The sequence below is a fragment of the Chionomys nivalis genome, chromosome 23 (genome assembly GCF_950005125.1).
Source record: "Chionomys nivalis chromosome 23, mChiNiv1.1, whole genome shotgun sequence".
Taxonomy (NCBI): Eukaryota; Metazoa; Chordata; class Mammalia; order Rodentia; family Cricetidae; genus Chionomys; species Chionomys nivalis.
In genome coordinates this window covers 45265823-45408494 of record NC_080108.1, presented here as the reverse complement: position 1 = coordinate 45408494, position 142672 = coordinate 45265823, and the positions used below count along the sequence as shown (strand labels likewise).

General features: G+C 44.0%; 6 protein-coding genes and 1 non-coding gene across 14 annotated transcripts in view; 5 read left to right on the top strand and 2 right to left on the bottom strand.

Annotated features, from left to right (window-relative positions):
* Positions 1–2581, bottom strand: part of Siglecl1 (SIGLEC family like 1) — a 4718-nt gene extending 2137 nt beyond the window's left edge. Inside the window, exons 1-4 of the mRNA XM_057756041.1 lie at positions 2458–2581; positions 1791–2072; positions 1347–1452; positions 112–259 (exon numbers count right to left, since the gene is read on the bottom strand). Of these exons, the coding sequence (XP_057612024.1) occupies positions 112–259; positions 1347–1452; positions 1791–2072; positions 2458–2581 (660 nt within the window). The remainder of the gene's footprint in view (positions 1–111; positions 260–1346; positions 1453–1790; positions 2073–2457) is intronic.
* Positions 2582–20761: 18180 nt separating this feature from the next.
* Positions 20762–21502, top strand: LOC130865539 (coordinator of PRMT5 and differentiation stimulator-like). 2 transcript variants are annotated; one of them, XM_057756646.1, is made up of 2 exons: positions 20762–20900; positions 21321–21502. In XM_057756646.1, the coding sequence occupies exons 1-2, from the start codon at positions 20762–20764 to the stop codon at positions 21500–21502; spliced, it is 321 nt and encodes a 106-aa protein (XP_057612629.1). The 2 variants fall into 2 exon arrangements, with proteins under 2 accessions (XP_057612629.1, XP_057612628.1); XM_057756645.1 differs by having other exon boundaries at positions 20762–20913; positions 21130–21502.
* Positions 21503–32429: 10927 nt separating this feature from the next.
* LOC130865641 (U6 spliceosomal RNA) lies at positions 32430–32541 on the top strand. The gene has a single exon (XR_009056192.1). It is a non-coding gene; the product is annotated as a U6 spliceosomal RNA (small nuclear RNA).
* Positions 32542–44691: 12150 nt separating this feature from the next.
* On the bottom strand, positions 44692–50529 carry LOC130865165 (sialic acid-binding Ig-like lectin 13). Its single transcript, XM_057756040.1, has 6 exons — positions 50100–50529; positions 49647–49916; positions 49382–49429; positions 46867–47118; positions 46500–46593; positions 44692–44896 (listed from the first exon to the last, which is right to left on the bottom strand). Exons 1-6 carry the CDS (start codon positions 50527–50529, stop codon positions 44692–44694), a joined length of 1299 nt encoding a protein of 432 aa, XP_057612023.1.
* A 15970-nt stretch (positions 50530–66499) lies between these two features.
* Positions 66500–80685, top strand: LOC130865516 (oocyte zinc finger protein XlCOF6-like). 2 transcript variants are annotated; one of them, XM_057756617.1, is made up of 5 exons: positions 66528–66655; positions 70148–70306; positions 71209–71335; positions 71586–71687; positions 75261–80685. In XM_057756617.1, exons 2-5 carry the CDS (start codon positions 70247–70249, stop codon positions 77633–77635), a joined length of 2664 nt encoding a protein of 887 aa, XP_057612600.1. In that variant the 5' UTR covers positions 66528–66655; positions 70148–70246; the 3' UTR covers positions 77636–80685. The 2 variants fall into 2 exon arrangements, with proteins under 2 accessions (XP_057612601.1, XP_057612600.1); XM_057756618.1 differs by lacking the exon at positions 70148–70306 and having other exon boundaries at positions 66500–66655.
* A 1263-nt stretch (positions 80686–81948) lies between these two features.
* On the top strand, positions 81949–93169 carry LOC130865278 (zinc finger protein 260-like). Of its 6 annotated transcripts, none has more exons than XM_057756242.1 (4): positions 81949–82139; positions 86694–86875; positions 89235–89361; positions 90555–93169. In XM_057756242.1, exons 2-4 carry the CDS (start codon positions 86738–86740, stop codon positions 92522–92524), a joined length of 2235 nt encoding a protein of 744 aa, XP_057612225.1. In that variant the 5' UTR covers positions 81949–82139; positions 86694–86737; the 3' UTR covers positions 92525–93169. The 6 variants fall into 6 exon arrangements, with proteins under 6 accessions (XP_057612225.1, XP_057612226.1, XP_057612229.1 ...); XM_057756243.1 differs by having other exon boundaries at positions 82968–86875; XM_057756245.1 differs by lacking the exon at positions 81949–82139 and adding an exon at positions 82160–83016.
* A 29621-nt stretch (positions 93170–122790) lies between these two features.
* Positions 122791–136337, top strand: LOC130865312 (zinc finger protein 175-like). Its single transcript, XM_057756318.1, has 5 exons — positions 122791–122857; positions 126387–126601; positions 127542–127668; positions 127826–127975; positions 133464–136337. Exons 2-5 carry the CDS (start codon positions 126530–126532, stop codon positions 134999–135001), a joined length of 1887 nt encoding a protein of 628 aa, XP_057612301.1. The 5' UTR covers positions 122791–122857; positions 126387–126529; the 3' UTR covers positions 135002–136337.
* The last annotated feature ends 6335 nt before the right edge of the window (positions 136338–142672 follow it).

Below are 142672 nucleotides of genomic sequence, written 5' to 3'. Positions count from 1 at the left end.
TTGTGTATTATGCAGGCTACAGACCGGGCACTCTCTCCAAAGCAGCACGCAAACTTCCCCACTAATGCTGTCCTGCTAGACCGGATTCCCTGTGACGCGAGGGGCACTCACTGAGAGCTGCTTCCCAGGTGACATGGTTCTGGATGTTCTAGGTTCCTTGGGCTTCACGATGGAGTCTCCCTCTGGTCCAGGCTCAGAGTCCTGCTGTGCTCTCATCTGTGCACACTTCTTTGCCTTCTGCATCCTGAGAAGTTTCATTCTAAGGAAATGTGTTTCTGATTAGTTCTGATTTCTTGCCTATGCCTCCCAACGTGGTCTCTGGTTCTGTTCAGCATTCAAGACTGAAGTCTCAAAAGGATCCTGCTTGCTGTGCTGTCTAGAGAAAGCCACCTAACTTCTCTGTAAATTGGTAACACACCCTGTGTAATCAGGACTCCCTGCTTAACAGGCCGCGGGGTTCAGATGGGCCAGCTGTGGAGGTCGTTATTTATTTAATTTATTTGTTTTCTGGGGGAGTTATGAATTTAAAAGCTTGTTTATTTTTATTTAGTGTTTATGGATGTTTTGCCTGAATGTATGTCTGTGTACCACATGTGTGCCCTTGGAAGCCAGTAGAGGGTGGCAGATCCTCTGGAACTGGAGTTATGGGTTGTGAGCCACCATGTGGGTGTTAGGAACTAAACCTACTCTTATGCAAGAGTAGCCAATACTTTTAACTACTGAGCCATCTTTGCAATGCTTCGTTATTTATTTATTTGATTGCTTGCCTATTGAGACAGTTTCAGGCAGCCCTGGCCAACCTTGAACTCACCACACGAAAGATGATGACATTGAACTTCTGATCTTCCTATCTCTTTCTCCTGAGTGCTGGGATTATTAGGGGCATGCACCACAACACTTGGTTTATGCAGTACTGGAGCTTGAACCCAGGGTTCTCTGTATGCTGTACAATATTTTCAACCTGTGTTTGCCTTTGACTCCAGCTCCTCTCCATACTGTACCACTTTATTCCTCTTCTTCCTCTTCCCCTGATAGACAGCTACCCAGTCTCAATTACATTCTTCTCATTGCCAGATAGGATTAGGGGGTTGGAAGGTGAGGTCTTTATGATGGCATTAGTGACTTTATGAGAAGCGGTGCCTGCTCTGGATCTCACTATGAGAAGAGGTGCTTGCTCTGGATCTCACTGTGTGATTGATATAGCATGATAGCCCTTGCTGGATCTAGATGCCCGCCCCATGTTCTTGTACTTCCTCAACCTGAGCTAAGTAAACCTCTGTGTTTCATAAATTAGCTCATTTCAGATGTTTGGTTACATAGCATAAAATGGGCTCAGAAATACTCACATTAAGGGGAGGAGGCAGATGAAAAGTAGTGTGGTTGCCATGGCTGCATAAACAACACCGTGGAGCAATGCTTTCAGGAAGACCTGGGGAGCCAAAGGGCCCCTTCCTAGAAGTAGAAGGCATTTCAGTAAGACTTTGTTTTTATAAGCAAAAATATTTTAAAATTGCATTTTTTCCACATGTGCAGGGGGTGTTGCATGTGCCACAGCGTGCACGTAGAGGTCAAAGGACAAGCTGCAGTAGTCTGTTTTCTCTTCCCACCGTGTGGAGCCTGAGGATTGAACTCAGGTGTTCGGCTTGGCAGCAAGCACCTGTCCATTTTGAGTCATCTTGTACACCCTCAGGAATCTTAAGTCAGATTCCAGGCTGTGGTCCCTCTTCTGACCTCAGGGCCAGTCCCTCTCTGTTCACCGCCCTCACCCAGCCTCCAAGTCCCCCCCTCACTTGACATCAGTAGAGTGCTCAAACCATGGGTTCCATGTTGGTTCTTTCCCTCACAAAGAAGGACTGTGCCCATTTCTGGGTTTTTGGCCATGCTGAGGGTGCTGTTGTCCCAGGGGCCAAGTGTGGCAGAGGTGACCTGGAGGTGGCCATGCCCACTGTTCACATCCACAGGAACACCATCCATCCACCACTGCACTGAGGGAGTGGGGATCCCACGAAAGGAGCAGCTGCACCGCAAAGTCTTCTCCACAGCACAGAAAGAGTTGAGCAGTCTGGCAGCTTCTGTGGAGAGGGAGGGTCAGGGGTCAGCAAGGTCACCTGATTTTTCTTTTAATTCTTCCTCAAGGACCCAGCCTTCTGTTCTTTCTTTCTCACACTGTGACTGAAACTCAAGGTCTTCCACCTGCTAGACAACGCTCTATCACTGAGACACACCCCAGTCTCTCCCTGGGGGATTCTCGGGAGGTATCTGCTGCCGAGCCATGTTTCCAGCCCCTTATCTAGGGATTCTAGCAGGAGCTCCATCCCTGAGTCATAACCGTAGCCCTCACTGGGGGATCCTAGACAGATGATGTCCAATTGACAATGATTATTAATCTTCTACAACCTCTGACCTCTGTCTTTACAGTGCTGTCTGTGGCTCTAGAAGTGCTTCTTGTCCACTTACCCCGCTGTAGAGGCGGCAGGCCCATATGCAAGAGCAAGAACTCCCAGGCATGCAATACTCTTCGCTGTGAGGAGGAAGGTGATGGCAACTGGAAGGAGATGTGGAAGTGGGCGAGCAGGAACATCTTTGCAAAACAGGTTGTGGTGATTTGAAAGAAAATGGCCCCCAAAGGGTGTGGCACTATTAAAAGGTGTGGCCTTGTTGGTGGAGGTGTGATCTTGTTGGAGGAAGTGTGTCACTGTGGAGGTGGGCTTTGGGGTCTCATATATGCTCAAGCCATGCTCAGTGTCTCAGACCACTTCCTGTTGCCTGAAAGTCAAGATGTAGGACTCTCCACTCCTTCCCCAGCACCATGTCTGCCTGCATGTCATCATGTTGCATCATGATGATAATGGACTAAACCTCTAAAAATGTAAGACAACCCAATTAAATGTTCTTTCTTTATAAGAGTTGCCATGGTCATGGTGTGTCTTCACAGCAATAGAAACCCTGATTAAGTAAACCATGGAGGGATGGGATCAAGAGGTGTGCATGCATGGGGTTCTTCCAGTGGGACATTAAAGAAATGGCCGGATTGGGAATGACTGCAGGACAGGTGACCTGGACAGAGGCCTCTATTGTTATTGAGAAAGAATGATGTACTTGAGTTGGAATGTGAGAAATGGGGACAAGATTCAGAGGAGTGGGTAGAGTTTAGACTTTTGGTGTTGCTTTCACTGTACAGAAAAGAGCCCGAATAAATCAACCAGTAAATCCATAGCCAGATGCGGTGGCTCACACCTGTAATCCTGTTCTATGGAGGCTGGAAGAGGAAGACCGCTATGACTGACTGTGTAGACCAGGCTAGTCCCTGGCTCCCAAGTGATGGATTCGAGGAAAGCCAAGCAGAAAATGATTGCTCATGCCCCTCACAGAGGAATGACTCTGCCGGGCTCACCGGTCCTAGGTGTTCTACTTCCACATCAAACACAAGCCTTGTTTTAATTTGTCAACTTTTCTTTTCTTTTTTCCTAACTTAAAACCTCATTCTGGGTGTCAAGATGGGTCCTGGCTCAAGCTTTGTCAGTAAATCACCAAATAACTCTGATCAAATAGCATCCATTCTCCAATTGTGTTCTCATCTTCATGTCACATAGGTGAGATTTATTGATCAATCTAGCTTTAGAATTCTGATTTCATCTTGCTTTCCTCTGCCAGGCTTTAAGGAGTGTAGGTGGGACGGTTACTAATGGATGCCTTCTTGATTTTCCTTCGGTCATCATTTCTCTTCATTTTACTTCATGTCTTTTTCTCGGGACTTCATGAAATCCTTTTTCCTCAGCACACTTACATTTACCTGATTGTCTCCCCATCTTCCTCTTACCAGCCAAGTATTTTCCAACTGTTAAATTTTATTTTGTTTTGTTTTACACAAAATTTTATATAGCCAAGGCTGGCCTTTCTGTGTAGCTGAGGATGACCTTGAAATCCTGATTTTCCTGCCTCCACCTCACAAGAACTAGGATTACAGGTGATTGGAATTAATTTACCAAGAGATTGGTGGGAGCCCAATTAAGGATGGACCTGTCATGTTATGTCTGTTATGACAGAGATGGATGATGGGATGACCTGATTTACAGGGTGAGTTTACTAATGGCTAACTCACACAGGCACTAACCTGATAATTAATTCCCGTGCTTATTGTTTGTTCTATTAGTAGAACAGAGATCCACTGGCTTCTTCTCAGGTTAAATGGGTGACACAGTGAAAGAGACTGGAGGGAGATGGGGAGATTAAGTGACTGAGGGGTGGCAGGATGAACAAGTGAGAGCCGGAACAAGCAAGGGACTTGAAGGGTAACAGGTTGACTAGGGGAGGATGAACAGCTGACTGAGAGGCGAAAAGCTGATCGGGTGAGTGAGGAGTGACAGGCTTTCTAGCATAAATTGACTAAATCGGAACGGGCCTTGGACAAACAAGGAACTTGCGTTACCTCGGTGCTGAGGCTGCAGAGCGGCTTAACCGCCCTGTGGCTGTCTCGTGAGACGTCCAAGGATACGCTGTCTGAAGACTGCGTGACTAAGGGAGGAACTCCGTGCCCCTGGAAACCCAATGTGGAGGATCTCGACGCACAAGAATCCCATGGACCCTCCCATAGGCTCAGGCAGCCAGTCATAGTCTGTCTGCCACGCTAGAGTAGCACAGGAGAGCCACGTAACAGTCTCTGCAGCGCATACACGGTGTGTGCGTGTGCGTGCGTGTGCGTGTGTGTCTGTCTGCTATCTACAACCTGACAAAGTATGAATAGCGTCTTACTCAGCAGCCAGTGAGTGGCTGCGCTTCTATGCCACAACCAACAAGTGAGGCTATAAAGCTTTGCTTTGTGCACTTGCCTCTGGAAGTTGAGGCAAAATCACCACTGCCAATCGGGAACTGAACATTCATGTCCCACCCATCTTTGTGGTGGCTCTGAGCCAATCAGGAGCTACTGTGAGACACTGGCAATTTGGAGTTTCCTCCACAAGGCCTTTCTTGACCATTCTCATCAAAACACACTTTGACTCCAACCCTCCTCACTCCTTTCCCTGTCAGCCAGTCTTGCTTTTTTTTTTAAAGTGATTTTTATTGAGCTATATATATTTTTTCTGCTCCCCTCCCATTCTCTCCCCACCTCAACCCTCTCCCATGGTTCCAAAATCCTGGGTGAGAGTACCAGGCTTTTGTGTCACAGGATTGAAAAGAAATCCCACCGGAAGCCCAGTGATGAAGTCAGGCAGAGAACAACTGATCACAGAGTGGGAACTTCCCACCCACACAGTCAGAGTTTTCACAGAACTTGAAGATAAAACTGTTAGGGATTTTTCCTAACGCGAGCTCTCTGGATGCAAAATCCCAATCAAACGAAATCAAAACAAGCCAAATTAAGAAATATCCAGGTTTAATGGGATATTAACCTAAGGCGGGAACTTACAACCACCAGGAGGAAGGAAAAGAGACTTCACGATCCTCTTTTCGGAGTTCACCTAAATACCCTGTGGGAGGGATCAGGACCTGGCATGCTGGGATTTGGAGTCCAGACCAATACAACTCTCAGGCCTCGGGTTCGGGGGCTACGCTCCCAACTAACAGAAACACTGTGCTTTGCACATGGGGCGCGGTGGTGCCACACTGGTTGAGAAAAGCCCACCACCTACACCTGTCTCCCCTCCGGCTTCCTGCCACTCCGCTATCCCCATCAGAGCACTAGATGCCAGACAACCCACAGCTTCTGGGCGCTCTCAGCGGTCAGTCTGGCAGAATCAGGACTGCAGGGGTTGGCAAAGGAAGCTTGAGGAATAAAGCTGCGGTGGGGGTGGGGGTCTCAGGGTGAAGTAAGTGTGAAAAAAAATCAATGAACCGAAGAGTGAGTGTGTGACCGATGCTCCTCTTTGCTGGAAAACTGATAGGAACCACTGAGAGGTTCTAGAAGGAATGAGGAAATGGCAGCTAGCAAGTGGGCCCTCGGGAATGAGTGGGTAGAATGGGAGGAACGAAACACCAATGGCTATATAAAATGCAGCCCCAGGCTGAACTTCCTAATGTATTTACTTCCCTTCTCCAAGTGTCCCTGGTGTAGACCACACAGAACAGCTTATGAGAGACCAGCAAGAGCCACAACAGCCAGGAAGACACGGGGGAGAATCCGGGGTCTCAGAGGCAGGGTCCTTGTCCGTAGCTCATCGTCAAGCCGCGCAGTTCTAGTCACTGTCTTAGGGTGTCTGTCTCTGTGGTAAAACACCGTAAGAGTGGTGGTTTGGATGAGAATGTGCCCCCTCCCCACAGGCTCATACATTTGAATACTTGGTTATCAGGAAGTGTCACTACTTGCAAGAGATTAGGAAGAATGGCCTTGTTGGAAGAAATGTGTCACTGGGGCCCGGGTGTGTGTGTGTGTGTGTGTGTGTGTGTGTGTGTGTGTGTGTGGACTTTGCAGTTTCAAAAGCTCAAGCTAGGCCTACTGTAACGTTCTCTTCCTGCTTCCTATGGATCTGTTTGTAGAACTCTCAGCTACTCCTCCAGCACCATATCTGCCTGCATGCTGCAGTGTTTCCCACCATGATGAAAATGGACTAAACCTCTGAAACAGTAAGCAAGCCCCAATAAAATGCTTTCTTTTACAAGAACTGCCATGGTCACAGCATCTCTTAGTACCAATAGAACACAAGTTAAGACAAAAGTTGGTTCCAGGAATCAGGTAACAGTATGGCAGCCTGGCCTTGCTGCTTGTTCGTGTGGACTTTGGACTAGAAAAGCTTTGAACACTTTAAGCAGGGCTCAATGGGCCATACTGTTAGGGATAAGGACAACAGTGGTGCTGAGAGCAATGTAGATTGTGATGGCCTGGCTCAAGAGGTTTCAGAGATTATTAGCCAGCCTAGAGTCTGCTGCTTGCTGGGACGAACACTGGCCCCTCATTCTGAGGCATGCTCACCAGGTTTCTGTTTTTCACGGTTTCCTACCTGAACTTTTGCTCACTCTGAAGACCAGTCTGGCCTGGAGTCAGAGATCTGCCAGCCTCTGCCTTCTGAGTATTGGGATTAAAGGCATGTACCACCTCACCCTAAGCTTTTCTTTAATACTTTTTTCACTTTTTAAAAATTCCTCTTCACAAGTTGGAAGCTTCGCTAGGTGGGGTCTTGCTCTGAGGTCTCCACTCCCTTTATCCCATTATCATCAGGCTTTTCTTTAACCGGGTGTACTTCCTGTGTCCCTTTTCTCCTTAAACTGTATATTTTACGTTTTTATTTGCTCAGTTTGCTCTTTTTCATTATAGTTCTGCGTAAGACCAGCCGCTAAGAACCACAGGACACAGGGCACACTAGCCTGTCTGGAACTCTTCTCTGCCAACGCAATTAACCCAAAATTCTTCAGTTTAGCATTAGGCAGACTTTTTGAAAAAGGGTAAAAAACAGCTACATTTTGTGAAAATATCACAAGAACAGTCTCTGGGCCACATACAAATATTCTTCTCCTCTGAAACCTTTTAGGAAAGACACCCACAGTTCAAATAGCCCTCAGCATCACTGTCTTCCTTGCTTGTACTAGTATGGCCCATTATGCCCTGCTTAAAACTTCTAATTGCTTTTCTAGGCCAAAGTCTCGGTGGGTTTCGTGTTCCTCCAGATGAAAGCATGGCCAGGACTATCACTCTAGTCCCTGGTATCACATCAACTTCTGTCTCCGTTAGGCTTTCTATAGTTGTTTTAAAAACACCATGACCATGGTAACTCTTACCAAGGAGAGCAGTCTAATCCGTTGTCGTCATGGTGAGAAGCATGGCAGCACATAGCAGACACAGTGTTGGAGAGTTGTCCAACTGGATCCACAGGTGCAGAGGGCAGAAAGGCACTACGCACACAGATTAGCACTGGAGGAGCCAGGAATGTTAAACACACAGCTTGCCTCTCCAGTGGAACGAGATGCAGAGCTGCTCTTCCTAGAATGCCGGCACTTATGCAGTTTCACAGCCTGGTGATCCTCTGCGGTCTGGTTGTCCGGTGAGACAGGCTCTGCCCATATCACAGTTTTAGTTATCTGAGGTTTTTCCCCCTAAAGCTTGAGCATTGTATTCTGACCCTAAAACCTACTCCTATGAGTAATGGCACATGGCTCACAACAGCCTAAGTGACTTCTGTGCCATCTTAGACCCAGGCCAATCCTGACACCCACAGGCGTTGTGTTTGTCTCGGTCAAGTTCCCTAGACCCTAAATCTTGGGCACTGTCTCTGAGTCAACAGTATCCATTCTTGTAGGAAAAAAAAAAAGCTGGATGTACTTTGTAAAAATGCTCAATGTAAACATGTCTTAAATTATTGTGCACTTGGGGTAGAATTAATTGTATTCTAAATATTTTTCCAAAATTATACTGTGCTTAAATATGACTAAAGTAAAGTAATCTGGGCAAGACTCTAAAAGTCTTGGTCCAGTACCAGTTACCAAAAAAATTGGGTTTAGCCAATTATCATTCTTGTCTCTTCATGAATTATTTTTTTTCTTTTAAAGATTTATTTATTTATTATGTATACAACATTCTGCCTCCATGTATGCCAGCATGCCAGAAGAGGGCACCGGATCTCATTACAAATGGTTGTGAGCCACCATGTGGTTGCTGGGAATTGAACTCAGGACCTCTGGAAGAGCTGCCAGTGCTCTTAACCACTGAGCCATCTCTCCAGCCCATGAATTTTTTTTTTTTATGCCTGCTGTAAAGTCTGCAGGGGAATCACCACGTGCAGGCACCAGGAAGAGAGATCTGGTACCAATTTCTGTCCTAGGGTTTCTATGGGTGTGATAAAACACCATGAACTTGGAGAGGAAAGGATTTAATTCATCTTAATGCTTATAGTCCATCATCCAGGGGTATTGGGGCAAGAATTCTAGGCAGGAACCTGGAGGCAGGAACTGATGCAAAAGCCATGCAGGAGTTTTGCTTAACATCTTGTACCTCCTGGCTAGCTCAGCCTACCTTCTTATATAGGACCAGTTGCCTGGATCACAGTGACCTGAGAGTTTTATGCTACAAAAAACACCATTCTTCTTCTGGTTGCTTTTCATCATGTTGTTTTATCACAGCAATAGATATAAGAAGTAGCTTGCAATATGCTTAAGTGATTGGCCAAGCAGTGTTTTAAATGATATAGTTTCTGTGTGATTATTTCAAGTCAGGACAGTCAGGAAATGAACAAGCAGCCTCATACAACAATATGACTACAAGTTCTATTTAATATGTGACCAACTTTTAACCTGCATTCCTTATTATTCTAAGTAGTTGGTAATAATAATTTTCAAGAACTCGAAATTTGCATTATATTTTAAATGAGTTGTATAGGTATAATACCTTGAACAAGATTAGAAACATGTACAGTATGTTCTAACAAAAATAATCTCAAAATTTGTATCTATATAAAAAATCCATATCAATGTAAAATATTTAAGACTATTAGTTGCTTTTTGGTTAAAAGATATATTCCATAATCTACCCTTATCTTATTTCTACATTCCCTTTTTTTCTTTTCAAAACAAAAATTCCAAATATAGTATAAGTTGTTCAATTTTTTACCTGACCATTACCAACAACAACTTGTAACCAATACCCCAAACAATGACAAATATCCATAACTCAATGAATGACCAACCCACCTACCCCACTTTTTGGGAATGTGGGCATAATGATCTTAAATTTACTTTCTGATGGCTGGGGGTGACGGCATCTTTAGGGAAAAATGTGGGTTAGTTGTCAAGTCCTAGGAGATGTAGCAGAAACAAACATTTGTGAAGAATTATGAAATTTATTCTGTTGGAGATGTGGTATATCAATAGGCCAATTTCCTTCTTTTCTTGGGACATTTTTCCTAGATGATTTTTCCTTTCCTTCAGATGTCTCATTTGTTCAGTGATCTTCAGATTTCTTAGCTAAATGTCTCCTGAAAAGACAAAAATAAAACTCTTCCACAACCCTAATTTTGGGGAAGTTCCCTATTGGCAAGTTGTATCTGATCAAATGAAAAGCATTTATTAGTTGTGTGAGTTAGTTTATATTGACTCTTCATGTTGTTTGATGAACTATCACCTCTTCTAATTAAGAGGTCTCTCTTGTTCAGTTCTAATATCTACCAGTTTTGATTTATGTTTTATTCCTGAGATTTTTGTTTTATGTTCTAAAGCTGTTCTATCATCTAGAACACTATGCTTTCTTAAAATAGTTACTAGATTCTTTAGGAAGGAGTCTCCTCCACAGTGACAGAAAATAACGGAACCAAATTTGATATGGGGCCAGTGAGAAGCCCCTCAAGGCATTCGCAATGACAAAGGGTTACCTTGACTACCCCTTGTTGATGTACATTCATTAGTCCAATGCCTGCCTTTGTCACACCTTCTGCCACACCTTCCTTCCAGGAGGAAGGGGTGTTCTGTTTGGATTATGCTTAGAAAGAGCATTGTTTCTAAGAATGCTCTGTTTACAATCCCTTTTTAGGTGACCTTGTTTACTGTAACGGAAATACTTGATATTTTGATTTTTCTTCAAACCTATGAAAATCACCTCTCCTATCCAAGCATCATCATGGTCATTAGATTCAATATAGAGTGTCTCTCAGATTCATTCCACCAAAGGTCTTTAATGGTCTAATTTCCCTTTTGCATCATGCATTAACATTTTCAAAAGCCAAAAATTCAATTATTTTTTGTCTTTCTTCTGAATTTAGTATCATTCTCTTTACTGCTGAAGTCAACCTTTGTAAGAAGTCAGTGGAGGTTTTTTGGGGTCCTGTACCACTGTGGTAAATGACACACAAATTTTTTCCTACTTCTTCAATTCTGTACCAGCATTCAGAGCTGCTGCACAGCATAAAGTCAGGGTGTAATCAATATATAGAGATTCCACAAAGTTGGCTGGTCTTGGGTTATTTTTATACCCCTAGTTCTGCTTCATTGCTCAATGGTCTTAGCCTCTTCTTTCCACAAGGTCTTCCCCTGTAATTGAGGACCAGGCTCCAAATCTACTGTAACCAAGTCTCTCCAGTCTTGAGGGATAAATTCTATTATAAGTTGACTACTAGTTTAACATCTGCTTCACAAAAGATGAATATATGACATATGAGACTATTGCTTCCATCAATTTCCTTAAATCTAACATTTACAAAGGAGTCTAATCATCTCTTACACAGCCTTAGGGATACACACACACACACACACACACACACACACATTTCCTGGAAGGTAAATTAAAGCTGGTTATTTGAAAGCTGCTATGGAATAATGCTCTTATTTGCTGTAAAGATCTGTCATTTGTGTCAGTTTAATAAAACTCTGACCAGTTTGACCAGTAGCCAGACAGGAAGTATAGGGGGTACCAGATTAAAACAATTCTGGAAAGAGGAAAGGCAGAGGATTGGTCACCATCCAGAAACAGAGGAAACAAAATAAGAATACCTTACAGAGAAAATGTACCAAGCCACAAGGCTAAACATAGATAAGAATTATGGGTTAATTTAAGCTGTAAGAGCTAGTTAGTAATATGCCTGAACGATAGGCCAAACAGTTTATAAGCAATATAAGCCTCTGTGTTTATTTGGGAGTGAAAGGCTCTGGAATCAGGCGGGACAGAAGCTTTCATTTACAAATGGAAGCCAACATGGGTCAAGAATATCCACATAGAGCCTGAGAAAGCTTTAAAGAGAGACCACTGGCAAGTGGCACCAGGATTTATCTCTACTACATGTGCTGGCTTTTTGGGAACCTATTCTCTTTGGATGGATACCTTGTTTAGTCTAGATATAGTAGGGAGGGCCTTGGACCTTCTACAAAGCACTGTGCCTTACCCTCTCTTAGGATTAGATGGGGGTGGGGTGGTAGGGTGTGTGGAGGGAATGGGAGGAGGGGAGAGAGTGGGAACTTGGATTGGTATTTTTAAAAAATCTAATAACTAAAAAAACAGGAGTCTAGACAGTCAAGAACAGAGTCAAGTGCAGCTTCTTGATAACCGTCTTTTCTCATGGGTTCTGGTTGTTGGTGGCAGGCAGAGGCATGGCTCCTCTAAGAGAGGCTTCCTGATTTAGTATTAGTGGCAAAACTTCACAGCTCTTTTAAGAGGTTCTGCCACCAAACACTCAAATGGTGTTCATGAGCAGCCAGCATCAGGCTTCTTGCTGGTGGCATGGACCTAGAAACTCCAAACAGTTGTGACAATAAATGTGGCTCCCACCAGTACCTCTGCCATGAACCTCAACTCTCAGAAAACTAAAAAATGGGGTGGAGTCAGTCACCAAAGCCACAGCTTTAATCCTAGTCATACTGCTTAGCAGATTAAAGACTCATGTGGCCAGAAAAAGATAGAGATATACAGCAAAGATAAATTCAGATGAAAAAAATCTAAATGGCTTACAGTGTGTTTAAAAATATACATAGGCTTGGGAGAGAAAAAAGAATAGAGAAAGTCCTTTAAAAAGAAATAGAGTAGTTGGATGTGGTGGTGCACACCTTTAAACCCAGCACTTGAGAAGTAGAGGAAGGTGGATCTCTGTGAGTTTGAGGCCAGTCTGGTCTACAGAGTGAGTTCCAGGACAGTCAAAAATACACAGAGAAACCCTGTCTCGAAAAACCAAAAATTAAAAAATAAAAGAAATAGAGTAAAATGAAGCCATGTAAAGATGGAAAATATACAGAGAATCTGGATAGTGTATGTTATTGTGTTGTCTTTGAATTGTTTGACTGCTGCGGAAGGAGCAACTGCTGCTAAAAGATATCTGATTATAAATGCTGCTGGGTTAACCCAACATATATATTTTGAAAATGCCTTGACTTCAAAACTCAAGTAAAAAGATATGTACTTTGAAGACAAAGTTTTGCTTTTGTTTCTAGAGGAAATTAGAGGCTGTGGATTCATTCTGTGTTAAGAAAAATAAGGTTTGATCAAACAGGAAAGGGGCATGAACTCTCAGCTTCGGAATGGCTACGGTGCCTATGAATCAGCTTTGAGATGCACTTGTTCCATCGCCTGACTGGATGCTCTGTGTTGGTCTTTTGTAGTTGCTGACTGTAATGAATGATTGGCTCAGGAATTTGAGAAGGTCCCTGTGGAGATCCAGGTTCCCTACTCTGTGCTCCCTTCCCCTTTCCTGGATTTGCAGGTTGGTCATGACCTGAATCTAACAATGTTCTGTGAGAGCCCTAGTAGGGACTGAACCCCGGACCTCAGCACACGTGAAACTCCCTTGTTTCAGTATCCCAGTATTTCCAGCTGGAAACGATCCTCCACTGTCGTCTGTTCAGCTCCTGTCACTTCTCAGCCACCTGGTCCATCTGTCACCTTGACAGTCTTGAATCCTCATGGCACCCCTCAACACATGTTCATTTTGTTATGCCCCAGTCGCCCCTCATTAACCTAGTTATCTAATAAATCCTCAGTTTTTTAGTCACCTGACCCAATGGGATTCTCTCAGGCACCAGTCAGTCTGTCACCATCAACTTGTCACCAACACCTCAGCCAACTGTTTAGCCACAGTCAGTTAATTGATAATTAGTTTACAATATGGTCTCCAAGCCCTGTCTTGGTTAATGCTCAAGTCTGGGCCTTTATGAGCCAAAAACGTGTACCTTTGTAAATCAGTGAATCCATTGACTGTGTTGTTAATGGATCACTTGCTTTCACTAACCTAGTGTACTGGTGAGCTAGTCTACCCATCTATAAGTTATTCTCTTGTTAGTCATGTGGTTACCTGTGTGTGAGATGGTTAGTCGGGCTCACTGCCAACCATTTGCTTACCTAGAAAATCAGTGTTTGCATCCGGCATCCATCCGTCACTCACTGATCATCTGTAACCCCCATTCCTTTGACAGCTTAGGTGTCAGTCATGTTCTTTATGTTGTCTGATCGAAGGACACAGGTCTAAATCTGAACCTTCTGATTTCATCATTCTCTCCTCTTCTGAAGTGTAGGGGCTGACTAAGCCTCTGATGAGCTACACAGCCCACATTTCTAGCTCAGTCGGTAGAGCATGAGACTCTTAATCTCAGGGCCATGGGTTCAAGCCCCACATTGGGCGTCATTCTGTTGTAGGAGCTGCGGGCTGTGTTCCTGCCGCCCCAGCTCCTGGTCACCTGGCTAGCTTATGCCCCAAAATAGCAACACACAAACTGTATTCTTTTAAACACTGCTTGGCCATTAGCTCTAGCCCTTACTGGCTAATTCTCATATCCCGTTCAACCCATCTCTAATAAACTGTGTAGCACCAGTCTTACCGGGAAAGATTCAGCATGTCTGATCTGGCGACTTGCTTCATCGCGTCTGCCCTGGAGAGCAGAAGCATGGCATCTTTCTGAGGCGTCTTACCTCACTTCCTCTTCCTCCCAGCATTCTGTTCTGTTTACTCCACCCGCCTATGTTCTAACCTATCAGGGCCAAGCAGTTTCTTTATTAATTAACCAAATGACTTTCCTCCATCAGGGGACTCTGGTCCTTCTTTACAAGATCCTTCAGAAACAACTCAGGAGACTTCCGAGTACATCAAGCATGTAAAAGAAGATCCATCAGGGTGCTCCATCAGGGCAGGAGCGGACCAAGGAGAATGTGTGTCAAAGGAATGGGACACACAATTCCAAGGGTGATTTCTGCCAAGTAACAGTTACGTATCTATCACAGTTCATTCTTTGTGACAATGGACTGCCTGATGGGTGATCATTTCAACACAAAGGGCTGTGTCCTTGTGAGCACATAAGCTGTGTAGACAGTATCCATGTTTGTCACTCATATTACCTATGAAACTTGATATGCTCAAAACACTAAATAGTCCTTAAAATTACCCCCAAATATTCTGTGATGGAGAGAGAACAAACTGGTATAGATGAAAAGGAAAAAGCTGCTAGCCTTTCATGAATATCTTCACAAAGTATCAGAGAGCACTGTGAGAGAGACCTGATTGGCTGTTCCTTGTGTATGTGCCATATTTTAATCAGAAAACCCAGGTCTGGTGCAGATGAGTCTCCAGCAACAGCTCCAGGGAGGGAAATGATTCACCTGGGACAGCTTCCTCGAGGACCACTTGGTGGTTTTCAATGGCATGTGGGGAAAAAGAAGAGGATCTCCCTTCTCACTTGGGGTGAAGGTGAGGTAGGCACTCTCTGATGCCATCTTATATATCAGTCTCTCAGGTTCCCAAGACTAAGCCATCATGGTCCTCTGGGACTGCCTTCCAGTCCCCTCCTGGCCTTGAGGATAAGGTGTTCTGACTGTACCCACAGGTGTCATTCAGCTGGATGGCCCTCCCCTCAGTCACACCAGCTCCTGGGAGGTCACCTGACACGTGAGGTTGGTGTCATGGTCTTGGGGCCTTGGTGTGAGGGTCGTCACTAATGAAAGAATGGTCCTGGGGCCTAATGAGGTGAAAGTAGTTGACATTCAGGCAAGATGGGAGGTGTCTCCCAATAATAGGTCCTGGATATGGAGCAGTCAGGTTACAACAACAACGAAGCTCTAGACTCCCCGAGATATGGATGTCAGGGGTCTTTGTCAGAGCTGGGGAGAACAGACACAGGTGGAGGCCCCTAAATGTGCCCCTAGACAGCAAATTCTGTCTCAAGACAGCATGTGCCCTTGACAAGCCTCAGTATCTGGTTCACAGGATCCCTTCAGAAAGGGAATCACTTCGGCCATTCCTAGAAAACCTTGACTGCTGGCTTGTTATAAAACCGTATTTCCCAGGATGACCCCCTCCACACTGAAGAAGTACCCGAAGAAGTACACTCCTGTGTTACTTTTCTTGGCATCTGTGATGAGCAGGCCATGGTGATGTTTTTGTGAGTTTCCCAAAGAGATGGAATTGGGCCTGGGCTGCCTTCATCACTGGTTAGTTGGAGTCACTTATGACCCCTAAAGAGTTGAGATATGTACTGGTCTCTTCCTGAATCCAGTAGCTGAGACAGGGTGAGCTGAAGATTAAGAGTAGGGATGGTATATGCTCTTATGCACTTCTAGAACTGTCACACACTTGGGCACTGCCAGATGATCCCAGATTTCAAACAGGGGCACTGCAAAGAAGTGAGATATCTTGGTCCTGTATGGGCAGCCGTGTCCCAGTCTCTACTCACCCGCCTATAGCAGGGGCAGCAGCAGGGGCCACAGCACAGCACAGCTGAAGGTCCTTATCCAGACAAAGGAGGTCTGAGCAACTTGAAATGGGTCCTTGAGGGTTAAGAGTTCCCAGGCTTTGGTGTCACAGGACTAAGAAGATGCCCCACTGAAAGCCCAAGAGTGAGGACTGGCAGCAACTGGCAAGAGAGAAGGAACTCCCCACCCATACTGACAAGCTGAGGTCTTATTTTCTTGTCAGTAAAATAGTTAACAGTGTAATGTAAGTTACTGCAGTAATAGACAGCTACTATGCCTGTCACACCACCTGCGAAATTCATCAGGGCTTGGGAGATGGCCCTGGCAGTCAGATGCATCACAAGTATGAGTTGGATCTTCCAAGCCCTTGGCAAATGCTGGTGCCATGTCTTGTTCTTGTAAGCCCAGAGATGGCAAGAAAGGAGGTGGAGACAGGTGGGTCCCTAGAGCTCCCTAGTCAGCCAGTCTAGGCTGCTTGATAAAATACCAAGTCAAAGAGCAACCCTGTCTCAAACAAAAAGAAGAAGGCACCAGAGGAAGGACTGGGGATGTTGTCCTCCGACTTCACAAGCTTTGAGGACCGTGGAGAGCAAGCACTTCCACTTTCCTCATGGGGCTTCATGGGGGACACACTCAGGGAGGAAGTCAGACCCTCAGTTCTTAGTTCTCTGACTGTGGCTTCATCCTGCTCTAAAGTCCTTATCCAGCTAGTGAGCTCTGTCTGGCTAACCACAGGCTGTTGGTAGGGGATTAATGCCAGAACTTGTGGGAAATGCTATCACCCTGTGTAGCTAGCTGCTAAGTTCTTGGGAATGAGTAGGGATAATGGATCAGGACTCTGATGGTCTCATGAGACCATCCCACGTGACAGTCCCACGTGACAGCTTCCCAATCTACTTACTGAGACTTCCCAAGCCTGGATCACACAGAACAGGACCTGACAGACTGCCAGGTTAGGTGACAGTATCAGGAAGTCAGGGGGAATCTGAGCTTTGGGACAGGAGTCCCTCTGTTTTTGTATCCATTCCAAGATTCATATATCAGAGGGGCTAGAATTCCCAGCCCTCAGTCTGAGGAGACTCCAGTGGATGATAAAGGACAATGTTCTCTATAGAATCAGGGGTGGGTCCCAGGGGTCATTCTGCTTGTTTTCGGTTTTTACTCTGAGTCATGCCACCACCAGTAGGATCCTTCTGGTAGTCCACATGACCCTGGAGCCATATCTTTTGAGGACTCACAAGAAGGAAGTCCAGATGCAGAGGCTGCTATTGTGGGATGGGCTCCTTACTTCCTATTTGAGGAAGGGGCAAGATCATTCTGTGTGGTGATATTTTGTTTATGATCTAAGAAATAAAGCTTGACTGAAGATCAGAGTGCAGAGTTAGCCACACTAGTTAGCCATAGGGACCAGGCAGTAGTGGCACACACCTTTAATCCCAGAGCTAAGGAGGTGGAGACAAGAAGAGAAATGACTGGGCAGAGAGAGGAATGTAAAGTGGGAGGAGACATGAGCCCATTGCAGTCAGATTGAGGCAGTCATTCTGAGCATGCACTCTGAGGACAGAATCACCCCTTTGGTTTGAGTATTGGTAGAGGAAAAACTCCAGAGGCTGGTTGCTCTGCCTCTCTGGTCCTTCAGCTTTCACTCCCTGATAAGTGACTCTGAGTTTTTGTTATTAAGACCAATTAGAATTCATGCTACAACTCTGTAGTCCTGAAGCATCATGCTATACATTGTATCCTATTCAAGTTCATGTGTAGAAGTCTCAGTCTCCTATCTGTCAGAATGTGAGTGTGTCTGGAACAAGATATCAGAAAATATGTTCATTCATTACCATGGCTCTAAAATAAGATGTTGTGCATTATAAGAAGAGTCACATGCAAACAAACCATGTGAGGACACAAGTCAGGCCACAGAAGGAAACTGCCCTGATCTAGGACTTTCTACCTCACAGGCAAGAAAGCAAACATGTGACTTGAAAGACTTTTGTGTAACCATCTGTCACTGTAGCCTGAGGAAACTTTCTTTGAGCTGCCAGCTCACAAAAAATGACAAGGAGACATATTATTAATTATGAAAGCTTGGCCTTAGCTCAGGCTTATTTCTAACTAGCTCTTACAAGTTAACTTAATCCATTTCTATTCATCTATGTGCTGTCTTATGACTTTTGCCTCTTCTTCTGCATGTCTTGCTTTCTGTGTCCAGCTGAAGAGTCTGCTTCTTAGAGTTCTCTCTCTCCAGAAGTCCCACCTAACCTTTTCCTGCCTAGCTAATGGCCATTCAGCTTTTTATTAAACCAAACATAGTAACACATATTTGCATAGTGTAAAGGAATATTCCACAACACTTCCCCTTTTTTGTATAAATAAAAAGGAAAGATTTTAAGTCTAACACAATAAAACTATAAACAATAAGAACAAAAATCAGGTAAGAATTGCATTTAAAATGTATTACAAATACAAATTTACGGTTCTATTTGGCATATTCAGAGAAAATACTCTTTTATCTATCTTATTTTGATGAAAGTTTTATACCTAAACCATTTTATCACAACTTGTATTACCATCTTAAAACTATCCTTTTAGATCACAAAACATTTTTTGACAACCAATTTAAGCTTTTTTTTGTCTTTCAACTTTATATATTTTATACCTTTTTGTGAGTTTTTTTTTAATTTGGTAACAAAGAAAACTGTAACTATCTTGTCTTCAACTCCACCAGAGACCCCAAAAGGATACAATATTACCTGAATAAGCAGGAAATAGAAAACAAGTAGCTTCCCAAACTAAGAAACAACAGAGACGTCTGCCTGCCTATCAGGGCCTTGAGTACCAGCCTCAGTGTTCTCTCGGCTCAGAATTAGATGATTATGGCAGGTGAGGATCTGGCGGTTAAACAATAAAATACATTACTTCTGAGTGTTCTTTATTTTTTGTGCAAGAGGAGAAAGTGAAGTGAAAGGGCATGGAGAAGAAAAATGCGGGGGAGACTAAGAAGAAGGGGAAGAAAGAAGGAAAGTAAGGAAAAGACAAAGTAGCAAGGAGAAGAATCTCCATGAGGTTTCTAGTTTTTACAGACATAGTTGGGAAATTCCATAGGCAAGGACAATGATAATATGCATATCAAAATCACAAAAATGGCAGGTAGAACCTGACAAGACAGTACTCCAGAACAGATGGCCCAACCCAGAAGCGAGCCAGCATTCAAAGGGAAATTCCTGACATCCCAAACCATTAGAAAAAGTTACTAAATATCCCTGAGTCCTGGACTCACCCATTCTCCTCATCCAGTCTCTTTTGTGATAACAAGCTTTGGGGATGCCCAGCTTTGTTTGTTAACAAAGGTGGGGAATGCTGCCTTCCTGATCAGTGCCTGACTTTTGTAGAAATTTCTATGTATTCTGTTAGCAGGTAATTCTGTGGGACTGACTCTAAGTAAATTTGACTGTTAGAACAAAGAGTGAATGCCATGGCTCCAAGGCCTCCTGGTATAGAGGAATGGAGCAAGGTCATTCCATTGCCCATGTAGAAGTCACATTGCTGAGGTGTTTTGGAAATGAATCCTGTTTTGAAGGGAAAAAATCAAGATTTTACAAGGTTTTACAGATCCGCCATTGACTTTTTCAAAAGACAAGTGTTCCCGCAGCTCTGCAAAACAGGTGCCTCATAAGTTGTTCACTTGTGGGTCTGCCTTTATGAATCTGTCACCTGTGCTTTTACTGTAGAGTCTTGTGGGCTTCAACACCTGCCTGGACAGTCAGCCCAAGGTTCCTCTGTAACATTGGGGCATCCATCTTCTACAGGCCTAGAATATCTGACAGACTTTTTCATGAAGCATGAATCTTTGAAGGTCTCTCCTATCCTGCCTTGGCAAAGTTCTCTAGTCATGCTTAGATGGCCAATTTCCACAGGAACAAGACTGAGCCAGGGTCCTGGGCCAAAGCAGGCTTGAGTTAACAAATATCACAGGAACAGGACTAAACCAGTGGCATAGCAGGCCCAAGGCAGCAAACTCAACAAGAGCAGGACTGAGCCAGTGACCTGGGCCAGAGCAGGCCTGGGACAGTGACCTAGGCCAGAACAGGCCTGAAGCGGTTAACTCCATGGGAGTGGGAGTGAGCCAGCGATCTAGGCTGGAGCAGGCCTGAGAGGGCTTGCTCCACAAGAGCAGAGTGGATCCAGACCGACCAGGGACATTTGAGGAGGCAGGACTGAGCCAGCAAACAAGCACAGGAGAACTAGAGCAGGCAATAATCAAATTAAGACCTGAAATCAACAAAATAGAAACAAAACAATACAAAGAGTCAATGAGACAAAGAGTTGATTCTTCGAGAAAATAAACAAAATAGACAAACCTTTATCCAAACTAACCAAAAGGCAGAGAGAGAATATTCAAATTAACAAAATCAGAAATGAAAAGGGGAACATAACAACAGACATGGAGGAAATACATAGACTCATCAGGTCACATTTTGAAAACCTGTACTCCACAAAATTGGAAAACTTAAAGGAAATGGACAATTTTCTGGATAAATATCACTTACCAAAATTAAATCAAGATCAGTTAAACAAATTAAACAGACCTATAACTGCTGAAGAAATAAAAGCAGTAATCAAAAGTCTCCCAACGGTCGGCTGTCACATGCCGGAGCGTCCCGGGAGCCTGGCTGTGGACGGCGGGGCATGGACCCTCAGGCGGCCCCCGGTCAGGGATCCGGAGAGCCCAGTGCGCGGGAGGCCCCCAGCATGGAGGCTGGCTTTGCCGCAGCTGACCTCTCTGGTGAGGAGACAGAGACTGAGATGGCCATGGATCGACTAGCCAGTCCTCTCTGCCAGTGAGTTATCTTCTCTGCCCAGTGTTTCGGTGGAACCCTTCATTTGGAGGCTTCAAGGAAGTACTCGACATTGTATGGATTCAGACCACCTCATTTTACTGGGAGGAATAACTCGAGGCACTGAAAAGCACACAGAATATGTAGGTAGAAAATTGTTTCAGTTCCAAGTCCAGGTTATAGTCCTTGAAGGGCTTACATTTTTTAATCCTTAGCCAGAGGAGCCCAGAGCATCCCTAATGGCAGCCTTGACCATGCTGAGGGCCCAGGTGTGGAAGAGGATGGCTTTGCGGAGGAGAAGGAAGCCGATGGGGAACTGTACGCCTGGGAGCTGTCAGAAGGGCCGCCCATGAAACAGGCTGCTGATCTCTTTAGTGAGGACTGGGACTTGGAGCTGAAAGCAGACCAAGGCAATCCTTACGATGCCGATGACATCCAGGGGAGCATTTTTCAAGAGATTAAACCTTTGGTGTGCTGTGCCCCGCAAGAAGACATGATGTATGACCCCAGCTGGCACCACCCCCCTCCACTGATACCACATTATTCTAAGATGGTCTTTGAAACAGGACAGTTTGATGATGCTGAAGACTAACTCGTCACTTTCTGCCTCGTGGGAGCTCGTGTTCTCCAGATCAAGGGTTGTTTCCTGTGTTCTCAGTGAGATGTCCTGTGCAGGCAGCGTTCCCAGGGTTCCTCAGCATGGGCCACAGGTGGCTGTTGACTGGGGCTGCCATTTTGTTGTTGTTAGTTCTGTTGTTGTTGTTAATGGACACTTGGGTGTGTGCTGGCATTTTTGTTTGTGTTCTTTATAAATAAAGGAAAAAATAACTCAAAAAAAAAAAGTCTCCCAACCAAAAACTGCCCAGGACCTGATGGTTTCAGCTCAGAATTCTACAAGATTTTCAAAAAAGAACTAATACTAATACTCCTCAAATTGTTTCACACAATAGAAATAGAAGGAACATTGCCAAACTCTTTTTATACAATTACCCCAATACCCAAACCACAGAAAAACATTACTAAGAAAGAAAATTACAGACCAATCTCACTCATGAACATTGATGCAAAAATACTCAATAAAATACTGGCAAATCAAATCGAATAACTGATATCAACATGTAGAATAATAAAGATAGATCCATACCTATCACCTTGCACAAAACTCAAGTCCAAATGGATCAAAGACCTCAACATAAAGCCAGCCACACTGAATCTTATAGAAGAGAAAGTGGGAAGTACACTTGAACGCATTGGCACAGGAGACCACTTCCTAAATATAACCCCAGCAGCACAGACACTGAGAGAAACAATTAATAAACGGGACCTCCTGAAATTGAAAAGCTTCTGTAAAGCAAAGGACACGGTCAACAAGACAAAATAACAGCCTACAGAATGGGAAAAGATCTTCACTAACCCCACATCAAACAGAGGTCTGATCTCCAAAATACACAGAGAACTCAAAATATTGGTCATCAAAAGATCACATAATCCAATAAAAGAAATGGAGTAAAGACCTAAAAAGAGAACTGTCAACAGAGGAATCTTAAATGGCTGAAAGACACTTAAGGAAATGTTCAACATCCTTAGTCATTAGAGAAATGCAAATCAAAACAACTCTGAGATTCCATCTTACACCTGTAAGAATGGCCAAGATCAAAAACATTGATGACAACTTATGCTGGAGAGGTTGTGGGGTAAAGGGAACACTTCCGCATTGCTGGTGGGAATGCAAGCTGGTACAGCCCCTTTGGATATCAGTGTGGTGATTTCTCAGAAAATTAGGAAACAACCTTCCTCGAGACCCAGTAATACCACTTTGGGGTATATATCCAAAGGATGCTCAGTTATTTCACAAGGACATGTGCTCAACTATGTTCATAGCAGCATTATTTGTCATAGCCAGAACCTGAAAACAACCTAAATGCCCCTCAACCGAAGAATGGATAAGGAAAATGTGGTACATTTACACAATGGAGTACTACACAGCAGAAAAAATAATGACGTTCTGAAATTTGTAGACAAATGGATGGAGCTTGGAAACATCATTTTGAGTGAGGTAACCCAGACCCAGAAAGACAATTATATGTACTTACTCAGAAGTGGTTTTTAAACATAAAGCAAAGAAACCCAGCCTACAACCCACAATCCCCAGAGAACCTAGACAACAATGAGGACCCTAAGAGAGACATACATAGATCTAATCTACATGGGAAGTAGAAAAAGACGTATCTCCTGAGTAAATCTGGAGCACAGAGACCCTGGGAGAAGGTTGAAGGGGAGGGGAGAGTCAGGGAGGGGAGCAGAGAAAAATGTAGAACTCAATAAAAATCAATAAAAAATAAAATGTTAAGAAGATGGAAAAAATGATCACTTTAAGCTACTACAGTCATCATCAGACTTTCTTCATGTACAGAAGACATTGTCTGATTCTAAAATAGCACCCAAGTGTTTTGGATAAGAATTTAGTAGTTTAAATGTGTGTAAACAGAATTATCTTAAAGTTCATAGCAGATGCCTCAGGGGTTTTGCTTTTTTGTTCAGGTTCACTTTTGGTTTTGTTGTAATACCTTTGAATGATGTGGGCACTTAGCAGCCATTCCCACTATCATCCAACTGTGGGCATTCTCTTGGTTTTAGTCATTACATCAGCTTGCTTTACTGGTAGATGCTAAAGTATCACAAAAACGTTTGGAAACTCCCTTTCCAAAAAAAAAAAAGTAATCTATTGTTTAACTACTTAAGGAATCACAATGAATTACTTATCTTTTAAAAATAACCATTTTATTTATCCTTTGAAAATTTCATATGTGTGTACAATACATTTTGATAACACCTACCTACTGTTAGGTCTCCTGGATCCCCCACATCTCCCTTCTGTTTTCATGTTTTCTCTCTTAAAAAAATTGTTTTTTTGTAACCCACTGAGTTCAGTTAGTGCTGCTTGCTGGAATGTTGGTTTATCTTGTTAGCTTGACCTTGTATCGGTAGTATAGTCACTGTGAGTTCATTGAGCAATGTCCACGTCTAGTCTGTGGCACCACTTCCAGTCTCTGGACTCTTCTCAGTCTCTCCAGAATGCACGTAGCATTTGTTATACTACCAGCCCTTATTAGTGAGTCTTCTTTGTGATCCATATTCATTCTGTTGGTTCTATTCCTTTAGGAAACCCTAACTATTAAAACTAGGCTTTAATTATACATAAAAATGTTCTGTAGTCACTTTTCTGTCCTGCTTGTCCAGTTTTGACAGCAACCTGCCAGCTGTTGAGGTAAGAGCAGTTTCTTGCCCCTTGCCACAATGAAGCAAACTCCAATTGAAGACTCTATGGTGCTCATCATCTTCTTTGGAAGCAAATTGGTGCTACCCGAAGCAGACATGTATTGCTGTCATGAAAAGTCCTATGTTATCAAAACATTAAAATTCCATATTCTGTATGTCACTGACCTGTTTGAAGATCATCTATTTATTTAAAATATGTTTCTGATTAAAAGTATACCTCATGACTTTGCTTGTTGTAGATAGATAACTAAGTGTCCCCACCAGCGGGACAGGAATAGAACCGGATACGCCCTGGAGGGGAGGAAAGAAAGGGACAAGAGACACAAGAAATGGACAGGAAGTCTGTATTCTGATCAAGCTGCCAACTTTATTTTTTCTCAGGAGCTTTATATAGCAAACAGGCAGGAAGGAGGGAAGGATGCTGGAATGTCAGGTCTGGAGACATCTCTAGCTCTTAGGAAGAGATTAAGGAGATACTGAAAGTCTGTGACTGTTACCTAACAAAGGGAATGTTAATTACTTCTGAAGCCTGGGGCCTGAAGGTCTCACAGGGAGATAAGACACTGCCCTACAGAGGCTTCTGAATAGCTCACTTAACTTGTGAACTTAAGATGGCTATAACCAAAATACAGGTCTTTGCTCTCAGCAACTAACTACTACTAACCTGTATTTCTTTATTATCCTAAATAGCCTTCAAGGACTAGAACTTTACATTATATTTTGAAGTGATCGATCTCCATAGGTACAATACCTTAAACAAGAAATAGAAACATATAATACAGTATAACAAAAATAACCTTAAATTTGTATCAATATACAAAAATGTCTTATACAAGAGTAGAAACCACAAGCAATATAACAAAAATAACCTTAAACAAAAATCCATGCCAGTGTAAAATATTTGAGACTAGAAGTTGATTTTCTAGTTTAAAAATAGATACATTAATCTACCCTTTTATCCCATCATTTTTGTACCCCCTTTTTTCTTTTCAGAATGAAATCTCTGAATCTAATTTTCTTTGCTTAGTATCCTCCCTGGCCATGGCCAATAACAACATGCGACCAACCCCTCTAAGCGATGACAAGCATTCATTGAACAACCCCAAACCATCCACCCTGCCTCTTGGAAATGTGGGTGCTGTGTTCTTAAAATTACTTCCTGCTGGCTGGGAATGACAAAGTCTTTAAGAATCTGAAAAAATTGAGATAATGGTTAAATCCTAGGATAAGTAGCCATAACATAACATTTGTTGTTCAGTCTCTGTGCAATGGGAAAGACTTATTTGTATTCCTGGCTAGAAGAGTCTGTGAGGCTGGACCCTCTCAGCATCATCTTTGAAGCTGTTCTGGATGCAGAACTCTGAGGAAACCACAACAAAGACATTAACTGGTGTCTGGTCCCCTTGCTCTGAAAATGCATAAACTTTCAAAGATAAGTACAAGTATGAGTTGTGCATTATACACAGCCTGCCAAAAATAATGTTTTTGTTTTATGTTTGAGCAGGTAAAATATACATTACCTGTCTTGTCGTTTTTATAGGGTTATTTTTTTATGTATGTAGCCAGGATTTTCACACCTTTTGTTTTCTGTGGAAACAGAAGCATAACCACTTCCCCAAAGAAATATATTTTCTGGCTTCCATTTTAAAGTTAAGGCATTTCTAAAGTATCCAGGCTGGTTTAATTTGGCAGGCCTTTCCATAATCCAGTGTCTCTCAGCAGCTGCTGTTCTCCGTTCATTATCATTCGAAGAGTACAAAATCAACAAGACACCATGTAAGATCCAGACACTGTGCACTTTCCATCTTTATGTGTGTTTTTTATATTATTTTATTTTGTCTTTAAAGACTTTATCTTATTACTTATGAACTATTTTTCTATGACTATCTATGCCCATTTTCTTTTCATTTTAAAGCCTACACACATCTTTTAAACACACTGTAACCTGCTTTGAGCTTTTTTCCCCCATCTTTATCTGTCTTTACTGAACAGCTATAGCGTTCTAACTGCCATGTCAGCTGTGGCACAGTTCAGTTAAGCACATGGCTCTGGCATATGCTACTGGCAGCCAGCTCCAACCCACAGCAGCAGCTAGGAGCTACATCTCTGCCCCAAGTCTACCCAAGAGACCATTTCCATGTTCTGACTTTTTTGTAAAGCTTTCTTGGGTCTTATGTAGATACACATGGCTAGACATGTGTTGCCATATGTAGGTAGATTGTTCTTTGAGTTGCCAGCTCACAAAAATGAAAAGGAAATGTATTGTTAATTATGACAGCTCGGCCTTCACTTAGGCTTGTTTCTAACTAGCTCATACAACTTAAATTAACCTAGTTCTATTAATCTATGTGCTGTTATGTGGTTCATAATGCTTCTTCTGCATTTCTTCCTTCATCGATGTCCAGAAGGAGACTCCACTTTCTTCTTCTCAGAGTTCTCTGTGCCTAGAAGTCCCACCTAACCTCTTCCTACCTAGCCAATAGCCATTCGACTCTTTATTAAACCAATCACAGTAACACGTCTTCACAAAATGTGAAGAAATATTCCACAACATCTTGTGTCATTCTGAGGATGACATGTGTCCCCACTAGGAAGTTGTTCACACAGTCTGCCTTAACTCACAGGGCATGGTCTATAGGGTGTAAAAGATGCGGAGATACACAAGATGGAAGAAGAGCAGGGAGGCAAAGCTTGTGCCACCAAAGAAAGCATCTTCCACCCTGTGCACCACGACAGGGTCTGGACCTACAGAAAGCTTATATTACCGCATCACTTATGCTATCACATTTCCGTGACAGGGTGTGACACAGGTTTCTGTTCTGTCTGGTCCCGCAGCCATTCAGTCCCCAGATTATAAACTGGTTGGCCTATTAGCTCAGGCTTCTTACTAACATCTTATAGTAACCCATAATTCTTGTCAGTGTTAGCCACGTGGCTTGGTACCTTTTATTAGTGAAGCATTCTCATCTTGATTCTTCTGTGTCTGTGTGACAACTGCAGATTGAACCTTCTCTCTTCCCAGAATTCTCCTGTTCTTGTCGCCCCGCCTATACTTCCTGTCTGGTTACTGGCCAATCAGCATTTTATTAAACTAATACAAGTAAAAAAATTTGTCTCACAGCAACAGGGCATGCCCTATCTGTGGACCTAGGTCCCCTACAAGGTGTGACAGACTCTGTAAGGATACATGAGGAGTAAGGTACAAGGAAACCAGATCTCAGTTTACTATAAGCTACCCTGTATGGTCATCAGATTGGAACTTGTTTATTTTGTCACCCCTCAGTCACCTGTTTATCCTCTCTCTCCTGAAGTAAACTGCTAACCTTGTCCCCTATCAGTCACCTGTTCATCCTGCTCCTCTTTGTCCCCTCTTCGTCCTGTCCCTCAGTCCCCTCTTCACCTTGTCCCTCAGTCTCCTGTTCACCCTGTCCCTCAGTCTCCTGTTCACCCTGCCCCCCCCCTCGTCTCCCGTTCACCCTGCCCCCCCCCCATTCTCAAACAGGGCAGGAACCTGGAGGCAGGAGCTGATGCAGAGGCCATGGAGGAGGCTGCTTATCAACTTGCTCCTTATTGGTTGCTCAGCCAGCTTTCTTATAGAACCCAGGACCACCAAGTCAGGAGTGGCACCACCCACAAGGGACTGGGCCCTCCTCCATTGATCACTAAATGTCCTACAGGTTTGCCTATAGCTCTACCTTATGGTGCATTTTCTCATTTAAGGCTTTCTCCTCTCTGATGAGAAAATTTTAGTGTATATAAAACTGACATAAAACTAGCCAACACAACATCACCTAGGCCACTGTTCAATATGGATAGTATTTGTTTGTTCTTTGGAAGACCTGCTAAACAGACACAAGATCTAGGTGCAACATGCTACTTTGGGCATTCTACACACAGGGAAATTAAACCTTGGGGAGGGCACCTCACAAGGCCATCCCTCTGTTACTCATGACCTCCAACAGGGCTCTTTGAAAGACATGTATGCAGGGCACTGATCCATAGGAGGGCAGCAATGAAGAGATGGGCCCTGTATTTCGGGCTCTAGAAGGAGGAAGGCGGGTTGCTAAATAAAGAGAGGCACTCAAGTGAGCCGGAAAGAGACACTCTTTTCTCTTTTCCTCCAATTCTTTCTCCCTGTGGGTCTCAGCATGGTTGGGATGGCATAGAGATGCCATTAGTGCAAGATGTGAGGTCATGACAGTGCCATGAGCACTGGGTAAGAGGTGTCCTTCACAGAAAATTGCATGGGGCATCCTGGGGCTACTAGATGTGATCAACAACTACAAAATATGGCATCTCCTGATTCCAGCCTGTTTTCTAGTTCTGATTAATGTCAAGGTTTCCCCAAAGTGCTCTTAGCACCCACCACACTCACCTTCCCCATACCCATCTCGCTGCCCCTCCTTTCAACGTCCATCACACACTAAACTCTTCTCTCCAAGTTTCTAGACCCACTTAATTCATTCAGTTGAATCCCAGGGTCATTGTTATCCCTAGCTTCCTGAATCTGTCAGCAAGTGATAGATATGTAGTAGGAGCGGCAGGCTATGTTCCCGCCCAGATCCCACACGGCTAGCTTAGCCCCGGAAATAATAACACACAAATTGTATTCTTTTAAACACTGCCTGGCCCATAAGCTCTAGCCTCTTACTGGCTAACACTCACATCTTGCTTAACCCGCTTCTATTAATGTGTGTAGCACCAAGAGGTCGTGGCTTACCGGGAAGGATTCTAGCTTGTTTCCATCTCAGAGAGGAGAGCAATGGCGACTGACCTCACTGCCTTCTTCCCAGCATCCTGTTCTGTTTACTCCGCCTACCTAATTTTCTGTCCTATCAAAGGGCAAAGGCAGTTTCTTTATTTAACCAATGAAATCAACACAAAACAGAAAACTCTCCCATAGAGATACATCCAGGCCTACTTGACCCCTCATCACCTGGGAGCCCAGTACCCAGCTCTGCACTCTCCTCACAGTGGCTCTGTTCGGTGACTTCTTTTACCAGCCTTCTCCCACCACATTTCCCTGACTCTGAGTGATGGGGGGCCCAGGGTGCTCTCTGTGAACATGTCTCTTCTTTGTGGTTTTATCCAAATGCCTAGGGTCCTCAAACTCTGCTTCAATTGGGCCCCTCTTCTATCTCTAGATCTGAGCATCAACTGTTCATCTCTTCTTGGATCTCTCAGATCTTCCTTATCCTTGTAGGAGCAGGAGTAATAGTTTCCCTTCTGAAAGTTTACTTCGTCTACAAGACTGGTCCTGTCAGTCACTGGCAATTCATTTAGTTCTTGAAGTTACTTGGGTTGTGATTTCTTACCTCTAGGGACATCACTAGCATCTGTAGATATATGTGCAACCATATTTGATGTTTATGACTCTGAGCTAGAGACAGTTAGCCATCCTGAATTACAAAATCTAGGCAGTCATTTCTGTGTTGGCTTGTTCCTCAAGTGACCTTACTGAACTAACATAGGCGAGGGTTTCTCCATAGCTGTTTATATGAAGCCCCTGCTCTAGTCTTCCCCAGACTTTGTAATCTAGCCCTCCCCTCAGACCACATGCAGTGTTGCCAGTTGGTAGGGACCTACTCTAGCCCTCTATTGCTTGTCTATACGAGGTCAAGACAAGCAATCAGCCCGGCTAGGATGACCTTTCGCAAGGGAGCCCAGCTGAATTCCACCAGATGGCAGTTTGTTAGCTCAGAGAACAGTCACTTACAACAACATGACATAAGGGGACACGAGAAGAAGAGATTCAGAGGGAGCCAGAGATAAAAGGGAGAGGGCAGGTGGGGTGGATAAAGAAGGCAAATATGAGATAACATGATCACAAGATATTATAAACATGTAATGAATTGCTAAAGAGTGCTGGCAAGATGGCTCATCAGGTAAAAGTGCTTGCCCTAAGTCTGACAGGTGAAAGACCTGGATAAATCCAGACCCCCCTAGCAGAAAAAATAGAGCCAAAAATCTAAGCAGGGAGAGAAGAATCAGAAATCTAGGATTAGCAGGTTAGTGACTCTGTTTCAGATACTAGCTGAAGATAAGGTTAGATTGTAATCTTGAGAATAATCTTGAGAAACAGGGAGTTGCCCCCTTGTGATTATCACTGGTATTTTCGGAATTTTCAATGATCACTGGTATTTTCTGAATTTTCCAGTAACGCCCTCCCGACCTCCTTTGGATTACTGGGTTGTGGTTTCTTCCCTTAAATACCCCTTCTCCCAGCTACTTGAGGTTGAACTCCTCCCCTGCATGGGATATGAGTCTCAGCCCCAGCGTTGGTACCTGTCAATAAACCTCATGTGATTGCAGCAAGGACGGTCTTCGTGAGTTACTGGGGGGGTCGTGTTATCCCGAAACTTGAGTGAGAGTCTCCCCACAGCGGGGTCTCTCATAACACAAGCTTGATCCCCAGAGCCCACGTGTTGGGAAGAGAGAACATTTGCTGCACGGTAGTGTCTTCTCTGTACACCATCCCACAAAGCAGACGTGCTAAAGAATGCCACTGTAGACATTCAGGAACCAAACACAAACACACCCTCTGGGCACCCACCTATTCATTTGTGATCTTATGTTCTCTTTCCTTTCCTTTTCACACTTCTTTTGTAACTGTTTTTATGATGTAGTATAGCAGCTATTTCATAAAACTGGAATGATGTCCATGTACTGCTTGAAGTTATTCATATCCTGTGGCTGCAGACACTTGTTCTTAGCTATTTTCTCCTCTTTCAGGAGAGCAGGCTGTTGTCCCAACACGTGTATGTCACATGAGGAGCCGACCAGTGTATCTGGGAAAACATGGTGAAAAAGGCAAAGTCTGGAGCACACAGGAACACCCTGGAGGGGATGGACCCGGGGCAGCTCAGCAGGCTGCATACAGCCCATGGGAAGCCAGGTCTCACTTCCTGGAAACTGAAATGTTATTTCTCCCTTATAAAAAGGAAAGTGGTAGCAGAATAGGGTGTGACAAGTGAAGAACCTGTACAGGGGGACATCTGCTCTATCTAGGTGGTCTATCGAAGGTGTCCTTCTAAGGAGAAGCATAGGGAGATGGGTACACATTCCAGGTGAGGCCTCATGACCACAGAGGCAGAGATGGGAGTGGTGGAAGAGGCTAGGATGACAGAAGCCTCCAACAACTGGGGAAAAGAGAGGCTGATCCACTCCATAGAGGGATGGCCATGTGATACACAGATAAGTACATGACTTCAGATTCCCATGTCCCTGAGCCATGAGAGAGAGATGTGTGTTTCTGCTGTATGTGACTGTGTCAGGTGCCACCAGAGGCTCTTGGGAACAGATTTTTCAAGTAGTTCTCAGAAACCACAGAAGAATAGGGAAGCAGAACCTCTCCCCACAGCCGTTTTTTTTGCAATCACTTTTCAGGTTCCTTGTCCTGCCTCCCCCATCTCTGAAACTTCCTCTGTACAGCCACTCCTTTCCTTCCAGACAGCTGCTGTCAGTGACCCAACATCACATAACACAGCGGCTCAGAGTGGATGGAAACCTAAATACAAGCCCCTGAAGTGCTGATGGGAATATCACTGGCTCATGTGACACTGGTCTATAAAACAATAGTTTGGGGGACATTATAGAAACCGTAGGAAATAAATGGTAAGTAGAAAAACAGGGTTTCATTTTTAAAACTAAACTTCTGTAGCCTTGGTTTCGAAGGTTCATAATCCCATCAATTTACCAACTGGGGTAGAAGAATCATACATTCCAGGCCAGCCTGGACTGTGGAGTAACCTCAAGATAATCCAGGTAACTCAGTGAGAGTCTATCTCAAAATAAAAGTTGCAGAGGTCCAAGAGTGTCAAAGGGTACTTACGTAGTATGTTTAAAGTCTTACATCTCCATCACATCCTGCGTGCTGGAGGGGTGGCTCAGTGGTTAAGAGCACTTGTTGCTCTGACAGAGACCCTGAGTCCAGCTCCCAGAGCTCATGTCAGGCAGCACACAGTCACATGTAACTCCATCTCCAAGAGATCAGAGGCCTTCTGTAAGCACAAGTACTTCTCTCTCTCTCTCTCTCTCTCTCTCTCTCTCTCTCTCTCTCTCTCTCTCTCTCTCTCTCTCTCTCTCCCTCTCTCTTTTACACACACACACACACACACACACATACAAATAAAATAAAATCTTAAAAGAAACAAGTATCAGTCCTGATAAATAAATATATACATCCAATACATACACATGTGAATTTATATGAACTTCTTTGCAATAAGAAAGATGAACGTGTGCTCGCTTCGGCAGCACATATACTAAAATTGGAACGATACAGAGAAGATTAGCATGGCCCCTGTGCAAGAAAGATGAACGTGTGGCCAATAGGAAAGGAAGCACACATTACAGAAGCGACAAAACACTGACCTAAGCTGAAAGGAAAGAGCATTTATTAAAAGGCATCTATACCAGTAGCATTTAAAGTAGATAGACTTGGACACAGGTAGGTTAAAAAAAGGACCAGCCTTACTAATCTAATCAACACTGCTGTGCTATGCCCCCCCCCCCTTATGAACAACTTTTATCCAAAAGGAAAGGGAGCAACTGTAGCAATGACTCAGCAGTTAGGAGCACCAGCTGCTCTTCCAGAGAATGGTGAAAAATCCAAGCCACAGGGCAGCTGTCAGCAACCATTTCAACCCCAGTTCCATAGGATCTGGTGCTTTCTTCCAACTCCTGCGGATACTGCCTGGATCTGTGCAAAATGTCCATACACATGAGATAATGATAAATTAATTTGAAAAAAGAAAAAATGAGAGCTCCAAGGATGTGAGGCAAAGAAAATGTTTTTACACTACTGTGGGGACATAAATTAGTACAGACATTGTATTAATCAGAATGAAGAGTTAAAAAACAATTAAAAAATGGAATGACCTCAAGGCCAAACTGTAATTGGAAGCACTGACCGCTAAAGGGAATGGAGTCGATGCCTCAGTGAGACACCTGCACCTCTGTCCATTATAGTCAAGAAAGAGAATGTCTGTCAGTGGGGGACTGGAAAGGATGGGGGATTAGATGGAGAGAAAGGGGGGAAGAAGAGTAGAGGGAGAGAGGAGACAGAGAAGAGAAGAAAGGAAAGGAAAGGAGAAAGATTATTAATTATAATAATTTAACTTTTTTCTTTTTATTTTAATTAATTTATTTCTTTTAAACTATCTTTTCCCACTTTACATGTCAAATGCAGTTCCTACTCCCTCCACCTTCCCCCTTCCCCCCACAACACCCCATCCACTCCTCAGAGAGGGTAAGGCTTCCCATGGAAAATCACAAATGTCTAGCACAGTGTTTCAAGGCAAGACCAAGGTCCTTCCCACTATATCCAGGCTGAGCAAGGTATCCTTCCAGAAAGAATGGGTTTCAAAAGGTCAGAACAAGAAGTAGGGATAAACCTGGTCTCACTGCCAGCAGCCTCACAGTCTGCCCCAGGCATACAGCTGTCACCCACATTCAGAGAGCCTAGTTTGGGCCTATGCTGGGTCCTTCACCTTCAGGCCGGAGTTGGTGGGCTTCCATTAGTTCAGGTAAGCTGTTTCAGTGGGTGTCCCCATCATGCTCTTGACTTCTTTGCTTGCATTCTGACTCCTCCCTCTCTTTGACTGGATTTTGGGAGCTTGGCCCAGTGCTCCACTGTGGTTCTCTGGATCTGCTTCCATCAGTTGCTGGAGGTAGGTTCTCCCTCTCTGTCCTTCCACCGTCTCAGACCATCCTGTTCCCTCTAGTTCTCCTCCCCCCTTGCCTTCTCCTCTCCTCCTCTTCCTCCTTTCCTTCTACCCCCACCCCCATGCTCCCAATTTTCTCAGGAAACCTTGTCTATTTCCCCTTCCCAGGGGAATCTATGTATTTTTCTCTTAGGGTTCTCCTATTTACTTAGCTGCTCTGGAGTCATGGACTATAGAAAACCTTTGCTTTACAGCTAGTATTCACCTGTGAATGGACACATACCATGCTCATCTTTCTGGGTCTGGGTTGCATCACTCAGGATGTTTTTTCTAGTTCCATCCATTTGCATGCAAATTTTAAGATGCCATTGTTTTTTAACACTGGGTAGTATTCCATTGTGTAAATTACCATATTTTCCTTATCCATTCTTCTATTGAGGGGCATCTAGGTTGTTTCCAGGTTATGGCTATGACAAATAAAACTGATATAAACATAATTGAACAAATGTTCTTGTAGTGTGGTTGAGCATTCTTTGGGTGTATGTCCAAGAATGGTATTGCTGGGTCTTGTGGTTTAGGTTCCCAGTTTTCTGAGAAACTGACATACTGATTTCCAGAATGGTTGTACAAGTTTACATTCCCACCATCAATGGAGGAGTGTTTCCCTTACTCTGCATCCTCTCCAGCATAAGCTATTATTGGCGGTTTTGATCTTAGCCATTCTGATAGGTTTAAGATGGTATCTCAGAGTCATTTTGATTTGCATTTCGTTGATGGTTAAGGATGTTGAACATTTCCTTAGGTATCTTTTTGTTGTAATAAGAGCGGCAGGGCTGCATCCCCGGCACCCGGCCGCCCACATGGCTAGCTTATGCCCCGAAATAATTACACGGAAACTGTATTCTTTTAATCACTGCCTGGCCCATTAGTTCCAGCCTCTTATTGGCTAGCTCTTACATATTGATCTGACCCATTTCTAATATTCTGTGTAGCACCATGAGCTGGCTTACCAGGAAAGATCTTAACCTGTGTCTGTCTGGAGTGGGAGAATCATGGCGACCCCCTGACTCAGCTTCTTTCTCCCAGCATTCTGTTCTGTTTACTCCACCCACCTAAGGGTTGGCCTATCAAATGGGCCTAGGCAGTTTATTAATTAACCAATGAAAGCAACAGATTAGAAAGAAATCACTCCCACATCATCTTTTAGCCATTTGAAATTCTTCTGTTGAGAAGTCTGTTTAGATCTGTACCCCATTTTAATTGAATTATTTGATATTTTGATGTCTAGTTTCTTGAGTCCTTTATATATTTTGAATATCAGTCCTCTGATGTGGAGTTGGTAAAAATCTTTTCCCATTCAATAGGCTGCTTTTTGTCTTATTGATTGTGTCCTTTGCTTTACCAAAGCTTCTCAGTTTCAGGAAGTCCCATTTATTTTTTGTTTCTCTCAGTGTCTGTGCTACTGGGATTATATTTAGGAAGTGGTCTTTTGTGTCCATGCATTGAAGACTACTTCCCACTTTCTTTTCTATCAGGTTCGGTGTGGTCGAATTTATATTGAGGTCCTTGAACCATTCGTGCTTGAGTTTTGTGCATGAGGATAGATATGGATCTATTTTCATTCTTTTGTATGCTGACATCCAGTTATGCCAACACCATTTGTTAAAGATGCTTTTTTTTTCATTGTATAATTTTAGCTTCTTTATCAAAAATCAAGAGTTTATAGATGTGTGGATTAATATCTGGGTCTTCAATGCAATTCCATTGATCATCCTGTCTGTTTTTATGCCAACACCAAGCTGTTTTTATTACTGTAGCTCTGTAATAGAGCTTGATGTCAGGGACTGTGATGCCTTCAGAAATTTGTTTATTATACAGGATTGTTTTGGTTATCCTGGGTTTTTTTTCCATATGAAGTTGAGTATCATTCTTTCAAGGTCTGTGAAAAAATTGTGTTGGGATTTTGATAAGGATTGCATTGAATCTATAGATTGCTTGTAGGATTACCATTTTTATTATGTCCATCCTACCAATCCAAGAGCATGGGAGATCTTTCCATTTTCTTATATTGTCTTCAATTTCTTTCTTCAAAGACTTAAAGTTCTTGTTGAACAGGTCTTTCACTTGTTTGGTTAGTATTATCCTGAGATATTTTATTTTATTTGTGGCTGTTGTGAATGGTAATGTTTCTCTGATTTCTTTCTCAACTTTTTATCATTTGTATATAGAAGGACTACTGACTTTTTTTTTTAGTTGATCACACATTACTGAAGGTATTTATCAGTTGTAGGAGTTCCCTGATAGAATCCTTGGGGTCACTTATGTATACTATCATATCATCTGCAAACAACAAAAGTTTGACTTCTTCCTTTCCAATTTGTATCCCCTTAATCTCCTTTTGTTGTCTTATTGCTTTACCCAGAACTTCAAGAACTATGTTGAATAGATATGGAGAGAGTGGACAGCTTTGCCTTGTTTCTGATTTTAGTAAAATCACTTTGAGTTTTTCTCCATTTAATTTGGTGGTGGCTCTTGGCTTGGTGTATATTGCTTTTATTATGTTTAGATATGTTCCTTGTATCCCTGATCTCTCCAAGACCTTTATCATGAAGAGGTGTTGGTTTTGTCAAATGCTTTTTCATCACCTAATGAGATAATCATATTTTTTCCTTTAGTTTATTTATATAGTAGATTACATTGACAGGTTTTAGTATGTTGAATCATCCCAGCATCTCTGGGATGAAGCAGACTTGATCATGGTAGATGATGGTTTTTATATGTTCTTGGATTCGATTTGTCAGTATTTTATTGAGTACTTTTAAGTCAGTGTTCATGAGGGAAATTAGTCTGTAATTCTCTTTCTTGGTTGAGTCTTTGTGTGGTTTCAGTATCAGGGTAACTGTAGCCTCATAGAACAAATTTGGCAATGTTCCTTCTGTTTCTATTATGTGGAACAATTTGAGGTGTATATGTATTAGTTCTTCTTTGAAGTTCTGGTAGAATTCTGCCCTAAAACCATTGGGCCCTGGCCTTTTTTGTTAGGAGGCTTTTTATGGCTGCTTCTATTTTGTTGTAGTTATAGGTCTATTGAAATTGTTGACCTGGTCTTGATTAAATTAGGTATGTGGTACCTATCCAGAAAATTGTTCTTTTCTTTTACAATTTCCAATTTTGTGGAGTACAGGTTTTCATAGTATGATCTAATTATTCTCTGGATTTCTTCAGTGTCTGTTGTTATGTCCCCCTTTTCACTTCTGATTTTGTTTATTTGGATGCTTTCTCTCTGCCTTTTGATTAGTTTGAATAAGGGTTTGTCTGGCTTGTTAATTTTCTGAGTGAACCAGCTCATTGTCTCATTGATTCTTTGAATTGTTTTCTATTTTATAATTTCAGTCCTCAATTTTATAATTTCTTGTTGTCTACTCTTCCTGTGTGAGTTTGCTTCTTTTTATTCTAGAGATTTAAATGTGCTATTAAGTCACTACTGTGAGATTTCTCCACTTTATTTATATAGGCACTTATTGCCATGAACTTTCCTCTAAGCACTGCCTTCATAGTGTCTCATAGGTATGGGTACATTGTGCCTTCATTTTCGTTGAATTCTAGGAAGTCTTTAATTTCTTTCTTTATTTCTTCCTTGACCCAGGGATGATTTAATTGAGCACTGTTCAATTTCCATGTGTTTGTTGGTTTTCTGAAGTTAGTGTTGTGAAATTCTAACTTTAACCCATGGTGATCTGATAAGATACAGGGGGTTATTCCAATTTTCTTTCTTTTTCTTTTTTTTTTTTTTTTTTGGTATCTGTTGTGGTATGCTTTGTTACTGAGTATGTGGTCAGTTTTAGAGAAGGTTCCAAAAGGTGTTTGGGTGGAATGTTCTATAGAAGTCTGTTAAGTCTATTTGAGTCATGACATCTGTTAGTTCTCTTATTTCTCTTTTAAGTTTCTGTCTGGTTGACCTGTCCATTGGGAAGAGTGGGGTGTTGAAATCTCTTACTATCAGTGTGTGGGTTTTGATGTGTGATTTAAGCTTCAGTAATATTTCTTTTACATATGTGGGTGCTCTTGGATTTGGGGCATAAATGTTCATGATTGAGACTTCATCTTGACGGATTTTTCCTGTGATGAGTATGAAGTGTCTTTCTCCATCTCTTCTGATTGATTTTAGTTTGAAATCTACAACAGCTTGTTTCTTGGGTTTATTTGATTGGAAAATTTTCCCTCAACCCTTTACTCTGAATTAATGTCTGTCCTTGAGTCTTTGAGGCTGAGGTGTGTTTCTTGTACACAGTGGAAGGATGGATCCTGCTCTTGTGTCCTTTCTGTTAGCCTGTATCTTTAGAGGTGAATTGAGTCCATTGATATTAAGAGATACTAACGACAAGTGGTTGTTAATTCATGTTATTTTTTTATGGTAATGTTTGTGTGTTTTCCTTCTTTGGGGTTTGTTGATGTGAGGTTATCTATTGCTTGTGTCTTTTTCGGTGCAGTTAGCTTCCTTGGGTTGGAGTTTTTTTTCTAGTACTTTCTATAGGGCTGGGTTTGTGAATTGGTATTGTTTAAACTTGGTTTTATCATGAAATGTCTTGTTTTTTCTATCAAAGGTGATTGAAAGCTTTGCTAGGTATAGTAGTCTGGGCTTACATCCATGGTCTCTTAATGTCTGTAGCACATCTGTCTGGGACCTTCTGGCTTTCACGGTTTCCATTGAGAAGTTGGGTGTAATTCTGGTAGGTCTGCGTTTGTATGTTACTTGGCCTTTTTCCTTTGCAGCTCTTAATATTCTTTCTTTATTCTGTATGTTTTTGTTTTGATTATTATATGGCAAGAGGACTTTTTTGTCCAATTTACTTGGTGTTTTTTAAGTTTTATACCTTTGTAGGCATATCCTTCCTTAGATTGGGAAAATTTTCTTCTATCATTTTGTTGAGTATATTTTCTGTGCCTTTGAGTTGGAGTTCTTCTCCTTCTTCTATCCCATTTTTTCTTAGGTTTGGTATTTTCATAGTGTCCCAGATTTCCTGGTTTCTTTGTTTTAAAATTTTATTGGATTTATCATTTTCTTTGACCGATGAAACTATTTTCTTTGTAGTATCTTCAACATTTAAGAGTCTCTCTTCCATCTCTTATATTCTATTGGTTATGCTAGCATTTGGTAGTTCCTGTTCATTTATCCAGATTTTCTATTTCCAGAATTCCCTTGGTTTGTGTTTTCTTTATTGCCTCTATTTCAGTTTTCAAGTCTTGAATTGTTTTCTTCAACTGTTTGATTGTTTTTTTTTTCTTATTTTTCTTGAGAGATTTACTGATTTCTTCCAATTTTTTGTTTGTCTTTTCCTCTATTTCTTTAAGGGAATTTTTCATTTCTTCTTTAAGGGTCTCTAACATCTTCATAAAGTTATATTTAAAATCATCTTCTTCTGCTTCTCTTGGTTAGGACGATCAGTTCTCCCTGTTGTATGAACACTGGATTCTGGTGTTACTGAGTTGTTCTTTAGATTGTTGAATGAATTTTTGCACTGGCTCCTACCCACCTCTTTCTCCAATTGGTGCTGGTAGTGTCTTTGCTTCTGGTCCAATACTTGCCATTGCTGTCTGTGCCTTAGGGAACTGCTCTTAGTCTGCTCTGTGCAGGCACTGTCTGTGTCTCAGGGAACCACTGAGGTCTCTCTTGGCCAGCCCTCTTGGTTCACTCTGTGCAGCTGCAGCCTGTGCTTCGGAGTTCCTCTGAGGTTACAGGGAATGGGTTTGGGGGCAGAGTGGGCCTTGTAGCTTACAGGGTTCGATCAATGGAGGAGGGCAGTTAGAGCAGACTACCTGTAGGAAGCTTGCCTGCTGGCCGGCTAGTGAAACTGAGGTAGTTGGGCAAGGGGCCTGGAGTTTTGCCCAGGTACTGATGGCCTAGAGAGTGGGGTGCCCAACTGGCTGGCTGCTCACTCACCTCTTGATCCGCTCTGTGCAGTTGCAGCCTGTGCTTCAGAGTTCCTCTGAGGTTGCAGGGGATGGGCAGGTTTGGGGGAAGAGTGGTCTTGTAGCTTATAGGGTCCGATCGACTGGGGGGCATTGTTGGAGGAGCCTACTTGCAAGAAACTTGCATACTGGCTGGCTAGTGAAGCTGAGGGAGGTGGAAGAGGGCCTGGGATTTTGCCCTGAAAATTTTTAATTTTTATAACAATAATAATCATATTATAAGAAGAAGACTTAAAAAGCAAAAAACTTTACCATTTGCAAAACAGATGAACTTGAAGGATGTTACACAAGACAGGTAGAGAAAGATGGTTACCACATTGTGATAATTTATGTGCAATCAGAGAAAGTTGCAGTTTCCAGCACATAGTGGATGATGCCAGAGACTGAGGGCAAGAGTTCAGTTTGGTGAAACTACAAGCAACCCTTTGAGAGCAGGGGAAGGTGCTGGAAATCGGCCACACCGTACGATGACCACACTTGAGCTGGATATTTCAAAACTGCTCAGTTTAAACTTTAAGTTTTCTGATAGCAAAGCAAATAACAGCAAGCAGCAACAGAAACCAACGAGTCACTACAAGAGCACAAGAGTGCTTGCTCAAGTGTAAAAGCATTTGTGAGTGAGGGTGTGGGGTGAGTCTTGGTTCACAGTCCGACTCCGGTCTCAGTGAACTTGTACTCCAGAGCTCAGGCTGTTCAATATAAATAAACACAGCTTCTATTTGTCAATAATATAACTAAGATGATAAAGGGAAGAGGTGAATATTCACAAAAACGGCACTCTGTTGCTGAAAGGACTAGCCTCCATGAAAATGGCACCTGCTGTTGGAAGGACCAGTCTCTAGCAGTTCAGGACCTGAAGGGGAGCCCGAGTCAGAGACTACTCAATTGACATTTTTATCTGAGGGAGTAAAACTTAATTCTACAGGTGGAGAAAACGGGGAAACCACACACACACACACACACACACACACCATCTCTTTTCTTTATTTTTTCAAATATCTTTTTGAAAAATTGTTTTTATTGAGCTACATATTTTTCACTCCCCTCCTTTTCCTCTCCCCTCCCCTTCTACTCTTCTCCAAGATCCCCATGCTCCCAATTTACTCAGGAGATCTTGTCTTTTTCTACTTCCCGTGTAGATTAGATCCATGTATATCTCTCTTAGGGTCCTCTTTGTTGTCTAGGTTCTCTTGGGTTGTGAATTGTAGGCTGATTTTCTTTGCTTTATGTCTAAAAGCCACTTATGAGTGAGTATGATACTTTCTTTCTGTGTCTGGGTTTCCTCCCTCAATATGATGTTTTCTAGATCCATCCATTTGCATGCAAAATTCAAGCTGTCATTATTTTTTTCTCCTGTGTAGTACTCCATTGTATAAATGTACCACATTTTTCTTATCAATTCTTTAGTGGAGGGCCATTTAGGCTGTTTCCAGGTTCTGGATATGACAAACAAAGCTGCATTGAACATAGTTGAGCACATGTCCTTGTGGCACGATAAGCATCCTTTGGTTGTATACCTAAAATGGGTATTGCTGGGTCTTGAAGTAGGATGTTTCCTAATTTTCTTAGAAATCACCATAGAGATATCCAAAGGGGCTGTACCAGCTTATATTCCTACCAGCAATGCAGCAGTGTTCCCTTTATCCCACATCTTCTCCAGCATAAGTTGTCATCAGTGTTTTTGATCTTGGCCATTCTTACAGGTGTAAGATGGAATCTCAGAGTTGTTTTGATTTGCATTTCTCTGATGACTAAGGATGCTGAGCATTTCCTTAAGTGTCGCTGCACCTCCTCCAGGAGGGCCTTTTCCCTTCACTACAGCTTTGGTCTAATGTTCCCTGACGTTTAAGACTGACGTGGGTGTGATGGAATGTAGGGGGAGGGATTTGGTGGAGCAGTGAGGTCACTGGACATGTGCAGCTGAAATGGTTCATGGACCCCTGGCTGATACCTCTGTCTCTTCTGCCTCTCCGAGCTTTCATGGGGTGAACAGGCCTCCACCACGTGTTCCCTCCACCGTGGGCTGAGACACCGCAGCATGGCAAGGACACAGGACCATGAAACCTTTGAAATCAGGAGCCAAAAGCAACCTTTCTCCTTGTGAACTGTTTTCCTCGGGCATTTGATGACAGAGACAGGCACATTCTTCTTCCAGCTGTTCCAGACCCTACTGGGGCATGTTCTGAGCAGATCAGCCTTAGGATTCTGTTAGCATGAACCCCAGTCATGGCTCTGCCTCTTTCAAAGGCTCTTATTTCTTTTTTTCCATCAATAAGAAATTTACTTATTTTTTTAAAATCCTAATGCTGGCACTGTCTAGAAAATTGTAACCGTTTTATTTATAACTGCTATGAAGCTGAACTGTTGAAATGTGTCCACTGAAACATTTTGTTTGTATTAATGCTTTGCATCGTGTGTTTATATGAAAAATTCACACACAATGAAAATGAAAAAACCGCCAGTACCTGATTTCTGTTCCCTATTTTTCCACTCGCAAACATATATTTAGGTATCTTCTGATCCCATGGAAATATCTAACATTCAGAACTACTGATAACAGGAAGAAGAGGAAAAAATTTTGAGAATGTAATTTTTTTTCATAATGGACTCTTTATTGTTTTGTTTTGTTTTTATTTTGGTTTTTGTTTTTTGTTTGTTTGTTTGTTTGTTTTGTTTTTCGAGACAGGGTTTCTCTGCTGCTTTGGAGCCTGTCCTGGAACTAGCTCTTGTAGACCAGGCTGGCCTCGAACTCACAGAGATCCTTCTGGGTCTTCCTCTGCCTCCCGAGTGCTGGGATTAAAGGCATGCGCCACCACTCTTAAGAGCATTCTCCATGTCAACGTGTAGAAGAATGAAAATAGATCCATATCTATCACCATGCACAAAACTCAAGTCCAAATGGATTAAAGACCTCAATATTAGTCTGAACACACTGAACCTGATAGAAGAAAAAGTTGGAAGTACTCTACAACATATGGGTACAGGAGATCACTTCCTACGTTTATCCCCAGCAGCACAGACATTAAGGGCAACATTGAATAAATGGGACCTCCTGAAACTGAGTAGCTTCTGTAAAGCAAAGGACACTGTCACTAAGACAAAAAGGCAACCCACTGACTGGGAGAAGATCTTCACCAACCCTGCAACAGACAAAGGTCTGATCACCAAAATATATAAAGAACTCAAGAAACTAAACTTTAAAATGCTAATGAACCCAATAAAAAAATGGGGCACTGATCTGAACAGAGAATTCTCAACAGAAGAAATTCAAATGGCCAAAAGACACCTAAGGTCATGCTCAACCTCCTTAGCGATAAGGGAAATGCAAATTAAAACAACTTTGAGATACCATCTTACACCTGTCAGAATGGCTAAAATCAAAAACACCAATGATAGCCTTTGCTGGAGAGGTTGTGGAGAAAGAGGCACACTCATTCATTGCTGGTGGGAATGCAAACTTGTGCAACCACTTTGGAAATCAGTGTGGCGATTTCTCAGGAAATTTGGGATCAACCTACCCCAAGATCCAGTAATACCACTATTGGGAATATACCCAAGAGATGCCACATCAAATGACAAAAGTATCTGTTCAACTATGTTCATAGCAGCATTGTTTGTAATAGCCAAAACCTGGAAACAACCTAGATGCCCTTCAATGGAGGAATGGATGAAGAAAGTGTGGAATATATACATATTAGAGTACTACTCAGCAGTAAAAAACAATGACTTCTCGAATTTTGCGTGCAAATGGATGGAAATAGAAAACACTATCCTGAGTGAGGTATCCCAGACCCAAAAAGAGGAACATGGGATGTACTCACTCATAATCGGTTTCTAGCCATAAATAAAAGACATTAAGCATATAATGTGTGATCCTATAGAAGTTAAATAAGAAAGTGAACCCAAAGAAAATCATATAGTCATCCGCATGGAGAGGGGGAAGTAGACAAGATTGCAGGGCAAAAACTGGGAACTTGCGGGTGAGGTGGCATGGGGCAAAGGGGAAATGGGATGAGAAATATGAGAAGGGGAGGATGGGAGGAGCTCGGGGGATTGGGATGGTTGGGATATAGGAAGGATGGATACGGGAGCAGCGAAGTATATATCCTATCTAAGGGAGCCATCTTAGGGTTGGCAAGAGACTTGACTCTAGAGGGGTTCGCAGGTGTCCAGGAATATGTCCCCAGCTGGTACCTTGGGCAACTAAGGAGAGGGAACCTGAAATGACCCTATCCTATACTGATGAATATCTTGCATATCACCTTAGAACCTTCATCTGGCGATGGATCGAGGTAGAGACAGATTCTTAATTTGGAGCAACGGTCTGAGCTCTTAAGGTCCAAATGAGGAGCAGAAGGAGGGAGAACAAGAGCAAAAAATCAGGACCACGAGGGATGCACCCACCCACTGTGACAGTGGAACTGATTTATTAGGAGCCCACCAAGGCCAGCTGGTCTGGGACTGAATAAGCATGGGTTGATTCCGGACTCTCTGAGCATGGAGGTCAATGAAGACTGATGAGAAGCCAAGGACAATGGCACTAGGTTTCAATCCTAATACATGAACTGGCTTTGTGGGAGCTTAGCCTGTTTAGAAGCTCACCTTCCTGGACGTAGATAGAAGACCTTCGTCTTCCCGCAGGGCAGAGAATTTGGACTGCTCTTCAGTATCGAGAGGGAGGGGGAATGGTGTGGGGGGAGGAGAAGAGGAGTGGGGATAGGGGGAGGGGAGTGGGGGGAGGGGGCAATATTTGGGAGGAGGGGAGGGAAATGGGAAACGGGGAGCAGGTGGAAATTTTAATTAAAAAAGAATAAAAAATAAATAAAAGAAAAAAAAAAGAGCATTCTCCACATACGCGGCGTGCTAGCTACGTTTCTTTTGGCATAATTGTGATACGTTTGGCATGGATAGCACACAGGTTGGTATCTTCAAAAAGGCCACTTGCCTCCCGCAAAGCACCAATAGCTGCACTCTGGAAGCGCAGATCTGTTTTGAAGTCCTGAGCAATTTCTCGCACCAGACGCTGGAAGGGGAACTTGTGAATCAAAAGTTCACTGTATTTCTGATAGCGTCTGATTTCACAGAGTGCCAGTGCCAGGCCTGTCACAATGAGGTTTCTTCACCCCTCCAGTAGAGGTCGCGCTCTTGCGGGCGGCTTTTGTAGCCAGTTGTTTCCTGGGTACTTTATCACCGGTGGATTTTTGGGCAGTCTGCTTTGTACCAGCCATGGTATGGGCCCCTATTTACTTACTCCCTCCCCCTTTCTCCTTCGGCAGGAGCTTGGCAAGCCAGAGGCGGCGCTGACCTTAGAGAACTGCAGAAGGCGGGGATGGCTGAGAACACAATTCGGCTCTTGTTTCTTACCATGCACTATAGATTAGCATCTTCCCTCTGCCCTCCCTCTGCCTCCCTCTGCTCTAAGTCTTCCTGTGAGTACTACACTGTAGGCCAAATTTTGCCTCTGAGCCATTGCACTCTTCCCCAGTCCATCTCCTTGAAGCATCTTCCTCCACAGATTCAAAGAGGTGCCTCCTGTCGCCCTGAGAGCTTTCCAGGCATCCTGTCCCTGTCACCAGCTCCTCTCTTGTCTGCACACTCACATCTCCTGTTGACAAGTCCCAGTTCACTGCATATTTTTATTCCTGTTCTCATCTTTATATCAGCAGTCAATCTTTGGTAACAGAAACGGGAGCAGTTCTGTGTCCTGAGGCATGCCTGGCACCCATGAAAATGGTCCATATGTAGTAATAGTCACTTGTGCACATGGCCTGAGATGTATGACAAGCACATTGCCTACCCAGAGTAATATGCAGCTAGAGGCTGGGGTGCTCAGGTTAGGGAGAGGAGGGAGAGGTGGGGGAAGGGCTTTGAGGTGTGGAGACTTCCAATAAAGGGGGCTGGGAAGGCAGTGAGAAAAACTCATGACGCAGTGACGGGAGAAAACGGGGAGGAGTCCAGCAGCACATGGACCACGCAAGCCCCCGCTGCATGCCGTGATGTCTGCCCAGCTCCATCTATGGTGAAAGTTCAGGATTGCTCAGGAAGCAGAGGCAGTGGGTGACAGTTGCATCGGGAAGTTCATTCTGAGGGCAGTGTCTAGAACATGGAGATAATGGATGAAGGGAATTCTGTGACTAGGAATATTTGGGAATCAGAGATGGTCAGAATTCAGGTAGAGAAATGGGTATGGGTGACCCAAGATGAGGAGAGGGTGGGAGAGGGGGAGAGAGGGAGAAAGGGAGGGAGGCCAGGTTCGTAGCATGAGGGTGGAGACAGCTCACGGTAGAAACCCACCAATGGATCTGGGTACAGATAAGACCAGGAAAATCATGTGATTGGCAGGGACAAGGGTTTGAATGGGATTGGGCCATGTTGAACCAGGCAGGTTACTCTATGGCCATTGAAAAGGAGGATCCCAAAGAAAATGAGACAGATCTACTCCACTTACCCAAGAAACTGATGGTCATGTCTGAATAGTCCCTGTGCACTGCTGCCCTTGCTGTTTTCTTCGACGAGATCTCACTCTGAGGGAAGAGACCAGGGCCTCCTCAGAGGACACTCTGGCAGCCACCTCACTGCCTACAGTTCCCTTACTGTCCCACACCCCAGACCATTTCTAGTACTGCAGGACTGAGACATCAGGTGGTTGATGTCCTCCCTCGGGATAGCACTCACCTGAGGACAATTAGGCACAGCCCAAGAAGCAGGACTTTAACAGCAGCCTCTACCACAGCTACCAGAACCACTTCTGCCATCGGCCCCAATTTCCCTGCAGAAATGTGGTCAGTGCTAGCATCACGAGCTAACCACCACCCAAAGACCTTTCTCTCTCGGTAGGCCCCCTCATCTCTGAACGTAAGACCATATGATCCCAGGAGTACCCCACCTCACACCCTGACTATCCAGACTCTGAACCTCAAGCACATGGGTGTGCATTGATGGGAGGCAGAGTAGGGCCCACTCTTTTCCCTTGCTGTTGAGTGACTAAGGATCCTGACCCTCCTGAAGTCAGGGGTCACATTAGCAGTCCCTTGACACTCACACTTTAAAAATAGAGACATGTGCTGAGATCCGAGAACGTTCTGTGCGTTACAGGTGAATTTCCCTTCATATCTCAGGTGTTCTGGGGACAGTTCTAACAACCCAGGAGTTGAGGACTGTATGGGACTCAGAATGATGTTTTCATGGACCCAGTTGAGCCTGGCAGGAGGGTTACTGTCAACAGTACAGGCCATATGAAGGGTCTCTCCTTCCAGCAAAGTCAGTGTGGAGCCATTTCTCAGGGCTGTGGATGCTGGAGAGGAAGAGACATGGAGCCATTAGTGACAAAGAAGTCAAGAGGAGAAAGAAGATCACAGAAGGAGATGAGTAAAAGTTTGGTGTGGATAACTGTCCGTGTGGATTCAGTGAAACAGGTACAGATGCAGGCAAACCCTCTGGTGAGTCCCACCCCACTCTCTTTCTCTCTCCACACCCGCTCTGTGTGTGTGTGTGTGTGTGTGTGTGTGAGAGAGAGAGAGAGAGAGGGGGGGGGGAGGGAGGGAGGGAGAGAGAGAGAGAGAGAGAGAGAGAGAGAGAGAGAGAGAGATCATTTTACTGTTTGTATAACTTGTGTGGAAGGGGCCTTCTGACACTTTTTGAGTTTCCCAGCACTGTACATGTTGTGGTCCAGGAGTGCTTGCTGGAGGAAGGATATCTGTCTAGCTCTGCACAAAGTGAGGGTCAAGCTTGAAGCCAGGACATGGTGAAGGCGGAGGAGGACAGAGAATGCAAAGCTGCACAAGGCAGAAGACATCAGAAAACACCGGAACGACTCGGGTTTAATGGAGAATGTGGACAAGGTCAGTCTTTAGAAGGTCAGACATGAAGTGGTGTGTGTGTGTGTGTGCATGTGTGTTTCAATAAACTCACACATGGAAATCATAACATGTGTCTGGGTAGACCAATATGACTATAGAAAATTCCTTCTGATTTCTACAAAATACTGCATTTCATGAAAAGGGATGAGGATAGTGTGAAATACATTTATAATTCATTTCAAAAGGAATTAGTGATTCCTTTTGGCCAAAATTAAATAATTTGAATAATTAAATAATAAAAGTGAATGACTCTGGAAATCTACATATAGAATATTTGTGGTAGTTCCAGGAATGAAACACAGTGGTAGTGCAGACAGATGTGGAATCCCAGCTCTCAGCATTACAGCTCGGTCCTGGGCTGGGCTACATCACTGGTCTATAGAAAAACTTATCCTGACTCTGCCATTAAGGTCTGAATTCACACAGGAAAAATGCTCATTGAATAACATGGAGGCTCTGGGGACATCATGGAAGAAGGGGAGGAAAGACGTAAGAGCAGGAGGGTGGAGAGGAGTGCTGCGAATCCAATGTCTCATGGATATATAACACGGAGGTTTCACGCATGAACTGTGGCTACCTGAGAAAGACCTGCACTAGACTGAGCCCACGAACCTTCTGTTATGGGAGGCGAGGGCTTCAGAAGGGCTACCCATCTCTGGGAAGTTAATGTTGCTGACAGACAGTGGGGAGGACTGGAGAAGAAATTGTAGTCCTCACTAGTGTAGCCACTGATAAGTTACCCTTGCTCAAATAATTAACCTCACCCCACACTCATGCTGATAATGGGCCACACAGAAAAGACATGGAAGCAGGAAGGGGCTTGATAAGAAGGGTTCCATTTGGGAGGGAGAAAAGGATAAGAGAGGATAATGATGAATAATACCAAAGCTTGTGTGTGTGGAAGAACAAATACAAACCACATAGACATTGCCATTGTTTCTCTATTGGTGAAGTTCAAATGATCGCACCCCACCCACAGGAGGTGAGACTGTAGAAAACATATGTTCTCACTCCGCAGTGCTGGAAATACAATCCTGATGGAAAATATCCTACCACTTCTCTCAAAATTTGAATTTATTCCACTGACTAACACACGTTTGTGAACATAGACTTACTGTGCATTTCTGTTGATGTAACGAAATTAGTACCATGGCTGCCTATTAATACAGGAAGAGTTCATCCATATAAGGTGGACCAAAGCCTTGAAGAACAAAAGTTATATGAGCTCTTAGCATTTAGTTCCTTCTCAGACCTTCAGGTGGGTAAATCTAGGCTCTACTCAGCCTATGTAGACACTGATCACACCTTGAAGGGGGACTGAGATGCTAGGGAGAGATCACCATGCATTCCAAATATTTACCCATATGCAAGTGTCTCTGTCCACAGTCACTCAAATTAAAACTCTAGGGGAAGAAAGAGCTGAAGCTGGAGTGAATCAGCCGGGTGAGAAGGACCTATTATGTCTGTTTGGCTACGTTAATACTGCCCTGTGCTGTTGTGCTCAAGGTTAGTGTTCAGCTCTCCTAGGGAGTGAGGGGGATTTGGGGACAGACGCTCAAGTGGCCAATATAGATTCATTGGGGGGAAGACACTGTCTCCCCATAAGAGATCGCTGTATCCAGAGTGAATCTAGTAGGGACAGAATTTGCCCTTTGATGAACAGGCCCTGCATCCACCATCTAAAATATTTTTACTTACCTGAACCAACTCCTTTGTAGATAATCATGGCTAGATTCCTTGGAGCATCTGAGAAAGGATGACACCATAGACCCATTAGTGGAAAGGTTAGGCGGACACCCTTCCTCTGGCCTCAGGAGCTGCCTAGGTACGATGGTGGGGTCCAACTGGTTCCCTCAGGTCCCGCATCCATATTCAATAACTTGGTGTACAGACCTTAATCTCATCCCCACTATCCTTTTGAGATTCTTCCCATCAAAGACACAGTGTCCCAGCCCAGCCTCACATGACACGTTGAGACGGATGGTCGTTCTTGTGGTCACACCAGCTCCAGGCAGGGTCACCTGACAAGTGAGGTTGGTGCCATGGTCCCGGGGCTGGGGGGTGACAGTCAGCACTGAGGAACCAGCGGTGTTGGTGCTCAAGAGTGACACAGAGGAACCAGTCCAGGAGAAGGTGGGGGACCCACAGGCCCAAGGCACAGAGCAGGTCAGGTTGCTGGGACGGCCAGCCTCCAGGGTCTCCGGGATAAGGATGTTGGGGGTGTTAGTGCGATCTAGTGAGGAGAGGGGAGAAATGGAGGATCAGGATGGGGTGAGGCGCAGCTTCAGGCGAAGCCCCAGCTCTGATCGAGCTTCTCCCCTGAACCCTGATACGCAGACCCAGCTGCTCCCAGGATGGAGTCCTACCCCAGGCCTGCCCTGTGGAGCCCATGGCTTCTCTGCAAGTCCTGCCTGACCTGTCACTTGCAGAGTCATCATGTCCTGAATATAATTAAACCTCGCTTTTCCTCTCTCCAGGCGAAAGAAGTATGACCCCGTGTCGTCCTTCCTGGTCTCTCTGATATACAGGGAGCAGTTGTTCTTCAGTGGTTCTCCGAGCAGGAAGAATCGGTCCCGGGTCGAAGCCAGTACTGACCGCTCTGGGTTATTTGTGGCCACTGGAGGATTCTGCTGTACATTGGCTCCCCTCTGGAACCAGTATCCATGAACTGGGTCTGAGTCAGTCCATTCCTCCTGGCGGTAGGTGAACTTACAGGGTACCTGGATACACAGGCCCTCTTGCACCACCACAGTCTTTTCCACATCCAGGCTGTAACCCTCTATGGCCTCAGCCCCACCCTCTACCTCCTTCATCCCCCAGAGCAGCAGCAGCCACAGCGGCAGCATGTCGAACAGAAGCTGCAGGGCCACCACAAGTCTGACTCTCTGGGCTCTTCTCTGAGGAACTAAGAGATGCAAGACCTGGAGGAAGCCCCACCCGAAGCGGGGTGAGGCCAGGACAGTGGCTGCTTTGGGAGGAGGAGCTTCCACTGCCTGGGCCACCCACTACCCAAGGCCACTTCTGGAACCCTAAGAACAACATGCTCCACAATTATCCTCCCACCCTTCCTCCCTCATCTCCGCATCATCCTTTCCACTGGGTGATATTTTCTGCACGGTGAAAATGGGTCCCCTTTGACCACATCCCAGAGCTTTCCTTGAGACTGTGGATATCGGAGGAGATTGGAAGCTGACAAACAGTGGGGTGGAGTGTGTGCAGTATTTCCAGTGTTCAGTGGAGGAAGTTCAAGACTCTGGGGACATGATGCTGGGCAGTACTGGAACAGAAGCATACAGTTCTGGTGTTGTATTCTCAGAGGACCTGGAGTGGAGACCCCCAGATCTCACATTAAATATCAAAGCTGGACATGGGGGCATGCATCTGTCACCCTAGTTTTATGGCCAAAGTGAGGGACTCTGGGTTCAATGAGAGACTCTCTATAAAAAGCAGATGGTGGGAAGTGAAAGAGGAAGATATGTGAAGTCTACCTCTGGCCTCCGCAAGCACAGGTCAGCAAACCCCACATGCAGGTCTCCACACATATATGTGAAAACAAAGCAAGTATGAATGCTACACACATGGGCATAGACACAGGCATCTACACAATTACATACATGCATATCCTTTCATATCATCCAGTCATCACTCAATTGGTTGACTATATGAAGTATTATAGTCCTACAGTAAATTTGTCAACAAAATGATTTCCCGCCAATGATTACATGAATAACCAGGTAACAACTTGTCTCACTCAGACTGAACATCCTTAATCCAGAAGTTTAAAATCTAAAATGCTTTAAAGTCTGGATCTTGTTGAACAGATTCAGATTTTGGATTTCTAAATCAAATGTGCTACCACACACACCTAGCTTATTTTCTTTCATTCTGTGGTTTATGGATGCTCTGCCTACATGTATGTCTGTGAAACATTTGTGTGCCTGGTGCCCTCAGATGCCAGAAGAGGATATCAGAACTTCCTGTTACTGGACCTGTGTATGATTGTATACCACAACTCTTTGGGTGCTGGGAACCAATCCTGGGACCTCAGCAAAAGTTCTTAACCTCTGAACTATCTTTCCAACCCCTAAATATTTATTATTTTTATTTACATGCATGTGTGTATGTGTTATTGAATGTTATGTGTTAACAGCAAGCACTCTTAACTGTAGAGCCATCTCTCCAGCCTTGACCCTGTTATGTTTGGATGTTATCATCACCATCCAAGTCCAAAACAAATGATGTAGGCTGCGTCTCATTGTGAAAAAAATATGGGTTTTAAAATTGTGATTGAAGGGCCAGGCATGGTGATACATGCCTTTAATCCCAAAATTTAGCAGACAGAGGAAGACAGATCTCTGTGAGTTCAAGGTCAGTCTGATCTACATAGTGAGTTCCAGGACAGCCAGGGTTATGTATAGAAACCCTGTCCCCCCAAATATATGTATCAGTCCACCAGAAGTACAAAGACAGAGTCCTATGTTAAATAACAACGTAAGGTCCAGTTACACCAGCATCATTTGACGAAGATGCTTTCTTTTTTCCACTGTATAATTTTAGCTTCTCTGCCAAAAAAAATCAGGTGTTCATAAGTGTATAAATTAATATTCAGATCTTTGATTCGATTCTATTGGTCCACCTGTCTGTTTTTAAGACAATTCCAAGCTATTTTCATTACTGTAGCTCTATAATAGAGCTTGATGTCAGGGATGGTGATGCCTCTGAAAGTTCCTTTATTGTACAGGATTATTTGACTATTCTGGGTTTTCTGTTTTCCCATATAATGTTGATTATTGTTCTTTAGAATTCTGTGAAGAATTGTGTTGGAATTTTGACAAGGATTGCATTGAATCTGTAGATTACTTTTGTTAGAATTGCTATTTTAATTGTGTTGAGCCTACCTACCCAAGAGCATGAGAGATCTTTCCATTTCCTGATATTTCTTCAGTTTCTTCCTTCAAAGACTTAAAGTTCTTGTTGTACAGATCTTTCAATTCTTTGGTTAGTGTTACCCCCCAAGATATTTTATGTTATTTGTGGCTATTATAAAGGGTGATGTTTCTCTGATTTCTAAGTCTTTTCTTTTGTATAAAGGAGGGCTACTGATTTATTTTTAGTTTATCAGCTGTAGGAGTTTCCTGGTAGAAATTTTGGGGTCACTTGTGTATACTATTATATCATCTGCAAATAGCAAAAGTTTGAGGTCTTCCTTTCCAGTTTGTATCCCCTTGACCTCCTTTTGTTGTTTTATTGCTCTAGCTAGAACTTGAAGTACTATACTGAATACATATGGAGAGAGTGGACAGCCTTGTCTTGTTCCTGATTTTAGTGGAATCACTTTGAGTTTCCCACCATTTAATTTGATATTGGCTGTTGGCTTAGCATATATTCCTTTTTATTATGTTTAGATATTTTCCTTGTATCCCTGATCTTTCAAAGACATTTATCATGAAGGGGTGTTGTATTCTGTTGGAGAGTTTTTCAGCATCTAATGAGATGATTATATGTTTTTGTTTCAGTTTATTTATATGGTGGATTACATTGACAGATTTTCATATGTTGAATATCCCAGTATCTCTGGGATAACACCAACTTGATCATGGTGGATGATTTCTTTGATGTGTTCTTGGATTTAGTTTGCCAGTATTTTATTGAGCATTTGTGGTATAGGAGGTCCTTCTGTCTATGTATTGTTTTCATTGGTTGAATAAAGAAACTGCCTTGGCCTATTGATAGGGCAGAACTTAGGTAGGCGGAGAAGACAGAACGGAATTCTGAGAGGAAGAAAATAGAGTCGAGATGCCATGGATTTCCTGCCTGAGATGGCTGCTGGTTAGAATATTTCCTGGTAAGCCACAACCTTGTGGTGAACACAGATTATTAGAAATGGGTTAAATCAAGATGTGAGAATTAGCCAATAACAGACTAGAGTTAATGGGCCAGGCAGTGTTTAAATGAATATAGTTTCTGTGTGATTATTTCGGGTGTAGGCTAGCTGGCTGGAATGAACAAAGGACCCATGCTCCTGTTACACATTTGTGATTCAGTATTCATGAGGGAGACTGGTCTGTAATTCACTTTCTTAGTTGGGTCTTTGTGTGGTTTGGGTAACAGGGCAACTGTGGCCTCGTAGGAAGATTTTGACAATGTTTGACTCTGTTTTTATTGTGTGGAACAATTTGAGAAGTATGGGTATTAGCTCTTACTTGAAGTTCTGGTAGAATTCTGCACTGAAACCCTCAAGCTCTGGACTTTATTTGGTTGGGAGACTTTTGATGTCTTCTTTTTTCTATTATAGGTCTATTTAAATGGTTCATCTGGACTTGATTTAATTTTGGTATGTGGTACCTACCCAGAAAATTGTTCATTTCTTTCAGATTTCCCAATTTTGTGGCTCTCAAAATGTAGAAGAATGCAAATAAATCCATAACTATCGCCATGCACAAAACTCAAGTCGAAATGGGTCAAAGATCTCAACATAAATCCAGCCGCACTAAACCTCATAGAATAGAAAGTGGGAAGTAGCTTTGAATGCATTGACAAGGAGACCATTTCCTAAATATAACTCCAATAGCACAGTCACTGAGAGCAACGATAAATAAATGGGACCTACTGAAACTGAGAAGCTTCTGTAAGGCAAAGCACACAGTCAATAAGACAAAAGGCAGCCTACAGAATAGGAAATGATCTTCACCAATCCTACATTGGACAGAGGACTTATCTCCAAAATATATAAAGAGCTCAAGAAACTAGACATCAAAATACCCAAAACAAGGAAAAGAGTCTCAGCTCAAAGGCACAGAAAATATTTTAACAGAAAAAGAAGAATTTTTTCCTAACTTAAAGAAGGACATGTCCAAAAAGGTACAAGAAACTTACAAATGCCAAATATATTGCACTAGAAAAGAAAACCACCTCACCACATAATAACCAGAACACTAAACTCACAGAACAAAGAAAGAATATTGAAAGCTGAAAGAGAAAAAGACCAAAAAAATATATGAAGGCAAACCTATTGGAATTACATTCAGCTTCTCAATGGAGACTCAAAAGTCAGAAGGGTTTGGACAATGGGCTGCAGACTCTAAGAGACCACAGATGCCATCCTATCCCAGACTACTACACCCAGCAAAACACTCTATCACCATGGATAGAGAAAACAAGAAATTCCATGATAAAGTCAAATTTAAACACTATCTATCCATAAATTCAGCCCTACAAAAGGTACTAGAAAGAAAACTCCAGCCTAAGGAATTTTAACAACACCCACAAGAACACAAGCAATAAATAATCTCTCACCAGCATAACCCAAAGAAGGAAAACACACACACAAACACACAAAACCACCAACAACTGCTGCAACAAGATATCAGAAATTAACAATCATTGATCATTGATATCTCTCAATACCAATGGGCTTTAATCCCCAATTAAAAAAAAAAACCCACGGATTTGGAGGTGTTAAAAAATGCATGTAAAAATAAGATCCATCCTTCTGTTGCATATAAGAAACACAACTCAGCATCGAATATAGACATTAATTCAGAGTAAAAGGTTGGAAAATAGTTTTCTAAGCAAATGGCCCCAAGAAGCAATCTGGCATAGCTATATATATATATATATATATATATATATATATATATATATATATATATATATATATATAGAGAGAGAGAGAGAGAGAGAGAGAGAAGAGAAACTCAAACAAAACTTAATCAGAAAGATGGGGAAGGACACTTTGTACTCATCAAAGAAAAAACTCCATTAAGATGACATTTCATTCTCAATGTCTGTGTCCAAATGCAAGAATTTGTGAAAGAAACATTACTAAAGCTTAAATCACACATTGACCCTAACACATTGATAGCAGGAGACTTCAATACCCAATTTTCATCAGAGGACAGGTCACCCATACATAAACTAAACAGAAAAATAAATGTAGTTAACAGATGCTATGAACCAAATATACCTACCAGATATCTACAGAACATTTCACTCAAACTCAAATAAATGTATCTTCTTCTCAGCACCCCCAAAACATTCTCCAAAATTGACCATGTACTTGGTCACAAAGCAAGTCTTTACAAAAACAATAAATTTGAAATAACCCACCTACATCCTATCAGACAACCACAGATTAAAGCTGGATTTCAACAGTGACAGAAGCAAAAGAAAACCTACAAACTCATGGAAATTGAACAACTCTAAACTGAATGATTACTGGGTCAGGCAGAAATAAAGAAGGAAATTAAAGACTTCATAGAATTCAGTGAAAATTAGTGTACAACATATACAAACATATGGGACAGGATGAAAACTGTGCCAAGAGGAAAACTCATAGCACTAAGCGCTTTCATATAGAATTTGGAGACATTTCATACTAGTAACTTAACATCACACCAGAAAACTTAGAATAAAAAGAAGCAAACACGCCCAACAAAGAGCAGATGGCAGGAAATAATCAAACTGGGGAATGAAACCAATAAAATAAAAACAAAAAAATCAATGAATAGAAGAGTTATATCTTTGAGAAAACCAATAGATAGACAAACCCTTATCCAAACTAACTAAAACACAGAAAGAGAATATCCAAATTAACAAAATCAGAAATAAAAAGGGAGAATAACATCAGACACCGTGAAAATACAAAGAATCATTAGGTCATACATCAAAAACCTGTACTTCACAAAACTGAAAAATCTAAAAGAAATGGACTTTTTTTTGATATGTACCACTTGCCAAAATTAAATCACAATCAGATAATCAATTCAAATACATCTAAAACCCCACATGGAAATAGAAACAGTCATTAAAAAAAAATCCCAACCAAAAAAAAAAAAAAAGCCCAGGGAGAGATGGTTTTAGTGCAGAATTCTACCAGACTTTCAAAGAAGAGCTAATAGCAATACTTCTTAAATTATTCCATAAAATAGGAATAGAGGGAACATTGTCAAATTCATTTTATGAGCCCACAGTCATCCTGATACCCAAATCATACAAAGATTCAGCAAAGAAAGAGAATTACAGAATAATATCCCTCATGAACATTGATTAAAAGTAGTAAATAAAATACTCAAAAACTGAATCAAAGAACACAACAAAAGATTGTCCATCATGATCAAGTAGGCTTCATTCTAGAGATGGTTCAACATTTAAAAATCTGTTAATATAATCCACCATATAAACAAACTGAAAGAAAAAAAATACCAAGATCATCTCTTTTGATGCTGAAAAAGCCTTCAACAAAATCCAACATCCCTTCACGATAAAGGTCTTGGAGATGTTATTGATACAAAAAACATACCTAAACGTAATAAAGGCAATTTGCAGCAAACGTACAGCCAACATCCAATTAAATGGAAAGAAACTCAAAGCAATTCCATTAAAATTAGGAACAAGACAAGGCTACTTTTCCATACCTCTTTAATAAAGTATTCTAAGTTCTAGCTAGAGCAATAAGACAACAAAAGGAGATCAAGAGGACACAAGTTGGAAAAGAACCAAACTTTCACTATTTGTAGAAAATACGTTACTATACTTCAGTGACACCAAAAATTCTACCAGAGAACTCCTACAGCTGATAAACACCTTTGGTAGTGTGGTGGGATAAAAGAGTAACTCAAAAAAAAAATCAGTAGCCTTACTATATATAAATGATAAAGGGACCAAGAAGAAATCAGAGAGGCATCACCCTTTACAATAACTACAAATAATACAAACTATATCGGGGTAACACTAATCAAAGAAGTGAAAGACATGAACAACAAGAACTGTAAGTTTATGAAGAACAAAATTGAAGAAAATATCAGAAAAAGAAAATGGAAAGGTCTCTTATGCTCTTAGATAAGTATACTGGTATTTTATTTATGTTTTAATAAATAAAGCTTGCCTGAAGATCAGAGGGTAAAACTAAGCCACTAGATGCTAGGCAGTGTGTTACACAACTTTAATCCCAAGATTCAGGAAACAGGGACAGATGGATCTCTGTGAGTTCAAGGTCATCCAGAGTTACACAAGATCAATGCAGAAACAGATCCAGGTAGTGATGGTTCACACCCTTAATCCCAGTACTAGGGAGTCACATACCTTTAATTCCAGCACTAAAGGGGAATATAAGACAGGAGGAGACAGAGGCTCTGAGTTCAGTCTGTAGTCAACCAGCCTGTGTAGAGGTAAGACTTCTCTAGTGGCTTGGCTGTTTTGGTAATTTTCAACTTGAACCCCAATATCTGTCTCTGGGTTTTTATTATTCATGCTACAGATAGCTAGGATCAACATAACAAAAACGGTAAACTTACCAAAAACAATATACAAATTCAATGTAATCCCCCATTAAAATCTCAACACAATTCTTCACAGAACTTGAAAGAACAATACTCCACTTTACATGGAAAAACAAGAAGCCTAGGATAGCTAAAACAATCCTATAGAATAAAGGAACATCCAAACGCATCACCATCCCTGACTTCAAGCTCTACTATAGAGCCAAAGTCTTAAAAACAGCTTAGTATTGTCACATGGACAATATGGACACATGGACCAATAGAATCAAATTGAAGACACATGAACCAATGGAATTGTATTGAAGACCTTGACATTAACCAACACAACTATGAATGCCTGATTTTGACAAAGAAGCCAAAACTGTGCAATGGGAAAAAAAGCATCTTCTACAAATAGTGCAGGCATAACTGGTTGCCAACATATAGAAGATTGCAAATAGATCCATATCTATCCCCTTACACAAAACTCAAGCCCAAGTGGATCAAAGACCTCAACATAAATCCAGCCACACTGAATGTAATGGAAGAGAAAGTGGGAGGTAGCCTTGAACACATTGGCACAGAAGACCATTTCCTAAATAAAACACCAGCAGCACAGACACTGAGAGCAACAATAAATAAATGGGAATTCTTGAAACTGAAAAGCTTCTGTAAAGCCAAAAACATGGTAAATAAAACAAAAGGACAGCCTAGAGAACGGGAAAAGATGTTCACCAACCCCACATCAGACAGGGTGCTGATTTCCAAAATATATAAAGAACTCGAGAAACTAGACATCACAATACCAAATAATCCAATTTAAAAATGGGATACTGGGAACTGAACAAGCTACCTAGGCCAGAGTGGGCCTGAGAAAGCAAGCTCCATGGAATCGGGAGCCGATCCAGTCCTGTGATGTTGGTGGATCAGGACTGAGCCAGCAACCTGGTCCAGAGCAGACCTGAGACAACGAACTCCACTGGAACAGGCACCGGGGGATAATGGCTGAGTAAGTGAGCCAGAGCCAGAGACCACTGGGGGCCCACACATGAATCTGGGTCCTTCACGGGAGTGGACCTAAGCCAGGACCCCTGTGGGTCTGGGCATGAGTCTAGGACGTCCAAGAAACTAGGTCTAAGCTAGGACCTCTGCTGGTCTAGGTGTGAATCTGGGACCACCAAGGGAATAGGCAGGAACCAGAGATCTCTGTGGGTCCAGGCCTTGCTGAGAAAAGTTGCCAAGTCATGTTGCTAAACATAGATAAGAATTATGGGTTAAGTTGCCAGAGCTACTTAATAATAATCCTGAGCTAGTAAGCCAAACCGTTTATAAATAGTATAAGCCTCTATGTGTTTCTTTAGGACTGAACTGTCCAGACAGGACAGAAACTTCTGTCTATAAATGGTGCCCAAACATTTGGCAAGAATTTCCACATAAAGCCTGAGAAACTTTTTTTTTTCAAAAAAAAAAAAAAATTCTAGACAGACAAGAACAGAGTCTATCTTTACTCCAGTAGGCTGTTTGCTGGCAGCTAGCAGAGGCACAGCTCCTTTAAGACAGGCTTCCTCACTCAGCATTAGCAACAAAAACCTCACAGCCCTTTTAAGAGGCTTGCCACACAACATTTAAATGGTGTTTATGAGCAGCCAGCCACATGCTTCTTGGTGTTGGCATGGACCTGGAAACTCCACAGAGTTGTGACAAAAAACAACAACAACAACAAAAAACCCAACAAAACAACAAACAAACGAAAAAAAACCATGGTTCCCAGCAGTACCTCCACTATAAAGCTGGACTCCCAGGAAGCCCAGGAGTGGAGCAGATGCAGTCACCAGCATCTCAGCTTTAATCTTAGTCACTCTACTTAAAGACTCATGAGGTCAGAAGAAGACAGATACAGTAAAGAAAGATTCAGATGAAAAAACCCTCTAATTGATTTACAGTGTGTTAAAAAAAAATATACATAGGCTTGGGAGAAAAAAGAAAAAGGATAGAGAAAGTCCCTTAAAAAGAAACATAGTCGGATATGGTGGTGCACACCTTTAATCCCAGCACTTGGGAGGCAGAGGCAGGCCGTTATCTGTGAGTTAAAGACTGAGCTGGTCTATAGAGTGAGTTCCAGGACAGCCCAAGTTACACAGAGAAACTCTGTCTCAAAAAACCAACATTTAAAAATAAGATAGAGGTTTTTAAAGCCATGTAAAGATGGAAAATACACAGAGAATCTGGATACTGTATGTTATTGTGTTGTCTTTGATGGCTGAGGAAAGAGCAACAGCTGCTAAAAGACATTTGATTATAAATGCTGCTGGATTACTCCAACCTATATATTTTGAAAAGGTCCTAACTTCAAAATTTAAGTCAAAAGATAAGTTACTTTGGAGAAGAGGTTTTTCTTTTATTTCCACAGGAAATGAGAGGCTGTGGTTTCATTCTGGGTTAAAAGAAATCAGGTTTGATCAAGGAAGACCTCCTGAAAAAATCTCTGATGGGAACAGATAGCCCAGCTGATCCAACATTTTAGAACACCTCTGCTGCAGTTTTCTCTGAATTTTGCTTTCAGAACAGCTTCAAGGCTGCTGGCTGAGATGATCAAGCCTCACAGAATACTCCAGTCAGGACTTGACCATAATCCTGATTTTTCTTTGGGTTCCCCATAAGATTGTTAGTGCTTTTAATGAGCAGGAAGTAGCCTAGAAAACTCTGCCCACATTTCCAAAGAATGAATTATGGATGTTTGTCTTTTTTTAGAGTGCTGGTTACAAATTTTTATGGATAATGGTCAGGAAAAAAGGTAAAAAAAGGATATTAGATTCAGCATTCTTGTTTTGAAAGGAAAAAAGGCGGAACTGGTGTGGGATAATGCTTTTGTACATTGTAAATATTTGTCACTCATATTGGTCTAATAAAACACTGACTGGCCAGTAGCCAGGCAGAACGGATAGGCAGGAAGATCAGACTAGGAAAATTTTGGGAAGAGGAAAGGAGCCAGATGCATTCATCAGCCAGACACAGAGGAAGCAAGGTGAGAATGCCTTACTGAGAGGAGCTACCAAGCCATGTTGCTAAACATAGATAAGAATTACGGATTAATTTAAGTTATAAGAGCTAGTTAACAATAAGCCTGAGCTAATAGACCAAACAGTGTGTAATTAATATATGCTTCTGTGTGTTTCTTTGGGACTGAATGGCTATAGGACTAGGCAAGAACCTTCTGTCAACAGGAAAGCATTTAATTGAGCTGGATTTCAGCTCCAGAGGTTTAGTCCATTTTCACTATGGCTGGAAGTATGGAAGCAATCCAGCAGATATGGTGCTAGAGAAGGAACTAAGAGTTCTATATCTAGATCAGTAGACAGCAGCAAGAGAGAGAGAGACAATGGGCCTGTCTTGCACATTTGAAACCTCAAAGCCCAACCCCATGACAAAATTCCTCCAACATGAACACAACTACTCTGAGTCTATTCCTGTTCAAACCATCACAATCCACTCCCTGGCCCCATAAGCTTATAAGCTATATTTTAATGCAAAATGTGTTTAGTCCAACTTCAAAAGTCCATGTATCTATCACAGTCTAATCAGTGTTTAAAAGTCCAAAGTTTCTTCTTAGACTCACAACCAATCTCTTGACTGTCATCCCCTGTAAAATCAAAAAGCAGATCACATACTCCCAGCATGCATTGTCACAGAACATATATTACTATTTCAAAACCTTGGGAAGGGAGGATAATGAGAAAATACCAGAATAAAGCAGAATGAAAACCAGCTGGGCAAACTCTGCGTCTCCATGTCTGATGTCAAAGCACTCTCCAGATCTCCATCTCCTTTCAGCTTTGTTTATTGCATCTCACTTCTCCCTCTTTGCCTGGTTCCACCCCCTCTTAGCAGCTTTCCTTAGCAGGTATCCCATGACTCTGACATCTCCAACATCTCGTGGTCTCCAGTGATGTCCAGGCATCCCCTTTATAGCTTCATGCAAAGGCCTGTCTGGGCCAGCATGCAGAGACACCCCTAACACACACCTCCTGGTGTTCCTTTTCTCCTCAAACTGTGCTATTAGTCAACACGATGTTCGGACAGAAACCTCCATCCTTCCAAGTATTTCCTAGAAAATTTACAACTTCATGTAAATGTTAGTGCATTCAGCCCACATAGAACAAGCAGTCGGGTTTTCTGTCATGCCATAGCTCACTTCTACAGAGCCCCTGTGCTTAGAGACTCCAGATATTCCCCCCGCTTGCCACTCCTGAGGAAATTATGTCTGTCAGCAAGAGAAACCAAAGGTGGATGCCAAAAGGGGCATGTCTGCTGATGTAAAACTTCCCAGAAGCCCAAGCAGGCTAGTTTTAGTCTGGTAAAACTAGCTTTAGTCTGGTAAAAATGCTGTCTAGTTCAAGTCTGCAGAACTAGACAGCAGACTCAGGAAGCAGCAGATCCCAGGGTCTCCATTTCTGAGATGGCCTTCATCTTCCATATAAGAGTACATAGTCCACAGGGGACCAATGTTCCCACGTCACCTAGCTTTTGTGACATGCTCATTTGTTCCTTGTCAGGTTGAAGCTTGTCCCTTTGCTGCATTATTTCCTGGGGTGCCTGTTTGCCTTCACTCCAGATGAAAAGCAAATGACACACCAAAGAAATTATTACATCAAAGTCCATCTTGGTGAACCAGGGGGGTTATTGGGCTTACCTATAGAAGCAGGGGTGAGAGGTAACTTTCAGAAGCATGCATAGCTAAAACAGTTGCCTCACAGAACCACCCCACCTCTAAAATGGGTAGCAACTGTTGTGGCATATTTGTACACTGTATGAAGATACATTGCTCCGATTGGTTTAATAAGGAGCTGGGCAGCTAATAGCCAGGCAGGAGGCATAGGTAGGACTTTCAGGAAGAGAGGAAGTAGGAAGAGGAATCTAGGCATACAGGAAAAGTAACAGGAGGTGGAGAACAAGCAAGCCATGCAGGAGGAGAGGCAACAGCCATGATTTATATGACAAACTGGTTAATAGAAATGGGTTAATTTAAGTTATAAGAACTATATAGGAACTAGCCTGAGCTGTAGGCCGAGCTTTAATAATTACTAAGAAGTCTCCATGTCATTATTTGGGAGCTGGCTGGCAGGACAGAGACTTGTTACAGGCAACTGTGGTAACCATATCACCAGGTCTCCTCCCAGCATCTGTTTACTGCCTAAACAACCTTGAGGCGCAGCCCCTGGCAGCTTCCCTCATAATCCCATAATAGTTGAAGAAATACTTCCTGAGGATAGAGTCCCACAAATCTTTCATACACACATCTCTGGTCCCCAAGTCCTCGGTCTTTTAATGTTTTTACTTCATAGATATTCATTGACTTTTGAAAGCTGAGTATCTAGAAATAATTTGGATATATCGGATTATATCATATACACTGTTAAAATGATTCCACTTGTTTCTATTCTAGTGTGACTGCTAGAAATCTCTAAACTCTTTTGTGGCTCCATTTATATTTCCGTTTAAGAGCTCTGCCCTACAAGCATGATCAGATTGTAATTGTATTTTTGTCTTCATAATCAATTCGCTGTGTACAACATGCAGGTTTTATTGCATCCGACTAGGTGCACAGCATGCTAGGACATCTCTCTCCTGTGATACTGAAATGTATCACTGTATTCAGGTTTTGTCACTCAGCCCTACACTGTAAATATCTCAGGAGGGTGACACCTTTATGGTTTAGCAACCACTGGTTAGCAGGAAAATGTTAACACTGTAACCTCCATTAGCTGTCTTCAGCCTTTCTGTAATGCATGTGTGAGATAATTCTTTCTGTGCACTGTAAAGACGAGTCACTGTTTTTCCTGATTGGTTTAATGAAGAGCTGAGTGGCCAATAACTAGGCAGGAGAGGTTAGATGGGACCTCTGGGCAGAGAAAGGAAACTGGGATGAATCTAGGTGCATGAGAGAGATAACAGAGATGTGGGGGGAGTCAGACATACAGAATGGAGGAGAGACTAGAAAGTCACATGTCCAAACATAGATTGATAGAAGCAGGTTAATTAAGTTATAAGAGCTAGTTGGAAACAAGCCTAAGCTAATGGCCAAACCTTCATAATTAATAGTAAGTCTCCATGCCATTATTTGGGAGCTGGCAGTTCCCAAGAGAAAGTCTGACAAGAAATTCCTACTATAAAATGCAGATCTTGCCACCATCCACTCTTCTTAGCCTTAACTTGATTCCTATAGGAAAACTAAATCATTTGAAATGTGAATATGGTCATCTCAATTCTATGCTTATGTGGCCATTCACTACAAGTTAAAACAAACTCCTGGTTGGGGACTCAGCTGATAGAACGCCTGCTGGCATGAAGTCCTGGGCTTGATCTCCAGCACTGTGTAAATTGCACACGGTGACATATTTCTGCAATCTAACCACACAGGACATGGAGGCAAGAGGATCAGATCTTTTAGGTGATCCTTGGCTTCACAGCAAGTTTCAGGACCACCTGGGGACATAGACCCCATTTGTTAGTAATTACCTATACTCATTCTCAGCTCTCTGTTTGGAATTAGGATGACATCTGAAATCCCATCATCACAGGACCACATGCAGCTCTGTGATTTACCATAGACTTCCCTACCTACCCACCTTCACGTCCACTCCTTCCTGGAAAACGCTATTCTCCACCTCACACTTAGAGCATCTCAGTGTTACTTCCAGGTGTCTACCTATTCGCCCTTCTCAGCAGTTTGCTTTGTGCACACTTCTGCTATTTTTTTAAGATAATGTCTCATGGGGGCTGGAGAGATGGCTCAGAGGTTAAGAGCATTGCCTGCTCTTCCAAAGGTCCTGAGTTCAATTCCCAGCAACCACATGGTGGCTCCCAACCATCTGTAATGAGGTCTGGTGCCCTCTTCTGCCCTGCAGGCATACACACAGACAGAATATTGTATACATAATAAATAAAAATATTTTTTTTTATAAAAAGATAATGTCTCACTGTGTAGCCTTAGTTGACCTGAAATTCACTGTATGAAACAGGCTGATCTGAAACTCACAGAGATTTGCCTGCCTCTGACTCCCAAGTGCTGAGAATAAAGTTTTTCACCACCGTGCCTGGCCTGAGAAGTTCACCAGGGATTCTGTGATTCAGCCGGTGAAACACAGGGTTTCTATGATATCTGCAGGGCAGCTCCCTCAACTGTCCATTAGGTCATTCTCATGAAGAGATGGAGAGGCATGCAGCGTCCCCTTCTGATTGGCCCTTGAGCGTCATCACCTCCACAGGCGAGGGCTCTGTCTGTCTGGTGGACTGGCTGTGGTTCAGGCTGCAAGGCAGATGAGCACTGTGCCTCTGGGGGAGTAAGGTGGTGCCTGGGCTGCAATGAGTGGGCATGGCTATCGAAGGTGTGCCCAGATGTAGCAGACAGATGAGTAGAAATTGATATTTGCATTATATTACCTTTTAATACTTTCTTATAGCTTTGACATATTGTGACAGGTGGCGGAACCTATTCTTTGGGCATAAAACTCTAGTCACAAGAGCACTGCTTCTATAGTCTGTTTTCAAGATGATCAAGGTCATCTGGGCAGTCAGGCATGACCACACATCCCTCCCATCCCTTGGGAGGCAGAGGCAGGAGCACCACAGCAAGTTCAAGGCCAGCCTGAAGAATTTTAACCTGAAGATGCTGCGATAATCTTTCATTTTATTCAAATATTCTACTTTGGATTTGGATGGATTTGGACCTATTGGATTCTGTCACCCTAGCGTACTAGATGCTTTCACTACCAACTGGTCTTTCCCATTACCATTATTTCCCTCCCACCCAGCTCTACGCTATATTCCATATATCCAAAACACACAACAAATAGCTAATAACCAGTTAAAGAGCCTACTAATTGACAACAGATCTCTCCACCTCTGATGAGCATTAAATGCCCCAGATTCACATCATTTCAGATCCTCACCTTTTAAGATTCAATATGATTTCAATTTCCATTTCCCAACAACCCTGCCTAGTTCGTTCTCTCTCTCTCTCTCTCTCTCTCTCTCTCTCTCTCTCTCTCTCTCTCTCTCTGTCTCTCTCTCTCTCTCTGTCTCTCTGTCTCTCTCTCTCTGTCTCTCTCTCTCCCTCTCTCTCTCTCTTCTTTTAATTTAAAGAAAAAAGAAACTTTTGAGTCCTCGAGAAAATACAGAAAAATGGTATTTTTAATAATATGCAATATCACAGTCTCTTAGAAATAGATGATATACACAGACAGGTAGGAAATAAACCCCCTGGCAATGTGAGACAGCCTTGGACTTTCATTGTATCACATTCCACAAGCCTTGCCTGGCTGTACGGAACGAATGTACTGTGATGGTGGTCTCAACAGCATTGTATTGTGGGAATGGCCATGACAGCTACTAACGAAACAGAAAACTACCTGATGTTCCAAGAGGAGTATTGGCAAGATGTACCCTCACAAGTGGTGGTGCGCATGCGCCGCGCCATCCTCCTCTGGGAAAGGCTGGGAACATTGATTCACAGAAAACGGAAGTGGTCTGAAGCGGTCACATCCGCTTAAATCTTGACTCTGATCGGTTCTGTTATTTTGCCAGGATAGCACGGGAGTTTGGATTCTGAACACTGAGCTTCTGTGGGAGGAAGTCGCGGGGCACCGGCGTCGGTGTGCTGAGCTTTCTGAGGCGCGGCGCGAGGTGAATGGGCGAGCCAAGGAGGACTCGGCTGGTGAGTGTTGGTTTGTGCTGAGTGACAGCTGATGCGGCTGCAGGGGATGCTGTAGTTGAGCTGGGGAGGGAGTCCTGTGGGAGTCGGGAGAGCAGGGATGCTGAGGGAGGTCATGGGTGTCTGGGGGCGACCGCGCTGCTTTCGCGCCAAAATGTGTGGCCTGCAAGAAGAAAAAAAGTAGATTTAAAACGGAAAATGAACCTCTTCGTGGTTTGGGCTCAGTTTGAAGACCAGCTATTCTCGGTCAGTCAGTCGCTTCTCCCAGCAGGGCTAATACTGAGAATACCCGAAAGGAAAGCCAGGACATATGCATATGCACACTTAGCAGGGGGCACAGTCACCAGAGCTGGGAGGTGAGGAGCCTTTGTGCCGGCAGCAGGGCTTCTAGGACAGGACCATTTCATTCCCGGCAGACCATCTCCTGTAGGAAGCTTGGGAGGCAAAAACAAACCTAAAAGGCAAATCCTAATCCCTGGGTCCACTTTACATGAGGGCTGAGGTCCTTTGCAGATGAGGTGGGTCAATGCTGACCTCTACTGGGGACCATGTGGCCACGGTAAGGGTCGGTGTTGGCATTTGAGTCCTTATGGGGATGTTCTTTGGGCTGCAGAGTTTATTGAAGGTTCTCTGGAAACCTGTAAATAGACGTCTCTGGCTAGTTCTTGGCTGTCAAAGTAGTAATGCTCTGTGGACCTGTGCATGCCCATGTTTAACTCGGTGCTCCTCTGGTCCTCTGATTGGAGGTCACTGAAAGTCCAGGATGTCACTGAGTACATCCTGTTCTCCATGAAGACATTGTGGACAGGGGCCTGGTGTTTATGTGGAGGGTTTCCAAGTCAGGGAAGGGATTGGGCCTCTGAATTCAAGGGAAGAGAATGGGATGTTGGTCAGTAGATGTCCACAAAAATGTCTAGAAATGCAGAAAGAACCAGAAGCAGCCATTACCCCCCCCACACACACTGCATCCCATCTATGCTCTCAGAAGGCAAGATAGGTTTCTGGGCGTTGAGCACACAAGGAACTGCCTGAGATAATGGGGACTGTGTGTGGTTTGGTGTAGGGAAGAGATGAGACTGGTCCCCACTCTGTCTTTTGGGGTGCGTTATAGAACAGCACATAGCCTTATTTGTTGTGTCTGGGGAAAACGGTTATAGTAATGCTTATGAAATGGTTAAAAGTTCTGTGAGGGCTGGAGAGATGGCTCAGAGGTTAAGAGCACAGGCTGCTCTTCCAGAGGTCCTGAGTTCAATTCCCAGCAACCACATGGTGGCTCACAACCATCTATGAGATCTGGTGCCCTCTTCTGGTGGGCAGGCATACATGCAGACAGACATTGTATATATAATAAATAAATAAATTTTAAAAAAGAGTTCTGTGAGAGTTGGGAGCAGAGGCAGGTGGAACTCTGTGAGTTCAAGTTCAGCCTCGTCTACATAGAAAGCCCCAAGCTAGCAAGAGCTACATAGTGAGACCACCTCTCAACAGTGCTGGGTCAGAGTTGATCTGCAAATAATGAAAGCTTAACTTCTTCCTTTCCAATATGGATCCCCTTGATCCCCTTATGTTGTCTTATTGCTATTGCTAGAACTTCAAGCACTATATTGAAGAGGTATGGAGAGAGTGGACATCCTTGTCGTGTTCCTGATTTTAGTGGGATGGCTTTGAGTTTTTCTCCATTTAATTTAATGTTAGCTGTCGGCTTGCTGTAAATAGCTTTTATTATATTTAGGTATGACCCTTGTATCCCTAATCTCTCCAAGACCTTTATCATAAAGGAGTGTTGAATTTTGTCGAATGCTTTTTCAGCATCTAATGAAATGATCATATGGTTTTTTTCTTTCAGTTTATTTATATGGTTGATTACATTGATAGATTTGCGTATGTTGAACCAGCCCTGCATCTCTGGAATGAAGCCTACTTGATCATAATGGATAACTTTTCTAATGTGTTCTTGGATTCGGTTTGCCAGTATTTTATTGAGAATTTTTGCGTCAATGTTCATGAGTGAGATAGGCCTGTAATTCTCTTTCTTGGTTGGGTCTTTGTGTGGTTTTGGTATCAGGGTAACTGTAGCTTCAGTCTCACGATCCAAAGGAGGAGCAGAAGGAGAGTGAGCACGAGCAAGGAACTCAGGACGGCGAGGGGTGCACCCACACACTGAGGCAATGGGGATGTTCTATCGGGAACTCACCAAGGCCAGCTGGCCGGGGACTGAAAAAGCATGGGACAAAACCGGTCTCGCTGAACATAATGGACAATGAGGACTACTGAGAACTGAAGAACAATGGCAATGGGTTCTTGATCCTATTGCACGTAATGGCTTTGTGGGAGCCCAGGTAGTTTGGATGCTCACCTTAATAGACCTGGATGGAGGTGGGTGGTCCTTGGACCTCCCACAGGGCAGAGAAACCTGCTTGCTCTTTGGGCTGAGGAGGAAGGAAGACTTGATTGGGGGAGGGGGAGGGAATGGGAGGTGGTGGTGGGGAAGAGGCAGAAATCTTTAATAATTAAATAATTTAATTAATAAAAAAAAGACTTGAGATTAATCAATCCACAAGAACTATGTCATTTTCATTGATGTTTGTAGTCTTTTTTACTTTCAACTTATACTCATTTATTAAACTAGCATAGACTCAAAAAAAAAAAAACAATGCTGGGCGTTGGGGCAGCCTGCATGAACAGCTTGACAAAGGCCAGAGGGAGCAGCCTGACAGCTTGCTCGTTTTTGTGTGTATTTATAGGCAGGTGCCGAGAGTGGGCTGAGCTTCAGGTGAGTTCAGGTCCCCAGTGCTCACAGTTCGCACCTGCACCTTCACTTCAGAAACAACTAGGTTACTAGCTCCTCCTCTCACAGTTAGAAACTGGGAACTTCAGTGAAGTGTTCCTTAACTTCAGTCCTAACTATGGTGTTGGGTGTTTACTTCAGGGGATGGGAGTTGTTTGGGATTTTGGTGTGTGTGTGTGATTGTGTGCAATGTTTGTACGTGGATGTGGGTATAGGTACGCATGTCTGTCAGTGCACATGCTCTGAGGCCAGAGTAAGCTATTGCGTGCCCTGCTCCATCACTTCCGGCCTTATTCTCTTGAGACTGGGTCTCTCACTGAACCTGGAGCTAGGCTGATAGCCAGGGAACCCAGAGACACTCCTCTTTTGGTCCCACACAGTGCTGGAGTTACAGACATTTGTGGACAAGCCTGCCTTCTTCAAGTTGCTGGGGATTTGAACTCAGGTCCTCGTGCTGGTGCCACAAGCTCTCTTACATACAGCACCATCTCCCCAGGGTCATCACCCTGGTCAGTACCAGGAAGGCTCTTCTGAGCTTTGTCTGTTATCGTGTCTACACTGCAACTGTCTTGGGCCCTCAGAGACCCACGTGTGGCACGTGTTAGCTGGGGACACAAGGTCATTCCCTCCCTGGGGCTTTCTGCTGTCACTTTACACCTAAGGCAGACCACATCATCCAGGCTATGGGATTTTCTGCCCCACCACAGCTGCCTCCCGGGGGCCTCTAGACACTCACCCAGCTTCCGGTTCCTGAGAAAACTGGATCTGCTAGCAAAGAGGCCAAGGAGAGAAACGTGCCTGCTGACATGAATTTGTCCCAGAAGCCCCAGAGACTGAACCCACAGGAGCAGGATGGGTCAAGCGAGGTAAGTCCTCTGAGACTGGAGGACATGGGAAGTAGCAGGTCCTGGCCCCCAGTCCGATACAGACTTGTTGCTCCAGCTTAGGGCAGAGCACAGGGGCCAATGCCCTGCACCTCCTGGTCTTTATGTCACTCACTGCCCTGCCTCTTGGTGCTTAGATTTAGATGTAACCCTCAAACCTGCATCCCAGTTCCAGAGTCCCCAGTCCTTATCTTCCTGTCCCAGATCATATCCACTGCCATTTTGTGAATATCTTGAAGGAGTTTGTTTGATGTGGATGCAAGGCAGGTATGTCTTGGAGACCACGAGTGTCTGATGATGCCTAGCCACTAATCAAAATTCAGCTGTTTACTTCTCCAGCAGTGGTGGGACCTAGGAGAACACGGTGGTAAAGAGACAGACTAAAGTCTCGTTCAGTATCCATGAGTTGTCTTCTGGTTCACGGATGGGCTGTTTACATGTAATGATGTTGGAGATATTCTGACATGTGAGTTTCTGAATTAATGAGGATTCCCAAAGCTAAAATGTAGCAAGCAGCGCAGTTGATTCTGTGCAAAGTCTTCAGCCTCTGAGTGTTTCTTCTTTGTCTGGTTGTCAACTTCCCTTGGCAGTTCACCGCTCTGTGAACTCTAAGTGTCAGGCTGCTTATTCCTCTTTGAAGTATTCATGACAACCCATTTCTGACTGCTCTGGGGAAGAGAAATATGCGTGTATAATAGATGGAAGATTATTTTTACTAACTTTTTTGACTTATGAAATATTCAAATAATATATGTTATTCATATAATATGAAATAGCTATTTTCTGGAAAGTCTAATGATATGTCCCAGTAAAGGATCACTGAGCCACATTGTTATGTGTAATATGATAACTAGCTCAAAATGAACCGCACTTTGCTGTTACAGAGATTGGTGTCCTTTGAGGATGTGACTGTGGACTTCAGCTGGGAGGAGTGGAGGCACCTGGACTCCGCCCAAAGACGCCTGTACCAGGACGTGATGCTGGAGATCTACAGCCACCTCTTGGCAGTGGGTGAGCACAGCCACCTGGGGATCCAGGATGGACCTCATTGAAAGTATTTCCCCCTTTTTTTTGTAGAACGTGGTGGGGTATCAAAAGTGTGTCAAGGCTTTTCCCTATGGTTTGTCCTGATAATTCATTACTTTTAAACATACTAAGTTAATTATTCTGTGCCCACTACAGAATGTTGATTTTTCCAATCAGCCAGTGACCTCTAAAGCCTAAAACCCACACACTGAACAAATATTCTTCCAACTTACAGGGTACCTCATTCCCAGCTCCGGGGCCATCTTCAGGAAAAAAAAAAGAAAGGAGGCATTGATAGAAGAGGCTGAGTTCCCACGTCAGCAGAGTCGGTGTCGAGGTAAGTGACCTGGATGGAGGTCAATGTCATTGGTGTCCCTTGTCATCCATCCTCACTGTCCATCCCCTAGTGGTGGCCCCTCGTTTGCTTGCCGCTCTCGCTGTCTAAGCTTATGGTGCAGCCCATGAGATGGACCACAGCAGTGGGTGCCAAGCCTGCCTCCCACTCCAGCTCTCTACAGCCAATGCTGCAATGCTTTGTGACTATGGATAAGGCTCTCAGGGGTGAGCACTGGGTATGAACTGCCTCATCATGGAGATTACCTAAGCAAACTAACACAACCATAGTCTCCAGAAGGTCTACACGTAGATTTGTATTTGTACACCTTGTCTACAAACAATGACAGAAAAAACATGAGGGAAACTTAGTGGTGGTTGATGATTGGTGGATCAAGGCGTTGGGTAAATGCGTTGGTTAGGAAGGAAATTGACCGTTTGTTTTCATGTTAACCGCGGTTAGGGCTGGAGATGTGTATCTCAGTGGTAGAGCGCCAGCCTAGCAGGCACAGAGCCTTGGGTTCATTCCCCACAGTGATTGAAGTATAGACAGACAGACAGACAGACAGACAGACAGCTGTGTCCACATAGATAAGATGCATTAGTGAGGTATAAAGCTTTTAGCATAGGTGGTGATAGTTTGCATTGGATATGTTTAAGTTGGCTTCATTGTCATCTTCTTATAAAGCCATTACTATGTGTTTTCCTCTCCTGGTCCTTTACCCCTGACCTCCTCCAGTCGCCTCGTGCTGGTTCCTTTCCTTGCCACAAATGTCACCTATGCCCCACTACTCTTTCTTCCTCCTTCCGCCCTTCAGATCCCTCTCCTTTCACGGTACTTTTTCTACTTTCACTGTTTACACACAATGCATGTAGAGATACCTGTATATACACATACAGAAATTAAAATCTGCAGTCTACATGTAAGAGAAAATGTGGTGTTTGTCTGAGTCTTTCTTGATTCATCTAACATAATGATCTCAGGTTCCATGCATTTTGCTACAGTGTCCATGATTTTTTTTTTCTTTACGACTAACTAAAATCCCATTGTTTATATATTCTACATTTTCTTAATACATTCATCTGTTGAGAGACATCCGGTTCCATTTCTTAGTGCAGCCATAAATATGGCTGTGCAAGTGTGTCTGCTGATATTGATACAGAGTTCTTCAGGATGTGTGCAGGTCTAGCAGGGTCATATCGCAGTTCTATTTGTAGTTCTTGAGGACCTTCTGCTAGCTTCTTTAGTGACTTTCCGTGTCCTGCAGCAGTGGGCAGGGGTTTCCATGTCCCGCATCAGTGACTAGGGGTTTCTGTGTCCTACAGCAGTGAGCAGGGGTTTCTGTGTCCTGCAGCAGTGAGCAGGGGTTTCTGTGTCCTGCAGCAGTGAGCAGGGGTTTCTGTGTCCTGCATCAATGGGCAGGGCTGTATCTTTCCTTGAATGCATTTGTAATCTGTTCCTTTAGTAATAGTCATTCTGATTGGGGTGAGTTAGAATATGAAACAAGTTTTAATTTGCATTTCCCTGATCATTAAGAATATTGAATACTTTTTCAAATACTTATTGGCCTTTAAAGAAGCATTCATTAAATATATTAACTATTTCTTGATCGGAGAATTTGGTATTTTGGGCATTTGATTCTTTTATAGTTCTCCATATACTCTCTATATTAGTGTAAGTTAGAAAGACTTTTCCTCCAGTACATAAGACTGTCTCTTCATCCTAGTGATTGTCTCTTTTGCTGTGCAGGTTTTTAATTTTATATAATCATATTTATCATTTCACAGGATTTTTTCCTGTACTATTGCCTTCTTTTTCTAGAAGTCCTAATCCATGCCTGTATCTTTAAGAGTTTTGTATCTGTCTCCTTTAGCAGTTTCAAACTTTAATACATTACATTAAGATCTTCAGTTTGTTAAAAGTTATTAACCATTTATACTAAATTTTCCAGGTTTTTTAATATAAGATTTCTCCAGTGATCTGTTGTGTGTGTTTGGAATCAGTTGTAATAGCCTCTTGTTCATTTCTAATTTTATTGAGTCTTCTCTCTGTGTCAGTTTAGCTAGAGGGTTTTTTTTTTTTTTTTTGGTATGTGTAGGTGTTTTGCCCACACATAGGTATATGCACTATCTGTGTGCAGTGCCCACGGAGGCCAGAAGATGGCATCTAATCCCCTAGGACTAGTGTTACAAAGAATTGTGAGCCGCCATGTGGGTGCTGGGAACTGAACCTGGGTTCTCTGGAAGAGCAGTCAGTGCTCTTAACAGCTGAGCCATCTTTTGAGACCCAACCTCATTTATCGATTTGTTTCCTTCTGTGTATTGTTCTGTTAATTTCCATTTCATTAATTGCTGCCTTGATCTTTATTTTTTTTCTTTCCATCTACTATTTTGGATTTTGCCTTTTTCTTCATTTTCTAAGATATTTAGTTGCATCATTAGGTTGAACTCTCTCTTCTTTCTTTAATGCAAATACCTCAGATATCAACTTTGTCTTAGAACTGTCATTAGCTGTATCCAAAGAGTACAGAAATGATTTAATATCCTCCCTGCTTTCTTTGAGATTCACTGTTCTATGTCCATGTATCTGTGCAGCTTCTCTTATTGTTGGTGTCTATTTTATTCCATTATGGTCTTTTCAAATACCGGAAGTTGTCTCAAATTTTTCATATTGTTCAGAGTTGTTTTGTAACCTATCATGTGGTCTGTTCTTTGAGGAACTTCTATGGGAATATTCTACAGACTATCCCACCGAGAATAGTCTGTAGATATCCCTTAGATGTGTTTGGTCGGTGTTGTGGGATTTCCTTGTTTAGATTTATTTTTGTGTGCATGTGTGTGTATCTGTGTAAACACATGCCACGTGTATGGGGGTTTCCACAGAGTTCAGAAGAGGATGTTGGACCCCTGGAGCTGGAGTTAACAGGACTTTGTGAGCTGCCTGATGTAGGTACTGGAAACTAAACTCCATTCTTTGAAAAAGCAGCAGATGCTTTTCACTACTCTCATGTCACAGTATGAGATTGGAAAAGTAAGGAAAGGCTACTATATATGTAAATGTAGGAAAGAAAAGCTTTCTGATCTTAGGTTGTAGCTCAAGGATAGAGTGCTTTCCTAGAAGGAGTTAGACGGAGAGCTGGGGACATGACTATATGAGTACTTAGCTGGATGAAAATATGGGCAAAAGGCACAAGTGTGCCACTTCTTACCCTCCAAGCTCTGGCTGTGTAGGTACCCTATAGAAATTAATGTGCTGTTTTTGCCGAGTCTTCCCTACAAATATTTGAAGCCATATTTACCACGGACCTAAGTATTCATATTAGTATTTCTTCATCTGTAAAACAGGAAGAGTAGTTACAATTGCCTTAGAGGGTGGTTTGGGGATCAAATGAGTCTGTTTCCATCATAAAGAAAGCTGCCTGTCTGGCAAGTGTTCTATACCTAATGTTTGGCTCATGGTAAGGGATGTAGTTGTGTTCTACTCAATGTCAGCAGTACCTCGCTGTCATGAGCTCTGTGCGATTCCTCACGCTGCCTGTTTGTTATGCCTGTTCTCTCATCTCTTTTCTTCTTCCAGAGGTGGAATCAGAGTTTTCTGCCCCTCGACCAAGAGTTTCTGAGACTGAAGCATTTCAAACTAGTAAGGTCAGTGAAATCACAAGACACACCCTATGGTGTTCTATCATAGGACTGTGGCAAGATCCTGACCCTACAAAAAGAAATTGGCAAAGCCAGAAACCACCTTGGAGTGCCGGTGCTCTCCTCAACAAGAAAGCTCAGAGCACAGACGGAGACTGTGGATGGAAAGAGCCTGCAGAAGCCACTCCTTTGGTGTCCAGCCTCATTTCCACACAGAAGGGAGTCCCGGAGGCACTCACAAACAGTGAGAGGCATAACCTGGAGGCAGAGGGTGAAGACCAAAGCAAGATCACTAAACAGCTTAAAGATGTTGTTACCTCCGGTCAGCTCTTCATGCGAGACTCTTCTAATGCTAACCACACGATTCCTCACGAAGGCCAGAATTCCTGTAAAGGTAACCAGTGCAGGAAAGTTCTCACACATAAACACACACTGAGACAGCAACAAGGGCATCCTCAGGAGAAACCAGACAAATGCCCTGAATGTGGAAAGGTCTTCTATGACATGGCTGCTTTCAGGGAACATCAGGCAACTCACGCTGGAGAAAAGCCTTTCGCCTGTCACAAGTGTGGGAAAACCTTCCTCCAGAACTCAGAGTTGACCTCCCATCAAGAAACTCACATAGAGAAATCATATGAGTGCCCTGACTGTGGGAAATCATTCAGTCGTACATCCAACCTGCAGGTTCATCATCGAATTCACACTGGAGAGAAGCCTTACGAGTGCCGCGACTGTGGGAAGTCCTTCAATAATACATCCCAACTGAAGGTGCATTATCGAATACACACAGGGGAGAGACCTTACGTGTGCCCTGTATGTGGGAAAGCCTTCAAGCAGAAGTCAATCCTCAGCACTCACGAGACCATTCACACCGGGGAGAAGCCTTACGAATGTACTGTCTGTGGGAAATTGTTTAGCTGTACGGCCCGACTGAAAGTCCACTATCAGATCCACATGAAGGAGAAACCGTATGAATGTGTTGACTGTGGGAAAGCCTTCAAGCGCAAGTCGAGTCTCACTGTCCACCAGAAGATACACAGACAAACACAGCATGTATGCCGTGAGTGTGGGAAAGCGTTTAGCCAGAAGTCAGAGCTCAGCACGCACCAGAGAGCCCACCTGGGCCAGCGTGCTCACAGATGCGATGCCTGTGGGAAGGCGTTTACTTATGTATCCCAGCTGAAGATGCATCATCGAGTGCACACAGGGGAGAAGCCTTACAAGTGCCGCGACTGTGGGAAGTCATTTACTTACTCATTCACACTGAATGTGCATTGTCGAATTCACAAAGTGGAGAAACCTCACAAATGTACTGTCTGTGGGAAAGCCTTGGCCTCCAAGTACCAACTCGAAGAGCACGAGCGGATTCACACAGGAGAGAAGCCGTACGTGTGCAGCACGTGTGGAAAAGGTTTTCATGGTAGGTCGGGTTTCCTGAGGCATCAGATAACTCACACCAGGGACAAGCCTTTCGTCTGCCCCAAGTGTGGAAAGGCCTTCTTTCAGCGCTCACAGTTGGCATCTCATCAGCAGACACACACAGGCGAGAAACCCCATGAATGCCGTTACTGTGGGAAATCCTTCAGTCATACGTCCCAACTGACAGTGCACCATCGAATTCACACAGGGGAGAGACCTTACAAATGCAGCTACTGTGGGAAGTCGTTCAGTAATTCCTCCCAACTGAAAGAGCATCTCCGCATTCACACCGGGGAGACACCGTATGCATGTTCTGAATGTGGGAAGGCCTTCAGCCGGAGGTCATCCCTCAATCTGCACACGAAAATTCACACTGGAGAAAAGCACCATGTGTGTAGTGACTGTGGGAAAGCCTTTAGTCAGAAGTCGGTACTTCGAACACATCAGAGAATTCACACCGGAGAGAAGCCTTACAAATGCCGTGACTGTGGGAAAGCGTTGGCTTCAAAGGGCCAACTCCAAGATCACCAGAGAATTCACACAGGCGAGAAGCCCTACGTTTGCACTGAATGTGAGAAGGGTTTCTTTGGCAGGTCATCTTTGCATAGACATCAGATAACTCACACTAAGGAGAGACCTTTTATCTGTCAAAAATGTGGGAAAACCTTCATCCAGAAATCAGCATTGGTATCCCATCAGCAAATTCATACAGGTGAGAAACCCTACGTGTGCCCTGAGTGTGGGAAGGGCTTCTACAATAAGTCCTCTTTGCCCAGACACCAGATGACTCACACCAGGGGGAGATCTTTTATCTGTCAACAGTGCGGGAAGGCATTCCTGCAGAAGTCCGTGTTGAAATGCCATCAGCGAACACACACTCACAAGAAGCCGTAGGAATGACGTAGGAAACTGTTCCATAGCACGTGGCCCTGAAGGCCATCGTCATATCTGCAGAGCAATGCAATGCAGAGAGGACGAGAAGTCATCCAGCGTCAGCACAATGGATGTGCAGCATTGGATTCCCACTGGGGGAAGACACTGTTGTATTCTGAAGAGGGAGGCCTTCAGCAACGTGTCCGATAGCAATAAGTACCAAGCAGCTCGCACCAGACACAGCTCTCACAGGCTCCGTTTAGATGTGAAATCCTTTTGCAAGAAATCAACTTGTAGTCTCTGTTTTCACCTGAGGTATAATCCTTAAATTACTTGAAGAAAATGTTTTAAAAGAACGTATTGTACGTTATATCTTCTCTACGTTAAATTATCTCGATATGCACTGCTTTCTTAAACTCATTATTCATGAGAGACATTTGTAGTATGATTATGGGTTTCACCCTAGGAGGAAACCCTCACGCAATGGACTGAGAAAAGTTTCTCTATAGAAAATGGCAAAAGCCACATTGTTACCAGATTATAGAAAAGTTTGGGGGATTTTATATCAACAATATTCCTGTTAATTGTTAGATAGTAATATTTCTATAATGCAAGAAAGGAAAGGACAAGATGGTGTTATCTCTCAAAAGTATGTCTAATGTGTATGTATGGTTGCACATTCGTTTGTATGACATCAATGTTTACATACGTATTGCCTTAGACTAGTGGGGCGTGACATAGAATTTATTGCCTAACAGGAGTTTCTTTTTTTAAGAGTCTAATGTGTGTTGACAGCTCACCCCCTATTCATACCACTATCAATAATTAATTCATCTTTTCATCATATGAAAGTAACTTTTGAGGTAAACCCATAAGTGAAATTCTATAGCATTCACTGTTCCTTGTATTGTAACTTTTCTCTTTTGTGAGTAGCTCAGCTTATCGTTTCTCCACATGTCCCATCCATAGTGAGCTATGCAGACAGAACCAGCCATTCCTTAGAGAACCAACGAAGACTTCTTCATAGTTTTGTGCAGGCTTCTGATGCACAGAAGAAGACAGTAAATGGTGTGTGTGTGTGTGTGTGTGTGTTTGTGTGTGTGTGTACACATACATGAGTGTGTGCCAGGGCACATGTGTGAAAGATAAAAAACAATTTGTGGGAGTTGGTTCCTTATTAACAGCATGCAGGTCCCCAAAACAGAACTCAGGTAAGTCATCAGGCATGGCAACATGTGCTGTTAGCCACTGAGCAAGCTCATGCTCGTGCCCACCTATGGATTTCTTTTTTCTTTTCTTTTTTTTCTTTTTTTTTTTTTTTTTGAGTCAGAGTCTTACTATATAACCTTAGCAGAACTAGGGCTTACCAGGCTGGTCCTGAACTCACAGAGACTCGCCTGCTGCTGCCCCCCAAGTGCCGGGACTAGAGGCATGCACCACCATGCCTGCTTGAATTTTTGAAATGAAGTTGTATGCAGCATAGCCACGCTCATTTGCATATATCCTGGTTGTGGTTTGTTGTTCCCCTGTACCACTGAGTAATTGTGGGAGAGACCATGGGGTCCCCGAGCTACGAATGTTTCCTTTCTGGCACTTGACAGGATGTATTTGCTGGTGACTGACACATACATGAGTATTCCCATAATCCTTTGTTTTATAAAAAGCAAACCACATCTGTGTTGATATTGGTTTTCTACTCTAAAATACATACCTTCATTGGCAGTGTGGTATTCTATGAAGTTGAAATGCCATAATCCAGAGCCAGGTGTGGTGGTGCACGCCTTTAATCTCAGCACTCAGAAGGCAGAGGCAGGCAGAACTCTTGAGTTCGAGGCCAGCCTGGTCTACATAATGAGTTCCAGGACAGGTAGGGCAATAAAGAACCTGTCTCAACAACAGCAAAAAAAATTGGAGTATCTTCCTGAAAAGGATGAAGGAAAATAGTCAGAAAGGGGGAGCCAAAGAGAAGGGTAACTGGGTTCAACTGAAGCAGCAGCCTATTCCACCTAAATAAATAGACTTGTGTGAGAACTAACAGAAAAAATGCCTGAGATGCTGCAGCCTGTTCCCTGTGAGTCATTGCTTGGTGTTAAAAAACAAAAGTAAGAAAAGAAAACCTTGACTGTAAACAAGAAAACATGGAATAAGGAGCTGAGCTGAGAATTCTCTGAAGAAGACATACAGTCAAATTCTTTTAAAGCATTTCTCCTCCTTAGCTAACATCTCACTCTGTTCAGAATAGCTGTTATCAACTGACAGCAAATCTGCTGAGGCTGTGAAGAAAGGGGGCCTTTCTTGACTCCTGGGGGAATATAGATCGCTGCAACTCTAATGAAATCAGCACGGGGTTTTGTTGTTGCGTTTGGTTTTTTGGACTGATCTGGATTGGATTGGACTGGATGTTGAGACAGAATCTCACTGTGCAGCCTTAGTGGTGGTTTCTGAAATTACTGAAACCTGAACTAGCCCACGACCCAGCCACTTCTGGATACACATCCTGGGTCTCTGTACCATACCACCGAGATCCTGACACACCCATGTTTACACAATAGCGAAGAAACAGGATCAGTCTAGATGCCCATCCATAGAGATGGATGTATAATGAGGCTATAGTATAAATATAGTAGAATTTATTTATGGGTCATGAAAATGAAATTCACAGGAAAATGACGTGTTCTCTCTCATACACAGATGCTAACTTCTGACTTTATGTATATGCGGCTTCAGCTTCCGAGTGTGTCCAGTGGCCCCTCACCTCCTATGAGGCAAATGCTTCATCCCGGTGAACAGCTGTGGTTTGGGCTGCAAGACAGATGGGCACTGTGAAAGGTTTACTGACTAAGACCTCAGTTCTGGAAGGACAAGGTTGGGCTGAGACGCAGTACGTGGGTCTAGCAACAGTTATGTGCTTAGAAGTAGCAGATAAATGGGGAGCAGAGATTGATGTTCGCATGATACTAACTTTCGTGGGGTTTACTGTAATTTTGCCCTCTGATGATGGATGGCTGAGCCCACTCATCGAGTACCCTGGAGCTGTATCTTTGATGATGAAACTGTGTTCTCTAAATCATCACTCCTGTAGTCTGTTTTCTATGGGATCATCTGTGATCCGGGAATGATGGCACCTGAATGGCATAGACAAGAAGAGCGGAGTAAGTTGAAAGCCAGCCTGGTCTACGTAGTCTAGTCCAGTGGTTCTCAACTTCTAATGCTGTAACCCTTTAATGCAGTTCCTCATGCTATGGTGACACCAACAATAAAATTATTTTTGTTGCCACTTCATAGCTGTAATTTTGCTACTGTTTTGAACTGTGATGTAAAGATTTTTGGAACTAGAGGTTTGCCACAGGTTGAGAACCACTGTTCTAGGCCACCCAGGGCTGGAATGTGTTTACCCTGGAGATGACTCACAGTCTTTGACTTTGTTCTCAGACTCCATTAGGCCTTCCGATGCACTCACTACAGTGCTATCTGCTGTCCCCACTGGCCGCTCTCTCCATCCACCATTGTTTCCACTGTCCGCCTAGATCTACACTATTTCTGTTATGCAACCTAAGAAGAGCGGGTGTCTATCCTCTGGGAACCATGAGGTACCCCCAGTATGAAGTTCTCCCCAGTGTGAAGTAATGATGGTTCATCTCAGAGTCTCACCTTTAGTATTCCGTATGGCTTCCCTTCCTGTTCCTAATAACCCCACATAATTTACAACCTTTGAGAGATCAGAAAGGGCCTGTGTGGTGACACACACCTTTAATCCTACGACTCAGGAAACAGAGGCACGGAATGTCTGAGAGTTCAAGGCCAGAATGAGCTACTTGGCCAGTTCCAAGCCAGTCAGGCCAGCATAATGAGACCATCTCAAAAACAAGAACCCTTTTAAGTTCCGGCTTTAATAAAGAGAAAATGTGAAGAAAAGGAGAGATGGCTCCGTGGTAAAAGGGAATGTGTTGCTCCTGCAGGTGTCCTGGATGCTGTGAGCTCAACGTGCAGGCAAAAGTACATAGAATAAATCGAATAAAGTAAATCGGATACAGGGGAAGGGTACTTTTAGCAACATGTAGTATCACAGTCTCTTAGAAAAAGATAAGCGTACAAGTATTAATGCAAACCCCTGACAATGTGAGACAGTCTTGGACTTTCACTGTATCACATTCGCCTGGCTATATGGAACTGACACTTTGATGCTGGCTTCCCTGTCACTGGAGTGTGGGTGACACTTTATGAAAGCACAGAAACCACCAGATGAGCCATAGTAAGTACTGGCAAGATTGACCTCCCTAGTGGCGGTGCGCATGCGCATCATCCACGAGGGGGGGATGTGGTAATGGGCTGAAGGAACCATTATTCAAATCGGAAGTGGCCAAGAATCGTCACATCGGCTCAGATCTTTAGGTAGTTCGCTTCAGCTATCGTTGCCAGGATAGCCTGGGTGTTTGGAGTCCGAACTCTTGGTATCGTGGGTGGCTGCGGGCGGAAGTCGCGGCCCGGCGGGCCGTGCGCACAGCTCTCTGTGCGGTGCAGTGAGGTGAGTGGCTGCGGGGCAGGGCGGACGCTGTGCTGCCGAGCGCTGGTTTGTGCCGAGCGACGGCTGCCGAGACTGCAGGGGGATGCGTGGGTAAGGTGGGGGTCGTTCGATTCGGTTTCGTTCCGTGCTTGCGGTTTTCCGCGTCTTCTGTGTTTTGTCACTTTCCAGTGTGCTCTCCCGTGGGAATTCTCACGGTCGTCCGTGAAAATTTTCGTGGCCGGACTCAGTGTGTGTGCGCTGCAGGAGCCGATCCTGGGTGGGAGCCGGGAGCTTCAGGACGAGCTTGATGCGGTGATTGCCTTAGGAGCCCGGCGAGAGGGCTGCTCAGGCAGCGATGGAGCCCTGGGGCCCGTGTACCCTGCTTTGAGGCAACCGCGCTGCCTTCTGGTCTGCTAGTGTTTGAGTAGCTGGTAACTGGAGCCCTGGCTCCTGGTCAAACACTGGCCTGCGAGAGGAGAAAAACTCCAAAGAGTAGGTGAAAACGGGAAAATGAATTTTTTTTACGTTTTGGTCCAAAGTGGGAACACAGTTTCCTCCATCGGCGTTTGCTAAGCGGTGTTGACAATAGAGGGAGCTGCGGGAGAGCCGGGAGATCCCGTAGGTATGTCTGATGTCACCTGATGTCACCTGAGCTGGGACAGAGCCTTGGTGCTGGCCTTGCTGGCCCCAGAGACAGGTGTTCAGGGCATTTCCTTTCCCCGTATTATATTTACTGTATAGAGGTGGAGTTTAAAACAACAACAACAACAAAAAGGATTTTTTAAAAGAAAATCTAATCCTAATTCCGTTCCTATTGCCCATTTACATAACTATTGGGATTCTTTGCAGATGTGAGGCCTGATCGGAGGTTTGGCCTGTGCTTGGGACTGTGGATATGGTAAGAACAGGTGACTAACAGTTCAACGGATTGGTGCTGTAAAGAGGTTTGGGGGCAGAAGCCTGGGTTTCTGCAGCCTCATCTAGTAAAACTATTGAAGAGACCAGTGAGGAGGAAGAGCACAGAAGGGTTGCCTGTGTTCACACGGTGCCTTTGAACTGCCTGGAACAGTTCCAGGGGCTGTGGCGCTCTCTTCTGGCCTCCAGGGCCCTGCTTGAACCGACAACACACAGAGAGACACGTGCGGGCGCACGCGCACACAAACACACACACAATTTTACATTTTTTGAATAAGAAGAATAAAGCTTTTAAATTTCTTTCTCTACTTTTTCCAACTAATCCCCAATGGTGGTTTAAAAGAAAATGACCCGAAAGCAATGTCACTATTAAGAGGTGTGGCTTTCTTGGAGTAGATGTGGTCTTGAAGGAAGTGTGTCACTGTAGAGGTGGGCTTTGAGGTCTTTTTTTTTTTTTCTTTATGCTCAAGCTTCCCTCAGTATGACACTGAGATCACTTCCTGTTGCCTTCTGATCAAGATGTAGCCAGCACCATGTCTGCCTGCAGACTACCATCCTCCCCACCATGATGATAATGGACTAAACCACTGAGCTGTAAGCAGACACCTCCATTAAATGTTTTCATCAATAAGAGTTGCCGTGGTCATGGTGTCCTTTACAGCAATAGAAACCTAACTAAGACACCGGCTTCTTTAAAAAAAAAAAAACAAAAAACAAAACAAAACTAAGGAAAAAACAAAAAGCAGAAGATGGTTACATTAAGCAGAAAAGAAGTAAAATGACCCCATGCCTGTCTCTGGTGTTCTGATTTGGAGTCTAGGTCTAGAAATGGTAGCTGTGCGTTACAGTAGCCAAGCAGGGTGTGGTGCACACTACTGTCCTGCAGTCTTAGCGCTGTAGAGGCAGAGGCTGCAGGATCACTGCACATCGACAGCCAGGCTGGGGATGAAATAGGTTAGGAATTGGAACAGAGGAAAAGTCAGAGCCAAAGTGAAGAAGACATACACACTGTTTTTTAAGGAAAAACAGCTCTGTGTGTGTGTTTTGTTTTTAAGACTTATTTTATGTATATGAGTGTTTGACTGCGTGTATATAGGTATGCCAAGTGTGTTTCCCTGGAAGTAGGGTTACAGGGGGTTGTGAGCCACACATAGGTGCTGAACCCGAGACATCTGCAAGAGCAACAGTCGCTCTTAACTGTTGAGCCCCGTTTCTTTTCCTTCCTTCCTTCCTTCCTTCCTTCCTTCCTTCCTTCCTTCCTTCCTTCCTTCCTTCCTTCCTTCCTTCCTTTCGCTGAGGTATCCTATGTACCCCAGGATAGCCTGCAGCTCAGTTTGTAGACCAGTCTAACCTCAGCTGTGGTTGTGCGGCCCCTGCCTCTGGAGTGCTGGGGTTGTAGGTCTACAAATGCAGTTTGGTTTAAACCGCACCTGTGCTGAAGATCCTTCATGGCTGATGAACTGGGAAGTCCTAGAGAGGCTGTAGAGAGGGTGTATATTACAGTATGCAGTCTGACTGTCTTTAGCTGTCTTCTGTTCTCTCAACAGTTAGTCAATATCCACCTATGGATTTTACCTAAGCCGCCCACTAGTTTTCGACACCTGAAAAACTAGGAATGTCATCAGAGAGCATGTGAGGCCTGGTATAGAGATTTTCCCACCTTATTGTAATCTGCCTCTCTGACGGTGCCACCACATTTTTTGGTATTGTTTTGGTGTGTGTGTTATGCACATGTTTATTTGACTGTGGTTACATCTATGTGTACAGGTGATCATGGAAGCCAGAGGATAAAATCCAGTCTTTTCCTCAAGCCCTCCCTATCTGACTTTTTGAGACAGGGTCTCTGTTATCTGTGTGTGTGTGTCTGTGTCTCTGTGTGTGTCTCTGTGTGTGTCTCTGTGTGTGTCTCTGTGTGTGTCTGTGTGTGTGTCTTTGTCTGTGTGTCTCTGTGTGTGTCTGTGTGTATGTGTTGTGTGGGCACAATGTAGGACCATGTACATGCATAGGTCAGAGGACAACTATCAGAAATTAGTTCTTTCTTTCTGCCAGGCTTGCCCCAGGTGTCAAACTATCACACTCATGTTGTCAGGCTTGTTGGCAAGCACCTTTACCCTCTAAGGTTCTCAACCTTCCTGATGCTGCGACCCTTCCATACAGTTTCTCATGTTGTGGTGACCCCCAACCATAAAATTATTTCACTGCCGTTTCATAACTAATTTTGCTACTGTTATGAATCATGTTAAGTATATGATATGCGAACCCCAATGGGATTGCGATCCACATATTGAGCATTGTTGCCCCAAGGTATATTTTGGCTCACACCAATGTACTTTAGAAGTGCTTTGGTTTATGGTTTCATTCTGTTCTCTTACTACAAAAATTCCATAGAGCATGGTATTTGGACAACTTGAATCTACACTGCCAGGCTACTGGAACACTTGGCTCCAGAACAAATTGTTTCTCCACCCTTCGAAGTGTGAGCTGTTCCTGTGAAGCTGGCCTTAGGGGTGAATGACAGAAGTAGCTTCTACTAGCTTATTTCAGTGTTGTTTCCAAGCCAGACTTCTAGACTTGGTAGAGCACACATGCATTCCCTGCACTGTTATATAGCAAGTTCAAGGCCAGCCAGGTCTACATGAGACCCTACCTCAAAAAGAAAGAAAACAACATCAATGTTGCTTCCATGGTGGGGTCTGTTATTTGAACCCCTGTGTTATGAGTTATTTGTGGTTATGTGGAAACAAAGAAGTAACACTCTGAGGGGAAATTATTGGCTCTCAAGGTGGCCATAATTTCAGTGTCCTGGGCATGTCAGTGGTTGGGAAGCAGTCCTGTAGCCAGTCTTTGGAGGTCACTGAAAGGCATTGGTCTGAGTGGCTGCATCAGGAAAGACATGCATCGTCAGCCAGAGGGCTCTTGGTACCTGTATGTGACAAGCTGATGGAGCAGTCACTGACCTCAAGGCCATCCTGGAGTATATAGTGAGTTCAAATAAAACAAAATAAAATGGGGCAAAATTAAGAAAAGGAAAGGGTAGGCTTTCAAAATAGAGGTCCTGGTCCTTGTATATGCCTATACATTCTTTGCTATTGTAGGCATAAACTACAGAGATATATCAGAAGAGAACAGGCTGTGCGGTGCAATGCTGAGTTTGAATACTGTCTAGAAACAAGAAAACACAAACTGGGGCACTGTGTCATTTTGTGTAAGTCAGATATATACCGATCCCCTTCTCTTCTATTTGATGACCTTGGGTTGTATTAAGGAATATAGCACAGCCTCATTTGCCTCCTCTTAAAACACCAAGTGTAGGAGTGCCTCTGGCGTACAGCTGGAAGAGAGTTTGGGAAATAAGCTGATAACTAGCTAATATTTCTTCATCTTGTGAACTGCCCAGCTGAAGAGCCTCATCCTGCATCAAATTCCCACTGCCACTGGCAACACCTCATCTTTGCTTTACATCACCTTCCTTAATACCTTTCTGTGGTCGCAGTCAAGAGGTGAGGGGAAGAACTGGACATTTCTGGGCTTTTCTTGCTCTGCAGTACATACACAGTGACCTTCAGGTAGGGCCTTCAACTCTTTGTGAGCAAATGTTGGGTGAGTGATGGTATGGTCATGAACTTTCCAGGATTTTCTGGTATCTTTCCAAACCTCTAGGTGAGGCTGATCACTGCGCTGCAACTCTATGTGGATTCCCCCACATGCCGAAGTTTCTTCAGAATCCTGAGAAAATCAGAGGCAGACCAAGAGTAGAAGCCACAAAGAACATGCCTACTGACATGAGTTTCTGCCAGATGCCCCAGAGGTTAGGAGCAGAAGAGCAGAATGGATTGTGTGAGGTGAGGAGAGATGCCCCACGTTCCACTTTTCCCAGCTAGATTGCAGAGGGTGGAAGCAGCAGATTGGGTTCCTGTCTCGGAGACTGAAACCTCATCATTCCTTCATCTTGTCATTGGCATGCTCACTGGGCTACTTCTTAAGGTTAGGTTTATCTGCCCATCTATGGCTTCCTGAGGAGTCTATTTCTGTTCACCCAGAGGACTGACAGAACAAAGAAGTAGGTAAATCCAAGTCTAGCTTAGCTTGGTAAACCAGAGAGTTTTTTGTGTTTATCAATCATGGTGGCTGTATGAAGTGCAGCCTTCAGAGGCACGGGGCACTTAGACAGCCGCACCATCACCACCTGTCACCTCCTTCCCCACTGTTTGCCCAGCTTACACGTTTATATAACATGAAGGAGTGGTCTCCTGAACCTCCCTTCCTCCAGGAGGGCATGTTTCAATGCCAAGCTAACACCTAGTAGCGTGGTCTTCACACCACATGTATTCAGATCCCTGAGCCTTTGACTTTCTCTCCCACTTCATAGCTACACATTGGCTTCTCAAAGCTCAGTACCTTAATTTTTTAAAATTATATTATTTTGTATATATGAATGTTTTGCCTGCTTGCATACCTGTGTTCATATGTGTGTACAATAAGTACCCATGGTGGCCAAAAGAGGGCATTGGATCCTAGAACTGGAGTTCTAGCTAGCTGTAAGCTACCATGTGGGTGTTGGGAACTGAACCCAGATCCCTGGAAGCCAACACTCTTATCTGCTGAGCCCTTTCTTTAGCCTAAACCTGAGCATTTTAAAATAGTAATTCAGATATGTTGAGCTAAGTTAAGTTTGCTGTTAAGGTGATTCCATCTGTTTGTAGTTAATATGGCTACTGGAAATTTTGAGGTGACTTGTGGCTGCCATTTTATCTGCATTGGAGATTTCTGTCTGGAAAAGGATCAGACTCCAATTTTATTTTATTCTTGTAAGAACATTTCACAGTGGTAACATGCCTGCACTATTGTATCCTGCCAGGTTCACATCATGCTGGTGACCCCTCTCCTGTGATGCTAAATAAAGACACTGGGTTCAGGGATCATCAGCCCCAAATCCTACCCCGTGTAGCTCTGCAGTGCTTCTCTGTGTGGCGTAGCAGCCATGGTGGAGGAGGAGTGGTGGTGCTGCAGTGCCCGTCCTTCTGGCTGCTCCTGCATCTTCAGGGCTGCTGACGGCAGACCCTTCCAGCACCACATCTAGATGACACAGATTGGGTGCAATAGGAAGACCAGCCTGTTAAATGTGAACATCTTTATTCCCTGCAGTTAATTATTTAAGTGACAGTCCATGACTCTAAATTGAAAAGCCCAAACAAACCCTTTTCACCCACCTCTGGCCCACCCCAGAGTACCTCCTTGTGTGTCTCTGGGTGACAGCCACTTTTCAGACATTATGGATGTTACTGTCTCCTCCTCCTCCTCCCTGAAACCGTGGCTTTTGCTACCATTCCACTTTCGTTCTAGTTCTCTTCTAGGATAAGTGTTCTCTATATTCAATTCATACTTCTCACTTCCAGTTCACACTGCTGTACTGTGATTAGCATGACAGCCATTCCCAGCTATGTGCCTAATTTGCCCTTTCCAGCAGTTTGTGTTGGGAGCTGCAGACCCTCAGACCCTGAACTTTCTATGACCTCTTGCCTGCTGGAGTAAACAACGTGTTTTTCTATGCTTGCAGCTGCTCTGAGCACAGAACCCTCATGAGTTCCTGATAACAAGGAAGTAGTTTCTGATGGACTTGCAGTGGAAAATCCCCAGAGCTAGCCATTAGTCAAGGAGAGCACTATATAAGCTGTCTGGGAACATAATAAAATCGACATTCTTGCTTCAAGAGTGACCCATGTCTCTGTGTGTTCTTTGATCCCCAGACCCTTGCCCAACCATGGTTTCAGGTGGTGCAGGCACCACAAGTTTGCTTTGTATGTATTTCTAAAATTGTTCCTTTATAGCCCTATACTTGGGTCTTTATGTTTGCGATTTTGCAAGACTGAGTTTCTCTGAGAGAACAAACTCATACACAGTGTTAAATCCCAAGGACCCAAGACAGCTATAGACAGGTACAGGTCCAATGTGGCTTAATAACTGTCGTGCTGTTTAATCTTTGATAGAGAATAAAAAAGAATCCATTTCTGGCCTCCTGGGAGGGAATGATACTATTTAATTTTGGCCAGTTATTTTTTTATATATTTTTCTTTATTACCCCAAATACAAGGAGAAATAGGTATTTTGTGAAACACTTAAAGTTTAACCTAGAGGGAAGGGGTCACTGGAAACACATGTCCTATTTGTCAGTGATAATTCACAGTGAGTATGTTATTACAGAGATTGGTGTCCTTTGAGGATGTGACTGTGGACTTCAGCCAGGAGGAGTGGCAGCACCTGGACTCCGCCCAGCGATGCCTGTACCAGGATGTGATGCTGGAGATCTACAGCCACCTCTTGGCAGTGGGTGAGCACAGCTGGCCTGGTGATCTAGGATGGGCCTACTTTCCGTATTTCTCTTTTCCAAACATAGTGGAATACCAAGTCTTTTATGAATTTTTTCCCTTTTATCTTGAAAAAATATCCTTTTTGGATATTTCCATGTGTTGTTTTGTGCTGCCAGTAGTGAGTTTGATTCGTGGAGCCTGCATGGTAAAAGGCAAGGCCGATTTCCCCCAAGTTGTCCTTTGAATTCCACATACATGCCATGGTATGTGCAGCACCTGCAAGTGCACACACACACACATAGACACACACACACACAGAGTGTAAATGCGGGTGTGGGTATATATTAAGATTTTATGGGCATGGGTATTTCACCTTCCTATCTGTTTCTGCACCGTGTGTTGTGCAGTGCCTGTGGAAGCCAGAAGGTGGCAGACTCCTCAGAACTGTAGCAGTAAGTCAATTGCCATGTGGGTGCTGGGAACCAAATCTGGGTCATCAACAAGTGTTCTTACCCACTGAACCCTCTGTCCAGCCCTACCTCCTCGGTGTATATATGTATGTGTGTAATGTTTTTATAAAAATAAAGAATAACTATTTGAAGGTGTAGGTTTATTGCTCAGGGTGGAATACTTGTGTTTAGCGTGGGTGAGGCTCTGCTTTAATCCTCACTACCATAATAAAGAAAAAGAAACCTAACCAAAAATCAGATAAGAAAAGGGACAAAGGACATGAATATTCTTCAGAGCTAATGAAGTCTTCTTGGCAGTCTGTTCTTCAGGTCTTAGCTGTCTGCCGGCAATGCCTTGTCAAAGTCCTTCCTATTTACTACATCTGTATGGCTAGGGCTCTTATATGTTGAGCTGGGTATCTTTGCCCAAACCAAATCTTCTTCCCACAAATCAGCTAAGTGATTTTGGTCACTTACTATAGCTCCCAATTTCTCACATATAAAACAGGAGAGTAGATGTGGCTGTTTTGGGGATTGAGTTCGTGTGTCCAGTGCATACAAAGTTGCCTAATACACATGGGTGCTGTATTCATGCAGTTTGGTATGTAATAAGGGGTATCGTAGCGTATCTTACCATGGTCATCCACATGATGAGCGTGACTACTGCCTGACTCAGATTTCTCAGTGTTCAGAGTCAGTTCCATGTGATCGCCCCTCCGTCCTGTCCACTGTGCCTGTTCCTTCATCGCTTTTTCTTCTCACAGGTGAATTGCAGCTTGACACACCACATCAGCCAGTTTTTGTGAAAGCGTCATTTCTAAATGATGCACCCAGTGAAGTCACAGGACATGGTTCATATTGTATCGTTCTGGAGAGACTGTGGCAGGATGGCAGCAGTGCTGTGAAGACACATCAGCAAAGCCAGGTCCCACCCGTCAGCCCTGGTGCTTGCCGAAGCCAGAAGCCACTGAACACAGACAGTGGTGGTGACTCTGGAGAAGCTGGAGAATCTCTTCTCTCCGGACGCCACCTCATTTCTACAAAATGTGCACCTCCAAGGTGTTTCTCATTTGCAAAAAGCTTGAAACCTAACCTTGAAGCATATAGTGACCATCAAAGCAATGCCACAGAGCAGGCTAGTGACATTATTGTATCTCATCAGTTTATAACACAAGGCTCTTCTAACGGAGTGTGTACAATACCTCTTCAGAGAGAGAAATCATACAATGACAGTCAGCTTGGAAACAGTCTTTCTCCCAATCCACCACTTACAGAGCATGGAATTCCTTTTCAAGACAAAGCAGTTGAATATACTGGATGCGGGAAAGCCCTCACTGATGAGTCGGCTTTCTGTCAACAACAAATAACTAACAATATGGAGACATCTTTCATCTGTCACACATGTGGGAAAACCTTTCTTCACAAGTCTCAGTTGGTCTCCCATCCAGAAACTCATAGAGAAGAGACACCTTATGAATGTCCTGATTGTGCAAAATCCCTGAGGGGTATGTCCAGCCTGCACGTGCACCGTGAAGTCCACACAAAGGAAAAACGGTATGAATGCCATGTGTGTGGGAAATCATTCAGTTATACATCGCACCTAAAGGTGCACCTTCGAACACACACTGGTGAAAAACCTTATGCATGTTCTGAATGTGGGAAGGCCTTCAGCCAAAAGTCAGTCCTCACCATACATCAGAGAATTCACACTGGGGAGAAGCCTTACACGTGCAGTGACTGCGGGAAAATGTTTGTTTGTGCATCAGATCTGACAAAGCATTGTCGATTTCACACAGGGGAAAAGCCTTATGAATGCCCCGACTGTGGGAAATCTTTTAGTATTAAGTCTAACCTACTTGCCCATCATCGAATCCACACCAGTGAGGGGCCTTACAAATGCTTTGACTGTGGGGAATCATTCAGGAAAATATCCCAACTGAAGGTACATCATCAGATTCACACTGATGGTAGATCTTTTGTGTGTTCTGACTGTGGAATGGCCTTCAGCCAAAAGTCAGTTCTCATCACACATCAGAGAATTCACACTGGGGACAAATGTTACCCATGCAGTGATTGTGGGAAGTTGTTTCTTTATGCTTCAGATCTGAAGAAGCACTGTCGAGTTCACACAGGGGAGAAGCCTTACAAATGCCATGACTGTGGGAAATCGTACAGTGTGAAATCACACCTCCATGTGCATCATCGAATTCACACTGGTGAGAGACCTTTCAAATGTGATGACTGTGGGAAATCCTTCAGAAGAAACTCTCACCTGCAAATGCATCAGCAAACTCACACTGGTGAGAAGCCCTACAAGTGCTCTGACTGTGGGAAGTCATTCCGGAGAGCATCCCACCTGAAGGTACATCATCGAATTCACACTGGGGAGAAACCTTACGTGTGTTCTGAGTGTGGGAAGGCCTTCAACGATAGGTCAGTTCTCAGCACACATCAGAGAATTCATACTGGAGAAAAGCCCTACATATGCGGCGACTGTGGGAAAGCCATGTCTTCTAAAGCCAACCTCAAAGAGCATCAACGAATTCACACAGGCGAGAAGCCGTATGTGTGTGCGGAATGTGGGCGGGCCTTCAGTGATAAGTCTTCTTTCTATAGACACTGTAAAATTCACAGTAAGGATAGACCTTTTGTCCATAAGAAAGGTGAAAAGGGCTTCCTGCAGAATTCACAAGTGACCACCTATGAGCAAACTCACAGTGCAGAGAAACTATAGTGACACTCTGTCTATGGGAAATCTGCCGTTGTTATGGACCAGCTAAAGGTGTATCGTCAAGGTCATCCATACTACCATTACTGAAGCTGTGGGATGCTGTTGGTGCACTATCCACACCGTACTGGGAAGAGACATTATTCGTGTTGCAAATGCAGAGAGTCCTTCAAAATCATGTCATTTCAGTAGACTCAAGTGCTCATACCAGACAGTCTTCCTCAAGACACCTGATCATATAAAAGAATTTATTGTAGAGTCAGTTCCTCATCCATAGCCCTCATCAAAATATTCTTGGTTTTCATGAAAAAATATTTTATCACAGACCTAAGTAGGACTAGGGAGATATCGCACTCATTTGGTAAATTCTTTGTCTTCTGGATACTAGAGGCACACACATACACACATACATGCCATGGGTAACTACACATAATATGTACACAAACCTAACTATACAAGCCATAGGTCATAGTTTAAACATAGAAATAATTATATGTGAGAGAAGTATTAATGAACTTGTAGGAAGAAGCACAAATGTTTCCTTGCATGAAGAAATGCTGATTAATGATCTGAGGTAAACCTTCTATAGGTAATGGTACAAAGTTTCTAGACTACAGGAAAGTTGGAAATTACATCAATGGATTCTCTGTTTATTGTGGGATACCTTTTTTCCAAGACAGGGTCTCACTATATTCTTCAGGCTCTCCTGGAACTCACTATATAGACTAACTCACAGAGATCCGCCTACCTCTGCCACACAAGTACTGGGATTAAAAGTATGCACCACTACGCCTGGATGGATAATAATATTTTTAAATGTCAAAAACATTTTTCATCTCTGTCTAGGAAGGATATAGATCCTGGACTTGTCCATAGCATGGTGGCCAGCAGACAAAGTGACCACTTTTGACTTCCAAGGTCTTTCAGTGGATTCTCAGAACCACGTCCAGTCTCAGGGACCTGGAGACCATCACCTTCAGGGTGCTAAGAGATACAAGATCTCAGAATGTTCATGAGCCCATGTTAGTGCCTCCCCAGTGCTGGTGTGAGTGATGCTCCTCCATAACTTAGATTCTTCCAGAACCTCGGGGTGTGGCCTTGTGGACATGGCTTCTTTGTAGAGGTAACTTAGCTGCAGACGTACTTGGCCAGAGTTGGTGCTAAATCTGATGAGTAGCATTCTTTGAGTAAGTCATGAAGACGCAAAAATTTTGAAAGATGGGACTATAGAGGCAGGGGTTTTCATGACATATCTCCAACCCATGGAATGTTAGCAACAGAAGCTAGAAAAACTTTCTTGGGGGTTTCTAAAATTAGCCATCCCTTGGCCAGTGCCTTGATTTCAAAATTCAGGTCTCAAACATGGTGAGAAAATCAGTTCCTGTTGTTTTGCCAACTATTCTAAAACAATCTAGGAAAATCAAAGTTGTGTAGAGGGCTCTGGGAGGCCCACATATACTCAAGGCCTGCCTTCTTGCCTGCCTGTCCTCCAGACACGTTTCTGTCTGTCTGTCTGTCTTTAAAGACAGGGTTTCTCTCTGCAATGGCCCTAGCTGTCCTAGAACTCTCTGTAGACTAGTCCGACCTCGAACTCACAGAGATCCGCCTGCCTCTGCCTCCCAAGTGCTGGGATTAAAGGCATGCACCATCGCCACTCAGTTTTTTCTTTAGTCACTTTTTTTCTCATTTACTGTTCCCGAATTTCCTGTGCCTCTTTCTCCTCACTCTGGTTCCCATGTTTTTAACTCCTTTCACTAAGTTTATCCAATGTTACTATCTTCCTATGGAACTCTTAACCTACCAGATGTCTATTCTTTATGGTTATCAAACCACCTGTGTCCCTCATTATCTCACTGAGGCCCTCTAGACATGAATATTTCCTATTACGTTAAACCATGTGTTTCTTGTTGTTTATTTCAGCTTTGTCTGTTTCTTTAAGACTGGGCCTCGTGGAATCTAGGCTAGAATCTGATTTACTGTATAACAAAAGATGGCCATGAAATCTTGAGTCTTCTTCCTCCACCTCCCAAGTACTGGTTTACAGGGTGTGCTACTCCCTTGGCCAGGTAGTATATTTACAAAAGACTTTCAATATATTGTATCCCACGCAACATGTACACAATGTAAATCTGACCCCCTGTAGAAGGTGAGTCTATGTCCCTACTATCTCCAAGTTCAATAGGATTTTATCCTAGTTTCAATGGGTAAAATAATAACAGAAGTAACGTGGTGTTTGAGGCCACACTAAAAGCAGCAGAGCATCAACATTGCTTATCTGAATGCTTGTTCTTGAAGTCTTCCTCTGCCATTTAGTGATTCAAGTCATGTTGAGGCCAGTATACTATGAGAAAAACCAATTGAGTCAATGTAGAGAGACCCAGAGATAAACATTAAAGACATGAAGATTGATCCAGGACATCATTCCTTTGGTTGGGATTCTAGGGGAGTCTTATCAGCTGTATGGAAAACTAATACTATATCACAGTCACTCAGATAATCCTTCCTTAGTCCCTTACTTAACATAAACCTTGAAAGGTAACAGAAACTCTAGAACATTAAGATTCACCTTGATTTGTTGTGTTTCAGCAACAAGTAACCAGAATATTCTCCCTCATCTGCACCAACCATGCCTATTCCTCTGTGTTGTGTTTCTCATGGATTTTGCCAAGGCTCTAACTCTAAGGGGTGGGTAAAGGTGAGAAATACCTGCAAGTTTAGTGCCTTAGGGTGAAGTGATGGGGCAGTGGGCAGTTGGGCAACTCCTCCTTACTAACGTCCATGGGTTAGGTCCAGCTAAGACTGGGTTAGGCATTCCAGGGGAATTCCTGCCCAGCAATGCCAGTGCTCATCTTTAGGCTACCTTCGTTGGGAGGTGTATAAAGGAAGTAAAGTCTCTGTTAGAAGGATGCATAGACAAGTACTATGTGCACCCAGAAATGACACAGGACACCTGTGCTGCCACATCGTGGAAAGTGTCACAGAAGCTCATCCTCCCTGTTGTCCGCCCTGTGAGAGACCTGCACCCAGCCCTGTCTTAGTGGTCTTGAAGACATCACAGAGATGAGGCCAGAGTGAAAACAGCCCAAGATGTTCAGTGCAACACTGTAAACTGCCTATCGGTGTATGTCAGGCATGTTGTTTTCCACCCTGGCCCTCTCCAGACCCTTAGTAATTACCTTTCCTAGTAAACAACTCAACATGAATTCTGATACGTAAAGCAGGAATTAGGACCATCAGCCATGCTGGGTCGTAGCACTAGAACATCCATTATACATAGGCTAGGCTGTGACACCAGTCAGCAGAATCTGGCATGAAAGCATCCCGTGACACTCGTGCTGGATCTGAATGCCCGCTCACCCCCTCCAGTGTTGGTCCTATCACTCGGCTAGTCCCCCATGCACACTCATCTATGATGGATGTGTCTGTCTACAGCCTTCTATCAGAATAAACACTTGCTGAGGGAGGGCTGACGACTCACTTGTATCTCTAAGAACCCAGGACCCAGCCTCGGCTTCTCCAAACAAGCTCTTCATCTTAGAGCAGCATTCAGTGTAGAAGATAAAACAGCTCAGGAAGCAGACCTTGATGGCCACCACAATTGCATCTGCTCTAGTGATCTGGTTTCCCTGTAGGTATGGATGAGGCTGATCAACTGCTAGTTGTAACCTGAATCCTTTCTCTTAACATCAGAATGAAAGAGAGAGAGAGTTCTCCAGACCTCTCTTTATCTCACCAGCTCAAAAGTCACCCAATCTCAAGTCCAACTACTAAACAATTACAGAAAAAGGAATTCTCTATTTTTATGCTTAACACTGGTGTCTCATAGTTAATTCCCAGTATAAAAAGCAAAACAACAAAACCAAAGTGTTTGTACTGCATTCAGTAGGCAGAATCATACCTCTTTGATATCCATCAAGAATTGTTGACACATCATAAACAACATGGTCATGATTCTCAGAATGACACATGATCCAGCTATGTCTTGCATTTAGAAATTGACCTAAAAGATATACACACATAATAAAATACAAGATAATTGACTGCACATTTCTTTAGGAGAAATCAGTTGTAACTGCCCATTAGTACAAGATTGCCACACACTTGGGGCCCATTAATACACTGGGTTTCTTGGTCATGGGACCAAGTGGACAAACCCAGAATCAAGATAAGTAGTACAGAAATGGGTCACTTTGGGAGAGAACTGAGCCAAACACTAAGTCTTCTGAATGCTGCCCATGTGATACTGTCTCCCAGAACAATCATTTAAGCTATTGAGTAATAAAGGTCTGAGACTGGGGCCTCCGATGGGTCAGAGGGGCCTGAAAGATGCAGTTCTTATGTGTGCCTCTGGTGGCAGTCATTCAGGGGAGTGGCCTGCAGCTGGAGACAGATGACCTGGCAGCTCACACGTCTACAAATGGTGACTTTAGTTATGAACCAAGGTTACTCTGTCTCCAGGATTAATGGAGGGTGAAAGGGGACCATCTGGACTGAGGTGAAAAGGCCTGGCTCCTTAGCTCAGGAGGACCCCCTTCTACCTCGGCCTGCTCCTCTTGAGATATAGATTTGGGGATTCTATATGGCATCTTGGAGAATAGAGAATTCCCATCATTAGGAAAAGATGAGAAGGAAGTGTACACTACCACTCCACACACAAACGCAGAGGGATAGGACATGGACCCTGTTCTGTCCCCTCAGCTGCACCTCCAGGAAATAAACACCTTCAGTTCACATCACTGGTTCCCCTTTCTCTCCCAATCTCAGACGCTCAGTGTCATGACCTCACACAAGAGTCTCTGACAATTCTGTCTGTGGTTACACTGGTCCCAGGAGAGGTCACTAGGCAGATAATCTGGTGTCATGGTTCTAATACGTGGTGAACATCATCACTAAGAGCTGCATGGTTTTTAGGGCCCAGGTAAGGTAGCTGCCATCCAGAATGTTAAGTTGTCCCTGGTTCACAGATACAGCACAAGGGAGGTGGGATACTGGCATGGCTGGGCTCTTAGCTTCTCCAGGATGTGGGTGTCAGGTTCTGTGTCCATCCAAGAAAGAGAAACAAAGGTAGAAGCCCTTGTATGTAACAAATGTGCCCTAAAATTCAGTGTATGCCTAAGCCAACTGTCTTCTGCCAGTCTGGCTAGTCCCCTCTGGCCCTGCCCTGGCAATCCTTGGGACCCCACTTATGACCTTATTCTTTGCTCACTATGCACACAGTGCTAGTTCTCCTAATTTGTCATGAAAGGGCCTTCCTCCTACATACCTTTTCCATGCTCACATGAGACAGGGGCTAGGTTTTATTCTCAGTTCCCTGAAGAGGTAGAGTTGGCCTTACACTGATTGATCTTTGTTGGATGTAACCCCAGGAATGGTGCAGTCTGGCCCTATCCTGAGTCCATTAGCCACAGATGAATCATGGAAGGAGTGAAGGGTGGGATAGAGCAAACTGCACGGCATGAAGGGTTACGGACCCTTTGTATAGTCACTTAGGTTGACACTTTTGGGGACTAAGCTAGCCGGGTGACCGGGAAGAACAAGCGACTTTTTCCCCTACAATTTGGTGCCCACGTGGCCAACTAAATCCACTTAAAAACATAAAAAAGGTTGAAAAGGAACTCTAGATACAGAAAAACAAAGTTTAGCCTCTTTTTTTTGGGGGGGGAGGCTGGCAGCGTGCCATGGATCCTTTAAGAGAAGTTTTCCTGATTCAGCCGTAGCAGGAAAAAAAGCCATGCTGCCCATAGCATCTGCATCAGCTCCTGCCTCCAGGATCCTGCCTTGTTTGAGTTCCTGTCCTGACATCCTTCAATGATGAACAGCAGCAATAGGGAAGTGTAAGCCAATTAAACCCTCTCCTCCCCAACTTTCTCTTGGGTCATGGCATTTGGTCACAGCAATATAAACCCTAAGACGGTTTTCAAGTGGTTTAAATAGAAAAGACTGCCCAAGCCTTTTATTGTTTTTTTCTTGGATTTCCTGACTTTCTGTCCTGCCTCAACTTGATATGCCAGACTTTATTGCCTTCCCATGGGATGCCTTACCCTTTCTGAGGAATGGATGAGGGATTGTGTGGGAAGAAGGTGGGAGGGGGCAAGAGGAGGGGAAGAAGGGGGGACTGTGGTTGGTAGGTAAATTTTAAAAACACATTTTAAATAAAGAATTAAAAAATAAATAGAAAAAAGAATTTTTCTTAATGCCACTCAAAAAACTTGTCCTGCATAAAGCAAGTCAAGTGCCCTATCATGTTGTAAAACTATTTGAGCTAATAAATCTACCTGTTGGTAGTTTTTGGTCTATTCGGTTTTAACAGATACTTTTCCTGGTATGACAATAGGCATATAGGTGGCCATTTTCCCCTATTCAAGGGAATTTCCTTTTGAACTAACATCCCAGCCTTCTGTAGAGAACAAGGGGTGATGTGCTCTCTTCTGTAACTACTTCTTGCTGAAATTAGGACATTGTTGTCAGGGCCCAGGAAGGATGGAACGCTAGGCAAAGGCCAGGAGGGCATTCAGATAATGGGGCACTCATCAGAAGCATTTGATTAGCTGACCCAGCTGAAGACATAGGGAGAAGTAACATTGGCTGGACTGGTTTATATCAGCATTCAGCAAATCCAGGGCTTGGAGCCATTTGGAGCAGTTTGTAGTCCACAGCTGATTTCTAGTTAGGATCTGTCAACTGAGTGGAAATGTACGAAGACAGATATAGACTAAGGATAGATTAAAGTTTAGGAATCTAAAGGAAAATCTTACGTTTGGAACTTTCAGGCCATGGTCCTGTTAGTTGAAGAGAAGAAGTCCCAAGCCTAGAGGAGAGAGAGATCACCTTCAAGAATAGGCAGGTAGGGAAATTTAGTCGGACTTATCTGGAGACTGACTTGTGAGAGGTAGATCCAAGTCTTATGCCTTTCTCGACTCTCTGAAGCTTACATGACAATTTTTTGTTCACAAGAAGACACAAAGTTTTAAATATATATTACAACCTTTTGTAATCTATACTGAAATGCACACTGTAAAAAAATCACCTAATGCTGCCACACCTTTGGCTAATAACAGAAGTTTTGGGTTAAAAAGTATGAACTTTTTCTCTGTCGTGAGGGCTAAAAATATTGATTGGATAGAGATATTTTTAACATGATGAGAAGTCTACACCCTTGAGTCTACACTTAGAAGACAACTGAAGGAAATTTAAAATTTTGAACTTCTGACTGATAATAGTAGTTGGTGCTTTATTGGCTTAACTAAACTTCATTGATAGTATTAAAACTATGAATCTTCAAAATGGGTGGGGGAGAAATCTGAAACATTTTAATTACCTTAGATTACTGGGTTTTTTGTTTGTTCAGTTTTTGTCTGTTTGTTTTGTTTTTTGAGACAGTGTATCTTTGTATAGCCATGGTTGTCCTGAAACTAACTCTGTAGGTTAGGCTGGCCTTGAACTCACAAAGATCCACCTACTCCAGCCTTATGAGTGCTGGGATTAAAGTACACCACCTCTATCAGCCTCAGATTACTTTTTTATACTTGTACAACTCGCATTTATTTATCTTAAAACACTAGCATTTCATATCCTCAGACACTTTCTTAGAACTTAAGAAGTTACTTAAACTTTCTCATCCATACACATTTATAGAATTTTCTTAGATCTTCAGGACTTACATAAGCTTTCACATTTTCCTTCTAACCATTTACCAAAGACACAAGTCATTATTACTGAGAGCAGTCATTTCAAAGCAAGTTCCTTTAAATCCATTTGTTTGGTTTTGCTTTCCTTTCTCTCTCACAGTCAGGTGGCCTCCCTGACGTGGGACAGAGATTTTGGAAGACATCTTTAGACAAACATGCTTGGGTCTAGAGGAATTAGAGCCGTAACCCAGCCCCAGAGCCAGCTTTCCAATGAAGGAGAACAGCAAAAAAACAACTTTAATATTATCCATACACAAAAGACATTTGAATCCCTGCTAAGCTGAATCCAGTGACGAGAAAGCCCAAAGATAAATTCTGAGCCCTGGCCATCAAAGCAGCCATAACAGGTGGCATTGGCAATGGTAGCTGGTGACTGGCAATGGCAGGATTAACAAAACATGACCACTAAAGACAGAACACAGAAATCTCACCCACTCAAAGGAGACCAGTCAGAAACAAAACATTCAGTTGTCACAATCATTCATACATTCAATTGAGCCTGACCCATTTACAACTCAGCTCCTGTATTTGCCACAAGACTTATGGACAAATCTGAAACCACAGATCCACCCACATGCACAAAACAGACAGACACAACTTTCCAAACAGCCAGAACCAGGTGGGTAGGCAAAGTCTCACTTTTTACTCTGGACAGGAGTGAAAGGATTTTGACAAGAGGAGGAAGAAAGCTATTGTCTTAGTTAGGGTTTCTACTGCTGTAAAGAGACACCATGACTTTGGCAACACTTATAAAGGAAAAACATTTAATTAGGGACTTACAGTTTTCAGAAGTTTAGTCCATTATCATGGCGTGACACTGTGGCATGCAAACAGACACAGTGCTGGAGAAGTAGCTGAGAGTCCACACATCTTGGCTCACAGCAATAAGAAGAGGTTTGAGGCCGTGGAGGTAATTTGAGCATATATGAGACCTCAAAACCCACTTTCACAGAGATACGCTTCCTCCAACAAAGCTACGCTTCCTAATAGCACCACTGCAAGTGTGACATCTCTGGAGGGAAAGGTATCCTGACTGTTGGAAGTCAGGCTACACCTTCAAGTGTTACAGCTCTGGAGAAAAAGGTATTCTGACTTGTCAGGAAGTCGGGTTGTATCTGAAACTGTGAAGGGAAGGTATCCTAGATACCTAAAGCTCTGAAGAGAAAGGTACCCTGACTCTCAGAAGTCAGCTTCTACAGCTGTGAAGTGGAGGTATCCTGGATACCTACAGCTGTGAGTACAAAGGTATCCTGACTGGTCAGGAAGTCAGGCTATACCTGCAATTGTAAAGTTAAGATATCCGGATACCTACAGCTATGAAGAGAAAGGTATCCTGACTTGCCTGAAGCTTGGTTCTGGTGGGGGATGGTCTCCCTACAGGATGTGGCAATCCTGCTCCTCTCCATCAGAGAGCCACTACAGCTGAGCTCTGCTCCACTCTGCTAGGAGAGTTTCCCAGCAGAGATGTCTGTTTCTTCTCAGCTCTTTCCTCTGCTTTAGTCTGCTAAGGGGGAAATCCCTGAAGAAATGTAGCAATCTGATCTGGCTCTAGCAAAAAGTTGTTACTTCTGCAGCACTCCCCAAGGAGTTTCCCAGCAGAGGGGTCTTCTGGGAAGACATTTGCTTCTCTGTTTCCCTCCATTAGGGAGTTTCTCAGCAGAAATTCTTCTCTGCTCCTCCAAAAGAAGGTCTTCGCCCAAAACTCTTTCAAGAGACTTATTTGGGAGGGAGGAATCCAGGAGAATGGCTGCCTCTGCCTGGGTGGAAAAAGGACAGCTGCTAACTGAACTTATATAAGGTTCTTAGGGATAGAGTTTTTCCAGGGAGATTTTCAGGGAGGGAATTGGTCAGATTTCAAACTCAGATTGGCTAGATTTCATGCCCAGGGATTAGTTTGTTTTCTGCTCAGGAATTGGTTGATTTCATGTTCAGTTGGTCAGGGGCAGATTTGGCTCTGCCTTCAGAAACAAAGTGTATTTTTCACTCGTCCTCTTTAACCTTTTGGCTCTAGTTTCAAGGCAAGGGTGTGTTTCTTTCACTGGCTCTGATTCCAGGGCCAAAGTATGTTTCCTTGGCTGTAGTTTCAGGGTCAGGGGATATTTCTTTGGTTCTGGTTTCTGGGCCAAAGTGTGTTCCTTTTACTGGCTCTGGGTTCAGGGTCAGGGTGGTTGTCTATAGCTGACCCGTTTACCTTACAGCCACTCTCTTTGGGGACATTTTCTTTAAAAACCGCCACAGTTATAGAGGAGTTTGGGGTATATTCATGGATCCAACTGGGAAGCTGGCCAAGGGAAAATGTATGTTGGATTGTGTGCTTTGGATGAGAGGAGAGGACTGTCCCAGCAAGCCTGGGTCAAACAGATGGGGGAAATGAAGGAAATATGGGGTGACACTTTGGCAAGGAAGTTCCCATCTCAGCAAGGGGACAGGGCAAGTTGGTACGACTACAAAGGAGTGGGTAATGGGACACCCTTAAGGAAACAACTAAGTGGTGGGGTTTGGTGAGGTTGTTTAGGCTGTCCCCTATCCCAGCAATAGGGAAATGAGAACGGGTCCTCAAAACTCTGTCAGGACCAAGTAGGTGACCCATGTCCAGAAGGAAGAAGGTAGTTTGTCCTGATACTGTGATGAGTACCTGGGCTCCATGTCAGAGATGGTGGTGGTTGGGCCAAGGGAGCCCGAACCCCTCAATCATCCATGGTAAGGCCTAATAATTTGGCTAGATGGCATCTGGGCCTGATGTCCTCATATTATAAGGAACATGGGGTGAGTCAACAGCCCAATGTCCCTTTTTATAACGCCTTAGGCATGGTTAAGGGGGTTTACAAGGACTCAGGCAGGCCAGGCCCCAGTGAACCTCCTGATCACATCTGAAGCAGGGACCTGGAGATTATTGGACTTTAGGAGGAAAGGAACCTGGGCAGTTGCCATGGCCCACTGAAAATCCTTAGCCAACTGTAGGCCCATATTACTTTATGGTGTGGCAGCCAGGCTCTGAAGCCATAGGCCCACCTGAGACGGTCACGTAGACCTGAAGACAACCTCAACAATAGCCAGAATGTGCTTAGTGAGGAGAGATGTTGGCTGAAGCTGATGCCTTAATGGCAGGATGGCAGGTGCTGTCCCTAGCCGCGCGTTCCCCGGAAAGAGAATAATAATGAGGTATCCACCTGGGTTGAGTGGGGGATTAAGAGATGTTTGAAGATAAACACGGAGAGATCTTCAGGAGAGAAGAAGCTTGAGATGCCAGAAGCCTGAGCTGCCCTTGATGACCGTGATGACCGTGTAAGCTGTGTCTGATTATTCCTTGCGGCTCCATACCAGTCCAGTTAGGGAAAATAGTTTTCTATGTTGGGGCCCATGGGCTCTAACAGCCAACAACAGGTACTTTTGTTTTTAGACTTTTTCATTTCTTATATACCTTGAATACCACTGCTAAGACTTCTGCCTGTAGCATCAGGGGTCCCCTCTCTAGGCTTTTAAGTTTGGCCTTAATGTCAGGGAAACTCTGGGAGAAGTAGGTCATGAGAACTTGTCTTCCATCAGGGGTCTCAGACTCCAGATTAGTATATTGTAAGAGAGCTCTTGTAAGACAGTCTAGAAGTTGAGACAGGTTTTCATGTTTGTCCTGGATGACCTCTTGGACTTTTTCGTAATTTACTGCTTTAATGGCAGCCTTACAGAGACTGTCCAGGAAGCAAGTTACACATTGACTCCTAGCTAGAATGTCCCCTGGAGTGTTGTAGTTCCATTTGGGGCTCAGGTTGGGGACTACTTCATCCCCATCTGGGTGGGCAGTGATTATTTGGTGAGTTTTGTCTGCATGTACTCTAGCCTGGTCCCAGATTCACCTGCGCCCCTCAGCGAGAGAGTTGTTGGTGAGAATCATGTAAATGCCATGGAAGATGAGGTTGTAAGATTAGGTAATATATTGGAATTCTTTTATAAAGTTAGAGGGATTATTGGTATAAAATCCCGACCTAGTCTCTACTTCAGAGAGATCACTTAGTGAGACAGGAACATGTACCCCGATCAAGTCATTCACCCTTGCAAACTCCAGCAAAAGGAAAATTGGGGCTGGATTAGTCCAGGTAGGGGGAGGCAGAGGGGCTTCCATGGCTTTCAGTGTCTACATGATGACCTTCAGGTAGGGCCTTCAGCTCTTCATGGGCAAATGTGGGGTGAGTGATAATATGGTTATTGACTTTCCGGGGATTTCTGGTATCTTTGTAGACCCCTGGATCAGGCCAAGTCATTCAACTGCAGATTTTCGCAGCATGCCACATCTGGTTGCTGCCTAGCATCTCTACTTGGATCCTCCACATGCTCGTGTATCTTCAGAATCCTGAGAAAATCAGAGATAGAGCAAGAGTAAAACCTCAGAGGACCTGCCTATTGCCATGATTTTCTGTCAGAAGCCTCAGAGCCTGGTAGCAGAGGAGAAGTCTTAGACTTGAGAGGTAAAGAGAGCTGTCCTAGGCTGGTCTTTTCATAGAGAGAACTGCAGACATTGGAAGGAGCAGATTGTGGGCTCTGTGTTCCTCGGATAACCTCGATCATCCCACCTAAAAGCAGAACCTGAGAGTTTGATGGCCACTGCATTGCTCAGCTCTTCATTATGTACCCATTGTTCTGCTTCTTGTGTGACTTCCTGGGCAGTGGAGATCGAGAGGGCAATGACAGACTAAGAAACAAGTGCATCCAATTCTAGGCTTGCAAATCCATGAGATTACTTTGGCTTAATTGCGGGAGCCTGGTGACTTGGCATCTGTATCACCTCCCCTCTACACACCTACACCCACAGCTACCCTCAGCATGGTTGACAACTATTGAAAGCTGTATCACTCAAGAGTCTCTTCTTACAGGTATATGTAACCCCTTCCCTTTAAGAGGCAATGTTCCAATCCCAAAGCCACGCAGCATTCTTTTTCACAGCCTTGACTAGGCTCTTGAGTCCTCCACCCTTTGACTTGCTCTCCCAATTCATGACTAATCAATCGCCTTTTAGAAAAAAACAATTATCTATTTTTATGTGTGTGGGTGTTCTGCCTGCCTTTATATCTGTGTATCATTTGTGTGTCTGGTGCCCCAGAGCCAGAAGAGGGCATCAGACACCCTAGAACTGGAGTTAAAGACAGTTGTGAACTGCCATGTGGGTTCTGAGAATAGAACCTGGGCCCTTTGGAACAGCAGCCAGTATTCTTAACCCCTGAGCCATCTCTCCAGAACCACCGATGGGTTTTGAAATAATAATTTGGCTATGCATCCCTAATTATTATAATTACATTCATTCCATCTGACTCTTATAATCAGCTGTTAGGAATTTTGAGATTACTTTCTGGCTCCCACTATTTTTTGCAGTGGAGAACTTTGCTCTACAAATGCAATTAGATTTCCATTGTATTTACGTATTTATTTTTATTTTGTAAAGATACTTAGTTTTGGGATGGCATGGGTGCACCATGCCACCTCCTCCAGAGTTCACATCATGCTGGTGACCCCTCTCCTGTGATGCTAAAGTCACTGGGTTCAGGGGTCATCAGCCCCAAATCCTACCCCGTGTAGCTCTTCAGTGCTTCTCTGTGTGGTGCAGCAGCCATGGTGGTGGAGGAGGAGTGGTGGTGCCGCAGTGCCTGCCCTTCTGGCTGCTTCTGCATCTTCAGGGCTGCTGACAGCAGACCCTTCCAGCACCACATCTAGATGACACAGATTGGGTGCAATAGGAAGACCAGCCTGTTAAATGTGAACATCTTTATTCCCTGCAGTTAATTATTTAAGTGACAGTCCATGACTCTAAATTGAAAAGCCCAAACAAACCCTTTTCACCCACCTCTGGCCCACCCCAGAGTACCTCCTTGTGTGTCTCTGGGTGACAGCCACTTTTCAGACATTGTGGATGCTCCTGTCTCCTCCCACACAGAGCTCTCTGGTGAGTTCTTGACTCACTCTCTTCTTCAAAGTAGTATTGTCTGAATCCCACATCTGTCTCACAGTTAAAATTACTGTACTCCAAGTAGCACGACAGCCATTCCCAGGTATGTGCCTAACTTGCCCCTCTCAATGATGTCTGTGTGTGTTCCTTTTCAACCCATACTTGAGCCTTTAGACTTTTTGTAAGTTTCTTGAATTTCTGGTTGCTTTAAGAGGAAAAATTCACAGGCCAATGAGATGTCTTAGTGAGTAAAGACACAGCAAGTCTGATGACCTTGTTCAATCCCTGAACTCATACTCATATAGGAGGAAGAGAAAACCAACTGTCTCTCTCCCTCTCTCCCTCCCTTCCTCCCTCCCTCCCTCCCTCCCTCCCTCCCTCCCTCCCTCCCCCCTCCTCTTGTGCGGTGCGTGCGCACACTCACACACACACACATCAAATAAATAACTAAATGTGAGTTTTGAAACTAGGTGCTGAAGAGATGGCTCAGTGGCTGAGAGCACTTGTTGCTGTGTCAGAGGATCTGGGTTCAGTTTCCAGCACCTATGTGGAGGCTCACCAGCTTTAACTCCAGGTCAAGGGTATTCAACACCTTCTCTGGCCACCAGAAGCACACTGTACACAGATATACGCCTAGGCAAAACACCCATACATATCTTGGGGCTGGAGAGATGACTCAGAGGGTGAGAGAACTGGCTACTCCTGCAGAGGACCTCAGTTTGATTCTCAGATCCATGTGGAGGCTCACAGCCATCTATAACCCCAGTTCTAAGGGATTCGATGCCGCCTTCTGACCTCTGTGGGCACCAAGCACATATGTGGTGCACAGACATGTATGTAGGCGAAACACCCAGATAAATTAGCTAGTTAACTAATTAATTTAAAATGCTTGAAGAATAAATTAAGAAAATCTTAAAAAGTAGAAGTGCATGAAGTACTGAATTCCAGGGACCCGGCACAATTATGGACAGGCATAATGTTGCCTAATAACGATCATTCTGCTTAATCTTCTTATAGGTACAAAGCTACTATATTTGTAAAAATGACTCAAAGTGAACACGGCATTCAGTACATGTGCAAACTCTGCTCATATATTCAGCAGGGAAGGTGTCCCAGCATTGTCGAGCTGAAGAAAGGCACTAGGGGCACCAGCAGGAGACTGATGATGAGGTAGTGAGGTCACCCACTGCCTTCTGTCTGCTCTACCCACAGTGGGAAATGGTGACACGTGCCTTTAATTCCAGTACTTGGAGACAGGGGCAGACAGATCTCTGACAGTTCGAGGCCAGCTCGAGGCCAGCCTGGACTTCAGGGCAAGTTCCAAGACAGCCAGGGCTACACAGAGAAACCCTAACTCATAAAAACGAAAACAAAAACCTAAAAAAAAAAAAAAAAAAACACCCAGAAAGAACAAAAAGAAATCAGCTTGAAGATGCTGTTCAGAGCGGTTATAGGCTCATCAGAGGTGTCACTGTCAAGGTGAGAACTGTTATCAGGATCAGAAGTGTCAGGTGAGAACTGTTATCAGGATCAGAGGCGTCCCTGGTCCCTGTCCAGGTGAGAACTGTTATCAGAATCAGAGGTGTCGCTGTCCAGGTGAGAACTGTTATCAGGATCAGGGGTGTCAGGTGAGAACTGTTATCAGGATCAGAGGTGTCAGGTGAGAACTGTTATCAGGATCAGAGGTGTCAGGTGAGAACTGTTATCAGGTAGGAACTGCTGAGTGGAGCCACTCATCTGCCTCACTTTTCCAGCCTTCAACAGTAACAGCGGCACCTGCACTGTTGCCTGCTTTGTCTTTATAGTAAACACTGCACTGCATTGTGTGTGCAATGGGAGACAGGGTTAGCTCAGGTGAATACTGAGGAATAGCAACTCCGTGATGCTGGTAAGCTTACCTAAGTCGACAAACTCAGCCATGGCCTTCTGATGGTTTGTACAAATGCACAAAGAACATTTTCCAATTGCACACAGACTTCTGTTTGTATCATCTTTGTCAACACCAGACGTGAGTCAGATTGGCTAGTCTATTTATTGCTCACACAGTGTGCGAAAGAGCTACTTCCTTTTCCTAATATACATATTTTATTTAGAACATCTCCTTATATCTCTGATCTCACTAAGTTTTCCCTGTGCACATTGCTTTTTGTAGCTTTTTCACTTTGTGTCTCTGTAGTATTATGCTTTTATCCCCTCTCTTTTTCCCTGAATTCATTAATGTTTTGTGTGTGTGTGTGTGTAAGTGATGGATCTTGCTTCATTATTCCTTAAATGTGTGTAGGCAGAGTTTGTTTTGTTGGGTCTGTCAGCTGACTCTGTCTCATCAGCTGGCTTCCAAATAGCCATTCATAGATTCATTATTAATTATAAATGCTTGGTAGATAACTCAGGCTGGTTACTAGCTAACTCTTACATTTTAAACTAACCCATATTTCTTATCTACCCTCTATCATGTGGCTATACCTTCTTAAAAAAACAGTACTTTTATCCTGTTGTTCTCTGTGTCTCTCATGGCTCCCTTCTTCCTCCCAGCATCCTCTGTCTGACTGTCCCACTTCTGTCCCCTGCCTAGCTACCAGCCAATCAGCTTTGTATTAGCAATGAGAGCTGCTTTCCTAGACAGTGCTGAGTGGCACTCCTGCTCTCAGCTTCTTTCCTCCTAACTCTGAGCAGGCACACAAGGACCTGGACTCAAAGTAGGTAACTGGCCATGCATGTCAGCCCCAGTCGTTTGGGTGCTGTTCTGTAGACGAAGACTGCTTTGTTCATTTCACAGCTGCCCAGACCAAAATAATCACACAGAAACTATATTAATTACAACACTATCAGGCCAATGGTTCAAGCATATTTCTAGCTAGTGCTTATCTTAAATTAACTCATTTCTAGTCATCTGTGAATCACTGCAGGGTTGTGGCCTACAGGTAAGGTTCTGGCTGGTGACTGGCATCTTTCTCCTCTGGTAGCTACATTGTGTCTCTTTCACTTCACCTACTTTCTCTCTATCTCTGTCCAGATTTCCTGCCTGGCTTTATTCTACTAAGCTACTGGCTGAAACAGCTTATTTAATAATCAATGGTAATAAAACATATTCGCAGCATACAGAGGGGAATCCCACACCATCTTCCCTTTTCTTTCTAAATAAAAAGGAAAGTTTTAACTTTAACATAGTAAAATTACATATAACAAAACAGGTATCAAGCAAGAAATACAGTTACAATATTTATGCCTACTTTATATTTTATCATAACTAAGGAAAATTTTAACTATCTATTCTTCAATTCCATCAGAGACTCCAGAAGGATATATTACCTAAGTAAACAGGAAGTGCATTGTAAACTCAGTTGGTAGATCATGGGACTTTTAATCCCAGTTTCATGGGTTTGGTCCCCACGTTGGGCACCATTTTGTAGGCAAAGACTGTTTGTTCCTTTCCCAGATGCCCAGTCCCAAATAGTAACACAAAACTATATTAATTATAACTCTGTTTGTCCAATAGCTTAAGCATATTTTTAGGTAACTCTTATATCTTAAATTAACCCATTTCTATTCATCTGTGAATCACCACAAGGTTGTGGCCTACCGGTAAGGTTCTGGCTGGCATCTCTGTCCTTCAGAAGCTACATGGCATCTCCTTCACTCTGCCTACTTTCTCTCTATATCTTCTGTCTGGATTTCCTGCCTGGCCTGTTCTTGACCTTCTGAACCTCAGAATGTGGCTTTGTGGAAAACAGCTTCTTTGTGGAAGTAACTTGAGAGTCAGTCACGCTGGCTCGAGGTAGGAACTGAATCCACTGACTGTTGCTTTGCGTGTGGGTGTTTTCCCTGCATGTACATCTGTGCCTCACATGCATGTCTGGTGCACACAGAGGCTGTAAGAGGCCATCAGATTCCCTGAGGCTGGAATTGCAGACGTGTGTGTGCTTCCATGTAGGTGCTAGGAATTGATCCTGAGTTCTAACCACTGGCTGACCTCCAGCTGTGATTCCTACTTTTTATGAATTCTAGAACCTAAGACCGGGAGTTGGTGCCACACCCCTTTAGTGTATATCTTCATATATTCTCAGTTCAGTTAATCTGATCAAGATAATACTTCATTTTTTAAAAAAAGCCCAAGGCTAATCTAATCTTTTTTTTAAATATTTATTTATTTATTATGTATACAATATTCTGTCTGTGTGCATGTCTGCAGGCTAGAAGAGGGCACCAGACCTCTTTATAGATGGTTGTGAGCCACCATGTGGTTGCCAGGAATTGAACTCAGGACCTTTGGAAGAGCAGGCAATGCTCTTAACCACTGAGCCATCTCTCCAGCCCGTTAATCTAATCTTTAAGAAAAAAATACTCTCACAGATAGGCCTGGTGACTTATTTTCCAGGTGTCCCAGTTCCTGCCAAGTTGACAACAATAGTAGAATCTACCATTCCTGGATTTCTATACACCCCCTTCTCCTCACCTGGCCCCCATGTTTCTCAGTCTCCTCTCAGCAAGCTTATATCATGCCGGTTTTCTTTCCCGGAGGAAAATTGACCCTTGATAAGCTTCGAACTGTCTCGTTACGATTCTCAGGTCTGTGTTCCCTCTCATTTTTTCTTCTTGAGGATCCCTGTACAACTCATTCCCTTTTGTAAGCCAGATCATGTTTTGTGGGTTTTTTTGCGGGGGGGGGGGGTTCGAGACAGGGTTTCTCTGTGGCTTTGGAGCCTGTCCTGGAACTAGCTCTGTAGACCAGGCTGGTCTCGAACTCACAGAGATCCGCCTGCCTCTGCCTCCCAAGTGCTGGGATTAAAGGTATGCGCCACCCATGTTTTGTGTTTTTTAAAAAATTATATTTACGAGTGTTTTGCCTGTATATGTTAGTCTATGTACCATGAGCATGCAGTGGAAGCTGGGCATTGAACCCAGGTCCCGTGAAGGATCAATGCTCTTAACTACTGCGGTAACTCTACAGCCCTGGGTTTTGTATTGTGTACTGTTTGAGACAGCATGTCATGTAGTATTGAACTCCTGATTCTCCTGCCCCTGCCTCCCAATGCTGGGCCACTCATGCCCACATGGTATTTTTACCAAAGACAGTAGAAACACTTTATTTCATCCAACATGTTCTTATAATATAAATCTGACTATTCTGTTGTGAAGTGAGTCTGTATCCCCACTACCTTGAAGCTGGGTGGGCTTTCATCCTTGTTTCAGTATATCATAAGTAGCATTATGTCACCATTAAGACCACAATATTAGAAGTCACAGGCTTTATCTGAGTGCTTGTTCTCTTTTTAAATTTATTCAAACACTATGTGTATGGGTGTTTGCCTGCAAGTGTGTATATATGTGAACAATGCTTGTGCAGCACCTGTGGAGGTCAGAAGAGGGCATTAGTTCCTGGAACTGGAGTTACAGATGATTGTGAGCTACTGTGTAGATACTAGGAACTGAACGTGGGTCCCATGCAAAAGCAGCCAGGGCTCTTAACCACTGATCCACTTCTCCAGACCCTGAATGCTTGTTTTTGAAGCCTTCAGATGTGATATAATATTAAGTCCATGCTGAGGCCAGTGAACTATAGGAAACCCAGTGCAGACAATATAGATCCTGCATTGAGAGGCCCTGAAATGAACATGATAGACATCAAAGCTAAGTGTGGTGGTGCATACTTAACCCCAGCACTCAGGGGGCATAGTGAAGCAGATGTCTGTGAGCTAGAAAATAGCCTGATACTGTCTCAGAAAATTGGGAATCAATCTACCCCAAGACCCAGCAATACACTCATGCGCATACACCCAAAGGATACACACTCATACCACAAGGACATTTGCCCAACTGTGTTCATAGCAGCATTATTCATAATAACCAAAACCTGGAAACAACCTAGATGCCCCTCAACCAAACATTCTCTTCCTGCCTTCTCTTCTCCCCTCCCCCTCTCCTTCTGCTGTTCTCCTCCATATTCCCATTTTCTCAGGAGTTCTTGTCTATTTCCCATTCCCAGGAGAACCCGTGTGTGTCTATCTTAGGGTTCTCCCTGTTACCTAGCTTCTCTGGGGCTGTGGATTATAGCCTGGTTGTCCTTTACTTTACAACTAGTACCCACTATGAGGGAACGAGATGGGGAAAGGACAGAGAGGGAGAGCAAGGAAAGAGATATCTTGATTGAGAGAGCTATCGTGGGGCTAGTAAGAAACTTAGCTCTAAGGAAATTTCCAGGAATCCACAGGATGACCCCAGTTAAAACCCTGAGCAATAGTGGAGCCGGTACCTGAACTGGACTTCTCTGTAATTTGATTCATGACTGCCTTAATTGTCATCATAGGACCTTCATCTAGCAACTGATGGAAGTCAAGCACTGGGCCAAGCTCCCAGAGTCCAGTCAAAGAGAGGAGCGATTTGACCAAAGGGATCAAGACCATGATGGGGATACCTAGAGGAATAGCTAATTGCTAGAGGAAGAGCAATTGGGAGCTCCAGGGGAACCTTCATAGGCTCAGACGAGGCCCTCTGAATGTGGGTGACAATTGTGTGGCTGGAGCAGTCTGTGGGGTGACTGACAGTGGGACCAAGTTTTATCCCTAGTGCGTGAACTGGCTTTTTAGAGCCCGTTCTTTTTGAGGGACCTTGCTCAGCCTAAAAGTGATGTGCCAGACTTCGCTGATTCCCATGGGAAGCCTTACCCTCTCTGAGGAGTGAATGGGGGGTGGTGAGTGGAAGGTGGGGGGAACATTAGGAGGGAAGGGAGAGGGAACTGGGATTGGTAGTAAAATGATAAAAGATTATTTTAAAAAATAAATAAAAAAAGAAAGAATGAAAACAGCCTGATCTACATAGTGAGTTCCAAGACAGTCAGGGTTACATAGAGAGCTTTTAAAATATAAAACACAGGGGCTGGACCATGGCTCAGTGGTTAAGAGCACTGACTGCTCTTCCAGAGGTCCTGAGTTCAATTCCCAGCAACCACATGGTGGTTCACAACCATCTGTAATAAGATCTGGTGCCCTCTTCTGGCCTTCAGGCATATGTCTATACACTGTATACACAATAAATAAATAAATAAATATTAAAAAAAGAAAAAATACATATAAAACACAAAATAAAAAAATCGAACCAGTTCCAAGGACTAAACACCTTATGTTAAACATACATGCTTAACATGGAAGGACAAATCTCAATCGTAGACAAAGCACTTCAGAAAACTAAGAAATGCTGAGGGTGGGAGAAACAGTCTTCCCCAACAAGAGTCCCACATTGTTTATCCAATAGTAAGTGAACAGTCTTGAAATCATATTCACACAAGAAACATTATATGGAAAGAGCAGGTTGTATTTATGTATCTAGGAACAACATCACACACATACACACACACACACACACACCAGCAATTACAGAAATAGAGGGCATTAATTTGAGAGGGAGCAAGGGTTAGAGGGAGAAGAAAGTGTTTGGTTGGAGCCTCCATCCTAAGCCCCTCCCCTGGAGTTGTCTTAATCCAGACTCTGCCCCTGAGACAGTTCAAATGATGACCCCTCCCCACAGATGCTCAAGAAACTCCTATAGAGTATTTAAACTGCCCTCCAGAGAACAAACGTGGTTTTCCTATCTTCCTTTCCTGTCTCCTCTTTGGGGGGTTGGAGGGCCACATGGGAGCATGGTATCCATTAAACATGGGCTTTTTCTAATTCACTTGATTTGATCTGATTTGGATTATCGGGTCAGCAGAGAGGTTTATTGGGGTTCAGAAACTTTTCAGTAAGGGAAAGAATGTTGTAATTAAATTAATTTTAAAAAATTAAAAAAAATTAAAGAAGATTGCCCCAAACATGGGGACAACTGAATCCACAGAAAGCCTGAAAAAGCTTGGGAAAGTATAGAGTAAATCATGTTTTCTTGGTTGCAGCAATTTCTTGGGTCTGCTCCACTTGCTAGAGGCAAGCAAGCACTCTCATCTAAGAGAGGCTTCCTGACTCAGCTTAGCTGCAAAACCCTCAGCTCTTTTAAGAGTTCCTGCCACTAAACACTTAAAACGGTGTTGGTGAAAAGCTGAAGGCATGCTTTTTGGTTTTCATCTGTAGCAGAAAAAAAGTTGTGCTGTTTTAAAATGCCGGCTTTGTGGGCCATCCTGCCAGGGCAAACTCTGACTCTTTGAGGCAGGAGGTCAGCTTCATAGAGAGCATTTGAGTGTTGTAGCTTGTTTGCTGGCAAGGACCTTGAAACGCCATAGAGTTGTGGCAATAAAAATGGCTACAGCCAGTATCTCCTCCATGAGGCTAGAAAGCTAAGGAATGGGCTGGATCCAGCCACCAAAGCCACGGCTTTAATCCTACCCATATTGCTCAATAATTTAAAGGCTCATGTGGTCAAAAAAGAGACATATACAGTAAAAGAAAGATTCAAAGTCAAAGAAAACGTTTAAATGATTTACAGTGTGTTAAAAATATATGCAGGCGCCGGGCGGTGGTGGCGCACGCCTTTAATCCCAGCACTTGGGAGGCAGAGGCAGGCGGATCTCTGTGAGTTCGAGACCAGCCTGGTCTACAAGAGCTAGTTCCAGGACAGGCTCCAAAACCACAGAGAAACCCTGTCCCGAAAACCCCAAAAAACAAACAAACAAACAAACAAACAAAACAAAACAAAACAAAATATATGCAGGCTAAAAGTTAAAGTTCTTAAAGTAAAAAAAAAGGAAGAAAGAGAGTAGTTGGGTGTGGTGGTACACACCTTTAATCCCAACACTTTGGAGGCAGAGGGAGATTGACCTCTGTGACTTCAAGGTGTGGTAGCACATGCCTTTAATCCCAGTGCCTGGAAGGCAGAGACAGACGGATCTCTGAGAGTTCAAGGACAGTCTGGTCTACAGAGTTATTCCAGGTCAAAGATACAGAGAACCTGTCTCAAAAAGCAAAAAATAAAGTAAAAATAAACAAAATAGAGGTTAAAATAAAGTGCACAAAGATGGAAAATACACAGAGAATTTTGATACTGTATGCTATTATGCTCCCTTTGAATTGTTTGAATGCTGAGGAAGGAGCAACAGCTGCTAAAAGATATTTGTTTATAAATGCTGCTGAACTAGTCCAACATATATATTTTGAAAATACCTTGACTTCAGAATTTGGATCTAAGGATATGATACTTTGGAAAGGAGTTTCTTCTTTGTTTTCACAGAGGATGAGACCCTGTGGATTGTTTCTATCCCAATATGGTATGATAGACCATGCCCTCCCGAAAGGTTGCTGTGAACACCCTCAAAAAATTACTTTGCTCAACTGCCGACAGAGATGAACCTAGGAGACAGGTTATCCCATAAAAGACCTGAATAGCAGCACCCTCATTTAGCAGGAAGCAGTTTGGAGAGAAAAAACTGCGCCCATGTTCCCAAATATTGTTTATAAATGTTCTTTTACATTTAAAGGGGGAGATGATATAGCTATGAATAATTTACATTGCTATAGATTTTAAGGTCAATTTTGTTATATGTATATGTATTTCTGATATTGATTAAGGTATGGTGATTGTGTAGTTCATTTAAAAATGTAATGTATATAGGTTGTTAATAGATAATCATAATAGTCATGTTTGTAGTCATGTTAGTTAAGATTTTCTAGATGTACATAGATATATATTAGATAGGCACTCTTCGTATCTTTCAAAGATTATAGAATATGGCATTTTAAATGTTTTAATAACTTAGGACTTTTCATGACAATGAGACACTCTGCTCCTGGCAGCACCAATCTACTTCAAGAAAAAGATGGGTATCGAAGAGGATCCTTATGGAGTTTGATAGCCATTTGGGCAAGAAAACTGCTCTTGCCTGGACTGTTGCATGAACTGGACACAAAGAACCCGCAGAAAGAGGACTGCTGAACTTGCCTAAAGGTGAGATGATCTTTTGGGGTTCCTGATTCATGAAAGAGTCTGTGAGACATTCTGCAGGACACAACAGATAGTGACTGTCTTTGAAATTTCCTGCTCCATGGAAACATCTCTGGATACTATGGGCCTGAAGGCTGAAGATTGATGCCCCAACGGTACAGAGGAACTTTGGGTGACTGTCCAGGCAGCAAGATGTCTCTGTGATTTCTAGAGTTTTGTAAGTTTCTTATTTCTTGTTTGCTTAGGTAATATTATATCCTTCTGGAGTCTTTGATGGAGTTGAAGAATAGATAGATGTTGTAGTTATAGTTTTCCTTAGTTATGATAAAGGATAAAGTAGATATATATATTGTAACTGTAAATATTGCTTGATAACTGTTTTGTTATGTGTGATTTTACTATGTTAAAGTTAAAGCTTTTCTTTTTTGTTTAAACAGAAAAAGGGGAAATGATGTGGGAGTGTCATACATCAATCTGTTGATTTCATTGGTTAAGTAATAAAGAAACTGCTTGGCCCTCATAGGCTAGAACATAGGTGGGTGGAGTAAACAGAACAGAATGCTGGGAGGAAGAGGAAGTGAGCTTAGACGCCATGCTCCCCTCTCCTGGCCAGATGCGATGCAGCCAGCTGCCAGGTCAGACATGCTGAATCTTTCCGGTAAGCGCACCTAGTGGTGCTACACAGATTATTAGAAATGGGCTAAATTAATACATGAGAATTAGCCTAGAAGAGGCTAGATATAATGGGCCAGGCAGTGTTTATTTTTTTTTTTCTTTTTTTTTTTCTTTTTTTTTTTTTTTGGTTTTTCGAGACAGGGTTTCTCTGTGGTTTTGGAGCCTGTCCTGGAACTAGCTCTGTAGACCAGGCTGGTCTCGAACTCACAGAGATCCGCCTGCCTCTGCCTCCCGAGTGCTGGGATTAAAGGCGTGCGCCACCACCGCCCGGCCCAGGCAGTGTTTAAAAGAATACAGTTTGCCCCAGGGCACAGGAGACCACTTCCTACGCATAACCCCTGCAGCACAGACATTAAGGGCATCATTGAATAAATGGGACCTCCTGAGACTGAGAAGCTTCTGTAAAGCAAAGGACACTGTCACTAAAACAAAAAGGCAACCCACTAACTGGGAGAAGATCTTCACCAACCCCACAACTGACAAAGGTCTGATCTCCAAAATATATAAAGAACTCAAGAAACTAGACCGTAAAAGGCTAATGAACCCAATTAAAAAATGGGGCACTGAGCTGAACAAAGAATTCTCACCAGAAGAATTTCGAATGGCCAAAAGACATTTAAGGTCATGCTCAACTTCCTTAGTGATGAGGGAAATGCAAATCAGGACAACTTTAAGATACCATCTTACACCTGTCAGAATGGCTGAAATAAAAAACACCAATGATAGCCTTTGCTGGAGAGGTTGTAGAGAAAGGGGCACACTCATCCATTGCTTGTGGGAATGCAAACTTGTGCAACCACTTTGGAAAGCAGTGTGGCGATTTCTCAGGAAATTCGGGATCAACCTACCCCTGGACCCAGCAATACCACTCTTGGGAATATAACCAAGAAATGCCCTATCATACAACAAAAGTATATGCTCAACTATGTTCATAGCAGCATTGTTTGTAATAGCCAAAACCTGGAAACAACCTAGATGCCCTTCAATGGAAGAATGGATGAAGAAAGTATGGAATATATACATATTAGACTACTACTCAGCAGTAAAAAACAATGACTTCCTGAATTTTGCATGCAAATGGACGGAAATAGAAAACACTATCCTGAGTGAGGTAAGCCAGACCCAAAAAGATGAACATGGGATGTACTCACTCATATTTGGTTTCTAGCCATAAATAAAGGACATTGAGCCTATAATTCGTGATCCTAGAGAAGCTAAATAAAAAGGTGAACCCAAAGAAAAACATATAGGCATCCTCCTGAATATTAACCTTCATCAGGCAATGAAAAGAGACAGAGACAGAGACCCACACTGAAGCACCAGACTGAAATCTCAAGGTCCAAATCAGGAGCAGAAGGAGAGAGAGCATGAGCAAGGAACTCAGGACCGTGAGGGGTGCACCCACACACTGAGACAATGGGGATGTTTTATCGGGAACTCACCAAGGCCAGCTGGCCTGGGTCTGAAAAAGCATGGGATAAAACCGGACTTGCTGAACATAGCGGACAATGAGGACTACTGAGAACTCAAGAACAATGGCAATGTTTTTTTTTTTTTTTTTTTTTTTTTTTTTTTTTTGGTTTTTCGAGACAGGGTTTCTCTGTGGTTTTGGAGCTTGTCCTGGAACTAGCTCTTGTAGACCAGGCTGGTCTCGAACTCACAGAGATCCACCTGCCTCTGCCTCCCAAGTGCTGGGATTAAAGGCGTGCGCCACCACTGCCCGGCAGGCAATGGGTTTTTGATCCTACTGCACGTACTGGCTTTGTGGGAGCCTAGGCAGTTTGGATGCTCACCTTACTAGACCCGATGGAGGTGGGTGGTCCTTGGACTTCCCCCAGGGCAAGGAACCCTGATTGCTCTTTGGGCTGACGAGGGAGGGGGACTTGATGGGGGAAGGGAAGGGAAATGGGAGGCGGTGGCAGGGAGGAGGCAGAAATATTTAATAAATAAATAAATAAATAATTTTTTTTTAAAAAAACTTAAGAGATAAGGACAAAAAAAAATTTAAAGAAGATTGCTCCAGTTCCGGGGTATCATTCTTAAGACTCCACTCCAGCTACACGGCTGTGCGAAAAACCAAGGTTACAGCCGCTCCAGCAATCCCTCCAATCCCTGACCCACATAACATTTGAAAAGCAGGAGTATCTGCAAACCTTAGAATTTAGTGTGATTTATGGTATTGTAGCAGTAGAGAACCAGAATATTCTCCTGCACCATATCCTTGGCTTTGTGCTTCCAGGTTCTCCTAGATTTCCTGTGGATTTTGCCACATCCATAGACTTTGAGGTAGGGCTGGAGGTGAAGAAAACTCACCTGTAGGTTAGCAACGTAGGTTGAGGTGATGGGGGTGTTGGGTAGGACCGCTTCACTGATACGTACTGCTGAAACTGCTTAGATTGGATTATCCACCCTAGTGAGGCATGCTTGGGTAGAACTGGCACAGCAAAGGGGGTCTTTCCTTCACTTTCTACCTGTGTTTTTTTAGGAACATAAAAGACGTCAAGACTCAATAGTGATGTTTTTGGTCGAAAAACTAATACATAAGCAACGATTATACCAAGAAATGATTCTGAAAGACCTGGATAAATCCAGACCCCCCTAGCAGGAAAAAATAGAGCCAAAAATCTAAGCAGGGAGAAAAGAATCAGAAATCTAGGATTAGCCTGTTCAGTTTCAGGAACTAGCTGAAGATAAAGTTAGATTGTAATCTTGAGTATAATCTTGAGAAAAATGGAGTTGCCCCCTTGTGATCATCACTGGTATTTTCGGAATTTTCTGTGACACCCTCCCTACCCCTTTTGGATTACTGGGCTGTGGTTTCTTCCTTTACAAACCCCTTCCCTCCGTTACTCGGGGTCGAACTTCTTCCCTGCGTGGGTTATGAGTTCCAGCCCCAGTGCACAGGTACCTGTCAATAAACCTCATGTGATTGCAGCAAGGACGGTCTCTCGTGAGTTCCTGGGGGTCGTGTTATCCCGAGACTTGAGTGAGAGTCTCCCCACCCTGGGGGTTTTTCAATTCCAGAACCACTCCTTCCATTGTAAACCTCTCAATTTTGTCCATGACCCTGCAGGACTCAGACGTGGCAAGCTCAATAGAGGCCTGAGTCTCAGTAGTTTACCCTAACACAATACCTGGTTCCAAAAAAGATCACAAATTGAGACTGCCCAGACCACCCAGGAACAAACCATCCAAAGGAAATTCCTAATGTTCCAACCACTGTAGATAGGATCACCTGCCAGCACACACCCATCGCTTTTCACCAGGGCACCCCTAGACAAACAGCCAATCAGGGGTCCTTCCTCACCCCTACCTCTGCTATTATAAAAACCTCACCCCAAGTGATCTCAGGGCTCTCCGATCACTCCAATACACTGGACACATGGAGAGTCTGAGTTCAAACTTAAATAAAAATAAAGGTTCTTTGTTTTTACATAGAGGATCCGGTCTCCTAGTTGGCTTTTGGGGGACTCTGTGATCTGGGCATAACCAGCCCCAGTGGATTCCTCCTGTACCCAATCCGACCTGATTGGTTTCTGAAGTCACCAGAGAGGCGAGGACACTGTGAAGAGTAGCTCAATGCCATGCTACCTTGGTAAAGCTGGTAGTTGTCTTCTGATGGTGTTTGGCCTCTGGCCTTCTAACCTCATCCCTCCAGCCCCTCTGGGAATACCAGACCTGAGCTGATCATTTCCCTAAGGAGCAACTCGATATGCTTCTTGTCCATCATGGGGCTAGGACTGCTGACTTTGCTGAAGTGTATGTTAGGACGGTCAGTATGCATACGCATTGTCAGAATTGCTTCCCTGGGGAGAAGTAAACAATGTCTACCCCATTCTCACAGGATTCCAACAACAAACAAAGTGGAGTTTCACCCTTGTTCAGCCTAGGGACCCAGTGAGTTTAGTGAGCAGGGGCGAGAGGAGCCCTGGGACCTAATGCAGACAAGTTGGAGTGTTCACCAGCATAAATGAACAGAGCTTTCTCTTCAGCTAACTTTTTCCCCAGTCTATAAGCACTGGGGGGAGGGGGGGGACTGACAAGAACTCCTCACCCCACTCCCATCCATATGCAATGAAGAACAAATCACTTACAAATGACTGGGTGGGTGCCTGGCGCCCACAGCTACATTTACATACACGTACCTCCCAGCCCCATGCCTCCTAGCAATCCTGACACTGCTTTAGGGCCTATAGGAGCTGCCCTTTGGTCTTAAAGCTCTGCTGGCATTCCTGTAGTCTGTCCTCAGAGGAAAGAGCAAGACTGTCTGTGGAGTTGGAAAGGTGGTACATGCCTATAATCCCAGCACTTGGGGGGACAGGGGCAGAAGATCCATCTAAATAGTCCTGGCCAGCCAGAGTTAGAGTTGAAGGAACACTAGCCCACAGGGGCATGTGGCTCTGGCCAGCCAGGGCTGGAGTTGAAGGAACACTGGCCCACAGGGGCATGTGGCTCTGGCCAGCCAGGGCTGGAGTTGAGGGAACACTGGCCCACAGGGGCATGTGGCTCTGGCCAGCCAGGGCTGGAGTTGAAGGAACACTGGCCCACAGGGGCATGTGGCTCTGGCCAGCCAGGGCTAGAGTTGAAGGAACACTGGCCCACAGGGGCATGTGGCTCTGGCCAGCCAGGGCTGGAGTTGAGGGAACACTGGCCCACAGGGGCATGTGGCTCTGGCAGGTCTGGCCCTGCTCTCATTCCCTCTGCCTTGCTAAAAGCCATTAGATGACGTCCCCAAAGCTACCCACCAAGGACTGTTCCTGTCTTTGGCCAGTCCCTCCTCCTGAGACCGACTACCAAATTCCAGTTATCAACCTATTGAAGCCCAGCAATCAGAAGCCCCTTTCGGCCCACCTAATTAACAGGCCCAATTAAAATTAAACACCTCATCCTAACACGGAGCGTCCCCTTTACTTTTATAAACCGCCATTTCCCACGTGCCATACCTGTCTGCTCTCTATCTCAGTCCTTGGTCCCGTCCCCACCCTGACAGAACAAATACCCCGTCCATTTCCCTTGCTCCCTTCCCCTCCTCCCTGGTCCTTTATCTCCTCACCGCCACACCAAAGCCTTTTCTAACGCAGACCTCCCTCTGCTATCTTCTCCTACACCTGGGAGGTCATTTGCTGCTGTTTTCCGCCAGAGTAAGGAGGGAGCCACTTTAGCTTTTCTTCCTTGCTTAATAAAGGATCTCTCCGTGAAAATAGGTGTTTGGGTGTGGTTTGGGCCTAATCCGGGATCTGGGAGGAAGCCCCTGCTGTGCGGCGTGCACGTCCCCTTCTAGAGTGGCGTAGCCCCGGAGAGACTTTCACCATCTCTCAGTTTGTTCTCACAGTTCTCCTCAGGAATATCAACATTCTGTTGTTCTGGGTATTTTCACTATCTGACCTCTCCGCATTTTCTCCTCACCAGCCTGTTCTACATTGTTTCTATTATGCACTAATTTTTGTTTCTTTGTTTTGTTTTTAAACTCTAAGTGAGGACAAATGTTTTTCCTCAGGGAACCATAACATATCCCCAGGATGGTGTACAGAAAGGTTCATTTAAGACCTTTAATGATTCCCATGGCTTCGCTTTCCGTCTCCATGGCAATAACCCTTTCTAGTTTTCAAATTTTAGAAAATCAGAAGAAAAAAAAAAGCCCTAAGTCCGTGTGAAAATACAGAGAAAGTTTAGGACTATGAAACATCGGTCTCTTAGACACGTGTACAGCCACGCAGAGAATAATCCCCTGACGATGTGAGACAGCTTCAGAATTTCCGTCTGTGGCATTGCACATGGCCCACGGATGTACGGAAATGAGCACTCTGACGGTGACTTCCGTATAATTGGAATACGGACGTGGCCATGACAATGTCTTGGGGAAAAGCAACCAGAATGTAGACCACTATGACTATTAGTAAAGCATACCCTCCCGAGTGGTGCTGGGCAAGACAACTCCGGTAACTTTACAAGCAGCAGTGGCCATGCCCAATACCGACTTCCGCTGGGGCGGGGGCAGGCTGAGGTGTGGCCAGCGGAGTTCTGGAGTACATACTTCCGCTTAGTTCTTCAAGTGGTTAGTTGTTGTTATCGTTACCGGGACGCCGTTGGAGTTTGGATTCGGACCCTGGGGAATCCTGAGTCTGCGGGCGGAAGTCGCGGCCCGCCGGGCCGTGCGCACAGCTCTCTGTGCGAGGCAGTGAGGTGAGTGCCTGCGGGGCAGGGCGGACGCTGTACAGCCGGGCGCTGGTCTGTGCCGACCGACGACTGGGGAGGCTGCAGGGGGATGCCATGGATGGGCTGGGCGTCCTGTGGGAGTAGGGAGAGCGGGTTTGCTGAGGGCGGCGATGGAGCCTGGGGCTTGTGTGTGTCTGTGAGGGCGACGGCGGCGTCACCTTCTGGACTGCGAGTGTTTGCATGGCCGTGACTTGAGGCTTGAGTCTCCCTGCGAGAGGAGAAAAAAGATGGAAAATGAGTTTATTCACACTTTACACCCTACACCGGGGCAGCAGTATTCTCGGCCTGCCCAAGTCTACGCTGTGTCAGAATTGATAGAAGGGATGGGGGAGTCTGCGCGAGGTCGTAGCTGCGGGCTCTAGGGAGCGGAACTGGGTGCAGGTGCTGGGGACCAGGGCTTCAGGCCATTTCTCTAATCCCATTACATTTCCCATAGGGAGGTGCTGAGAAAGAAAAAAAATTAAAACGTACTAATTCCTGTGACCATTTCGAATATTGGGGCCCTTGAAGGTGTGTGCTAGCCTGTCTTTGGGACCCCGTGGACTTGGCAACGATCTGTGAGCAGCAGTTGAGCAGCTTGGCCCCCTGCAGCCCCAACAGGTTGACCATGGTTCGGTGCCCCTATTGGTGAAAAGCAGAGAGAGGAGAGGAAGTTTCTTCAAATCAGCCACATGGGGCAGAAGTGGTAAAGAACCAGGGACCCCAGTCAGTCGTGACACAGAGGTTTGGGATTGCTGGTCAAGAGGTTAGCCTAATAAAGTTATCTGGCAGGGTGTGATGGCTCCTGGCTTTTACCCTTCGGAGGTGGTGCCAGTGGGATCCCTGAAGACGGAGGCTGCTTAGAGTAGCAGGGGCGTCTCACAGCCCACATCCTCCTTTAGATGCTGCATGTGTACATAGATGATTAAGAAGTCCTGGTCATGGTGTATATGGTCCTGCCCATCTTCTTTTAGCCCTGTCCTGCAGAAAGTTAATCTGGTCCTTGTCCTAGGTCCAAGGGCACCAATCTTTTTCCTCCTTGGAGGTGGTCTGTTCTCAGGGGCTTTACAGTTTCTGGAATTGAAGAAGACCAATGCATTTAGAAAAATCTTTGAGTCTTCAGCCCTGAAGGGGTATGTATCGATCCCACCAGGTGAGAATGTAACACCACTCCTACTAATTTGAGCCAAATTTGAAGCAAGCTTGATTTTTATTGGAGTGCACCCAAAAACTGACTGTGCCTGCCCACTAAGTCGGGTTAGGGAGAGTGGCTCCAAGTCCGTTCCTCGGGCCTTTTAAGGTGTAAAATTGTGAGTGGCTGCAAAGCAGGTTTATTTCATTTCATCTTTGTTTGTTTCAAGGCAGAGGTACTGGAAAACTCTAGACCACAAAAATGAATTCACAGAGATCCGCCTTCCTCTGCCTCTGCAGTTCTGGGATTAAAGGTGTGCCCCACCACAGCCTGCCTTGCAATGCAGATTTACCTAAAACAATGGGGTAGTGAGGAAGTAGAGAAAAATCTCAAACAGTAGCCCTCACCGAGTGGTCACTAGTGATCAGGGAGGGTTCTGGGGCTGCGCGTTACCAAAACCAAGTCAAGGTCATGGGTTGGGGCAGGTCAGGTTCCTGGAAACAGACAGAAACCTATTTTTAACAACACAGCCCTTGCCTTCAAAATGGAGTGAGGCAGGTTCCTCAGATGGTGTAGGTTGGGTAGAGACAGCCAAGCAGAAGTCTAAGCCACCAGGCGGGCCTCAAACTTGGCGGTGATTCTCCTGCTTCTGCCTCCGAGTGTGGGTTACAGAAGTGTCATGTAAATTGAAGGGCCCAGAGAATTAAAAACTTCTTTTGCCTAACTGGCTAAGTAATCATCAGGAGGACACAGTTGTGGGAGATCTTACCCTTCCCACTGCCACCTTCACTTTCATTCATCTCATCCCCCATGTCCATCTCCAGATGTCACGCCCTGGTTATTATACTGCTGGTAGACATACGACCTCGTTGTGAGTGCAGCTTGCTGTTAGTCTTTTCTACTCTGCATATCTAGGGGTGTGGGGTTTGTTTTGTTTTTTGAGGAGGTTAGGTAGCAGACGCCAGCAGGGGTCTAATGTTTTTGTCCATGTGTGGCTGAAGCTAAGTTGATTCAGGGTGCTTTGAGTTTGAAGATGAACCGTCAGATTTACTTTCTTGGGAGGTGTCTTTCAGAGTATGTCCTCTGGCCCTGAGCAAGTGAAACTTAAGGCCCTGTCTTTGCCTGGCCGCCTTTAGAAAACACATTGGGCTTAAGGAGTGCCAGCACAAAGAGCAGGTCGGATGCCAGGGCCAAGGTCTCTGTTCCTCTCGCAAGCTCTCCTTGCTGTGTCCCCGTGATTGTCCTTCTTCTAGGGATGCTGTGAGCCATCGGAGAGACTGCAGTTGAGAGTACTGAGCAAACATTAAATAAAACTGAGTTGACACTTGCTCATTTTTAGTCAATTATTTTCAACTTTTAATCGTGTAATGTGTGCCTGTTTGGGGACTGTGCCCATGAGTATGGATGCATGTGGAAGCCCTTGCTTGAGTTACGGGTGGTCTGAGCCCCTGATGTGGGTGCTGGGAATCAACTTGGTTCAGACATGTAAAACAGCATGCTTAAAGAATAAGTACGGGCTACAAAGGAACAATTTTATAGGTTACACAAAGAAAATGTCGGGCCGGGCGGTGGTGGCGCACGCCTTTAATCCCAGCACTTGGGAGGCAGAGGCAGGTGAATCTCTGTGAGTTCGAGACCAGCCTGGTCTACAAGAGCTAGTTCCAGGACAGGCTCCAAAACCACAGAGAAACCCTGTCTCGAAAAACCAAAAAAAAAAAAAAAAAAAAAAAAAAAAAAAAAAAGAAAATGTCGGGCAGGACAAATAAAGGAGCAGCTGGCGTTCTCTGCAGAGCACAGCAGCTTAAACTAAATGGCATGTTGGAAGTAGGACAGAACACCGTTACCAGAAAGAGTCTTCTTTTGCCTGCATTTTCTTCACTGCCAGGCAGGTGCTAAGGACTTGATTCCCAAATCCTAGAACACTGCATCTTTCTTTGGAAAGCTCACATCGCTTACTGTCTTCTCTTCTCACACTAAAGGATGGGAAATCTGCACTGAATTCTTTGTAACCAGAGTTCAAAATCATTTTCTTTTGTTTGTTTCCTGGATCTTCATAAAGTTAAAAGTTAGGCTAGGCGTGGTGGTGGATGCCCTTAACCCCAGCACTCAGGAGGCAGAGGCAGGTGGGTCTCTGAGTTCGATGCCAGCCTGTCTACAGAGTGAACTGCTGGACAGTCAGGGTTACACAGAGAAACCCTGCTCAAAAAAAAAAAAAAAAACAGAAGAAGAAAGAAAGAAAGAAAGAAAGAAAGAGGCCAAAAGAGTCGGGCTTTCACTACTCTGCAGTGTCTTTATGATGCCTATCGGGCAGGGGTAAAACTTCATATTGCGAATGTTGTATGAGTGTACCACGGTCACTGACTTCCCAGGACTTTGTCTTTGTAGCTCCCTGGGTCGTGCCAAGTCATTCACGCTGCTGATTTTCTAGCACAGCCCAGCTGAGTTCTGCATGTCAGCTCTACTCAGAGGCTCCACATGCTCAGCCGACTCCTGAGGCGATCCGAGACTGAGGAGACAGCACAGAGGACATGTCTACTGACGGGGGTTTCTGCCAGAAGCCCCAGAGACTGAAAGCAGAGGAGCAGTATGGATTGTGTGAGGTGAGGAGAGGCGCCCCAGGTTCCGTCCTCCAGAACTGGGGGTAGGCATTGGCAGTATAAGATGTGAGCTCTGTTTCTGAGGTGACCCTGAGTCTCCAGCTGAGTGAAGCCCAGAGGATGGAAACCCTAGCATTTCCTCATTATTTCATGACATGCCCGGTGTGCTGCTTCTCGGGTTCAGGTTTGTCTGCTTCTCCATGACCTCCTGGGGAGTCCTGTTTCTAGTCAACCCAGATAGAGGGCACTGGCAGGACAAAGAAGTAGGTACCTCCAAGTCTAGCTTGGTGAACCAGTGCTCCTTTGACTTAATCATGGTACCGCAGGTGAGTGGCTGCCAGGTGGTTTGTGAAGCTGGACCTCCAAATCACCCCCGCCAAGTTGTGTCCAGCGATGGGTTTGGATGCGTGTAGACCTCGCCAGAGCCCACGGTTGCTCCCCAAATTCGCATGGGTCTTCCTGCCGCTCCACTTTCACCCTGTTCTGCCGCAAGCATCTGATTGACAGTTTCAGCTGCGTGCTCTACAGAGCATGGCAGCCACTGCTGAATCTGCCCTCCCACCAGTTTCTCTGTGCACCCTTTGTCAAACACCCCATTTTAGCCCACACTGCGTCCTCACATTTGTTGTTTTGCCAATCCCAGTCTTTCCAAGAGTAGACGCTCATACTATAGCAGTGAGCCCCAGGAACCCTACACAACTCCAGACAAGTATAATATGGCGTAATAGCTGTCATCCTGCTTATATTTGGTGGAGAAATTCTGTCCTCTGTGGGGTTGGATGAGACGTAGTATACAATACATGGCAGGGTATTTTTATATGCCATCTTTAGGCCTGAACATAAAAATGAAATATTTTTTTTTGTGGAAAGTTTAATGGTACTTCCTGGGGAGTGGAAATCATTAAAGACTCATGGCTACTTAGTGTGTCTTTCTGTTGTGTAGAGATTGGTGTCCTTTGAGGATGTGACTGTGGACTTCAGCCAGGAGGAGTGGCAGCACCTGGACTCCGCCCAGCGACGCCTGTACCAGGACGTGATGCTGGAGATCTACAGCCACCTCTTGGCAGTGGGTGAGCACAGCCACCTGGGGATCCAGGATGGGCCTCATAATTTTCTCTGTGTAAAACTTGGAGGAATATCAGAAACCTGTGATGATTTCTGAGTTGTTTTGTCCTTGCTTCACTTTTGGGCACTTTTTTATGTGTTATTTAATGTTGACTTTTACAGTTAACCAGTACAGAGTTCATTGGATGCCCTCTAAGACCTATGAAGATGCAACAAATCCAGTATCCTTGCAATTCACAGGGTATCCCAGGCCAGAGGCCATCCTCAGGATGAAGAACGCTGATTTCCCACATCAGAGGTGTCCGTGTCAAGGTGAGTGACTGTTACCCGGTAGACAGGTGAGAGGTGTCATCAGCCTACTGACTTACTCATCCCCTAGTAGGGTCGGTCACCTAGGGTTTCATAGGAAACACTACATTTTGTTACGAGCATTTGTAGGGGCAGAAAGGTGCTTACTGGATATTTGCATAAGTTTCATTCTAATGGTCTGTACAAATTCATAGTCCATGTTTGGAAAACAAGAAACAAATCACACGTGGATTTCTGTTTGTGCACCCTAGCTGTCCACAGTCGACGTTATCAGCGTGGTTAATACATTGCTTGTGTAATGAGTAAAATAAATGTTCCTTGTTTTATTTTTTATTTATTTATTCATTTATTTATTTTTTGGTTTTTCGAGACAGGGTTTCTCTGTGGCTTTGGAGCCTGTCCTGGAACTAGCTCTTGTAGACCAGGCTGGTCTCGAACTCACAGAGATCCGCCTGCCTCTGCCTCCCGAGTGCTGGGATTAAAGGCGTGCACCACCACCGCCCGGCTTGTTTTAGTTTTTAAATTTTGAGCGTGTGTGTTAGAAAAGGCCAAAGAGTGCTAGAGTTAGAGGTGATGATGAGCACCCATGAAGATGCGGGGAGCTGAACTCTGGTCCTCTGGAAGAGCAGCAAGCACTCGGAACTCCTGAGCCCTCCTGTGATATCTTTTCATAATTAATTTAGAGTATCTCATTATATCTGTTATGGAAAGGCATTGCTATATATATATTATTTTATCACTGTGTGATAAAACTCCTAATTCTTTGACACTACTTATCCCTTCCTTCCTGTCTTTTTTCATCCTGGATCTTCTTTGGTATTCACCTAACTGTGGCACCATCGTAATCCTATTTCATATGTCCCCATGTAATCATTTCTTACTATGTATATGTTTATGTTCCTGGGCGTGCACATGCCACTCACCCCTCTGGAGGTCTGAGGACAACTTGCAGGGAGTCACTTCTCTCCTAGGGATCAGCAAGCACCTTTCCCTGCTCAGCCGTCTTGTGGGCCCCACCATACTTACAGGGATTGCCTTCTAAGCCATTCTGACCTCTTAGTCCTCCTGTGGCTATTTTTGTCAAGTTGATAGAACATAGAATCACATGGAAAGAGTCTTGACGAGGGGATGCCTAGGTTGGCCTGTGGCCTTGTCTCTGGGGAATTCCGTTATTTGATGTGGGAATACCCAGCTCTGTGGGCAGCACCGTTCCTGGAACTGGGTCATAGAATGTGCCAAGTAATAGCCATGCCTGTGTTCGGTCTTTCTCGTCTGTCATGTGACCCGTTTCCTCGACTTCCCGCCACCTTGAAGTCCCTGAAATGGTGGGCTGTAACCTGGAATGGTAAGGTGAAGTCTTTCTCCCCTTACATTGCTGGTTGTCGGGTGTTTTTATCACAGCTACAGAAATGAAACCAGGACACATTGACTTGTGATTTCTGTGTGGCCTCTGTGGTCTCTGTGTGTGGTGAGCCTCCTGCCATGTCTAGCTGTCTAGAGGACTGGTCCTGTGAATGACCCCTTCTTTACTTGAAACGTGGAAAACTGGGGTCATCCTCATCCAGGTTAGAAAGTGGAATTTCCGTTTCTTGGCTCTTGTCCTTGAGTTTATTACTTCACAGTTTCTGCTCATTTTTACTTTCTATATACAGCTTACATGACCTTTTAATTCTGCTGAGATCAGTACAAACTAATTCCCTGTTTCCTTATTTAGACTTTTTGTCCTGTTGAGATTTTTGGATTTCACTTTCAGTTAACATTCTATTGCGAGTTTCTCTTATAGCAAACGTTTCTATTTTCTTTTTCTTCTTCCTAATAGATTTGACGCAAATATCCAATTATTGGGTAAGATGTAGACTGCACCAGCTCTTTCAGTGGCCGTGTATTTCCAATTTGCAAATGACCCTGAGTGTTTTCCTCACTTGAGCTCTGAACCAGGTATAGACAGGTCTCTGTTAATGTCTGTTCTGCTGGTGTTCCCCATTGCGTATAATCTGTTGATTGACTTGTCATCTCCATCTTTGTTGGTTTTGTTGTTGTGTCAGAAATAAGCCTTGTGGGCAGCAGTTTCAGCAAATAAAAAAAAACAAAACAAAACTGTATGTCTTGAGTTTCCAAAACTAAGCAGAAGATACCATTTCCCCTAATTTAGAAGATTTTCCAGTGTCTGCTAAAGTAAATGGAAGGAAGCAGGCTGTAGTGGACGCTGTGGCTAACAGCTTGAGAACCAGGACGATATCCTTAGAGCCTTTGTCCTGAATGTGTAAGGGAGGCTGCTTGAAATACAGCCATCAGCATGGGGACGCAGAGAATAACTGTTCTTGGGGGTGACCCCAAATCTGAGATGACATGGGAATTGATTTTTGAGGGCACCTGGACTGGTTATTCATGAGGTAATTTTGAATTGGAATAAAGAACCAGACAAAGCAACTTAGTTGAGTTAAAGCAGTGGTTCTCAACCTTCTTACTGCTACGACCCTTTAATGCAGTTCCTCATGTCATGGTGACCCCAACCAGGAAATTGTTTATGTTGCTACTTCATAACTGTAATTTTGCTACTGTTATGAATCATAATGTAAACATCCGATATGTAGGCTATCTGACATATGACCCCTGTGGAATGGTCATTCGACCTCTCCCCCAGGAGAACCCACGTGAGAACCACTGACTGAGAGGGTGCTCAGAGTCAGGAGTAATTGACCATTTTATGTTGAGGTTGTTGAGATATAGTGGAGAAATAAAATATATTTTAAAGATGTATTTATTTTTATTTTATATGTATGGATGCTTTGCCTGCATGTATACCTGTGTACCATGTGTGTGGCCTGGTGCTTGCAGAGCCAAAGAGAGTGCTGAATCCCTTGGAACTGGAGTTACAGATGGTTGTGAGTGGTCGTGTGGGTGCTGGGAACCAAACTCAGATCTTCTGCAGAGGCAGCAAGTGCTCTTAACTGCTAAGCCATCTTTTCAGCCCAATATTGGCAATTTATGGTGAAACTTTTGAGAATCCCTGTGGTACAAAGTTTGTAATATTCCAGATGGATGCTGAAGGGCTGACAATATAGTATCAAAAGGAAAAGTGAAGACAGTAGTTTGTAAAGTTTGTCTTTAAGAATTTGTTGCCCCTACACTAAGGCCTTGGAATAGGAGGACAATAGTCATTTTCTAGGTCTGCCAGACAGTCTAGCCAAAATAGTGTCTTCCAAGTTCAGTGAGCATGTCTCAAAGAACATCTGGTGGTTGTAGCTAGTGAGATGAATCAGTGAGTAACATGATTGCTCTGCGATGGTAAGGACCTGAGTTTGCGTTCCTAACTACCATATAAAAGCCTGTGTGTCTGTTACTCTAGCACTGGTAGTGGAATGTCAAAGGCCTGATAGCCTGAAATAGTGAGCTCTCGACTCAACGAGACACCCTGCCTCAAGAAGGAAAGAAAGGAAGAAAGGTTGGAAGGAAGGAAGGAAGGAAGGAAGGAAGGAAGGAGAGCACTAGAGAGAGATTTAAAGTTGATTTCCAGCTTCTACGTGCGCATGCAAAGGTGAGCACAGATAGCACACGTGCAGTCTGCTTCTGCCTCCACAAGTGTACACACAGTCACCCAGGAGACACACACACACATGCAGTCTACTTCTGCCTCCACGAGTGTACACAGTCACACAGGAAACACGCACACATGTGGGCAGTCTGCTTCGGCCTCCACGAGTGTACACAGTCACACAGGAGACATGCACACACATGCAGTCTGCTTCTGCCTCCACGAGTGTACACACAGTCACACAGGAAACACTCACACATGTGGGCAGTCTGCTTGTGCCTCCACGAGTGTACACACAGTCACACAGGAGACACGCACACGCGTGGGCAGTCTGGGCAGGTGGCGCGGCTGATAGAGAGCTTGTTATGCAAGCATGCAGATCCAGGTTCAGTCCCTAACACGCACATCAGAAACTGACTCTTGTAACGCAGTGCTGGGTCGGCGAGGCAAGAGAACCTCTGAGGCTTCCTTGCATCCATTTCTAGCTGAACTGGCAATTTCCAGATTCAGTGGTGGACCTTGGCTCAGAAAATAAGGTTGAAGTGATTGAAGAAGACACTCAACTTTGGCCTCCGCATGTGTGAGTAAACATGTACACCTGTGCACACAAACACATTAAATAAATAAATAAGATACAAAAACAAAAATTTGGGGGTGTAAAGTTCAGGAGAAGGGCTTGTGGAACATGGGTGAAGTGTGTAGATAATCCTTGCCAACAGAGGGAAAGAAAAAAATGTTACAAAAAAATTTAACCAGGTGAGAAAATGGTCAGAGGCTTTTCTCGAGCTAATGGAGGCCTCTGCTGACAACCCTTTCTTTTGATGTTGGCTGTCGTTGACAGTGCCAGCAGCAACCAGGGCCTGTAGCAGCCAGGCCTGCTTCCTCCCTTCTTGTTTATCCTTCTGTGTCTATAGCACGGGCCTCTTGCGTAAGTTGATTGTCTTTCACCAAACCAGGTCTTCCCAACAAACTGTCTACTGCCTGGTGCTTCTGTTTCCTCATGAGGAAGACAGAGAGTATAGGTGCAGATGCCTTGTGAGGTGGTAGTGAGGATTAAATGAGCTCGCGTATTCACTTCATAGTGTCAGGTGTTCTGGGTTGCACGAGTCGGTCAGAGAAAGAGGTCGCTCAAGATAAGATTCTAGGGCCTGTGTGTCAGCAGGAAAGCTCAGCCTCTGATGAACTGATTCATATTTACTGATTGTTACACAGAGTTGTTTTTCAGGTGAAGTGTTTCCTCATGCCAAGGTTCCTAATCTACTCTCTGTGTTTCTTTTTTTAAAATATATTTATTTATTAATTATGTATACAGCATTCCTTCCATGTATGCCAGCAGGCCAGAAGAGGGCACCAGATCTCATTACAGATGGTTGTGAGCCACCATGTGGTTGCTGGGAATTGAACTCAGGACCTTTGGAAGAGCAGGCAATGCTTTTAACCTCTGAGTCATCTCTCCAGCCCTACTCTGTGTTTCGCTTAATGAAATCGTCACACTCCTGCTCCTTCAGTCCTTATTGTGTACCCTTTGCAGTACCCAATAATCTGAAAGTCTCAGGCGTGCCAGAAGCATCTTGTGACCAAAGTCATGCAAAGGCTGCAACACCCTCTCAGAAAAACAAGTCCACAAATCATGGAAAACAATTACTATTTTCCACAATAATTCTTCAAGGTCAAAGTCCTTCTAGAAAACACCTGTTCACTCTAGTGCTTGCCCTAGGTAGTGACTCTTCTGAATGCGTACAACACACTTGGGTGCTGTGTTACGTCTCTACTGGATGCGCACAACACACGCGGGTGCCGTGTTACATCAGGGTTGGGGCGTTACAAGGGCCATGACAGCATTGCTCACCGTTGTCTCCATCTTCACGTCGTTACTACCTGGCAGAGACTTCTTTTTGTTCAGGCTGATTCCTTCCCCATCATGCTCACTGTGTCTGCTCCTTCATCTCTTCACAGGGGAATCAGAGCATGACTCGGCTCGTCAAATTTGTGCGAAAGCTGCATTTCCAAATGATTTCTCTGAAGAAGTCCCTAAACGTGGTTCATATTGTTCCGTTATAGAGGAGCTCTGGCAGGATGGGGACCCTACAAAGATGGATCAGCCAAACCAGAGCCCAGTCTTGAGTTCTGCTGCTTTCTTCACCCAGAAACCACTGATGAGTGACGACACTTCCGAGTGTGAGGCGCCTGGGGGGTCCGTTCCTTTAGATCTCCACCTCATTTCTACACAGGAGAGATTTCCAAAGTGTTGCTCATTTGAAAACCCTTTGCAGCCTAACCCTAACCTTGAAGCACATAGTGAACATCAGTGCAGTGCCACCAGGCAGCCCGATGGCATTGTCAAATCCTGTCAGTTCTTCACACGAAGCCCGTCTAATGCTGGATGTGCAGCTCCTGACAGAGAGGAGAAAGCATGGAAAGGAAAGGTTCTCAGCCCTAAGCAACCACTTAGGAAGCATGACATTCTTTCTCAGGACGAGCCAGTTGAATATACCAGATGTGGGAAGGGCTTCCCTGCCAGGCCAACTTTGTGCCCGCAGCAAGTGACTCACACTAGAGGGACACCTTTTATTTGTCACAGATGTGGGAAATCCTTCCTTCCAAACTCTGAGTTGAGCTCTTGCCCAGGAACAAACCGAGGAGAGACACCTTCTGAATGTCCTGACTGTCTGAAACCACTCACAAGGACATCCGACCTGCAGGTGCACGAAGAAGTCCACACAAAGGAGAAGCCTTACAAATGCCACGACTGTGGGAAATCATTCAGCTATGCATCCCACCTAAAGGTGCACCTTCGAATACACACAGGTGAGAGACCGTATGTATGTTCTGACTGTGGGAAAGCCTTCAGCCAAAAGTCGGTCCTCACCACACACCAGAGAATTCACACCGGGGAGAGGCCTTACACGTGCAGCCACTGCGGGAAATTGTTTGTTTATGCATCAGATCTGAAGAAGCACAGCCGGTTTCACACAGGGGAGAAGCCTTACGAATGCCCCGACTGTGGGAAGCTGTTCAGTAATAAATCCCACCTGCCTGTGCATCATCGAATTCACACCGGCGAGAAACCGTACAAATGCTGTGACTGCGGGAAGTCCTTCAGGAGGAAATCCCACCTTAAAGTACATCACCGGACACACACTGGCGAGAAACCCTACGTATGCTCCGAGTGTGGGAAAGCCTTCAGCCACAGCTCAGTTCTCAGCACACATCAGAGAATTCACACTGGGGAGAGGCCTTACGCGTGCAGCGACTGTGGGAAAGCCATGTCATCTAAAGCCCAACTGAACGAGCATCAGAGAATCCACACGGGTGAGAAGCCGTACGTGTGCACTGACTGTGGGAAGGCCTTCAGCGGCAGGTCTTCCCTACAGGTACATCAGAGAGCTCACAGGAGTGAAAAACCCTTTCTCTGTCACCAGTGTGGGAAAGGCTTCCTGCGCAGGTCACAGTTGTCATCTCACCAACAAACTCACACTGCTGAGAACCCTTAGTGCTGTGTGTGTGTGTGTGTGCACGTGTGTGTGTGTGCGTGCGCGCGCGCGTGCAGTTGTTCTGTCTCCACGCCAGCCGAAGGCCATCACCACACGGAAAGTTCTCAACAACTGAAGGTCCGTCTGTTTCATTCTGTGCAGAGACCTGAAATGGGTTCCAATGCACAAAACCCTTCAAACACAAGTCAAATTTCAGGACCCAGGGACTCCTACCTCACACTGTTCTTACGGATACTGTGATCGTGTGGAAGCCTTTCCCACAAAGTCAAATCCTTTCCCATGGTTGGTTTTGTTTTAATTTTTTAAAAAAACTTTTTACTTATTCTTTGTAGACAGATTTTTCTTTTGGGGCCACCAGCTCACAAAAAAATAACACAGAGACTTCTTATTAAGAAAGCTTGGCTGATAGCTTAGATTTGTTTCTAATTAGCTCTTATAATTTAGATTAATCCATTGGCATTAGTTTACTTTCTGCCTCATGGCTTTATTACCTCATCTCCATAATGCCCATCTTGCCGGCTCTGTGTCTGGCTGGCGACGTCACCACCTTCCCAGCATCCGCTGTTCCCTGAAATCCTGTCTAGCTATTGGCCTGCTGTGGGACAATAGTTTGTACCCTGTCAATTGTATTTTAATAAAACGCTGATTGGCCAGTAGCCAGGCAGGAAGTATAGATGGGACAACCAGACAGGAAGTAGAGGTGGGCCAATAAGAACAGGAGGATTCTGGGAAGAAGGAAGTCCTAGTCTGCAGTCATGACCCAGCCGAAGAGGGAGCAAGATATGACTGCCTTGCTGAATAAGGTACCAAGCCATGTGACTGCATATACAAGAATAATGGGCTAGTATAAATTATAAGAGTTAATAAGAAGTCTGAGCTACTAGGTCAATCAGTTTATAACTAATGTAGACCTCTGTGTGATTTCTTTGGGACTGAATGACTGCAGGATTGGGCAGGACAGAAAACCTCAGCCAACATTGGCTATTCAGCATTTTATTAAACCAGTCACAGTGTAAAGGAATATTCCTCAAAAGTTCTTTGTGTCTTTCGCATCATGCATCTCAATCCTGTTCTTTTCCCATCCCTTTGTATCTACCCTCTGCACTTGCAAACCGCCCTGAAGAGAAAAAGAAAAACCAGTCTTGTCATGGAAGCTGTAGTGTGACTCAGTCATGCAGTAAACCCTTTTGTCCATATATCTTTACTTGCAAGGGTTCAAAGCCTTTGGTTTCTGCTAAACTATAGATGGCTGGCACTCCTCTTGGACATCCTGTTGCCCTGAAGACCCTTCAGCTTTGGGTTTTATCCATGTTTTTAACTTAAATAAAGAGACCTAATTATAGCTATGCATTGCTTATTTTAAATATGCAAATTATACCTGAGGTAAAAAGAATGAAGAGTTGTAAGGAGAAGTACAAATATCAATGTGCATGCATTGCTGTGTGTGTGCATCCCTTTGGGTACACTTGTCTGTTGGTGTTCTTGTGTACGATGAGAAATCTTATCTTGAGAAGACAAGTATCTACCTCCTCCCAAGTTCTCCTCCAAAGCCCAGCTTAGGGAATCGGTGAGTTTATTAGACATACTTACAGAGCATGAGGGACACTTTCAGGAGCTTTGGAGCCCAAAGCAGCTACACTACTTAGAAAATCTCACCCCAGCATAGATTTCAACATCCCCATAACTGCATAGATGACATCCCTTCTTTAATTATTCTACTATAGTGTATACTTCAGCATCTTCCAAGACCATGAGGCTACAGACTCAAATTGCAGGGAGGGGGATGAGATACCAGGTGAGGGATCAGTGGCCCTCCACACCCCTCCTATGAGGGAACCAGACAATAGCTGGTGTGTTCAGATGTGTGTCCATGAACAACTGTCCCCATGGAGACGATGGCTGGTGTGCTCAGATGTGTGTCCACGCACAGCTGTCCCCATGGAGACGATGGCTGGTATGCTCAGATGTGTGTCCACAGCTGTCCCCATGGAGACAATGGCTGGTGTGCGCAGATGTGTGTCCACAGCTGTCCCCATGGAGACTGGCTGGTGTGCTCAGATGTGTGTCCACAGCTGTCCCCATGGAGACGATGGCTGGTGTGCTCAGATGTGTTTCCACACAGCTGTCCTGATGGAGACGATGGCTGGTGTGCTCAGATGTGTGTCCACGCACAGCTGTCCCATGAAGACGATGGCTGGTGTGCTCAGATGTGTGTCCATGCACAGCTGTGCCATGGAGACCATGGCTGGTGTGTTCAGATGTGTGTCCACACACAGCTGTCCCATGGATACCATGACTGGTGTGCTCAGATGTGTGTCCACGCACAGCTGTCCTGATGGAGACGATAGCTAGTGTGCTCAGATGTGTGTGTCCACACAGCTGTCCCCATGGAGACTGGCTGGTGTGCTCAGATGTGTGTCCACAGCTGTCCCCATGGAGACGATGGCTGGTGTGTTCAGATGTGTGTCCACGCACAGCTGTCCCCATGGAGATGATGGGTGGTATGCTCAGATGTGTGTCCACACAAGTGAAGATATCTAGAGGCTACCTCAAGTGTCGATTCTTAGACACCTTTTCAATGAGAAAAAGTTTCCTATTGGCCTGGACTCTCCCCAAGAAGTCTAACCTAGGTGGCCAGCAAGCTCTAAGGACTTACTTGTTTTCAACTACCATCTCAACATCACTAACAGTCATCTCCCTAGCCCTGTGTTAGTCTTTTTTTTTTTTTTTTTGGTTTTTCGAGACAGGGTTTCTCTGTGGTTTTGGAGCCTGTCCTGGAACTAGCTCTTGTAGACCAGGCTGGTCTCAAACACACAGAGATCCGCCTGCCTCTGCCTCCCAAGTACTGGGATTAAAGGCGTGCGCCACCACCGCCCGGCTCCTGTGTTAGTCTTTTAAAGGACTATTTTATCACAGGAAGAAATCTCAAATAATGATTTGAACTAAGTCTCTGTAGTTAATGATTTAAGGCATATAGTTACCAAACTATTTTAAAGTTTGTGGGAAATTGTAGCGATCATTTCCCTGTGTTGTACCCATACCAACACATGTAATTCAAAATAACAAAAATTTAAAAAATGCCAGAAACATCTTACGAGCCTTAGGAAGTTACCGAAACATAAGATTTGTAACAGCCTTTCCTCAAGGTTCTAAAGTAATAATTACCACTGGGCATGAGAGAGTCTCTGATCATAAAGCTGTCTACACATTGTCCAGTGAGCTCCAGAGATGCAGTCATCACCCACGCTAGGGTTTATACTCCAATGAGCCCATTAAGTCATAGCAGAAAGAAGGTCAAAATGGGCAAACTAGTTTATTCACAGTTCGGGCTAGAACTGAGAAGACAACCAGTCTCACTTTCTTTATGCTTCTTTTCTATTCCAGAGGTAAAACCTAGAGAGGGAGAGAACAAAGCCGGGACGGAAGCACATGGGCTCCAGTCAGCAGAGCTGGGCGGGGTGCTTTGTGCAGGTACCAGGACTTTCCAGTCCTGCAGGGCGCTGCAGCTCAAAAGACAAGATCTTAAAAAAGACAAAAAAAAAAGGATTCTTAGTCCTAATTGTAGCCTTAGGACACGTATATGGGCATGGGCCAGTGCTGTCCTCTGACCCCGTGGGCATGGTGTGTGTGACGGACGGGTGACTAAGATGATGCTGCTTCCATATTGGGACATGTTATTTGAGCTGTGTTTGGTATTGAGTCTCAGGAAACCAGTAAATTGATTCTTTGGGAAATAGCTGTTGACTTTCAAGGTAGTGACATTTAGGACCCTAAGATACCTCAGTGACTGGAAGGTAAAACTGTAGTTTGGTGGTGATCCAAGGATACTGAAGATTATCGGTGTCGATGCCCGCATTCTGGTGTAGGGGCCACTCTGTATGGACCGGCATGAAGTGGTCTGTGAATGGAGGACCTGGTGCACACAAGAGATTGGGTCTGTGAATTTAAGTGATATGTCAGGAAAAAGTGGGCTGTGTGGCATGTCATGGATGGACACAGAATTAGCCTAAAAAGGGAATAGGAACCAGAAGTGGCTATTGCTCTCATGAGCTTCTAAATCAAGAAGGCAATGGGAAGAGTGTGTCCTTTGAGACTGATGCTTGCCTGCTCCTCTACTCGGTGACCATAGGGCAGATTAAGGAATAGCATCCAGCCTCAATACTGAAGGTTATTGTCTATGGCTGAAATGGTTGTGTGAAATTTAAATAAAGTCTTGATGCATATTTGCCATGTGCCAGGCAGATGCCTGGTCTTGGTGAGCCTTATCTGTCATCAGACCCCCACCCAGAGCTAGCAAACATCACCTGCATCCTCACCTTGGTGATAACCGAGTTAGACTCTGGCGACAAGAGTAGGGCCCTCCTGAGCCTGCTCTGCCAAGTCTGCACAGTGGCTGTCACTTGGATCCTGAGCGTTTGATGTTGGATCAGTGGTCCCATGACTTCCCAGGACTGTCCAGTGTCTGCAGATCCGTGGTCATGCCTGGTCATCCAGACTGCATCCTCTGCCCAGCAGCTCTCCTTAGAACATCTAGTTGCCCACCCAGCTTCCAGCTCTTGTGGAAATCAAATCTTCTAGCAAGAGATACCAAGAGTAGAAACCAATGAAGACATGTCTGCTGGTGTGAAATTATTCCAGGAGCCCCAGAGACTGGGAGCACAGCAGTAGGATGGGCCATGTGGGGTAAGCAGGACCTTTCCCAGGTTCAAATATCCAGAACTGGAGACTGACACTGCAGGCAGCAGGTCCTGGGCTCCCAGTTTCTGAAGTGGTTCAGTGGACCGTAGGAGTCAGATACCCCATCTTATCTTTTCATGTCAAACATTGTGCTTGCTACCTCTTGGGTTCTTCATCTAGATTTGCCCATGTGCCCAGTGACTTCCTGTAGAGTCGGTGTTTTACACCCCAGCTGAAGAAGGCAACAAACCACAGATGAAGAGGGTTTTTCCATTCCCGTGCAGGTTGGTAAATGTGGGTTTTCTGTGGTTACTTAAGGGGCTTCAGTTACTCGGGCAGCTATCTCACTGAAAAGCACATCTCAGCATGGGGAAGAGGCATGGCCACTAGGAGGACCCCAGAGTTTCCTGTGCAGCTGGCGTGGAGCTATGTTACAGAAGATTGTCTTCTCATCCTCACTTGCCAGTGAATAGTTCAGAGAAGTAACAGCCACCCAACAACTAAGCGTTCATTGAGCTCTCTCTCCAGCTATTGGTAAAGAATAATTTTTAAAAATCTAACATCCTTCTAAGTCACAGGACCTGACATTCCCAGTGAAGAAGTCATTTTCAGGATCAGAAAAGGAAAGAGCACAGATGAGGAAGGCTGTGTTTGCATACCAGAGGAGTCCATTACCCAGGTAGAGGTGGATTAGAGTTCTGGGGCCAGTGTCAGCCTACTTCCTTGCCCAATGGGCATGTAAATTGATTCCTACTTTCCAATATCCACTATCAGTGCCAGATGCATTATATTATAAACACAGATGTGGGGACACTGTAAGACTCGCCGGCTTCTTTGTGGAGATCGGGTGCCTAAGTTGAATAATTCAACCTCATCCTCCTTATGGTCCCTGAACACAGAAGGCTGTGTTTGCACATCTTGTCCATCACCTTAGACAGCAGGCAGATTGGTTCATGTATCACCCATGTGACATATACATAGACCTTGTTTTTCTAATTTTATTTTTCTAATAGAGCACCTCATTTTGCTTTTTGTATTATTTGTGGTCATGTGGTTTTGCCTTGTTCCTGTTCATTTTTTCTTATATTCATTGATGATCTTTTCTCTACTGGATCCTTCATTTCCCTGAATGTTCCTATGGCTGTGCATTCCTGTGGAAATTGCTTCAAAGGACCCAGTCACACTGAAAGTCGCGGTTGTATTGAGATGCCTCCTTTGTCCGTTTCTGCAGCCCTGGTGTTGACGCTGTATCTGCCATTGTATTTAACTGCTTGGAGGACCATTCCTACAAGACAGCCTCCTTCCTTAGTTTGTGTGTGTGTGTGTGTGTGCGAAAGAATGTCAAAGGCTCATGTGTGGAAGTCAGAGGACAACTTACAGAAGTTGGTTTTCTCCTTCCACCATTTGGTTCCCGGGATCAAACTCAGGTTGTCAGGCTTGGCAGCAGATACCTTTACCTGTTGAGCTATCTCACCATCTTCCCCTTCATTTTCTGAGATGAGCTTTCACTGAAATTTTGTCACATTAATTAATGTTAAGTTTGAGGACACTATTTTTGGACAGATAGATGGATGATTGATGGATAGATAGATAGATGGATAGGTAGTAGATAGACAGACAGACAGATAGAATTAAATTTCCAAAGATAGGCAGAAGATAATATGTTCACCTATTTCAGAAGGTGCTTTTCAATGTCTGTTTATGGCTACTGAAAGGAAGACAGCTAATGGTGGCGTAAGATGGAAAGAACATTATCCTTGGTATCATTGTTCTGTTTAATGAAGGGCTGGCTGCCTGAAATACAAGCCAGCATGAAGGTCTAGAGAGTAATGGCTTTTGAAATTTAGACACAGTCATCTCACCCTAGATGTCAGGTGACACTGGGAGTTAGTTTCTGATGCCTGGTTACAGGTGCTGCTCCTCGAAGCAATTTTGAACTGGAAGAAGAAGCAGAGCAAGCAAGTTGTGGGTAGAGGATGAGAGGAAACTGTTTAGAGCAGATTGAGTATTTCCGTGTCCGTGTGAGTAAGATATATTTGAGAGTTATAGAAAAGCTTATCAGCAGTTTTCAGTTCTGATAGGTTACATTAGACATCGTTAGTAGTAAACTAAAATCTTCGTACATTTATATGAACTACACAACATGAAAAGTTAGAGATACTTAAGCGTATGTCTTGGGCTGCCTAATGTAAGATCAAGAGCATAAGCAAAACCATTGTATGTGTAAAGCTCCTGTTTAGGGATGAAGATGTAGCTGAGTGTGCAATTACAGAGTAATTGTGACACTTTGGAGGTGGAGGCAGGAAGATCAGAAGTTCAAGGTTACCCTCAGTCACATAGTTAATTTAAAACTAACCTACACTACATGAGACCTTATCTGAAAATACAGAGAAATAAAATAGTGAAAATATCAGGGTCTGGGTCCTAGCTCTGGGGTAGAGTGGCTGTAGCCTGAGTAAGACCGTGGGATTAATTCCCAGCAACACAGGACAAAAAGGGAAAAATGCAACAAAAATTGTAAGCACATGAAATGGGTAAAGGATATTCCTACGCATTTCTCCACAGCTAATAAAACCCTCTGCCCTGATCCCTACTCCACCCTTGGTTCTGTTTTAAGAGTACCCTGTCCCTTGCTTTCCCTACATCTAGGAATCTGTATACTCTATGTAAAGTTAATCTGGTTGCCTTTCTCCAAACCTGATCTTCCCTGCAAAGGAGCTGGGTAATTTTGGTCATTCCCTGAAGCTGTCTATTTTTCAGTTTTGTTTTTTTTTTTTTTTTTTATCTCTTGAAAAGCGAGAGTGGGTATAGTTGCCGTAGTTGGTATGTCCATGACGGAGTTGCTTGGTGCTTGCTGGGTGCTGTGAAGATGAGTGTCTGACATACCACACAGGCTGTGGCATGTTCTCACTGTTGTCATCAGCAGCATTAATTAGTCTCTGGCTTGGATTTCTTGCATTCACTCTTTGTGATTCCTTCTCCATCCTGTTACCG

Bases quoted from the DNA above. Each gene is read 5' to 3' on its own strand.
- LOC130865539 (XM_057756645.1), top strand. From the start codon at position 20,762: ATGGACCCTCAGGCGGCCCCCGGTCAGGGATCCGGAGAGCCCAGTGCG. The intron at 20,914-21,129 runs GTGAGTTATCTT...ATCCTTAGCCAG, and splicing joins CTAGCCAGTCCTCTCTGCCA to AGGAGCCCAGAGCATCCCTA.
- LOC130865165 (XM_057756040.1), bottom strand. From the start codon at position 50,529: ATGCTGCCGCTGTGGCTGCTGCTGCTCTGGGGGATGAAGGAGGTAGAG. The intron at 49,917-50,099 runs GTCAGGCAGGAC...TCTCCTCACTAG, and splicing joins GATGACTCTGCAAGTGACAG to ATCGCACTAACACCCCCAAC. The intron at 49,430-49,646 runs GTGAGGCTGGGC...ATCCTTTCTCAG, and splicing joins CATCCGTCTCAACGTGTCAT to ATGCTCCAAGGAATCTAGCC.
- LOC130865516 (XM_057756617.1), top strand. From the start codon at position 70,247: ATGAATTTGTCCCAGAAGCCCCAGAGACTGAACCCACAGGAGCAGGAT. The intron at 70,307-71,208 runs GTAAGTCCTCTG...TTGCTGTTACAG, and splicing joins AGCAGGATGGGTCAAGCGAG to AGATTGGTGTCCTTTGAGGA. The intron at 71,688-75,260 runs GTAAGTGACCTG...TTCTTCTTCCAG, and splicing joins TCAGCAGAGTCGGTGTCGAG to AGGTGGAATCAGAGTTTTCT.
- LOC130865278 (XM_057756242.1), top strand. From the start codon at position 86,738: ATGCCGAAGTTTCTTCAGAATCCTGAGAAAATCAGAGGCAGACCAAGA. The intron at 86,876-89,234 runs GTGAGGAGAGAT...ATGTTATTACAG, and splicing joins AGCAGAATGGATTGTGTGAG to AGATTGGTGTCCTTTGAGGA. The intron at 89,362-90,554 runs GTGAGCACAGCT...TTCTTCTCACAG, and splicing joins CAGCCACCTCTTGGCAGTGG to GTGAATTGCAGCTTGACACA.
- LOC130865312 (XM_057756318.1), top strand. From the start codon at position 126,530: ATGTCTACTGACGGGGGTTTCTGCCAGAAGCCCCAGAGACTGAAAGCA. The intron at 126,602-127,541 runs GTGAGGAGAGGC...TCTGTTGTGTAG, and splicing joins AGCAGTATGGATTGTGTGAG to AGATTGGTGTCCTTTGAGGA. The intron at 127,976-133,463 runs GTGAGTGACTGT...ATCTCTTCACAG, and splicing joins TCAGAGGTGTCCGTGTCAAG to GGGAATCAGAGCATGACTCG.